Genomic DNA, 144179 nt, shown 5'->3' with positions numbered 1-144179 from the left:
AGTGAACACATAATCAGCAAATCCAGGAAAATGCAGCCATTCATGCTATTATGCAGGAATTGTAAAGGCCATGAACGATTCCCCCATTTCTCACTTTAACAGCCTTGTCCAATGGGCAATGATGAGGAGCATAATGGAGCATGAAATATCATCGCTAGGTGCTCTGTTGTGGAGAATGAGAATTCGACAATAATTAGTCAACTGCTCTGCTAATTCCTGGTTTGTGCTATCCAGGTTCCTCTTTCTTTCTCGGTCTTGAAGTAAAGTGCCTGTACATGTAAGGTACGAGCTTAGTGCCCTGCATTTTGAACAAGGACTCCGTGGGCAGAGCAAGCTAAGATACGGCCTCCTATGATCAGTATGCCCAGCAAAAGCAGATACGTGTTTTAAGACATCAACAGAGTAATGTAGGAGATGATAATCCATGGACGGATGGTCTCTCGTGCAGAACGAGCCATCCCTCTCATTAGTTTCAGTCTTTTGACTCTGAAGATGCGCTCTATCGTTTGTATGATTTACCGCTCCTTAAGTGAAGATAATTGCGCGCGACGCAGTGGGAATGTGCTTATTTTTGCGAGTCGTAAACAGTCTTGGCTTTGGAACCTGTGCCGAGGGCATGCAACAACAAAAGTGAAAATACCCACCCTTACAAGCAAGCTAAGAGCCATCTTCCCCTTACAAGCATGTTCTTCATGATGGTCGAATTTGAGTAGTGTGCACAATACCCTATCCTTTTGTGCAGATCGTATTATACTTGAGCCAAGTTCTGAATAACTTTGGAGTCCCTTTCGTACTATTTTGTTCTTGTAGGTGCAGTTCGGAGGGCGGGCATCCCAAAGTGTAGTTAGAGATGCTTGAGGGCCGGCATTCCAAACTCGCAGATAGAGCTAAGAAACCCTACTAGTTAGTAGTTAGTAATCCTTTGGCGAGAAATCGCAATGAAGTTACACTCTTTGGTAAAGCCACATCAATTGGCATCAGATTGGTATAGGGTTGACTCTTTTATCTTGTTGGAACACCCACAAGTGATGTTGATGAATTATGCCTTTGAGTAGAGGCACTCTCTCTTCATTGAAGGAAATATGGACTTAGCAAGAGCCTCCTAACAAAGAATGGATTAAGCAATGATTACTTTTTGTAACATCAAACCTCAAGTGGGCTAGCTTGGATAAAATGCTATTATCAAAGGAGGTTTTGAGTAAAAGCATGGGTTAGTTTTGGCAAATCAGAAAAAGAGAAAAGCTCAAAATTTGTTTGTAAAGTTCATATGCGATGTGTTTAAACATCGGCCCTTGGTTTAGTGGTAGGGCCATGGGCCTATTCACTAGGGGTCTTGGGTTGAACCCTTGTATGTGTTTGAATTTTAAAATAATCCCTCCATAACTTGTTAGGCCATGACCTATTTTGGGAATATCACTATCTTTCAAGTAAACTATATTTCCAAGGTGGAAAAGGGAGTGGATAAAATGTGCACACAGCCACCTCCATTGGTCCACATCATAATCTTATTGCTTAAAAAAGTGATTTACTCCTAATCTAAAGGGCTCTTTTTTAGTCAATATTTCCCCTAATGCATTAGGCCATGATGGCCTAAAATATACCACCCATCAACAATGGAGATTATGGATGGACACATAGGTTCTCCTCAACTCATGAACTGTCATGCTAGGCTAAGGGGATTAAGGGTTGTAGTTGTCAAAGTTTGAAAATGTGTACCTTCTTTTTTTCAAGAGAAGCAAAAATTTACAAAGGCTAATATTGCAATATTGTTCAAAACCTATGCGCGATAATCAATCTGATTTGATACTTCATCTACTCTTCAAAATAAAAGTTTAGGGTCCCCTTCAAACTTGAGGGTCTTCCTTTTTGGCTAGTGAGCAAGGGAGTGGGTGTTACTTTTTGAACAAAAAGCTTAAAGAATCAATCAAGTGTTGTAATCATAAAAAATTAGTGTTGTGACACATCATTTGTGATTAGAAAGTAGAAAAATGTTTAGTTGTTCCATGGGTCTACAATCGGCATTGGCCTATGGTCTCCACTATAATGGGACCATGCTATGTGATTCAAGCAAGGTTGCATTCTAGAATTTGACGATTTCTTTTGTAGAAGATCACAGATTAATGGTGGTGGCTTCATGAATAATGGGGGCTTGATTCTCAAGATAGTCCAACTGTAACAAAGTAAAAGGAGTTTGAGATCTTTGGATTTTGGGTTGAGCTAAAGACTACTAGAGTGTTCTAGCCTTCCAAATGAAGGAAAGCTCATTGGAGTTTGCTTGGGTTGGATAAATAGTTGCCTAGGACTACCCTCTTAGATCAATGCATTAATTTGGAAAGCTCATTGGAGTTTGCTTGGGCTGGGATAAATAATTGCCTAGGACCTACCCTCTTAGATCAATGCATTAATCATTCTCATTATGGAGGCTTCAATAGTATCCATGAATTCAAATTCTTGCAAGATCATCATGAGAGATAGGAAATGTGTAAGAATGTGCACTAAATAGCAATGAATGCAATACACGTATTCTTGGAAAGCTACACATATGAAATAAGAACACAAAGAGTGCATGAATAAAGAGAAAACAATAAACATGAGACCTCAATGACATGCAATGGAGTCTGTATCATAAACTAGATATAGAAAACATACCAAAATTAGAAACACAACTCTAGGGGTGGATTTCCTTTAGCACTCCATCTCTCTCTCTCTCTCTCTCTCTCTAACAATGTGATGCATGAATGTATGTGGAGGAGAGATACACATGTTGACATCACCCTCCTAGAAGATTGAGGTGGAACCACTAAAGTGCCACTAGGCTATCCATAAAGTGGCTACACACAAACACCCACTCATGCACTTGCCTATATAATACAAGTCAATAGAAAGTTAGTATACACATGATATGCACAATGCTAATGGCCTCTCTTAAATGATGGGCGATCAATATGATGAAATATACAATGCAGTGCTCAAAATTAGCCAGCAAAGAAGATCTTTTGAATGTTCACAATGTTTCCTACCACAATAGGCACTAGAAAATTGGCAACATCATAGTACATACAACTAGACCAATAGAGCCACCATGGATACCATGGCATTGTTGAGTATGCTAAGTGCACCTTGTAAGAAGTGTATAACTCAATGCTAGTCATACTTCATCCTTTATCAAAGAAGTAACAACCTAATCTCTTTGTTAGTCAACCATCCGGCCAAAGTATCCTCGCATTTAGATATCATATGCAACCATATCTACTCTATGGCACTCAATCCATCATGAATCTAGAGGCAAACTAGTTAATATGGTTTGATAATTACTAAAAAAGTGATAAGTGTATGGAATTGTAACAAATGGTTCACAACTACATCATACAAATTGTCAAGCATTAGCATGCTCGACCACCACTCTCTCACTATTCTACTTTGACTTGGGAATAGGTAAGGGATGTGACTCCATTCCTATAAGATAATAATATTCCCTCTAGCTAGGAAAATTATCACATGAGAATTAGAAGTCATAGTAGAGGAAACTAAGAAAGAGCATCACATGCAGTAGCACCTATCCAAGATTTGGACATGCATAATCATGCCATAGGAGATATATCCATCCATCGTGGAAGGTAGCATGATGTAGAGCAATGATAAATAATTAAGAAGCATTGACAATGAGTGAAAAGCAAATATAGTAGTGACCTTTCCACCATCTTAACAAAACTAGCTAGAAAAGCCTTCGCAAACACTACAAATGTGAAGGAGATCTACAAAGTCAAGATCTTGGTCCAAGCATGAGGAAAAATTCTTGCAATTGAAGACAATATTATCTTGAACAAAATCTAAAGTTTTAAAGAAATCCTCAAAGGAAAAGGTTAGCCCATGGTATGCAATATACAATGCTAAATGAACAGAAGTCTTATAATACAAGAAGACGATAAGCCAAGTCAAAATCAAAGAAACAAAATATAGAACAAGAGACACTTAGAACCATAAAAAAATCCTTGTCAAGCCAACATTCGAAATAAATAATTTCAATAGTCTTAGTGAAATGCAAGGTACATAGGGTGAGATCTCATAAACATCACAATATACATGTATACCCACATCTTGAGTCTCTCTCTCTTGTTCTCTTGCTCCATCCACCATAGCTCATGCCTCTCTTCCTTCCAGTTGTTCGTGCTTCCACTTGGGCTTCTCCCTTCATGGATGACAACTAGAACATCTACCACACATTCCATTAGCTACTACTCCTCAAGGCTTAATGAATACAATTCCGTTAACATCAAATGGTCTTTTCAATTACAAGATAAATAAGAAACACTAACCTTCATTCATACTAGAAAGTAAACTCAATCAGATTGCACTTAAAATTGGGTCTATGTAGAGGGAGAGTAAAGGCATTGAGCTCTCCTTATGTATGAAAACATGCTACACATGCACTTCTTTGATTGTCCTCTTGAAGCCACTGAGCCTAAAATCCATTGCCCTGCCCTTCCAACATGATAAAAAATGATTGGCTATATCGAGGATCTCTTTTGCTTTTTTTGCTACACGATTATCCAACTTCCCTTTGTTATGGTCAAGGTAACCCACCTACCTTGCTCATAGAGCATATTGTAAGTGAATATGGACTCAATGGAAGCACTGGGCCTTCCGCACTGAGCAAACACCTCCATGGAATAAGAAGATAGAGAGCAAAATCTCCTCTACGTAGCTTCACTTATCCTCAAACACAAGCACCCCTCGATCCTTGCAAAGCCTTTATGGGTTCAATACATTTACGACTACATTTAAGTCATGTCCGTTTGCATTTGTGGTTGGGTGGGATGTGTTGTCAGACCATTTGAGCCATGCCCACTTGCATTTGTGGTAGGTTGAGACGTGTTGGGTCATTGGTGAGTGATAAATAGACATTTGTGTTGCTTAAGGTGTCAAGGGATTCGCCTTCTCTAGGGGTGTGATACTAATCTAATAAGCTTGTTTGAATGCTCCATACCTTTTGCATCGACTCAGTTCACTTTGGGTTTGTACTTAAGTGAGGGTTTCTTTGATGTTGCTACAATGTTATCACTATAAATCCATGCATTTTCGATGTCACAATGTGTGATTGAACTTCCCTTTATTCAAATGTCACTGAAAGAATAAAGAATGAAGTGACAGTGATGGGTGCTCATCGCTTGTAGTGTGCAAGTGTGAGTACTATCAATGTAGTAATACATAGACAACTAGGCAGCACATGCACCTTTACCCCCAAAAGGCCTTCCACTTAAAGGCGAATGTGCCTAGAGTGAAGAGGGAATAATAAATAAAAAAAGTGACAAAGCACAATGTGTACATAGAGTACATCACATCCAACATCCATCAACTTCCTAAGAAGGAAAAACGCTATGCTAATAGACTTTTCGTGAGTAGATTTGCAAGATTTTGGTCAGTTGAGATCTTGACAAGGTCAACAAACTTGTCGTCAATGACCTCTTTTTTTGATAAAGTGGTACTACACCTCAATGTGCTTCATCTTCACATGGAAGACCGGATTCTTAGCTAATTGGATAGCACTCATAAAATCTGAATGTAGTGTAGAAACCATGAAGAAATTATACCAAGGTCTGCCACTAGACGACCTAACTAGAGAACCTCCTTGCAAGCCTCAATGGCTGCAACATACTCGGCTTATGTGTAGTAGAGAGTGCCGTGTATTTTTGTACCTTGGACATCCAAGAAACAACACCCCCATCAAAGGTAAACACATAGCCAGAGGTGGATTTTCTACTATCTGCATGTCCTACATAATCAGAGTCAGTGTACTCAATGACTCCTGCATCCTGGCCACCATAACATATGTACATATCTGTTGTGTCCTTCAAGTATCTCATTATACCCTTAACGGCATCCCAATGCCGCTTGCTAGGTGTAGCCATATAGCATGCCACAACTCCCACTGCACAAGCTATGTCAAGATGAGTGGCTATCATGACCTACATCAAATTGCCCACTGCGGATGCATCAGACTGTCGACAATTGGCCTAGCTCACCTTCACATGAGAAGGCAAAGGACAACCAATAACACCTTGCATATGAAACTGCTCAAGGACCTTTTGGATATACTCCTTTTGTGACAAGTAAAGAAGCCCCTGAGACTAGTCACACATAATGCGCATCCCAAAAATATGTGAGACTTGTCCCATGTCTTTCATCTCAAAGCTCTTCTTGAGTTGACTTTTTAGAGCATCCAACTCATCAAGAGCTCTCCTAGTAGCAATTAACATGTCATTCACATAGGCTGCCAAAATCAAAAGGATGCAATCATGAGCTGTCTTCGTGTATAAATACGGATCCATATCACTGTGTGTATAGCCTTGTGAATGCATAAAAGCATTAAACTTGTGGTACCATTCCCTAGGTGCTTGCTGAAGTCCATAAAGGCTCTTTCTCAATCTGCACACTAGGTGTTCCCTACCTTTTTTCTCAAAGCCCTTAGGTTGTTGCATATAAATCTCCTCATGTAAGTCCCCATGTAACAAAGTTGTCTTAACATCCATCTGATAAAGGTCCAGATCTAATTGAGAAACCAATGCTAGTACTAGGCGTAGAGTAGTCATCTTGACTATAAGAGACTTTCTCGAAGTCAACACCATACTCTTGTTTAAAACCTTTAGCAACCAATCTGACATTATAGGCATCAGGCTTGGGTCATCCAGGGGTGCTCTTCAACTTGTACAACCACTTGCATGGCAATGCATGCTTTCCACTAGGCAAAGGAACCAACTGTCATGTATGTTTTTTTGTAAAGAGTTAAACTTTGATTGCATGGCCCTCTCAAAAGAGTGGCTATCACCATGGTGCATAGTCTCATCATAAGTGAGAGGCTCACCTGTATTTGTCACCATCACATAATCAATAGAGGGCTCAAACCACTCAAGAGGACGTCTGGCTTTGGCATAATGTTTTAGGTTGATCATGGTCATGGGCTATTGGAGCAACAAGTGCTACTGCAGGATATCTAGCTAGTTATATGGGAGTAGGAGGCTCCTCTTGAAAGATAACCCTACATATCTCGACTATCCACCCAAGCTGCTTATGCATCTTTTCCTCATGGAAAACTATATCATTGTTGTGGATGACTTTCCAAGCCTGTGGATCCCATAAGTGATAGCCCATCTCACTTGCATCCCCATAACCAAGAAAGATGCATTTTATGAACTTAGGATCTAGCTTTGTGTGCTTGTCCTTGGGTACATGGCAGAAAGCCTCACAACCAAATACATGCAAATGATCATATAGAGGGAGGTTTTCTAGACCACACCTCATCTGCAACTTGAAATTTAATAGAATTGCAAGGAGATTGATTGATCAAGTGTACGGAAATAGTCACTACCTTAGCCCAAAACTGCTGTGGCAAGCATGCTTGGCTAAGCATACTATGGATCCTTTCCTATATTGTCCTGTTCATGCACTCATACAACATACCATTTTGGGGTGGGATGTAAAGGGTAGTCAATTGATGCTTAATACCCCTCTCATTGCAAAACTGCTCAAAGGCTTTAGAGACATACTCACCCCCATTATCTGACCGTAGGCATTTTAGCCTATACCTAGACTGGTTCTCAACCAATGCAAGCCAACGCTGAAAGCTAGCCAAAACATTAGATTTTAGTTCTCCAACAATTGACAGGGCATAGGTTCATAAACACATCAGAATGAACAAGAGCCAAAGGCTCACCCATGCACAAAGTGTGAGACTTATTATGCATACTATGTGTCTGCCTGTCATACAAATAATGATCACATGACTCAAAACACTTACAGTTAAGGAATGTAAGATTTTGCAAATGAGTAAGCATTTTCATTCCCTTTAAAGGACAGGTGCCCAAGGCAATGATGCCAAAGAGATACATGTGGAACTGCAGCCACATACAAAACATGATCTATGGATCCAAATACAACCAAGGGATATAAAGTGCTAGACTTGGCACCATGTGCCAGAACAAGGTTCCCACGGGTGTTCTTTCAAGAAGAATCCACAAAGGAAACAAAGTAACCCTTATCATCTAGTGTGCCAGTAGAGATAAGACTCTTTGTGAGAGTTGGTACATGATACATCTAAAGTTCAAGGGATTGTCATGTTTCCCAAGTAGAATCAAGAAACTGTAATTGAAAACAATACAATGTGGAACTGATATGGTGATCAATATCATCTCAAGTATCTCTCATGGGTGTATCTAACATGGATATCTCAATAAGATATCTCTCATGGGTGTAACTAACATGGGTAGGCTAAAGTGTTAAGGTAGGTGTGCTCAATGACATGCCAATAATATTTGAATCCTTGTCGATGGTGCCTCGAATAGGGATGGTGGAATGTGGACAGCCTGGTCTATATCTCTTGTCTAAGGCGACTCCTTATGGTGCAACGATGAGTCAATCTAGGGTATATTTTGAAGTATTACGTGGAGCTATAGCTTGAAAAAACTCAACAAGGATACATTGTCCCATGGATCCCCAAGATACAAAGGAAGAGTCCAAAGGCAATGTAGCTACAAAGGAAGAGTCCAAAGGCAATGTAGCTACAAAGGGAGAGTCCAAAGGCAATGCTAATCTAGGGAGTTCATCAATGGTCAAAATATCTCTCAAAATAGATAGTGCAAGCACCCTCTAATTTGAAAGTACACTAGGCACCAATATACATTGTGTTTCTTAGTCTCTTTCTTGAGCTGGCAAAGTGGGTAGTTCTGGCCCTCTAAGGAAAGGGAATTTACTCCATAGAGATCAATCTTGATCTATTTATAGGGAAACAGAATCTACATACATTGTCAATCTCCCACTTGGATTGGTACGTTCTTAGTAGCCTATCAAGAGATGACCTAGAAAATGCCATCCGGGATTTGATGAAAACCCTCGGTGTTTGTTAACTAGACTCACTTGATTCTACCCTGCAGTGGAAGTTTCGGCTGTTCCCACGAGGATCTTGACTTGAGTCTTTTTTATCAAATCAACTACTAACGGTTGATTAGTGTCAACAGTTCGAGTATCCACCCCTTATAGAATTTGTTGCCTGAAACGGTCTTACATTGTGCTAGGTTCAAAGTGAATGGGAGACAAAGGGAAGTGTGGCACTCTGATCCCTTCTGCCTACCATTCTAAAGTGATGTAGGTAGGCTTTCTGATCTCTAATGGTCCATTAAAAATGTGATTTTTATTCCTTCTTAGGAAAGCTCTCGACTTACCGAGACCACCCAACCATAGGTATGGATCCTCGTCGAGGGCCATCCTCGTGCTTCCCTCAAGATACTATTTTTAATTACCTAATTATCTACCACCTTAGGTTCATCAACATATAAAAATAGCTTCTTGAATTATCTCCTGATATAAATTCGTTACATGCATTTAATTCACGACACAAAACTAGAGTAAATCAATCCTTCTCAATAGTTCCTTTAAGAAAAATAAAATTTTATAATGTTTTCTGTTCTAACTAGAATGATGTCAACCCCAAGGTATTATTCTCTCCAAGTTTAATTCTTAAACAAGTATTGGAACTTCTAGGAAACTATTTGGAATTCGAAGGGTAGTTGGTAGTTCATAAGAGCCTAAGGAGTTTATGACTAGAGCCCCTCCTGGTATCCTCACCTCTTCCTTGTCGACTAGAGTTCCTTACGACAAGACCTTTCTCATCTTCATTGGTCTATACTCACTAATGCAAAAAAAAGAAACCCCTTGGAGTAGGTTTTATTTACGTTGGCCTTGGGAAGGTCTAGTGCCATCAAGAACATTACGTCAATCGGTGTTCTATGCTCATTGGAATACTGTCTCAGTCGCGGCGATCTGTACTCGATCATCCATCTCTTAGTCTGATGATTTTAGGAAAGATTAGTACCTAACTTACAATCACGAACATCTTAATTCGAATGCATTAAACACAAAATTTTAACAAATTTATTTTCAAGATGAATAATTTTTTTCCAAAAATAATAATATCAAGGCAAAACTTAGCGTAAGTGGCAATACCTTCCAATAGTATTCTCAAATTTCCCCTTTGTCAGGATCTAGTTTGGATTAAACAAGAATTCTATTCTTGAGAATAACTCCCTTGGAATTTTGTGGGTCCTTGCCTGTAATTAAAAAATCTTAGTTAGTTTTATTATGAAAATTATTCTTTTGACTATTCCATCTCAAGGTCTTTTATATACCGAGAATTAGCATCTGTGATTATCCATCAGAGGTTTCGTCAAATCAATATAAATAAAAAATATTAAGTCTTTTGGGAACACAATATCTTCCTTGTACTCTCTTTGGTTCATCTTGTACAAACCCAAGTCACCCCTTGAAAATTGAGGTTAAGAATTTCTTTAAAAGATTATATGCAGGAAATGAATAAAAATCCTATTTTATGAATGCAACTTTTGTTGCCAATTCATGGGATGATGGCCTACTAGCTACCTTTATCATAAAAATATAGTACATGGGGATCCATGATACGAGTGCTTAGTTGATGGTATTTGTAGCTTTGTTTGTAATCCCAATACTCATCATTTTGTTTGTAGTGATTGTGTTCGCAACATGATTGGCAGCTCCTGCCTCTGTGACCTTTGTAACTTTCTTCTTCATGGCTATGGTCTTTAATCGCGAGATTGTAGAGGGGGTTTTTGGCAAGAGAGCTTGGGGTTGTCACAATTGGATTGATTTGATTGATGGAAATTTGATTGATGGGGGTTGGTGATCACTAGGAATTTAGAAAAATCAAGAAGAGTCTTGATTCTGTAGGGAAGTAGGGTAGAAGGGATGGAGGATTCAATTCGAAGAACTTGTGGAGTATCCTCCTTGTCTTCTGACAAGAATTATTGTCCTCACACTTCTCTTGCCCCACTCCTTCTTGCTCTATACTCTTGAGAAGGGTCTCTCCTCTCTCACTTAGGCTGCCCTCCAACGGCTCTCCATGCCTTGTATTTATAGTTAAATTGAAGAAAAAGGATTGTGGCCAAGAAGAGGAGCTCTTTATGGAGGGTATCTTGGCAAATCAACAATTTGGAAGTTTTTGAGATGTAATCTAATGCTGGAAATTTGATCTTTGAGGTCCAGAGAGGCTGCTAGAGATGCCATGATTGATTCACTTGGCTCTTGGTGGATGATCTTGCTTCAATCTAAGCCTCTCATCGAACTGAGAAGAGGGAAGATTGTTGGAGTTATCTGCTGTGATACATGAGGAGAATTCAGGATCTTTCTTCATCAATGAAGGACTCCAAATTTAGGGGCATCATGCGTCTTTTTTTTTGGATTAAAAAAGGGGGAGGGGCCGCAGTGTGTGCATCGTCGTTTTGCTCTTCTTCTTCTTTATCTTCACAAAGCTTTTAAGCTTTAAAACTTGCCCTGCTTTGCAAATTTTTAAATGGGTTTGGTCAATTTTGACTTATGGCTCATGACTCACATTCGCGTGGTGACTTTCGTGAAGGATGGCTTCAATCCTTATCAACCTAGGAAAGTGTCGTGTTACAAACTTCGAACTATTCTTTGTTAACCTTAGCATAAGAAGAAAGCAAAAAAAGTGGAAAAGGGCAAGTTAGGACCTGAAAGAGGTAGCCTAGAAGGAAATCGGACACAATGGAAGAAGTAAGAAGGGAAATGGCCGAAAGTGCAAGGGCGGCCTCAAAAGCTAAGTCAAAGGCAAAAGCACATTCTTAAATGCAAGGTGCCCCTAAAACTTTTTGTAAAAGAGTGTCAGGCTCTTTCCTGTGTGCAAATTATAAAGGTAGATGGACGATAGAAAGAAAGCTAGGAAGATAAGAGGACGATGGGAAAGAGGGCCTAGGCCATGATCGACCATGTGAAAAAAGGGGATAAGGGGATGACCGCCCAAAAGGGATTTAGGATTTTGTATATAAAGTTGAAAAGTGAATGAAGAGCTCATTCTTTGGTGTGTGGCAAAGTGGACTCATCTTCTTCTCTCCTTCTTACTTGCTTGTGTGTGCTTTTGAGAGAGGGAGTGTGAAAGTGTGAGGAAGTGAGTGTTCGAGGGTGAGGGATCAAGGAGAAGAAGCTCTCCATCATCTCCTCTCTTCTTTTATTCTCTTCTCTTCTCTTGTCTCGCACGTGGCTATGAAGGATGGAGCTTGAGGTTGCTTGAGATCGCATCACAAATCGTGGAGCTACCGGTGTGCTTGAGGGAGGAGGCAATTCGTTTGGGCATCAATGTAAGCTCACTACACCCTGGTAGGATTGAAGGTGCATCAGCTAGGTGAGAGATAGCCATAGGTGTTCTCTTGAAATGCTTGGAAAGAATAAGTGGTCTGTGGGTCTTGGAGGTTGAGCGTGAGCTCACCCCTACATTTTGGTTTCGTTGCCGGGATAACGGATTCAAGCTTGAGCACTTGTGCACCTCAAATTGAGCAATGAAGTAAGGGTTTCATCCCCGAACTGAAGCTTGAGATAGGTAGGAAGTTTTGGGTTTTTATTCTTGGCAACAAGTATTTATGTTTCTTGATGATTAGGCAAGTAGGAGGAAGCATTTCAATTTTTTGTTTTTGATTTTTGTTGCATTTGGAGTAGGTTAGGACCAAGAAGTTGAAGGAAAAAGCCTTAGGGTTTCTATGTTGAAATAGGGCATAAATAGAGAGAAGAATGGAAAAAAAAAGTGCTTGGAGGTGTTAGAATCACATGGGGAGTGATCAGATAGATTAAGATGTTGAGTCCAGAAAGGGTTTGAGACCCTGGGAAAGGCAAGGGGAGACCTCATTTTCAGGTTCTGTAGTAGAGAGAGAGAGAGAGAGAGAGAGAGAGAGAGAGAGAGAGAGAGAGAGAGAGAGAGAGAGAGAGAGAGAGAGAGAGAGAGAGAGAGAGAGAGAGAGAGAGAGAGAGAGAGAGAGAGAGAGAGAGAGAGAGAGAGAGAGCTTGTGCAAGACTTGGTGCTTCTGGAAAATCGATTGGCAGCCACAGTAGTATTTTTCTTGGATCAAGTGGCAAGAGCAGAGTTACTGCCACGAGCCAAAAGTTGGACAAACTTTGCAAGCTAGTTGATAGTGACTCACCCTTCTTACGCAAGTGGTATGCTCGCAGACTCTAGTGGGAATAAGAAGGCTGCAAGATCATGACGAATGCTGAATAGCAACGTGCCATTAAGACCTCCAAGTATGATCCCACTTATGTGGCTCCAATCTCCTATATAGGGTGTTGACCACCATTTGCGAACGACCCCTAGAAGAGCACATCATGACCCACCCATACTTAGACCAAATTCTAATTGAGGAAGAGTTACATATTGCTAGTAGCAGGATCGACTCCAGTGATCTCCTCACGAATGTTCTCACCTACCTCACTCAAGTAGGCATCCGTCCTTTTGACATGGATCACTATGCTAATCTCAAATACAATCCAAACTTCTATGATTGGCTCATGCAAAAGTGAAACACCGCAAGGTAGTGTTGAATGCCCTTGACCCTCAAACATTAATGCTAGGAAGGGTTCTGGGGCAAGGTGAAATCAAACATGCGAACAAGTAAGGTGAATGAAACACACGAATAAAGCCTCCATTAGTGACCAAGAGTGGATAAAAATCAACTTGTGATTGATGAAAAGTCATAAAATTTTTGGAATGAGTAGGCTAATTGAAGGAAAGATGCTCTTATTGTAATTAAGCATGTAAATTTTTCTTAGAAAGCATAATTAATTCGTGTTCACTTTTTTGCAACAAATTACCTTGAGGACACTAATGGTAAACTATGGCATTATGACAAGTGCCCACTATGGTAGGCCAAGACAAAAGCAGTAAACTCCCATTCTCAAAAGAGGAGTAGGCAAAGTACGGCGTCTCGTTGGAGACACGGACTTATAATCAATTCAAATTCAGGTATATCATGAATCTAGAAGACCTATCGTGGAAGAACCAGCCATCTAGCAAAAATTGGTGAAGTAGTGCAAGCTTAGAAAAGTACATGGAGGCAATCAACATCAACTATGAAAAGTGCACTGAGTTCCTTTGGACATTCAACAGAAATCGGGGCACTATCACAGTGCACCTAGAAAATGAAGCCCGCCAAGTAGAAATCGAACTGAGCCCTGAGCTACTAGAGAAAGAACTAGGCCTACGCCAAAATGAGATGTGTATGATATGCTAGGGATGGACAAAGTGATAGTACACACCAACAATGACATCAGCCTAGTCGACATCCCCAATCCCAAGGTTCAAATCGAGGCCAAAATGGTGCATGCTCTGTTCTCCAATCAATGGTATTATGCATTGATGAATAGAATCAACGTGCCAATACTGGAGAGCATTGCTGCTACCCAACGTAGACCTCAATGGCTTTGTGTGAGGAAGATGATAGAGATGTCAACAAAAGCATTAGCCACCAGCGGAAGACTTGCGGGGAAAGAGTCCCTGGCCTCCAAAGCCAAGAAATTGTCGTCCTCAAAGGCCTCCACCATTGGCTTCAGAGGAATCTTGATAGCCATCATAAGAGAAGCACTAAGGAAACCACAAGATAGTGAGGTAGTTGGTGAGATGTTGGATAGGTCCCTTCCACACCAAGGACATGATTAGTCCAGCGAAAGGACCGTGAGTGAGGACATAGGAGAGCAAGAAGCACAATCTAGCCAAGGAAGGCCCAAGAAGTCAAAGAAACAGACTCTGTAGAAGAAGGCCAAAGAAGAGAGGAAGAAGAAGGAGAAAATAGATCTACACAAAGCACAAAGTGAATCCAAAAGCGCGAAAGAACAATGAAACAAAGAAGAAAGGGACAAGGGAAAGAGAATAAAAGAGGAATCCAAAAGAGCTGAGGATGAGAGAAAGAAAATAGTTGAGGAGGAAGAGGCGGAGCTCAAGAAGAAGGAGGAAGAAGACATAGCTCTCGCTATCTGCCTCTTAGTGGAGCAACCTTCAAGAGACAAGAGGAGTTGACAGCCATGAGCCCACCTTGACACAAAGATCCAAGCGCCAACTCCAAGGTACCCAAAGACCTACCGCTCCTAGTGACCGAGGGAAAGGGAAGGGGTTTGATCCACCCTATCCCAACCGTCCTACTACTCGCCACCCCAATCACTACACCCACCCAAGACTCCTCTACCATGGTAGATGCTAGAAATCTAGTGGCATGAGTGTAGTTCATGGTCAACAAAGAGGTGATTCAAGGTGCGATTGTAGGAACCCCTATGGTAAGAGCAAGAAGAGACCTCAAATGTCAAAGATAGAGGCATCTACAACCACCGATCCCTCTACATTGCCGTTGTCCACAACCTACGATGCCTATGTGTAGGAACTCCTATCACAACTGAAATGGGCAAAGTAAGACAAGAAGATAGCCATTGTTGAGCTCGAGGCCAAAAGGAAGACCATGGTAGCCTCTCAGTTAGAAAGGACCCGCCGTCAAGTGGCCACCTATCAAAGAGAGATCAAGGAGCTAAAAGAGAAGCTCAAGGCCAAGGGAGGAGAAGATGAGAGATGGCAAGCCAAAATCACGGCAGAAGCACACAACCTAATGAGCCTACAATGCAATTTTGATAAGCTAGTGGCGATGTACAAAGAGCTCCAAAAAATAAATGAAAAAATCTGAGATGCCACAGAGCAGCTCTAGTAGTAGTAGAAGAAGAGAGAAGCCAACGGCACCTAAAGCATATAGAAAATTTGGAACAAAGGCTAGTCTCGAAGCTTGAAGAACAACAACGCTTAGAAAGAGAAATCGAAGAAAAGGAGAGACGGCTAAGGCCGCTAGCCTACAAGCACAACGAAAGCTGGAAGATATGAGGAAAAAAGTAAATGACTAGGTGAACAGGAGTGAAGAACGAGTGAGTGCCAAGTGCACCGACTAGCCCTTGCTGAAGGTGACAAAATGCTAGTAGAGAGCAGAGCAACACCACAAAATTTGAGGAAGAAGAGGTCGTTCAGTCGTTAAAAGAAAATGCTGGAGATCACCCGCAGGGCTCTAAGGCATGGGCTACACGTCCAAACACAAATTGTAGGGCCCACAGAAGCAGAGCCACCAGAGCACAAGGGAGAAGAAAGGCAAAGGAGAAGAAAGGCAAAGACTGACTAAAGACACAAGTCCAAGTTTTGAAAGAGGGCAGCAAGCAACGTCTCCTTAGAGGGAGGTTTTTACAGCAAGGATGCACCCACTACTCTTTTTGACCTCCAATGGCAGCCAAGATTTCTATTCTATGGCTGGATCAATGTGTGGCTAAAAAAAACAAAAATGCACGAAAATCATAGTCATTACACCTAGGAGTCCTCAAGTTAGGCGCATCCTAGTGATCTCGGTCGGCCAACTCCGTCCCTAATCCCTTAGCCCATTTTTGATTCCCCACATCACGCTTAGGGCACCTCAAGGCCAGGACTTCCAAACCTATCTCCCTAAGCCGCGCACCACACCTCTAACAATGCACGAACTGGGTCCTCAAGTATGGGACCACCCAAGCTTTTGTGGTTTGTGGTTCTCAACCCGTCAAAGGCATGCACATTCTTAAATGCAAGGCGGCCCTAAAACTTTTTGTAAAAGAGCGCCAAGCTCCCTCCTGTGCAAATTAAAAAGGTGGATGGGTGGTAAAAAGGAAGCTAAGAAGATAGGAGGACAATGAGAAAGAGGGCCTAGGCCACGGCCCTCTGGAGGACAATGGAAAAGAGGGTCTAGGTCACAGCTGGCCATGTAAAAAAAGGGGATAAAGGGATGACCGCCCAAAAGGGATTTAGGGTTTTGTATATAAAGTTGGAAAGTGAATGAAGAGCTTATCCTTTGGTGTGTGGCAAAGTGGACTCATCTTCTTCTCTCCTTCTTGCTTGCTTGTGTGTGCTTGAGAGAGGGAGTGTGAGAGTGTGAGGGATTAAGGAGAATAAGCTCTCCTTCTTGCTTGCTTGTGTGTGATTGAGAGAGGGAGTGTGAGAGAGTGAGTGTGTGAGGGTGAGGGATCAAGGAGAATAAGCTCTTCATCATCTCCTCTCGTCTTCTCTTCTCTTCTCTTGTCTTGTCTCGTGTGCATCTATGGAGGATGGAGCTTGAAGATGTAGGCTTGAGGTTGCTTGAGCTCGCATCATGAATCTGAAAGGTGAGAAGGATCAAAGCTTGCTTGGAAGAGCTATGGTAGGAGAGCAAGAGCAAGAAAGAGAGAGAGACCAAATGGGAACTCCAACAATCACAATGTGTGTCTAGGCCTTCCTTTATTCAAACAGCCATTGAAAGAATAAAGAATAAAGTGACGGTGACGGATGTATGCCGCCACCTGCAGTATGCAATGGCGGGTACTATCAGTGTAGTGATACACGGGCGGCTAGGCGGAGGTGCCTTTACCCCCAACAACGTCCCACTTAAAGGTGAATTTGCTCCAATGAGGAGTGAAAAGAAAGAAAAAAAGACAGTACAATGTACACATGTACAACAGGATGAGGAAAAACGTCATCTCATCCAACACCCATCAATCTCTTGAGAAAGGCAAAGCTCACAGTAGTGAGGCTTTTCGTGAGCAGATCTGCATGATTTTCATCAATGGAGATCTTGACAAGGTCAACAGACCTATCTTCCACGACCCCGCATATAAAGTGATATCTCATCTCAATGTGTTTCGTCTTCGCATGGAAGACCGGATTCTTGGCTACGGATTCTTGGCTAGCTGAATAGCACTCATAGAATCCGAATGCAGTGTAGGTATAGTATCAATCCCAAGGTCATGAACCAAATGGCCCAACCATATGGCCTCCTTGCAAGCCTTAGTGGCTACAACATACTCGGTCTCAGTGGCAAAGAGAACCATACACTTTTAAACCCTAGACATCCAAGAGACAACACCTCCAGTATAGGTGAATACATAGTCGGAAGTGGACTTCCTACTATCTGCATGATCTGCATAATCGGAGTCTGTGTACCCCACAACTCTTATATCCTGGCTGCCATAGCAAATACACATATCTATTATGCCCTTCAGGTATCTCATGATACTGTTTACATCATCCCAATGTTTCTTACCAAGTGTAGCTATATAGTGTGCCACAACACCAAACTGCAAAGGCAATATCTGGGCGAGTGGCTATCATGGCACACATCAAACTGCCCATGGCTAATGCATAAGGGATCTTAGCCATCTCGGCCCTCTACTCATCTATCTACGAACGATTGTCCTATGAGACCTTCACATAAGAAGGTAACAGACATCCAATAGGCTTCACGTCGTTGCATGTGAAAATTCTCAAGGACTTTATGAATGTACTCCCTCTGTGAGAGGTAGAGTAGTCCCTGATGCCTGTCACACTTAATGCACATACCAAGAATGTGAGATGCCTCTCCCAAATCCTTAATCTCAAATCTCTTATTCAGCTAAGATTTAAGAGCATCCAGCTCATCAAAAGTTTTCACTGCTATTAGCATATCATCCACATAAAGTACCAAAATAAGCAATGAGCCATCACGGGCTTTCTTTGTGTAAAGGTATGGATCCAAAGTTCTCTTGCTATATTCCTATGACTGCATATAGGAATCAAACTTATGATACCACTCCCTAGGTACCTACTTCAAGCCATAAATACTTTTCTTCAACTTGTACACTAGGTGCTCCCTGTCAGGTTCTGCAAAGCCCTTAGGCTGCTCCATGTATATCACATCATGCGAATCCCCATGCAAGAATGCAGTCTTGACATCCATCTGATACATGTCTAAGTCAAGCTGTGTGACTAAGGCCAAAACCAAACGTAGGGTGGTCATCTTGACCACAGGGAAAAAGGCTTCATCAAAGTCAACTCCATGCTCCTCTTTAAAACCCTTAGCAACAAGTCTTGCCTTATAAGCCGGCTTGGGATGCCCAGGGGTACTTTTCATCTTGTACACCCATTTACATGGCAAAGCCTTTATGCTGTTAGGCAATGTAACCGAATCCCAAGTCATATTCTTATGCATGGAGTCCATCTCAGACTGCATAGCCCTCTCCCAGGAGTGATTGTCACCTCTGCGCATAGCCTCATCATAGGTGAGAGGTTCTCCTGCATCATCTGTAACCAAGACATAATGCATTAAGGGCTCAAATCGATCATATGGACGTCTAGCTCTAGTAGACCATCTCACTGCAAGCTCTGCTACATGTCTAGCATCTTGTCTAACACCCTAGCTATGTGTACCAACTGCTACTGCAAGCTGTCCAACTTGCTATGCAGGAGCATGTGGCTCCTCCTGGAATATAACCCTGTGTATCTCTTCCACCTTCACAAGTTACCTATGCATCTTTTCTTCATGGAAGACTACATCATGGCTACGGATGACTTTCCTCGCCGCCGGCGGATCCCAAAGGTGGTAACCCATCTTACTTGGATCTCCATAGCCAGGGAGAATGCATTTGAAACTCTTAGGATCCAGCTTACTACGCTTGTCTATCCTTGGGTACATGGCAGAATGCCTCACATCCAAAGACACACAGATATGCATAAGACAAAGGTTTCCTAGTCTCCATATCTCCTCTACAACTCGAAAATCCAAACTGCTGGAAGGTGATCTTTTATGATATGCATAGTTGTACTGATTGACTCAGCCCAAAAGCTCTATGGTAGGCCTATATGGCTAACTATATTGCGTACATGCTCCTAGATGGTTCTATTCATTCGCTCAGCCAAACCATTCAGGGGTGGGATATAGGGGGCAGTCAACTGATGCTTAATATCCCTCTCGTCACATAACTGCTCAAAGGCATGTGGCGCATATTCTCCTCCATTGTCAGTCCTAAGGCATTTCAGCTTATGCCCAGTCTAGTTCTCAACCAATGCAAGCCATCTTTGAAACATAGCCAAGACATCAGACTTAAGCTTAATGGGGGTAAGCCCAGACTTTATGTGAAAAATCGTCAATGAACGTCACAAAATACTTTGCACCACCCATAGATTGACAGGGCATGGGCCCACAGACATCCGAATGTACCAATGCCAATGAACGTCACAAAATACTTTGCACCACCCATAGATTGACAGGGCATGGGCCCACAGACATCCGAATGTACCAATGCCAAGGGCTCACCTATCAGACTTCTTATGTGTATTCCTAGTCTGTCTGCCATAAAGACAATGCTCACATGAATCAAAACATGCATAGTTAAGGGGCGGTAAGTATTGCAAAAACTAGAAAGCATTTTCGTTCCCTTCAAGGACATATGGCACAAACGGGCATGCCAAATAGATACATGTGGAATGGAACTGACCGACAAAACATGGTCAACAAAGGACCCATCAACTACAAGAGGATAGAGGCTGCTAACCTTGGCACCTCTAGTAAGCACAAGTTTGCCACGGGTGATCTTCTAGGCAGATTCCCCAAATGAAACATGACACCCAGCATCATCAAGCTACCTTGCAGACATAAGACTGCATGTAAGCGCATGTACATGACATACGTCCCCTGTAACAGAAAGTACTACCAGTAGAGAACTGCAGCCATACATCCCCAATGCCAACAATAGCAAGTGACCTGTCATCACCCAAGCAAACTGAACCAAAGACATTGTGGTAGGAGTGAAACCATTCACAGCAGGTGTAACATGAGATGAAGCACTAGAATCCAAAAGCCAGTATTGCGCAAACATAGCGTGAACCTCAGTCAGTGGTGTAGCATCACAAGAACTAGCTAACTTCCCGTAGGAGTCATCAGTCCGCATGATATTAATTTCCTCTATTTTCACACTAGATTTTGAAGGTACCATGTTGGGATCAGAGGACTTTTCTTGTACTTTGTCTTTTTCCTTCTCTTTGTGCTTCTCATTGTGCAACTCATGACACTGTGGGTGTATGTGACTCTTCTTGCTGCAATGATGACATGTCACATTAGCATTTCTCCCACGAGACTTGCTACGCGGCTTACCACACGACTTACACCTAGACTTTTGCGAGTCTCTGCCACATCCATATGCATGGTCATTCTTTCCAATACCATCTCTGCCTCTAGCAGTCAAAGCATGCGACACACGAGATGCATCTAAGTTCTTACGGTTGATCTCTTCCTACAGAAGAGCACTCTCTACATTAGGCAAGTTCAAAATAGTAGCATGAACACATAAGGCAGTGTGGAATACATCCCAAGACTCACTCAAAGTCCCAAGTAAAAACAATGGAGTAACCTCATCATTAAAAGTAAAGCCCTGCAAAGTCAAGTTCTTGAGAATAGCATGGAACTAGCTCAAATGAGCAGACATCGTCATATTCTCCTTCATGTGCATATCCATAAGTTGCTTCAACCAATACATCTGACTTGTTGGACTTTTCTTGTCATAGAGGTTCTTAATCTTATCCCAAAGCTGCCAAGCACTCTGTGCGTACTTAAACACCTATCCCATGGAGTAGTATGATATTCTGACTTTATTTTAAATCTTCTTGACTTCTCACAGTTAGATTTAGAGAATTCTAGACCGTTAAATAAAGGAAGTCTCGAATACGAATAGTTCGAAGTTTGTAACTCGACACTTTTCTAGGTTGATAAGGATCGAAGCCATCCTTCTTAGAAGTCAGCACGCGAACACGAGCCATGGGCCGTAAGTCAAAATTGACCAAACCCATTTAAAACTTAGCAAAGCAAGGCAAGTTTTAAATCTTAAAGCATTAAATCTTAAAAGCTTTATGAAGATAAAGAAGAAAAAGAGGAAAACGATGACGAACAGGCTCCCCCCTTTTTAAATTAAAAAAAAAACGGCGCATGATACTCCCAAATTTGGAGTCTCTAATTGTTGAAGAAAAAGCCTAAATTTTCCTCCTATATTACAATAGATACTCTAGCAATCTCCCCCTCTTCTCAGTTCAACGAGAAGCTTAGATTGAAGCAAGATCATCCAAGATCCAAGAAAATCAATCATGGCATCTCTGGCAGCCTCTCTGGACCTCAAAGATCAAATCGCCAACATTAGATTGGATCTCGAAAGCTTCCAAATTGCTGATTTGCCAAGATACCCTCCATAAAGAGCTCCGCTTCTTAGCCACAACCCTTCTTCTTCAATTTAATTGTAAATACAAGGCATGAGTAGTCGTTGGAGGGCAGCCTGAGCAAGAGAGGAGAGACCCTTCTTAGGAGTATAGAGCAAGGAGGAGTGGGGCAAGAAGTGTGCGAGGATGGGAATTCTCATCATGAAGACAAGGAGGATACTCCATGAGCTCTTGGAATCGAATCCTCCATCCCTTCTATGCTACTTTCATGTGGAATCAAGACTCTTCTTGATTTTTCTAAATTCCTGTGATCGCCAATCTACATTAATCAAATTTCCATCAATCCAATTGGGCAACCCCAAGCTCCGTTGTCTAATCTCGCGATTAAAGACCATGGCCCCAAAGAAGAAAATTACGAAGGTTGCGGAGGTAGGAGTTGCCAATAATGATGTGGACATAATCACTACAAATGGAATGATGAGTATTGGGATTACAAAGGTCGCGGAGGCAGGAGTTGACATAATCGCTACAAACGGAATGATGAGTATTGGGATTACAAAAACGAAGTTGCGAATATCATCAACCAAGCACTCATCATGGATCCCCAAGTACTATATTTTTATAATACATGCAACTAATAGTAGGCCATTATCCCATGAATTGACAAAAAAGGGTGCATTCATAAAATAGGATTTTTTTTCATTTCCTGCATATAATCTTTTAAAGGAAGTCTTAACTGCAAATTCCAAGGGGTAACTCGGGTTTGTACAAGATGAACTAAAGAGAGTACAAGGAAGGTACTGGTCCCTAAAAGACTAAATATTTTTTATTTGTATTGATATGACGAAACCTCTGATGGATAATCACGAATGCTAATTCTCTGTATATAAAAGACCTTGAGATGGAATTGTCGAAAGAATACTTTTCATAATAAAACTAACCAAGATTTTTTCATCACAGGCAAGGATCCACGAAACTCCAAGGGAGTTATTCTCAAGAATAGTATTCTTGTTTAATCCAAACTAAATCGTGAGGAGGAAGGGGAAATTCGAGAAGACTACGTATTGCCATTTACGCTAAGTTTTGCCTTGATATTATTATTTTTGGGAAAAAAAGAGAATTGTCTTGGAAATAAAATTGTTAAAAGTTTATATTTAATGCATTCGAATTAAGATATTCATGATTGTAAGTTAGGTACTAATCTTTCCTAAAATCATCAAGCTAAGAGATGGATGACTGAGTACATATTGTCGATTAAGGTAATATTCTAGTGAGCATAGAACATCGACTTAGGCAATGTTCTTGATGGCGCTAGACCTCCCCAAGGCCAACGTGAATAAAACCTACTCCAAGGGGTTTTTTTTTCTTTCTTTTTGAGTTAGTGAGTATAGACCAATCATGACGCAAAAGGTCTTGTCGTAGGAAACTCTAGTTGGCAAGCAAAAGGAGGTGAGAATACCAAGGGGCTTTGGTCATAAACTCCTCAGGCTCTTATGAATTGCCAACTACCCTTCGAATTCCAGATAGTATCCTGGAAGTTCCAATACTAGTTTAGAAATTGAACTTGGAGAGAATAATACCTTCAATTTGATATCATTCTAGTTAGAATAAAAAACATTGTAAAATGTTATTTTTCTTAAAGGAACTATTGAGAAGGGATTTCTTTACTCTGTTATTGTGCCATGAATTAAAGACGTGTAATGAATTTGTATCAGGAGATAATTCAAAGAAGCTATTTTTATATATTGAACCACCTAAGGTGATAGGTAATTTAGGTAATCCAGACATATAGTTGGGTTGTCTCGGTAAGCCAAGAGCTTTCCTAATAATGAATAAAAATCACATTTTTGATGGACCATTAGAGATTAGAAAGCCTGGCTTGTATCACTTTAGAACCGTGGGCAAAAGGGATCAGAGTGCCACATTTCTCTTCGTCTCCCATTCACTTTGAACCTAGCACAATGTAAGACCGTTTCTGACAGCAAATTCTATAAGGGGTGGATACTAAAACTGTTGACACTAATCAACCGTTCGTAGTTGATTTGACAAAAAAGACTCAAGTCGATCCTCGTGGGAATAGTCGAAAATTCTATTGTGGGGTAGACTCAAGTGAGCCTAGTTAGCAAACTTCGAGGGTTTTCATCAAATCCCGGACATCATTTTCTAGGACAAAGAGATGGGCTACCAAGAACCTAACGTCGAGGAAGCAGCTCAAGCGCAAAAACATTACAATTGATATGAGAGTGCACGTTGATATAGAACACGACGCGAATAAATAAAACTAGTTATAGTTACTGAGGGCTGAAATGATGAATGGGTTGCCTCTTACCCATCCAACCTCCAATCCTCACTAAGAAAACTAAAGAGGGGCACCACCTAGCCAAAGGGAGGATGGGCTAGGACATCCCTTTTCTCAAAGAGAATTAAAAGAACCAAGACACAACTTCACAAGAGATAATATATGTACTAGATACCATATTAGAATATGAGAGAGAGAGAGAGAGAGAGAGAGAGAGAGAGAGAGAGAGAGAGAGAGAGAGAGAGAGAGAGGAGAGTGAGACAAGAGAAGAAGAGGTAGAGGAAGCTTGCCATTATGTATTCATGGAATGAAAAGATGAGAAGAGAGGGAGACAAGAGTAGAAGAGATAGAGGAAGCTTGCCATTATGCTACTTGATAAAAGAACTCACTCATAGCTTATCTCAAAGAGATGGACTAGCATGAGGGTATTCTAGAGTGCTCTCATGTTCTTGTCATTGTCATGGGCTCCTTATATAGCCTCCATGAGAGATTAGATTAAGCTAATCTTCTTGATTAGCATAATCTTAGATGATGTATGGCATCTTTGAAAATATAGAGAATAGTGGATGGGACAAGTCCCCACCTTGATCATCATGCAAGAAGCCAAGGGTGGTGGTAGAAAAAATAGATAAAGGGAGCTAGATTACAAGAGATGGTGCCCAAAGCACATTATTATAATATATTTACAAGAATGATAAAATGGAAAGTTGATGTGGTGAAAGAGAGAAGAAAATTACATGTAGCCAGCAGTCTGCACCTTTGTAACTTCAAATCGGTGAAAAATCTGAAAAAATAAAATTCTGCAACTTTGTAGACCAGGTCAAAACCGATGGGGCAATGTGGAAATTTTCTTGACATTCGCTTTTCCTTGGGAGTTATTGAGATGATAAAATATGCCTTCCAAAAGGTACTTTGACTTTAGTTCCTCATATATATATAAATACATATACGCATGTGACAGAAGGGGTCTATGCTTTTAAGCTTTTGTGTAAGATCCAAATGACACCATGATGTGGATATTGACTTGTGTAATAGGGTGAGGTGTCCTCTAACGATGGTGATAGATTTCAAAGCTTAGTGATGTAGGCGGAACCCACGTGTAGTTGGAGGCTAGTCCTTTGAAAAATCTATGCACTCACTCAACTCCTAGGTGTAATCCATTCTATCTTCACTAAGATAACCATCCCTTTTACCCTTTACATTGACATCCCTCCTAAGAACTTGTTCCTCCCATTTGCTAGAGTTATCATAATCGAGAAGTAATGTAGCATACCTAGTGCTTGAAGAGCAAACCCAAAGTGATATGGTAAGACTCTTGATAGGGGTTTTGGCCAAATTTTGTGGTAGAAATCCGATTTGTAAAAAACCCGGATCAGTTACATCATAAAATATCTTTCCCTTAGGTAGTGGAAATGTTATTTTATTAATATATGTTCTTGATTTTTGGTAGAGAGACAAACCTTGGGAACAAATCTTGATTTTCCAAGTTATATTTATGTTAGCAATGCACTCCTCTAGTTTTAGCTGGAGAAACCAGATGATGCGAATATATTAGATCAGATATACAATCCTTGCCCTTGTATTACGAAAGACGATGGATATTAAGCCAAGGGTATTGTTACATTGACGCAAACCATCTTGCTTACCTCAAAATAGTTTAAAGCGGCTAAGGTGGATGGAAACCCTTAAGGTTACCAAGATTTATCTCTTCTATGAGGCCAAGGTCAAATCAAACATGTTTACTAGAGGACGACAAGTCAAATTAAACTAGTACATCTATGAGGAGGTTACAAGGGTTATACCGACTAATCGAGTCATGGTATAGAACACTCCAGTTGTCGCAACTACAAGAAAGATGGATTACCTGATCTTTCCCTAAAATATAGATTTCTGGATATCCATTCCCAGAATCCTAATTACTATGCAGTGTATGTATCGCAATGCCATGCCTAGATTGTGGTAGAAAAGCTTTTTTAAAGAATAAAATGAGCTCTCAAACTACTCGAATAATGTATTCCCTTCCTATTGACGTGAATAATTATTTTTGTCCACTCTTTTGTCTCCTTGATAATCAAGAATAGTGACAAGATATTATCGGTTTGATGAAATTTGTTAAAACTCTCTTTAGAAGTGTAAACCTTGATCATTATCAGAAGGCCAAGTAGTGCATAAATTAATGAGGTAGATTAAAAAAGTAAGCATATTTTTTGAATATGCTTGAAGAGAAAATTGATCATAAAAATTCCATAATTTTCTAGAACGACACCTCGAATCTCAATATTACAGAAGTTCAAGAGAAGATATTCCTTCTTAAGTAGTACAAGCCATCGAAGTTTGATGGTAAAGGAAGGGATATTCCAATTGAAGCAGAAACATGGATAGAATCCATGGAAGAGTATTTCATTGCTGTAGGGATTGTACCATTTGGATATCTCCTTATGACCATGAATGGCCCTTCCCACTTGGACACAAGCTTAGCATCCTTTCTGTTATCAAAGCGGTTATCATAGCGTAGCACAAGTGATCCTTCCCTTATGTGTTTGCTAGCCAGCTTCTTATTAAATGTCTTTCTCCTCTCTTCAGCCTGCATGGAATAGTGTTGGACTGTTGCTCCTCTGTCTAACTCCAGCCTCTTTATATCCAAGATCCTTTCCTCTAACTTCTTATCTTGATTCTTCTCTCAACCAGCTACTAAAACACGCAAGCTGGCCAGCTCCACCTCTATAGGAAGCAAAGCCTCTTGGCCATAGATGAGATGAAATGGAGTATAGCCAAGTGAGGTTCTGAATGAAGTCTTATAGGCCCAAAGAGCTGTACTCAATTTTTTATCCCAGTGCTTGGGGTGCATGCGTACTTGCTTGGTAATTATCTTACAAATCAATCCATTCACTTTTTCGACCAAACCATTACACTGTGGGTAGTAGGGAGTAGAATGCATGCGCTTGATTTTTAGCCTTTCCATTACCTCCCCTACTAGATTGGCCCTAAAACCAGGACCCCGGTCAGAGATAATTTTCAAAGGTGTGATAAACTTGCAACAAATATTTTCAAACACAAATTTTTCCACTTCTTGGGCTGTGATCCTACTAGTTGCTGAAGCTTCTGCCCACTTCATCATGTAGTCCACACCAATTATGATGTATTCCTTGCCAAACTGAGTTCGTGGGAGTTGCCCTATTGCATCAATCCCCCATTTCTCAAATGGGCCATATGTAGTTATAGGATTTTGTTCCTCATGTACTAGCTTCCTTGGTCTGGCCTTTTGGCAATCATCACAAGTGTGGTACCAATGTTGTGCATATCGATATAAACTAGGCCACACAAAACCGGCTTGGAGAATCTTTCTGCTGGTTATTTCTTGAGCAAAATGTCCGCTAGAAATCCCCTCATGGAAGCCCTTAATCACATCCATAATCTCCTTTGTTGTTGGCACCCTTCTAAGCACTGCATCCTTTCCTTTGCAACACAATACATCATTTATCAAGCGGTATTTAGTGGCCTTAGTAGCCAGCCACCTTTTCTCACTCTTACTCATATGTGTAGGTGCCTCACCATGCTCAAGAAAATAAAGCACATCTTGTAGTTGAAACTTACCCTGAAACAAGGAAAGCTTTATTGCAATGATGCCCACCATTACCTCTTTCAAATTTTTAGCTGCTAGAGTATCTGTGTCACCATTTGTGCGTCTTGGCACAAAATAGATTTGGGCTTTCTATAGCTTCCTCATGAGAGTTTTAGCTTCTCTCATTTTCACTGCTAAGTTATCATTTTTACAAGCACACATTCCTTTCATTTGCTTAACAATTAGCATAGAATCCCCAAAAACATTAAGTCAAGTGACACCATGTGAAAAACACCACCTCAAACCTAAAAGCAAGGCTTGATATTCTGCCTCATTGTTAGAATGGACATCCTCCAAGCCGATACCTTCTCCATAAAGTTTGTCACCTTCGAGACTGAACACCACTATTCCTGCTACCGCTCTGTCTTTAATGCACTTGTAGGCCCCATCGAAGTAGAGGGCATGGGCATTCTCCACCCGTGGCGGGTCCTCAAGAGGAGTTGTCTTCTCTTTTACCTTTCCCTTCTCTTTTTCCTTCTTTTGATGGCATCTATGGGTCAACAAATCAGCTAGGCAGGCCCGAGTAGAGTCCTCCACCTTGAAGGTGTAGTCAAACTATTGGAGTTATATCATCCACTTAGCGATTCTAGCTGAAACATCCATGTGCTATAAGGCATAGGGAAAATGCTCTTCTGTCTTGATCACTGTGAATGGCCTAGGGAGAAGATAAGGACGAAACTTTCTTACAACAAACATTAGAGACAAAATCATCACCTCCACCATCTTGTACCCTCGTTCTGATGCTCTCATTACTCTGCTAGAAAAGTAAACCGGCCTCATCAGGCCATTTTTAGCATCCTTTTGTATTAGTGCTACCCCTAGAGTATCTTCCCCAAAACTTGCCTTGACAAAAAACTCTTGATCCCAGCAAGGTTGTAAAATTATGGGAAGGGTGCTAAGAGCCTTCTTCACCTCATGAAAGCACCTTTCGCTTTTGTCACTCCACAGGAGCTCCTTAGAGTGGGTCAATTGTTGCAGTGGAAATACTAATTGGGAGAGGAGATGAATGAACTGCCCCATATATCGCACCTTCTGAAAGAAAGAGGTTAGTTGCTTCACAGAAGATGGTGATGGCACTGCCAATAGAGCCTTAATTTTGTTTGGATCCACTTCAATGCCCCTCTCACTTACGACATGCCCTAACAAAGTTACATTGCTTTCACCAATACGATACTTCTCATGGTTTAGCTGACCCCCCTCACCCTCATTTACACAAGGCGATTGAAACCTTCATCCACCTTCCCTAGATGTAGAGCCTTAGAACTATAAATACAAAAATCATCAATAAAGACCGTGATTGATTTTCCAAAATAGGGCTGGAAGACATAATTCAAGAATCGCTGGAAGGTAGTTGGGGCATTTGTTAATCCAAATGGCATTACTTTGTAGGCAAAACACCCACAAGGCATGATGAAGGTGGTCTTTTGATGATCCTCCTCAGCTATTCGGATATGGAAATAACTTGAATATCCATCACAAACAGTGTATCTCTCATGCCCGGCCACCTTGTTGAGTATTTCATCCTGAAAGGGAAGAGGAAAGTGTTCTCTCTTTGTTGCAGCATTTAGCGGCTTGTAGTCCACACAAATCCACCATTTGCGATTCTTCTTGGGTGTCACCACTACAGGTGAAACCCACTCCAAGTCCCCTATTGGATAGATGAAACCTGCCTTCAAAAGTCATTGCAGCTCAGTGAGTAGAGCGTTTTGTTGAACTACTCCCAACCATCGTAGTCGCTGCACCACTGGCCTTGCTCCCTCTTTTAGATTAATGTGATGTTGTACTGCTGTCAAACCTGTGATGTATTCATAATCAGAAATAAAAAGTGTAGAGTGTTTTATCACCACTTCCATGTAGGCTACCTTCTCCTCAACTGATAGATCCTTAGCCAACATTTTTTCTAGCCCCTCCTTCTCAACCTTTGGAAGCTACTGTGGAATTTCACTACTAGAAGGCCCTTTTAATGTAATCCCCATCACTTCTAGAGAGCTTTCTTCCTCCTCATTAGAAGACTCCCGCTCTGTCGTAGATGACCAATCCTTGCTGGAACTCCATTCATCAGTGGTGGTCTCTAATACAAGATCCTCCTGTCGGCCCTCCTTCATGTTGTAGATAGTGCTCTTCTGTTTTTTTTGCAGTCCCTTTTGTGGCCTTAGCTCTAAAGCCCCTATCTCCCAATCTTGTCTGCCTTTCATTCCCATTAGCCATGGTCGCCCGAGGATGAGTGGATAGTCGTCCCCCTTCATTGGCATCACATACATGTCAAGCTTCAATTGCACTCCACACACCTTTGCTTTGACTTTATTTATAACTCCCAAACAATTTACTAGTACATTGTTAGCCATTTTGGCCCCAAATTTAGTAGTTTCATTTACCTCTAATCCCAAATGATGCATCAACTTTTTCGTCATGACACAAATCTTTGCACCTCCATCCACATATGTCTTTGATACTCTCTGCCCACATTGATTTCAGCTTCCACTAGAGACACAATATCTTTCGTCTTTCTAGCATGGATTGCATTCACATGTCTATTCTTCATGGGTCTAATGCTTACCATATTTGACCATTGTCGCCGCACTGTTGGAGATAGATGTAGTAATTGTGGCCATGAAATTTTTGACCCTTGATCCCTCACATCAGTAAGCAAATCATAAGCTCTAGTACCTTTACCCAGGGAAAAATCATCTGGCTCAATGTGTCGGCGTGAGCGAGCCCTTCTCTTTTTACTACCATGTGTCTTTGCAGCCTTTGAAGACTCTGCCTCCTCTTCTATATTTTCAACCTCCTCTGGTGGTGTAGGCTCTATCCTCTCAATTCTACAGGCTTTCTTCACCAGCATTGCTTCAACCTCTGCTACTTTGGCCTTCCCTTTGACATCACTCTCATCCAAACTGATCATCCTGACGTCATGATTCTTTGACGTCTAGACAGGCAAGGGCGGCACCTCTGCAAGTGGTCGAGGATGCTGGAGAACTTGAATCGGTGGTGGAGGCCCTGGATTCGGTGAAACAAGCCTCTCCCTAGTTGGTGTCACTTGTTGTCCCCTCCTTCTTGGTTGGAACCCATTTCCTGGCAAACGCCTGGGAATGAGGGCATTGATACTTCAATTTTCTATCTTTCTCCCTGGCATAAGTGACTGATTCTTCATAGGATGTGGAAAATTTTCCTTTGACCTTCTCCCTTAGTAGAGGGTGGAGTCCGGCTAGAAAACAATCTTTCTTAAAGCAATCAAGTGCTCTCTCTCCCCCTCGGCTAAGAAGGCTATCCATTTATCCCATAATTTTATAAGCATGCCTTCATATGCTTGGTACTCTCCTGGTAAGGTTTGGCGAAGATCTAGAAGCTATCTCCAAATATCTTCAAGAGGCTCTGTATCTTGGTACTCATGCATGAATGCGGTCTTGAGATCCTCCCAGAGAGGCCTTGTAGCCTCTGGGATAGCTTGATACCACACTTGAGCATCACCCTTTGGAACTAAAGAGAAGGCTCGTACTTTGGTTGCTTCATCGTCTTGATCTGTGACTAGGAATGCCATTTCTAAGTCATTTAGAAAGTCTAGAGCTTTCTCCCCTTTGTGCCCAAAAAAACTTGGAAAAGCCATGATAGGAAGATGTTGATCTAGATGAACACGTCTAGGCCCAAGTCATATCTTATTAAGGGTAGAATAAATGGATTCACAGATGCATTAATCTCAGCAAGACGACGAGGTCCCAATAAGCCCCCTATGATATTTTGAAACCTGAGCTTTGTGCTAACTATTATATACACAGTTTGCCTAGCAAGTGGACGGATAGGTCCGTACAAATCCCTATGGTTCATGGGATACACTTAGAGTAGAATGAATATGTGCACATTAAAGGAGATGTTATAATCCAAAATAGGAAATATTATGGGACCAGGGGATAACAAAATCTCTCTCAACCTCTCAGCTCCAAAATAGAAGACCAATCTTTGCTGAAAAGATATATTTCTACTAATGCACACATCCAGCCGAATGTTTCGAACCGATTGAAAGTTATAGAAAGTAGGAGTAGTCATTTATGCATTAACTACAAATTTCCACTACAAGCTTCCATGAAGCGTGTTGTTGAAGCTCTGGCCTCTTAGTTCCCACCATTTGAGAGATGCGAAGGATTTGCTCACCACACTGATTAGCGTAGCTTTGGTGTGACCATCATCAGCCTTGTAAAGTTCATAGGCTTCGATAGCTACCTTCTCAATTACTTCGAGTCTTCTTGCTAGTAGTAGTTGAAGCACATCACCATATGTAGCCTCTCGCCAATACTGCACACCACTGATGTATAACGCCCCCTCCAAAAACTTGTTAATCCTTGAATTTGAAAGCTTATTCATCACTTAAAGAGACGAGGCTCCTTAGGGAGTGTCTTTACACTAGACACCAAACACTCAACGCAATGCATTGACCTAGAGACTTGATGAGAGCAAGATTTCTCTTGAAGCAAAGAAGGGTGTGTGTAATTAACTTGCTTTACCCGCATATGTGCAATTTGCCGATAAAGATTCTTCTTCTCTTGAGCTTCTTTTGGAGATCATAGTGATACTCTTGAGCAATAAATCCCTTGAATAGGGTTTCATGAAGATTCCTCCTTAGTGATTCCTTGACAAATACTCGTTGAAGAAGATGACAACTCCTTAGATGTTTCTTCCTTCATGGAAATTATAGAGCATAGCTTGAGAACTCCTCAACGTGGGGGCACAAAAAATGAGGGCTTAAATGATGAATGGGTTGTCTCTTACCCATCCAACCTCCAATCTTCACTAAGATAACTAAAGAGGGGCACCACCTAGCCAAAGGGAGGATGGGCTAGGACATCCCTTTTCTCAAAGAGCATAAAAAAAACCAAGACCCAACTTCATAAGAGAGAATATATGTACTAGATACCATATTAGAATATGAGAGAGAGAGAGAGAGAGAGAGAGAGAGAGAGAGAGAGAGAGAGAGATTAGAGGAGAGGGAGACAAGAGGAGAAGAGGTAAAGGAAGCTTGCCATTATCTATTCATGGAATGAAAAGATGAGAAGAGAGGGAGACAAGAGGAGAAGAGGTAGAGGAAACTTGCCATTATGTATTCATGAAATGAAAAGATGAGAAGAGAGGGAGACAAGAGGAGAAGAGATAGATGAAGCTTGCCATTATGCTACATAATAAAAGAACTCGCTCATAGCTTACCTCAAAGAGATGGACTATGATGATATTATAGAGTGCTCTCATGTGCTTGTCATTGTCCTTGTTCTTTACATTTCCATGGGCTCCTTATATAGCCTCCATGAGGGATTAGATTAAGCTAATCTTCTTGATTAACATAATCCTAGATTATGTATGGCATCTTTGAAAATATAAAGAATAGTGGATGGGACAAGTCCCCACCTTGATCATCATGCAAGAAGCCAAGGGTGGTGGTAGACAAAATAGATAAAGGGAGCTAGATTACAAGAACTGGTGCCCAAAGCACATTATTATAATATAATTACAAAAATGATAAAATAAAAAGCTGATGTGGTGAAAGAGAGAAGAAAATTGCATGTAGCCAGCAGTCTGTGCCTTTGTAACTTCAAATCGGTGAAGAATCTGAAAAAGTTTTTTATGCAACTTTGTAGACCAGGTCAAAACCGATCGGGTAACGTTGGGGAATTTTCTTGAAATTCACTTTTCCTTGGGAGTTATTGAGATTATAAAAAATGGCTTCCAAAAGCTGCTTTGACTTTAGTTCCTTATATATATATAAATACATATAAGCATGTGACAGAAGGGGTCTATGCTTGTAAGCTTTTGTGTAAGATCCAAATGACACCATGATGTGGATATTGACTTGTGTAATAAGGTGAGGTGTCCTCTAATGATGGTGATAGATTCCAAATCTTAGTGATGCAGGCAGAACCCATGTGTAGTTGGAGGCTAGTCCTTTGAAAAATCTATGCACTCACTCAACTCCTAGGTGTAATCCATTTCTATCTTCACTAAGATAACCATCCCTTTTACCCTTTACATTGACATCCCTCCTAAGAACTTGTTCCCCCCATTTTTTAGATTTATCATAATCGAGAAGCAATGTAGTATACCTAGTGCTTGAAGAGTAAACCCAAAGTGATATGGTAAGGCTCTTGATAGGGGTTTTGGCTAAATTTTGTGGTAGAAATCCAGTTTGTAAAAAACCCGGATCAGTTACATCATAAAATATATTTTTCTTAAGTAGTGAAAATGTTATTTTGTTAATATATGTTCTTGATTTTTGGTAGAGAGACAAACCTTGGGAACAAATCTTGATTTTCCAAGTTATATTTATGTCAGCAATGTACTCCTCTAGTTTTAGCTGGAAAAACGAGATGATGCGAATATATTAGATCAGATATACAATCCTTGGCCCTTGTATTACGAAAGACGATGGATATTAAGCCAAGGGTATTGTTACATTGACGCAAACCATCTTGCTTACCTCAAAATAGTTTAAAGAGGCTAAGGTGGATGGAAACCCTTAAGGTTACCAAGATTTATCTCTTCTATGAGGCCAGGGTCAAGTCAAATATGTTTACTAGAGGACGACAAGTCAAATTAAACTGGTACATCTATGAGGAGGTTATAAGGGTTATATCGACTGATCGAGTCATGGTATAGAACACTCCAGTTGCCGCAACTACAAGAAAGATGGATTACCTGATCTTTCCCTAAAATATAGATTTATGGATATCCATTCCCAGAATCCTAATTACTATGCAATGTATGTAATGCAATGCCATGCCTAGATTGTGGTAGAAAAACTTTTTTGAAGAATAAAATGAGCTCCCAAACTACTCGAATAATGTATTCCCTTCCTATTGATGTAAATAATTATTTTTTTCCACTCTTTTGTCTCCTTGATAATCAATAATAGTGGGTAAATATTATCCGTTTGATAAAATTTGTTAAAACTCTCTTTTGAAGTGTAATCCTTGATCATTATCAGAAGGCCAAGTAGTGCATAAATTAATGAGGTAGATTAAGCAGGTAAACATATTTTTTGAATATGCTTGAAGAGAAAATTGATCATAAAAATTGCATAATTTCCCAGAACGACACCTCGAATCTCAATATTACAGAAGTTCAAGAGAAGATATTCCTTCTTAAGTAGTACAAGCCATCGAAGTTTGATGGTAAAGGAGGGATATTCCAATTGAAGTAGAAACATGGATAGAATCCATGGAAGACTATTTCATTACTGTAGGATTGCACCGTCAAATCAAGCCATGATTGCAAAACTAAAACTCATAGGAGATGCCTGTCTTTGGTGGAAACGATGGTGCAAGGACCAAAGAACATTCGAAAGCATTATCACTTGGGACAAGATTAAGGATGCTGTGTGTGGGAGATATCTTCCACCCACATATCAAGGCCAGAAGATGAATAAGTTCTTCAACCTAAAGCAGTTAAGCCTAAGCCTAGAAGCTTAGTACTCCAAATTTGTAACACTTCTAAAATATGCACCTATGATGGATGTTTCACAGCAAGTATCCAAATTTTATAATGGTCTAAATTTTCCCCTTAATACGCACCTTGAATCAATAAGACCATCAGATTTATAGGATGCATTGATTCGAGTAGCTCCAATAGTTCAGGAGATCGAACAAAGGCCAAGAAATGTAAATATTTAGAATAGAAACAATTAGAATAAGGGAAACTTCCAAGGTTATGCAGAAAGAGCCCAAGGGCAATACCACCCAAGTAGGACGAAGAAAGCCAAATCAAATGCAATGGAGAACTTTGTACCCACCATAGGAAAGAGCAATGAGACTCCAGGGTGCTTCTATTGCAAGGAACTAGGACATTTCAAGACGCAATGCCAAAGCTTTGGCCAATGCCAGTTTTGGTGGCAAAGCCAAGATGCTAGCGGAAAGGTTGATGGAATAAACCTAAAGGAGGTCAATAATGATAAAGATCCCACAATGGAATCCGATATGGAAAGAGCCAGAGTACAGTCCACTCTCAATAAGAAGGGTCCAAATTGCAAATTCTAAGTAATTCAAACTCCAGCAAATTATCAAGGTAAACTCTTTCGAATTTTAATCAATTGTGGAAGTGCCCACTCTTTCATATCACCAAAATGTGCAAAAAGGCTAGACATAAACTCTACTCTTGCACCTAGTTTGCTTGTGGAGTTAGCAAATGGCAAAGAAGTTCTATCAATACTAGCAAGGTAGAATTTAGCTTGGATGGCAATTCTTCCAAAATGATCTTTCTAATTATGAACCTTGGGGCTTATGAATATCTATTAGGAATGGACTGGTTAATTCCAAATAATGTCCATATGCATTGTGGAAAGGGCCAAATCACATTTCAAAACTCAAAGGGAGAATAAGTGACCACTTAGAGAGAAGCAATGAATCCTAAGGTTCAGTTGGCTAAAGCTTCCCGAATAGTAAAAGGACTAAAGAAAGGATTACCCGTCTATCTAATTAAACTCAGCAAGGTCGAGCAGGATAGTCTCAGGTAAGTTTCTATATATATATCCTCTACATCACGTGTGTTCAAGGCCTATTTCTAAATATCCTTATCTGTGAAATTTTCTTGAATAAAACATAACTCTTTTCTATTCAATCTATAAATAACTCCTTTATATTACACCCTTCTGTATGTAAAAAATGTATAAAAATGGTATTTTAAAAATACCTTATTTTAAACCCACTTGATGCACACATATATTCATGAATAACTTACCCGAGAGGATAGTGAAGCCAAGGATTAACCATCTTGGCTAAAAGAATATGCAGATGTTTTTCCAGAAGACCTAACAAAACTTTCACCAGAGCAAGGGAAGTAGATCGCGAAATTTAACTCATTCTAGGCACTACCTTCATCACCAAACAACCCTATCAAATGTCAATTCCTCAAGCCAATGAGCTAAAAGAACAACTCAAGCAGCTATTGGACTAGGGATATATCCGGCCAAGTAATTCACCATGGGGAGAGTCCTGATACTATTTCAGAAAAAGAAAGATGGAACACTCCGCCTTTATATCTATTACCGTGGCCTAAACTAGGTAAAAATGAAAAACACATATCAAATTCCTAGGATAGACGAGTTGCTTGACCGACTCTAGGGAGCAAAGGTATTTTCAAAGATCGATCTCAGATCATGCTATTATCAAATAATAATTAGGGAGGAAGTTATCCCTAAAATTGCTTTTAACACAAGATACGGTCATTATGAGTTTATTGTGATGTCATTTGGATTAACAAATGCTCCTATCACCTTCAACAAGTTGATGCAAGACATTTTCCAACCCTACCTTGATGACCTCATCCTCGTATTCTTTGATGATATCTTAACATATTCCAAGAATGAATAAGACCATGGACCACAATTACAAGTAGTTCTTGAAACAATGAGAGCCCACAAACTATATGCTAAAAACAAGAAATGTGCCTTCTTCAAGAAGCAAATTGAATATTTAGGATTCATAGTATCGACAGATGGCATTTCAGTGCATCCTGGCAAGGTCCAAGATGTACAACAATTGCCAACCCTAGCAATGGTCAAGGAACTGCAAAGCTTTTTAGAGCTAATGGGTTGGTATAGAGTATTCATGAAAGACTATGCCTCAATCGTCGTGCCTCTCACCGGCCTTCTCAAAAAGCAGGTCTCCATTATATGGATGTCCGCCGAACAATCTAGCTTTGAGAAGCTTAAGCAAAGTTTGGTAACTACCCCTATCTTAAGTCTACCTAACCTAAGCAAAGAGTTCAATGTCATAACCAACACGAGCTCTCTTGCCTTAGGTTGCGTGCTTATGCCAAGGACATACAGTAGGCTATGCTTCAAGAAATTAAAGATCCACGAAAGAAACTATGCAACACATGATTTAGAATTAATTGCTATAATTCATGCCTTTAAATTATGGAGACATAACCTACTTGGTAATAGGTTTTCTCTGGTCATTGATCATAAAAGCCTAAAGTGGATATTTACTCAACCAGATCTCAATATGAGACAATGCCGATGGATTGAGACCTTGTAGGAATTTGACTTTGAAATCAAATATAGAGCATGCAAGGAGAATGTGATTGTAGATGCCCTAAGCTGTAAATCGTTTCTTAATACTCTAATCCTAGAGGAACCCTCTAGGGATGGAACTCTTGCTATAATGATGTCCATGTTTAGTAACCCTCTCATAGAGATGGCTAAAGAAGAGGCAGTGAAGGATCCAAGCTATTAGAGATTGTTAAAAGAAATTTCCGTCAAGGATTCAAATCCAAAACTCAAGACTAACTATCAAGATTTTTTCATAAACGAGGAGCTTGTCTGTAGAGGTGAGCTCACGCTCAACTGCCAAGACCTATGGACTGCTTATTCTTTCAAGTGTTTCAAGCGAACACCTATGGCTCTATCTCTCACCTAGCCGACACACCTTCAATCCTACCAGGGTGTAGTGAGCTTACCTTGATGCCCAAACGAGTTGCCTCCTCCCTCAAGCATATCGGTAGCTCCACGATTCTATTGGGAGTAAAGGCGCCTCCGCCTAGCCGCCCCTGTATTACTACACTGACAGTACACCCGCCACTACACACTACATGTGGCGGGCGCCCACCACCTCACTTTATTCTTCATTCTTTCAGTGACAGTTTGAATAAAGGAAGGCCCAATCACACATTTGTGGCTGTTGGAGTTCCCATTTGGTCTCTCTCTCTTTCTTGCTCTTGCTCTCCCGCCATAGCTCTTCCAAGAAAGCTTCAATCCTTCTCACCTCTCAACAACTAATATTAGAGTTGGTCCTTCGTGAGCGCTTCTCGGTATCAACACGAGGTATGGGAGTTCTTCTCTCACTCAATTTTTAGCTCATAGGTTCACAGCAGGGTTTGAGCTTGTGACAGCCATTGGAGAGCTTGTTTGGTTACTTAGCTTGATTTGTGGCCTGGGAACCCCCCACCACTTGAAACTTCGTAGCAGCCCCATATCTATAGCTAGCACAATCACGCCATGTTTGATCGATATTTTTTCTAGCATGACAGTGATCTACAATAGCTCCTTACCCACTTGGCACTTATTTATGGTCTATTGAGACCCCTCGGCAGTTGGTATTGAGCTTGGGCACTTCCACATGAGTTGGGGCTTTGATCTTGAGCTCCTCTTGGTTGTATAAATAGTAGCATGCCTAATTTCAACCTATTCTAGACATTTATAGTAGCCCCCAGCTCATTTATTTTATCTGGCACTTGGTTATGGCTTGTTGAAGCCTCCCGACACTTGGCTTTGGGTTTGGGCACTGATATTTATGGTTGGCATTGAGCTTGGAGCTGATTTAGCTCAGCCATGGACTGTTTGAACAGTCCCATGACTATCATAAATAGGGCACCACCTTGTCATTGATCTTTACACGTACATGTGATAGTCATTTGATGCCCGATTATCCTCGGATGATGCCTATATGTCAGGGAATGTATGCCTATGGTTTGCCTATCGATTTGAGCTTGGTTTGAGCACTGATTTTCTCAGTTTACAGAGGTTATTTATTTCTGGAATATTTAGGGTGGTGAAGCTCATTTGCTTATGTTTGGATATGCCTATTGGATTCAGGCTATGTCTTTGATGTATACATTGATGTAGTGACTCTCGGGGACCAACATAGAGCCTGGATTTGCTCTCGAATCATTGGTTGAGATTGAGCTAGCTTCGCATAGCATTTGGATCTTCATCTCTGATGTACTTATGGCATGTAATTTGCTTATGTCTGACCGGTCTTGACATGCTTGGCCTATGCCACTACTATATGCACGTTACATTGTTTGGAGTTGGATGCTACTGAGCCTTGCTGTGTCTTGACATTTGATTGCCCGGAGCTTACTTTGGCTATTTCTTGGCTTGCCAGAGTTACAATTTGGATGTACTTGATATCTATGGATGCTATGTACGGATGCTACACGGCCTATATGCTCATGGGGTCTTATTGATGCTTGATCTTGGATCCTCTGGCACTGGTACTATCATATGTCCTTGTTGAGCTTCTTTGCTTGATATTTATGGCTTTTGTGCTAGTGGGAGCATCTTGATATGCTTGAAAGACATTGACCAGGCAGTTTATGCTACTTGAGCATTCAGATATTTGAGACTAGGATCTTCACCTAAATGTTGCATGATTGATATGCCATGGTCCTCACAGATGTAATTGGGGTGATTTGGGCTTTGTACTCCCTGAGCATACACCTATTTGTGCCAGGTCTTGCCAGTGTTGTGTACACTTTGTCCTATTACACAGAGGGTGTGCCGACTTACCGACGGATTTATTTAACATGCTTGGGTGTTTGCTCAATGTTCATATGACTATTACATGTTGATTTATGCCCGCTTAATGTTGGTGATGCTTTGACAGTTAGTGGTTGACTCATTGCGTTCATTTTGCCTACAGTTTGCTTTCATTGTACGTGGCTATAATTTATTACAGAAAGTAGTTATGCATGGATTGACATGGAGTTTTCATGTTGAATCATCTTGATTTTATGTGCTTTTGATGGTATTTGGTGGGCAGCATCATTAGCTATCAGTTTGTGGTCATTTTGCCTTGGTTTTGGTGGTATTTTGGCTATTTACAGCAAAAAACAACAAGCAATTTTGAACTGTCTGCACTATTTTGGATTGTAGTATGGCATCTTTTTCCACTGATAGTGCTATCTTCAACATCACTAAGCTTGATGGTACAAACTATGCCTATTGGAAGAGCCAAGTTTGGCAGGTATTGGTGCAAAAATTACAGATAAAGCCACTAAGGATGCATGGCGAGCAACCTGAAACTATGATTGATGTGACAAATGGAATGAGCTTGATGAGTTATGCAAGTCCACCCTCATCTTGTCTCTCACTGAATGGGTGCATTACAACCCATTTCTTAAACAAAGTGATTAAAATCTTGACTGAAGCATGAAAAATCAAGCACAATAAGACGAAAGCAATAAATCACAAACTTTGACAAAGAGATAGGGCAAACTGAGGCTAAACCTCATGCTTTGCCACTCATGTCCATCTTGATAATCACGTTGAACTCCTTATAACTAAGATTTAAGAATAGGGAGTCTAAGTAGTACTCTAGAGATAGTTAAAACCATGGGTCCATCTAAGCATGCCTACACTCAATATCATCCTACAATGCTAGCTATCAAGATGACTCTAGAGCATATCTAGGGTATCTCTCTTAGGAGGATACATAGACTATGCACAAAAATTCAGCCATAATAGGTGATGTTCACATCTCTCTCTCTCTCTCTCTCTCTCTCTCTCTCTCTCTCTCTCTCTCTCTCTTATGTGACACTAAGGACTTAACTCCTTATTATCTATGACATCATTATCATTAGGGACCTCTCCATCTTCTCCCATCCATCATAAAACTCCCCTCCATTTGATAACAACTTCTCTATTGTAACTCTCATTCTATGGTAGAGGCTTGATCCACAAATGCGAGCTCTGCACAACAATGTTGGTGCAACCAATGTATTGAAGAGCTAGATCTTCATTTGGGGTTCCTAGAACTATACATGCATACATAGGTTCTCCATGACTCCTAATGTCACATAGCCTTGGGTTAGTTTATCCTTAACTACTCTCCTCACAGTGAATTTGGGCCTTGAAAAAGTAATCCCTGAATAGTTGTATCTCTGCACCTCCTCCACTATATAGTAGTAGAGATATTAGTACTCCCCTAGGAATAGGTTGATCTCCTCCACCTTTGTGTTATGCTAATTTTCTATTCGAAAATTTTTTTAAGTTGCTATCAAAATGTTTGATTTGCTGTCACTTTACTTTGGGTTGGATTTCTATTTATAGTTTGAATTTGGATTTATTTTCTTGGTGATTGGAGAAGAGGTAGAAGAAGAAAAAAAAGAATCATCATCCAAGCTCTGCAAAGTTTCAAAGGTATGGCCTTCTCTATTTCTTTTGATGTTCGGTAGGATTTTATGCAATGAGTGAGTGAATAATGGTGTTGTGACCATTGATTGACATCATTATGTTATTTTTGGACCTAATATGAGGATGTTTGGAGTGTATGTGTATGATCTTAAATGTATTTAGATGGGGATCTCCATATCTCTAATTCCTAAAGCCATAGCTAACCCCATTTTAAAGGCTATTCTAGTAGGATACTAAGGGGGAACCTACCTTTGCTAGAAGTGGTGAGATTTGTCACCAATATGTATGGGAAAATCCAATAGTTTAGATACAATATTGGTAGTCATTGGATGAACTCCAAGCTGCAACTTCCTATGTATATTCCATGCATATGTGTAGGCTATTGTAGGCCTATGCATAGCCTAGGTATTGGCCATACATATATGTATGCCATGTGTATGTGTATGTTTATATGTATGTATATGTGCATGTGAATGTATATGTGTATAGTATGTGTATGTCTATGAATGTATGTATGTCATGTCCATGTATACATATATATGTATGTGCATGTGTACACATGTAGCTAAAGGTTTATGCATAGACTATGCATAGGCATATGCAAAGCCTATGTATATACATATGTGTGTGTAAAAGTGCATATGTATATGTATATGTATATGTATATGTCATGTTATGTCACTAATCCTAATGTGTTGTGGTGGATATATCTATTCATTCTATTGTAAATGATGTGTTTAAGGCCATTACCTCAAAATCTTGAGCCTAACATGTTATGGAATTATGTTTATCACATTATTTTATCAAAATTTATTATTGTCAATTTTGTTTATTTGATGTATGATTTGTGGCTTATCACATGAGGTGCATGTGAGATATTGGTCGCATTACGCCTGGCAAATATAGATGGAAAGCAAATAATTAGATGGAGCTAAGCTAAATTATTATTTTTAGAGTGTGCAACTTAGTATGTGGAAATTATACACTCTACAGTAGTGTGCAATTTTTTCACCAGAAGTATTATATTTTATATGCACTATGTTAGCGCAATGACTTTGCGTGTGTATATGCATAATAGATCTATTTTAATGTATTTATTAGAGAAGGCAATATTACGTTTAGTAAAGCTATCAGAGTAGGGTGTGTTTTGATTTATTTGAACAAAAGCAAATCGTGCAAAATGAGGAAAAGCCAGAACATGAAGATGATCATATTGCTCAAATTCTAAAGGATGCCTCTTCCACACTCAACGAACCAAAAAGGGCCAAAAAATAAGTGGTAAGTCTTTTCACTTTTCTATATTTCATGGAAAAAAGGATGGAAATTTTGTTTTTTCATGGTTTAGCTAATTCAACGATTATTTCGTTCAAGAAGCTTTTCTCGAGAAGGATAAAATCAAGTGTGTAACAAACTCTTTGATGGATAAAGCTTTGCTTTGGTAGAACATCCTATGCCATAGCACCGACCGCCCGTAGAGGACATGGGCTAATTTTCAAGACAAAGTTAAAGAATCTTTTCTTTTGGCCCAGTTTCATCTTCAAGTAAGAAAAAATTGGTCTAAGTTACCTTGGCAAGAATGTGATAATGTTTCTATCTATACATAAATATTTCTGCACAAACTTTTGTCATTACATATGCTTGAGAAAGTTTTCGAGAGCATGCTACAATGCAAATAAGAAGATGGTCTTCAATCTAGCATCCAAGCTAAGTTTAATTCTCTTAAAACCGACTTCTCTTTACAAAGCTATCTCTTATGCCCATGATGCCAAGATAGAATTCCAATCTATTGCCCAGATGCTTCCCAGTCAACTATCCAATACACCTTGTTTCTTCAACAATGATTGCGATCCGTAAAGACATTTTGCTCCTTACAACCCTAACTCTTTTTTAATCTAACAAGCCTTTTAATTCCAACCACGAACTTGCAATATGCAAAGGTACCCTAACAACAATCTGAATAACAAGGTAAAGCCTCTAACTGCATATCTAATTGTTCAAAATAAAAAGGCCAAATTTTGTTTGTCATTGCTATGGAAAATTTGGACACTATCAAGTGGATTGCCGAATTCCATTTACACCCCCCCCCCCCCAAACAACGACCAAAACACTACTCAATTGCACAACATCAAAGGGGAACTTGATTATCATCTTGACTAGACTACCAACATACTACAGCAAGAAGCCACTACTAAAGGAAAATCATATATGCCTATTTCCTTACATACTTTACTAATAATGAAAGGTTCTATGCGTGATTCAAATGTAACTATTTTGCATGATGATGGTGGTTCTCATGACTTTGTTTCAAAATAAATCATTAGGAGGCTACAACTAGAAACTAGTCCTTCATTGTATCAATTTAAATCTGTATTTTAAGGTATTAAGTACAATAGTACAAGGAAATTTAAGAGGTTAGAAATTTCTATGGTAAAACATAACGAAAAACATGATTTTTAAGTTACATCTCTTCAATCATCAAACATTATCCTTGGTATGACTTTTAGACATCAATTTAGTCTTGATATTGATTATCATACTCAGAAAATTGGTTTTGAATTTTAAGATCAACTTATTTCTTTGACAAGCGATCCTAAGATTGAATTGTTCACTAATTAGTCATACACACACTAAATGAGCACTTAGGAAGCAACACAAGGCATGGATGATATTTGCAATTGAAGTTGAGAAGTCTAACTCTTTTGCATTATCATCCACAAAGAAAAATCCTGGCCTTTCGGCCAAGCTCAATAAAATTTTATTTTAGTTTCAAGTCGTCCATGTGGCCAAGCTCAGTCAAACTCTCATTTAGATTGAGCCTAGCCACAAGGCCAAGCTCAACCAAAATCTCTACCAAATTAAGCTTCATCCTATAGACAAGCTTAATAAAAATCTCTTTCATGTTGAGTTTGGCCTATGTACAAGCTCAATCAAACTCTCTTTTAGATTCAGCTTGGCCCCCCAAGCTCAACCAAAATTCTTTAGATTGAGCTCAATGAAACTCAATAAATAGAAATCATGCTTCGCCTTTGGCTATGTTCAAAATTCAAGGACATTTATATCGTAATCTTAATCTTATCGTATGGGGAATTTGTCGTTGAAGAATGTATGCTTTGATTGGCCTTCTAGGCAAGCTAAATCCTAGAGAGAACATGCTTTGCACATAGGGAGGATTGTACCCATCTCATGAAATCATGCTTGGCCATGTGACCTAGTTTAATCTTAAAGAAAATTCTAAAATCAAGTGGGAAGGGTAAGCATAATCCCATAGAAATCATGCTTGGTCATATGGCCAAGCCATGTCGTGAGCTTGATTGTATAGAGCAGACACTTGATTTCATCATCATGATTATGTTCAACCTACCAACCAAGCATTGTGTTAGGTGTGGCTAAACTCAAGGATGAAAAAATAGGGATATCATGTAGTAGATTTATCGATTTATGGCTTATGAAGCTAGGGCTAATTGGTCACTCACATGAAAATTAATTTCAATGGAGGCCTACATATGTCATGAGAGAGAGAGAGAGAGAGAGAGAGAGAGAGAGAGAGAGAGAGAGAGAGAGAGAGAGAGAGAGAGAGAGAGAGAGAGAGAGAGAGAGAGAGAGAGAGAGAGAGAGAGAGAGAGAGAGAGAGAGAGAGAGAGAGAGAGAGAGAGAGAGAGAGAGAGAGAGAGAGAGAGAGAGTGTGTGTGTGTGTGTGTGTGTGTGTGATTTCACTTGTTCTACTAAGAATAAAGCATGCACCCAAACATAATGAAGCTGTTGAAGCTCAAAGGAAAAGGAAGCTCATATCAATTTGCTAATGCTAGATGTTGTCCATGAAAATAATCAATGCTAGAGCACAAGAAACCTTTAGAAGTGGTGGTGTAAATGGACTATGAACGATAGTAGCATCTCATCCTTAGTCACATGGCTTAGTAGGTAGAGAGCATTGTCACTTGTTAGGGGAAACCTATATGTCTCATGTAAGTGAACTATGTACTTGAAATCTTTGACTGCTACACATGAAGTGTTGGAGATGACTTATAGATTCCACTACACTTGCAAGTTACAAGGAGCATTGCAAAAATTGCAAAAGACCAAGGACCAACCTTGCAAAGAACCATGTAAAATTCATGACAACTAGCAACAATCACTTCAAGAACAAGATTTCACCATATGATGCATATCTTCATCAAAAATTAATAATGTTTTATTCTAGCATCTAATACAATATGCATATATCATAAGTAAATATCTTGATGCTAGCACAAGCATGTTTGTAGCGGTTTGTCACTAGAAATACCCCAACCCCACCATAGCTTGCATGTATAGTGTACCAAGAAATGGTTGGGACTCCCAATTTTAAGGAAGTCTAATATTTCATTATAAGACAATGAGACTATGCATTGCAAGTGGCAAAAATCTTGGGATACGAATATACCAAATTACTATTAGATGGCATGGACTTCATGGAAATTAGATATAGTAAAACAACAAAATATTCTAATAAGATTCATTTGATGGTGTGGGGTCTTTGAAGAATCAATGAAAGGCACAAAATAGAGATAATTGCCAAAGGATGTCCTGTGAGAGATATCCTCATAGGACAACATATATCACTAGAATATGTACAAGTCATAAAATGTGTAATTAGCTTTTAGTGAACCATCATTATGGAATATTTCTTGCTATAGTTTCCCCATATTCATGCTTGACATCCCTATTTGATGGTTGCAAGCTTGCACATACACACAAAACAAGAACAAGAAGCTAAAAGGTGCCTCAACAAGTCTTAAGTGTGTTCTTACGTGTCACTATGATAAATATCGTCACATAGCTCATTCGTAACTTGTGGAGTTTAAAGAATGTCCCCCACACATGCTATAAATCAATTGTTACAAAGAATCAATATTGGAAACTAACCACTATGTTTATACATCACAAGCTCATGAACTAGCTAATAACAAAAGCAATGGCACATAATAAGAGAAATGAGGACATTATAAAGCAATATAATAATGGATGTGATAATGACCCAAAAGCTAGCATATACACTCACAAATGTGTGCAAAAGGCATTGCATCAACCAAGAGATTGATAGCAAATGGTGGATGACTATGGACTATCAAATATGCTCATACATACCTTTATATAGACTAAAAAGTATGGGAATCCAAAATATCAACATGTATACGAGTAAAGAGTATTAATTAAGAATGCTTCCATGGAGGAACCCATAGTGAGTATGTATCTAACATGCCTACTTGATGCAAAGATTGGGATGTGCCTCGAAGATGGCATATGATCCTCCTCAAGTAGTACACCAACAATGACTAATGCTGCAAGATAGATTATGCTTTGTTGGTGGTAAAGACACCTGTGCCTAGCCATCCATGTATCAGTTACACTAATAATACCAGCATACCCGCACACCTAAACACTGCAGGTGGCGGGCGCCCATCATTGTCACTTTATTCTTTATTATTTCAATGACATTTCAATAAAGGAAAGGCCAATCACAGATAATGAATGTTGGAGTTCCCACATCTCTCTCTCTCTCTCTCTCTCTCTCTCTCTCTCTCTCTCTCTCTCTCTCTCTCTCTCTCTCTCTCTCTCTCTCTCTCTCTCTCTCTCTCTCTCTCTCTCTCTCTCTCTCTCTCTCTCTCTCTCTCCTTCCACCATAGCTCTTGCTTCTGCTCTGTGCTTCCACTTCAAGGCTCACTCCCTTCAACTAGTATCAGAGCCATTTTCCTCAAGAGCTCGAGGCTATGACCAGCATTGCTTCAATTCATGGAGAATATCTTTAGCTCACAATTTCAATGGCAACCATGGATTCTTCACCCTGAGGTATGCATTGAGCTCTACTTCTTCTTGACTTCTTCATGTTACTTAAGGCTTGTTCTAGGGCTTCTCTAAGACCTATTGGAGCTTTCCTAGTGCCACTTTCAACTCAGTAATGGTAACAAGAGAGGCTAGCAATTCACATGACTTGAGCCACTTTGTTGGCCTCCATATCTGATCAATCTACTCCTCATCTTTAGCTCCTTCTCTCCTGAGCACTCTTGGGCATTCACTTGGCATTGTATTCAACACTCTAGGATTGAGTCAGCCCTCATTTCAAGCTCTCGAGATCAGTTGTTGGCCCACAGTTTATGACAGTTTGCTATCATATAGTTCTTTACTCATTGTCTAGATGTCACTTATGCTTCTCAAGATGTTTATTTGATGCCAAATCATCTGGGGATGTTATGCCAATGTATTGGAATGCTATGGGATTGATTTGAGCACTCTTTTGCTTAATTTTATAGAGGTTTTTTACTATTTTAATAAACAAGGTTGAATGCTATTTTATCAAAGAAACTTCATGTCTATTGCTTGTTGATGCTTCCCGAGCAATTTGGATGCTACACTGGGGTATACAATTGAACTTACGTGCTTGGTTATGCTTCTGGATTGCTTTTGAGCTAAGATTGGAGCTTTGAATCTTGACATTGATTGTCATTCACTATTATGTATGGCTATTTGATACTCCAATAAGAACTTTGCAAGTTGCTTGGGTCATATGTTCTTGAATATATGCTACTTGGATCTTGGATGTATGGATGCCTTCCACATGATGTTTTGAGCTTTTTTTGCTCATCTAGCATTCAACTTTATTTCTAGTGGGAGCCACTTCTTGACATTTGGAGACTACATTGAGCATTTGGTTACATAATTGAGCTTAAGGGTCTTACATTAAGACTGTGGGAATTGGTGACATGTACATGCTCTTGTCATACTTTATGTACGTAGTTGATTCTTAGTGGGCTGATCTAACATTACTTTTGGGTCGGCACCTATCTCTATTCATGATGTTGTTAGTGATATATGCATCTTGGTTGGTTATGTATTGAGCTTCCATTACATTGCTCAGTCCATTGTGCCTCTAGTTAGTCTCTTCTGTTACCCCTAAGACCCACTCCATCCATGATGGGTATACCTATGGGATGTATCTGAGTCTAACATATTGATTCTTTGACAATTCTTGGTACTAGGCGTATATTCACTAACTGCTAGTTGGAGCTATTCCCTCACACTTGCAGTTTGTCTTACATTAGTGATTGCCCTCTTTCACATTGATTTCTTACTAATGTACTTCATTTTCAACTTGTTGTAATTGTAGTTTACTGTATTGTTTTTATGCAAGAAATCACCTTCATTTGACAATTCTTTGCATTGAGTTTGTGAATAGTTCACTACTTGGTCAATACTCCTTTGTTTTTAGCTTGATCCAACAATGGTTTTAGGGTTATTTGCAGTAATTACAGGAACTTGCCTTGACAATTTGTGCACTTGTTTGTCTTCATTAAGGCTAATGGTTCGAGTGACAGTGTTGTATTTAACATTGACAAGTTGGATGGTACCAACTACAGCTACTGGAAGGCCCAAATCTGGCAAGTTTTAGTGTAAAAATTATAGGTTAGGCCCTTGAAATATAAGGATGTCAAGCCCAAACTCATTGATGCAAATGATTGAGTTGAATTAGATGAGCTATGTAAGTCCACCATCATATTATCCCTCTCTAAGCATGTGTTTTATAATGTTTTCTGTGATGGGAAGGTATGTATGGGAATTATGGAAAATATTCACAATGTCTATAATAAATAGAGCCCCACTTCTCAAATGTATTGGCTAAAGCAACTCATAGATCTTTGCATGAAGAAGGGCACTTCTATGTCAACTCACTTAAACAGGTTTCATTCCATTATCAGTCATTTGTCTTTTCATGGGATTGAATTCAAGGATACTCTACTCCCCTTGTTCCTCTTAGTTAGACTACCTAAATCATGGGATACATTCTGTACTCTTATGTGTGCCAACATGTCTAGTGATGGCGTATAGTTGCAAGATGTAGAGGGTGCACTCTCTTGAGACTGAAGAGGTTAACAAAAAGAATGTCAATGCTTCATACACCTCTCATGCTTTAACAGTTGCCCACTGTGGGAGAGACTCTCAATAACCTCACTCTCAATCACATGGATAATCTCACAATAGTCACGTGGCCATTAGTCCTCATTGACTTGTCATTATTGTGGGAAAGAAAGGCATATTTGACCACAGTGCCATCAAATACACGAAGACAAGTGTAAGAAAAAGGAAAAGGTTAAAGTACGAGACAAAAATGATAATCGCATCATTGTCCCCTAGCAAGTCAGGAATTAAGATTGAAGAGAATATTATGCAAACTAATTCCGACGATGATTTCATACTTGTAGCTCCTTCTCTTAATCCTTCACAACTAACTGATGCTTTGTCAGGGTATACTCAGTGTAGGCTCATAGATTCAAGGACTTCCTTTCATGTGACCTCTCATAGAGAGCAGTTTCACTCTATCCATGTTTGGGTAATGACCTAGCACTCAAGATAGTTGGTATTGGTGATTTCCAGCTACAATTTGATTCAGGTTGCATGGCTACTCTTCATGATGTACATCATGTATCGGCTCTCATAAAGAGCCTTATCTCTGTTGGCACTTTGGATGATGCAGGTTATGTAGTTTGATTCCTCATTGGAAGATTACTCGAGGAAATCTTGTCATTGCACATGGTGCTAAGGCCAATACTCTCTACCCCTTGCTTGTATCTAGGTCAATTAACCATATTTTGACAATGGATGTAGTTCCACATATATCTCTGTGGCATCGTCGCCTTGGGCATATGTCCTTGAAAGAAATGAAAATGAAATGCTTACTCATTGCAATATCTTTCACCCATTGACTATTAAGTGCTTTGAGTCTTGTGACCATTGATTATATGGCAAGAAGATGAGCAATATGCAAAAAAGTCTGGTATGACATGTGTGGATGAGCTTTGGCTCTTGTTCATTCAGATGTATGTGGCCCCATGCCTTGCAAGTCGTTAGGTGGTGCAAAGTATTTCATTACCTTCACTGATGACTATATGCATAAGGTCTAGGCACATCCTATCAAGTAGAATTCCGACGTCTTGGCTACATTTCAGCATTGGCTTGCTTTGGTTGAGAATCAATCTGGGTATAGGCTGAAATACCTAAGGTCAAATAATGGGGGTGAGTATGTCTCTAAAGCCTTTGAGAAATTTTGTGACAATAGAGGTATTAAGTGTCAACTGACTATCTCGTACACCCCACCCCAGAATAGTATGGCTAAGCATATGAATAGGACAATTCATGAGCGAGTTCATAGTATGCTTAGCCAGGTAGTCTTACCATAGCATTTTTGGGCTAAGGCAGTTACTATTGTTGTACACTTGACAAATCAGTCTCCATGTACTACTCTTGAGGAGAAAGGTTTGGAAAGCCTCCATCATATGCTCATTTTTGTGTCTTTGGTTGTGAGGCTTTCTGCCATGTACCCAAGGACAAGCACAATAAGATGGATCCTAAGTCTAAGAAATGCATCTTTCTTGGTTACGAAGATGCAAGTGAGATAGGCTATCACCTATGGGATCCGCAGGCTCGAAAGGTTATCAATAGCCATGATGTTTTCTTCCATGAAGAGAAAATGCATAAGAAACCAATGACATGCTTAGGTCCCTGATGCTTCACAAGATGTACATGCCCCCCATCCAAGTTTTGAGGCAATCTACCAAAGATAGATGCTAGCCTCATGTGCAAATTGAGCCCTCTATGGATTATGTTATGATGACAAATGGTAGTGAGTCTCTTATATATGATGAGGCCATGTGCATAGGTGATAATCACTCTTGGGAGAGAGCCATACAGTCAGTATGACTCGCCTTAAAAAATCCATGCATGGGATTTGGTTCCATTGCCTAGTGGCAAGCGTGTTTCGCCATGCAAGTGGTTGTACAGCAAGGAACACCTAGTGTGCAAATTGCAAAAGAGTCTTTATGGTCTTAAGTAGGCACCTAGGGAATGGTATCACAAGTTTGATGCCGTTATGCATTCACAGGGATATTCCCGCAATGGTATGGATATGTATTTATACATGAAGAAGGCTCGTGACAACCTTATGATTTTTATCCTCTATGTGGATGATGTTGATTGAGAAAATGAAACTTCAAAGGAATGCAACACAATATCAATTAGTGATCACTTATTGTTTAAATGGTTTTTGTATTACCTTTTCATGTTGTTAAAGGCTTAGACAAGAATAACAAACAATGGCACAATATAATGGATGTGTCCCACACCTTACTTCTTGGGAGAAAATTTAGGCAAGGGATTGCAGTTTTGAAAAAGTAATCAAAACTTCAGGTAAGCATATTTAGGTGAGAGATCTTAGCTCTAGGTAAATGATAGCAATTTTAAGCATAGTTAGACTAGTAATATTATTTCTAGGTAAGCAATAACTATCCCAAAAAACATTAAAAACCATCCCTTGGCTCTTTTAGATCCAACAAGATTAGTCCATGACAAAACTATTGTTCTAAACTAGGTGAGTCAAGTAAGCATTGGTGGTTTAAGCAAGCCGTAGTAGCTTTAGCCAAATATGACAATTTTAGGTGAGCATCATTAGGTTACTAGTATTATTTCTAAGTAAACAATAGCTATGTAGATTGCTACAAAAAACAGCCAAGCATATTTTCTTTAGTGCAAAACATCTTTGCTTTTTTAAACTTGCTGAGCTAGAAGTGGGATTTTTATTTAGGTGAAAATCTCTAAATTGCATTGGGCTAGGAAAGGTCATGTCCCTCATCTAGAGTCTAAATATGTTGATTCAAAAACTATATCAAGGTTCTTAAGGAACCCACATAGATTGGTGATGTCAAAACATCCAAACAATGCACCCAAAATTTGCATTCTCCTTGGGTACATAAATTAGACGTGAGATGATTTTGTACTGATTGAATATTGAGGCTTGCATGGTCCCATTACAACATCCAACTTGGTGGACCAAGCAAGTGGAACCACGATCTCTTTTTGCATCATACATCATACGAGTTGCCTTCATCGCCACTCATGAGAATGAAATCCATGACCTTGGATTTAACATGCCATTTCACTACCATTTAAGCTAACTGCTCTTCTTAGGTACATAAATTGAAACTTTAGACATTGGCAATGCATTCAAAGCATCACAAAACTCTAAAATAACTTTTAAATCACCAAAATCAAACTTCAAATGAGGTAGATGTAGCCTTCTCTCCCGACCTTGTGTAGCCAAGAGAATTTCCATTCAATGCAAACCCTCAACAATAAAAAAAATTTATCTGCTTAGTGAACTTTTTGCTTATATACATTTCTCCCAACCTACCTTTGGAATTTATATTTTTTCTAATCCATCTCTAAATCTTACTCACCTTATAATGATGCTACTTATCTAGTGTTGCCATGTTTGGCATATTTATCCTCACTCAACCTAATATCGCTTATTAAATTGTGACCATTCACCTAACTTCACTCATGCAAACTATCAATCCTTGCTTAAAGTTCCAACAACGAATTTTATGCTTACTTCCACTACTAATTAAAAATGGCATTTTAGTGTATTTATACCAACTCAAATTCTTAAATACCAATTGGAATTTTGGTATGCCTTTAAAAACACCAACAATGTTTAGAATAATGTAGTTATAAAACTAATTTTTTCATATAAATTTTGAACATCAAAATTGGTAGGTTTAGAAATTGAGTTTTATTTTTACTAGAAAAGCATTGCTCACTTCCTTATCCTAAATTCTTATTTTATTATAGAAATCTAATTAAAAAGACAACATGCCTACATGGCATAAATAAAATAAAGCCCTCCTATCGACTACTTGTTACCAAGATTGCTCCAAAATATTGATGGCAAGATCATCTAACCTAGACAATCAACAAAAATTGTACCAAACATGTTCTCGAAAGCATGGAAAACACATATCACAAAAAGCACAAACACATGTTGCAACTTAAATGCACCAATTCACTAGCCAAGAATCTTGGCAACATAATCTTGGCAACATGCATCTAGTTGCCACATTGAAGCATGTTTTGATCAAGCAATCATTATATGGACCCTATAAGGTTCAAAACCATGCACAATTTAAGATGCCAAAACCTTAAATATTTCAAACTCCTCAATCCCCTCATGGTCTTCTAACTAAGATTCCCATGGAGAAGACTCTCAGCATAAAACTTTCAATGCATCCTTTTGTCACTGTTGGATTCCATGTCAATAATTCTAGAGCTCTTATTAAAGCATCACTTGTAACCACAAGTTGAATACTTTTCCAAATCTCATTTATTCAAAAGTTCCCAAGTTTCTTTAGATAATAAATGGAATCTTCACGTATTGTGCGCATCTTCACATAACTAGTCCATTCCCAATTGTACACATCACATTTTCAACTATCCACTCCATCCCTTTTATGTATGCATCACATTCCCATCTACTCACTCCATCCTTTGTATGTCACCCAACTTCAATTAATCATCAAAACCACCTCAAGTCGAGATCCCAAGGGACTCGATAACAATCCTTTAAGACCAATAAAGTATATCCTCTAATAAACACGCACAATACTTCAATATGAGACTACAAGAACCTTGTCCCAAAATTTCCCACCATGAGACATAATAACATCTATACATCAAAAAGATTCTAGCTTCAAAACAAATATTTTGACATTTTTTATAAGAGCAAATTTTGGAAGTGGTGAGTATCACCTATAAAAAGTAGATGGAGCACTTTCATAAATGCATGTATATATCCATAGATCCATGCATGCATTCACTCAAAGAGTAAAAGAGAGGACACAAAGGAGAGGCCTCATGAAGAAGAGCTTAGGCAAGGGAATGGAGAAGTTGATTGAAAGGGTACACCTCCTTTGTATTTCATGCAGCAATCATGGCTCCATTATGCTATGGATTAATGGAATAATTTCTCCATGGCATGTCAATGGTCAACATTTACTGTTCAGTTTTTATGTTTCTTAGCATTAGATGTTATATTCATTCAATTAGAATAGCCCTTCTTTACATTGGTGTCGAAACAAATGTTAGATCATGTATGTAGTCATTTTCAACCACAAATTTAGTTGCAAAAAATAGGACATATGACCACTTAGATTCTAGTCAAAGGGCTTGATTATTTCTTATGACTATGACTAAGCAAGGAGGACTAGTACAGCAAACCATGGTCATTTTGGAGGTTATTGATAGCAGCTATCATGATATCTTACAGTTGGTCAACCACCACCATCCAACCACGTGTGTGCGTGTGCATGTGCGTGTGTGATGAGATGAAAAATAACATTTTAGGTGACAACCCAAACTTTTTACAAAAATTTAGCATCTTAGGCTATCATTATGATTTTGGAAGCCAAAATTCGATTTATTTTTAGTCAAATTTGCTTGGCGATCTTTGTATTTTGTCAATAAGGTGAAAAATCACCTTTAAAAAACACATTAAATATAACATGAATCAAACTGAGACACTGAAACCGTCAGTTACCAACCAATTGTAGTGCTATTGCAATCTACAATAACTATAGCCACGCTTCAACTGACAGCTGTTGTTAGACCAGTTTGGAAGTTGGTCAAAGCTTATGTGAAAGTGTACTGCACTTTTCAATGAAGGTAACATGGACTGTTCAAATTGTAGATCTGAATCCTACTTGTAGACATTGATACCAAAAAACACTCTGGAATGTTCACAGACTTGACGCCATGCTCTTGTATTGGGTAAGGTTCACAACACACTCTTCGAGTTCAAAACCATGAGTATGCCAGATATTAGTTCTGTCCTTGTGCATGTGCAAACATGGCATTAATCAATGGAATAATTGCCCAAAACCAAGAAAACAAAAAAATGAAATAGTACAAAAGCATTAGCATAAACAAACTCTGCCTCTAGGAGGAAGAGTCTGTATGCTATCCAGCTCTGGAAATAAACAAAGCACTCGCAGAGTAAAACTTAAAACTCAGAGCAGCACAATTGTACAAGACGCATGAGCTCTTCAAAAATATTGGTTCAAATCATGTGTATTCATGAACAAAGCCAAAGTCACTATTCACAGAACCTCATCTATCTGCCCTGATACTACATGACCAGTTACAGTTGTACCTCAAAAAACAATGTAGATTAACCCAATTGCTGTATGTCATGATCCCATCCGTACAAGGCACTTTATAATCTTCACTACCTTCATACAGGTTGTAATGCAATCAGCTGGTTAACATTCACCCAAGCTCCTATTAACAGCAGCTGTCCAAAAGCTTCTCTAGGCATCCTTAAGACTAACTGCAGAGAGTTTTTTAGTTCAGGTAGTCACCATACAGGTCCTTTGCTAGTGTGCTGCCTTCACCAAATGTTGTGCACAAACAACTACACTGCAATGACAAAAATTTGGCACTGTTAGCATATAAACTTTTAGGATAATTGTCCCCACTTTACTGCACTGACAAGCACTTACCAGAACTTGAACAGACATCTAATAATGTCAAATCATGTACCCATTCAACACAAATATACAGACTTGTCATAATTGGGTAATATAGAATTGACAGTACAGTTGTTTGTTGAAAATGTTCAATCAACACAAAGACTGCAGTTTTACTATACAATACATATCCTGATTAAATGCTGGCCTACCAAGTGAATCCAACGAAGCAAGCTCCAATCGCCTTTTCTAACTCCATCTCAAGCCTGTGCACCAAAAGCAAGATCCATGTACAACAGCACTCATTCTGTGCGTTAAGAATAGCAGCTTCTTAGGTACACTGGAAGGAGACGCGAGCCTGGAACCGTTGAAATCAATCCAACACAAGATTGACATAATCAATCATCCTCTGTAGCTTGAAACAGCACACCATCATAGCCGAAGAATGCTCTTGAAAGTTTCATAGACACAATATAATGGCCTGATAGTAAGAAATCATATGACTTCGTTGATCCAATTCATCTGGAAAATCTGGAAGAAGATGGCCTGAAGTTCTGTGTTTACTCCCACGTACAAATAATAATATCTACTTTTGGAAAACACACCTGCTGCAGTATGTTCAAAGGTATCAAATCTTCGTCGATCCAATATTGCTTATCTGGAGTTTAAAGGTGCATAAAGAATGTAATTGTATCCCTTTAGATCTGAAGGTAAACTCATATTAAAAATATCAATACACATTCATGAACTGCTGCAATTACATCAGAAACCTGCATGAATGTCAGTACAAAGCGCAATCATGAAACTGAAATCTTGAAAGAATAACATTTAATGATTTATCAGCATGAAGCATACTTGCTGTTTTTCGTGAGATGCACCGGTTTACTGGCCAAAATTCATTTCTGAGTATCTGTCAAGAATCCCAAGTACAAACAAAGATCTGAGAAAACATCTCAAGTCCCACCTACCATTTGAGTGACAACATTCGTAGCTAGGTCCAAATCCAATTTGTTACACCCCAAAATGTGGCAGGTTACAATGATGTTTAAAAGACAGATCTAGACTATATACCTTCGAGGTTTATTCTGGCGCTGTCCCAGCTCATCACTCCCAGGATCTAATCACAACAAACAGGAATATGTCAAAGCAAGTGTCACTATTTCTGACGCTTCAAGAAAGTCTAGAAACAAATTTTAGTTTTTTGAACAGGCAAAGGCTGCTAAGATTGATCTGTATCCATGCGGAATGAACTCTTGCACCTTGATTTCTAGAAGGCTTGAATGATCCAGTGCTAGCAGGTTTTGCATTAGCCAACTCTCTTCTGTAAGTCGTTTAAAGAAAGGTTTAGTAAGGTAGCTATTTAAAACCTTATGCAAGCACAAAAATTTTCTGACCACGATAAGAATACATTTACCCAGAAATGGCAGTAAGGGCTGCACTTTGTGATGTCTGTTGGGTATAATAGACAGCTGGTGTGCCACTATCTACTGCTATGTAGGGAGAGCTCAAATTTGAACCAAGAGAGCCACCACCCGCCAGAATGGGGATCCTGCATTAACTAAAAGATTCAGATTGTACTAGAATGCCAATCAAGAAAGCCAACGAGCAAACCAAGTTTTTCCAAAAGCTTGCAAAGTCGTGCCACATTTTAGAACTAATGACTTTTAAGTAAAGACATGCAACTCTCATTGAGCTGCTAGGATAGGAGATCTTCCCTGTAAAAATAGATGAAGCAAGCAAATACTCTGAAGCGTTAAACTGAGAGTGAGTAATCACTTTGACAGCCCCTGAGGTTCACAGGATATGAAGATCGGACTCCTAGACAAGCAATGATGGGAATTCGAAAGCACATCCAAAAACCAATTCTCTCCATCAAGTATACCATCTCAATACTCTCCAAGTATAAATTGTAGCTCCAAAACTGTCCTACATCCTAGCTAGCAATGCATATATAAACAAAATATCATTAAGGAAATCAGGCTGCACAAAAAAGACACATCAAACAACTTTACCCAGTACTACTCCTTCAAGCTTCAAATTGGAGGGCTGAAGGGGCTGAAGGGGCTGCAGCGGGGGTTGTGAGGCTGGTCAGGGTCCTGATACCCTTTTAACTGTACACAGATGACATTGTGCTTCTTCAGACTCCCCCAAATGTTTACAGCAGCATTGAGATGCCTTACAGTCCTTTTGCACAGTAAGAGATCTCTCAGTAAAATTCAGAAAACTATGTCATGGTGTTTAACATCACACAGGCTTGAGTGACCAGATCAGAGCATTGGCAGAGAGCCTATTGAGACAGTCAGATCGTAATTATTTTTGAGAAATGACCTCCAAGGACCCACAATTCTACATACGAGAGGCTGCACAGGCCAGATTAGATAAGGTTTTGCAGCACTAGGTACAATGGAAGAGGGATGTGCCGAGTCTCACAAGCCAGCCACCAAACTATGGCTGGTTGGTACATTGGCCACACTGACTACAGCAAGCTCCACGAATTTTCTTGGCTTGATTTAATGTCATTTGGACCTTCCGGGGGACTTTCAAGGCTTGTCACACAGAAACAAGGCTTATAGTGAGTGAGTTTGAGTGTAAGACACTGTAAATACGCTTTTAAGCAATGTAACAGTTGATGTTTGCAAGCACGAGAGAGAGAGAGAGAGAGAGAGAGAGAGAGCAGCAAACAACCGGACGAAAATTTGCAAAGATGATAATGATGATTGCAATCAGCACGAGCAACAAACGGTCAGTGGATCTAGAATCCTCCACATTGAGGTCAAGATGCTCCAAGGGCTTGGTGTGATTCAAAGGGAAGAGAATCCATGGTTATTTTGCCTACGAGGGAAGGTTTACTTAGAGAAGGGAAGAGGAGGAGCCCAGCATGCTTTTAACTTTCCCCTTGCTAGCATCCTCTAGAACCAAAGAAGAGAGCTTACCTAACCTATCCAAGGTGGGAAGTTTCCCTATATGCAATTTTGATGGCAAGACTACAAAGACTATGGGAGCTCCCATAGTAAACATGCCCCAATATAGCATCCACTTCCCCTAAACAGTTAAGAAGTGAAGAGAGATGTTGGCTGTACTATTGGAGCTCCCATAGTAGACACCCCCTAACATAGCACCCACATCCTCTAAACAGTTAAGAAGCAAAGGGAGATATTAGCTGTACTAGTAAGTGGTATGTCCAAATCCGTGGCTGACATAGTAACAAGAGATGGCTATTTTCTAGCTTCCCGTCCCCATACCACCCCAGTCCCATCCCCATGTTAGAACCCCCTCTCACAGTAACAAGGGACGACAACTCTTGCCCCCATCCCCGTCCCTAAAACCCATCCCATGTAACTATGGTGGCTGAGCCTATGTGGATGAGGATAAATGCACTTCCACATTTGATTACAGCCTTGATTGCCCCACCTTGGACTCAGCTGTCCATAGTGAGCTGCATGATCATCCCATGCAGCAGTTGGGCACGAAAATGACACAATATGTCATAAACCAAACACATTTCTTGCATCATTCTCAGGATGCATACATGGAGACGCACTTCTCACAAAGTCAAAACTACACTTTGTTAGATTGTCTCACCCATTAGTGTTACACTTATCATGTTCCTCCTAAGTTCTGGTGTGAACGCTCCCTTATCTCATGGGCACTTTTTACCTTCTAGCTGGAGAAGGGTTTTTTTCCCTACGTGAACACCCGTTAATGGGTGTGGTACCTAGTACCTTAGAAATTGTACTTTCATTCATTCTCACATAGCAAATGTGACCTTCCAGCACTCTCTTCTCTCTTGATGTTCACTTGTTCATTGTCAGTGTGTGCAAGTGTACGTGTTGTTGAGCCCTAACCTAACAATGGTATCAAAGCCATACCTTTCAGCCACCCCCTTGCTCATGTGCCGCCATAGTTGCCCATTGAGCCTCGAGCTCAACTACTCTCTTTCACCTCCCCGCTAAGCATCTTCATTCACAACCTGCACATTTGTAAAATCCTTGCGCTTCGGCATAGAACCCCCCGCCCCTTAATAATTAAAGAGAAATCAAAATTTTTTATCCCTTCCCCCTCCCCTCTATCGTCATAAACAGGTGGCAAGGGGGAAAAGAAAGGGAAAGACGGCGTGATGGCGGCGACGTAGAGGAATAAGAAGCTGACGTGGAGGGGGAAGGAGAAAACGATGTCGAAGGTGAAGAAGACAATGGCAAGGATGGGGTCGAGGGGGGAGGCCACAGGCCTACCACCACCAGTCTGCAGCAGTGCTGTCATGCAGCCCGACAAGTGATGGGTGGGGGGAAAAGACGTCACCACTCCACGTCCTCTCCACGTTTCCCCCCCCCCCCCATAATAACCCCCTTCCCCCATTATATAAAACCCCCCTCCCAATCGCAATAAAGGAGGCCTCGACCTGCTACTACACGGGCAGTGAAAAAGAGAGAGAGAGAGAGAGAGAAAGGTGAGAAGAAGAAGAAGAAGAAGAAGAAGGAGAGAGAGAGAGAGAGAGAGAGAGAGAGAGAGAAGAAGAAGAGGGAAAGAGAGAGAGAGAGAGAGAGAGAGAGAAAGGGAGAGAGACTTTCTCTTCCTCTCCTAAGAGGGTGGCCACACGCATCTTTTTCCCCTTTGCCCGCGAATCACTATACCTTTTTCCGCGAGATTATCCTCCACCCACAAGCCTAATTCTCCCCCCAATTGTCCCCACTAATCGAGCACAAGGTGCGGAAGTCCTGTGCCACTCGCGTCTAAGGGAGACGAAGACCAAGAATGGCCACCAAGCAGAAAATATCGCGCGCGGACAGCAACCCCACAAAGAGCAACGAAGCCTCAGGTGAGGGCACCACTGCCAGCCCAATTGCAGTACCAGTCGTAAGTAATGTATTCTCAATTTGATAGATACTTGCTTTCCTGCATGTGATACGTTGGGTTCCAAACTATACTACGTGAGAAGTAGTTCGTTGAAAAAGATAAACTTCATCTCGACTATTCAAAGGATTAAGTTTCCCAAATGCTAGTTTCAAGAGAAGTTAATTACATTTAGATGCTATGGGATAAATTCATAAACAACACATAAGGCTTCAAGCATTGTCAACTCCCCGTCCTCGCAATAGTAGGGGCATTTTCATCACCTTTAAGGTATTTGCTGCACCTTGCACGCTTGACGGATGGCATGATAAGCGATCTAGCCTAAAGGAAATTCATCCCAAAAACTTTAGGGTTCACCCAAGCTCTTGCTAACAACACGAACTAATAGCTCATATTTGGTAGATTGGAATCTTGATGTTATGCATAGTTAGCACAAATAACAATCATAAGGGCTAAAACTAAGATGCCTTGGGGTCCGTCTGGCAACTACTACCTTCATCAACCCAACTCGTGAATTAAAGACCGATGCTTTTGTACTTGTTGGAAAGAAGGTTGGGTTATCGATCAATGTAAGTGACTACTAGGACTTATGTCTTGTACAGTGTTTGAAACCTTAACATATGCCTTAGTCGAAAGAAGGATGTGTTAAGTAAAACCGCTCCTGATTCCAAAGGGAAGAGCAAATACGCAATGGAAAGATTAACGCGACTATTCCTGCAATATTGGAAAAGAATATAATTGTTTTATTGATTGATCTAATATCGTCCTAAATGCTTTTTGCATTAAACTAATTGTTGGGATGTGATTTGGATGATTATTCCAAGTGCTTGTGTTTAAACAATGGTAAATGCATGGCATGGATCTGTGATGACAAGTTGCCATGGGAATAAATTAATGTTTTCTTAGACAATGATATTAGGACTGAATGCCTTATTTGTGCTTGATTCTTAATTGGATTAATTAAGAAATGATATTTTACGCGAGTGGATCACCTCCAAGGTCACAACGCGTTTCAACTCGAGATGGGTATTGCTCGATTCACGAGCCGAAGGTCGAGTGGTAAAAAGGCCAACCACGGAAGTTGTGTCTCACTCCTAGGTCGCTTGGGGTCAGTGGAGCTCTAGACACCTCTTGCCTAGTCCGGAACGGAGTTGTAGACTGCCATATCCCAACGTCTAGGGCGTTGGAGGATCCTATTCTAGATAATGGATGAAATTATGGTGCCATGTGATTTAGACCGGATACTTCTGTTGGACAAAAGGGATACATAATTTCTCATGTATGGGCAAGAGACAAAGATTAACTCGAAGATAAGCTAAGGAACTTGCTTGTCAAAAGAACTGCTTGCTCTGTATTCGTGTTTGTGCTATAAATTATGCGAATGAACCCTATTTTCTAAAAGACTTAATTAATAAAGCTGATTTTAAATATCACACATAAATGTGATAGGACCTAATTAGATAATTAAAGAACGCCTACTAAGGGAAGTGGGTGGGCGGAACCCCCGACGGGTCTGTCCTATGGCAGGGTGGTCCCAAAGAACTAGGAGGCTTCTCACAAGGTTTTGACGTCGCTCGTCTTGATTCTTAGGAATTGTTAGATTAGAACCTCGATTCATATCGTTTTAGGGGACCAGAATGGAACTATGCCCTATGGGCAAAGAGGTTGAGCTACGCATCCCTCTCATTTTCCATTCTCTTTGAACCAAGTATGGCATGAATCAACTTCTACTTGGGTATCTCTGTGTAAAGTAGAATGTCTAGGACCCGATGCTAGAATGCTGTCAAGAGACCTTGACTTCCAAGAACCCAGATTTCAGGTTGATCCTAGTGGGTTAGCCGCGAACGTTCCATTCCGAGATGGACTCCAGAAACCCTAGGTGACAAACCCCGAAACATTCCATGGAAGTGCCAGGCAGTGACGCTTACATTCGTTTCTCGATGGACTGCTAAAACGTGTCTAGACAGCCAATAAGCGGTTACGTTACAACATTGTTTGCCTCCTATGCGTAGCCTCCTAGCAAACGAGGTCTTAACAGTTCACCTGCATATTCCATCACACAGTCTGTTCCTCATCATGTCCCATCCCATAAGCCTGCCCAACAATCTACCTATTGTTGACTCAGACTTGACAGCCCATTTTTTCTACGATAGTTCACCAAGTGCTCCTGTTAAGTCCAACATCCTGCGCAACATTACGTCTACCTCATCATAAGTGTTGATCCTCAACAGATAGACCCGTCACATCACACATCTATCGACAAGCCCCAACGTCATGCTCAATCTAACACCCTGGCCCAACAATCAGTAAATAGTTGTTTTCTATCTGCAGACATGGTCCTGTCTGTGTACTTTTCCATCAAAATATTCAGCTCTGAAACCTTAATCAACATAGAGATCCTTGAAATTACTCCCATTCACGCATAGTGTCCCTGTGAAACACAAAATTTGTGGATTTTGCAACAAATCCAAATTTCTCCCAAATTTCTTTCAAAATTTTAGGGCTATTCATAAAAACCCTGAATCTCGCAATAATTTTGGGTCTTTTCCACTTAGTTCTCAAAAATTGCTCGGCTTGAGCCAAAATTTGAGACATTTCACATTCAAGCTCTAATTCCACCAAATTTCACCGACTAAATTTAGAACTCTTGCAAAATTTTTCCAAATTCATTGACATCGAGACCAATTATATCTTCTACATCGACATTTGCGCACATTGAACCCCTTTCAACTAAAAATTCTTCATCCACGCTATCAATTTTTCGAAAAATTGTGAGTTTTTTGTCTTTTCTTTGCCTTATTTTTTAGCTCCATCCGCATTTGTACTCTGGACAGCATCTGGTTATAGAAAAATCAAAAATTTCAGCAAGCAATGGCCAGGCAAACTGATTTGTTCAACATGTTTGGAGACTCACACAAATCAGATGGCACTAATTATCCCATGTGGGCATACATGAGAAAGCATGTACTTATTACCAAACAACTTTGGGATTATGTATGTGGTTCAACAATTAGGCCCGCAAGCCCTACTACACAAAATATCACAGTTTCTTCTGGCTCATCCACAATCACCAGTGAGTCCTCAGCTGCACCTCCTATAGTAGTAGATCACTTGAAATGAAACGAGCATGATACCCAAGCTCATGCTTTGACTTTCGTGCAAGAGACAAGTTATCCCGCATATTTAGTCGTGCACAACAACCAAGGATGCTTGGGATAAGCTTGCCTCACTATATCATATGCACAATGAGACTCGTGTAGCCTATTTGCATAAGCACCTTGAGATAAAGCACATGACAAAGGGTGATTCTTGTCAGAAGTGGAGCAGCGGTGGAAACATAAACATGTGCTGAAATAAACTGTTGAAACACAAGACAAAAAGAGAAAAGAAAGAACACGATACAGATGAGAACTCAAATGTATGCACAGGAAATGGAATCCATATATCTGAACACGAGACAGTCGCATACAACAGTGAGTCACTGGCTGCGTGGGCACTGACACTGGCACTGGCTCCTCTCTCCACAGAGTCTGCAGATGGTGAAGATGATGATGATGTGACTGACTGAGGAGGAGCCACTGAGTATATATAGGCTGAAAAAGTGGGGAGCAACACTGGTGCATAAAATGTCCCACTGGCATAAAATGCCACACCAGAAAAATACCTAAAATACCTAATAAAAATGCCCAGCCCAGATCAAACTCAGACTCACACATGAGCTGACAAATACTCTGCTAACACCCTCTCTCAGATCATGAGTGATCTGATACAATACAATAGTACAATGAATAGGGATCAGAAACTATACAACATAGAACCACCAAGTAGAACCATGGATACCCAAGCAGTGGGTGATCAAGCCACCACCAAGGTGCCTCGGAGAGAACCTGATGTCGATGTCGATCGTACCAAACACCTGAAAATAGAGAAGATCATAGCATGTCTCTGTGTCCATCACCAATGTCTCGCAAGAGCATACAAGACCATCCTGTCAAAAATGCCTCTGAACATAGGTGACCATGGATTCTCCGCCTTTGGCCAAACCACCAAAGTGTCCCCTCATGTGAGCTCCAGACGAAAGCCTCCCACTCTCTGTCAGATAACCAGCTCAGCATGAACCTGGATGTCAATCCCAGCTCCAGGATTTGATTCCGCCAGATTGAAGTCGATGCGTCAGGGACGTCCCTCTCTGGAACCTGTGCACCTGTATAAAAATATAGATGAGGCGCGGCTGCCCCATCTGAACACCCGCTCACACTCCCTCTCTGGCACAAGAGAGTCGTGAGGGATGACCTCATCACCATCACTAGAAAGCAGCCGAGGAAGGGGCCACCAAGCCCTTCCCGCGATCCGAAGAAGAGGAGCCCTTCCGCACCTTGGACTTCACCTTGGTCGGAGGAGCGGAGTCGGAGTCTGATGAAGGAGAGGACTCATCGGTAGAGTCAGCATCCCGCTTCGTCTTCTGCTCCTTCTTCCTGGAAGCCGCTAACTTCTTGCAGTCCTTCCGCAAATGTCCCTTCTTGCCACAGTGGTAACACTGGGCCTTCGACTTCTTCTTCCTGTCACCCCTCTCTGAAGCTACATAAGCCTCACCTCCATAATGTGCTGGAAGCCGCCCCTGTAATCTCAAGGATGTCTCATGCAACTTAGCATTAGGGGAAGTGCACGGAGGAGCCATATGGAGAGGATAAGAAGAGAAGTAGAGAAGAGATGGAATTTAGAGAGGAAACACAGCCAAAACACAAGCACAGACTACAGAAAAAGAGAGTTCACATGCAATATAACCCAAAATCTGATCAATAGAAGACAAAATCTGCTGCAGAAAGTCAAAAAATCAGTCAAAAACTGCCAAAAACAGAGAAAACGGCCTGAAGGAACAGCCACCCAGCCACGAGAGATGCTGAATCAGCAAAACGCAGGCTGTAAACTGGAGAAAACAGGTAGTAAACTGTCGCTAGCAGCTGCAGATGAAAAACGCAGGTAGCAGAGGGTGCGTAGGCAGCAGAGGGTGCAGAGGCAGCAGGCGATGGCAAAGCTGCAAAAAACGCAGGCTGAAAACAGCCCCAAAACAGGTCGCCTGGCTGCGACAGCAGTCGTCTGATCAGCAGGGGTACAAAACAGTCCTGAAATCAGCAAGAAAACACAGCAGAAACACAAATTCTGAAAACTGATACCATGTCAGAAGTGGAGCAGCGGTGGAAGCATAAACATGTGCTGAAATAAACTGCTGAAACACAAGACAAAAAGAGAAAAGAAAGAACACGATACAGATGAGAACTCAAATGTATGCACAGGAAATGGAATCCATATATCTGAACACGAGACAGTCGCATACAACAGTGAGTCACTGGCTGCGTGGGCACTGACACTGGCACTGGCTCCTCTCTCCACAGAGTCTGCAGATGGTGAAGATGATGATGATGTGACTGACTGAGGAGGAGCCACTGAGTATATATAGGCTGAAAAAGTGGGGAGCAACAATGCTGGTCGGCCAGCATTAAAGCTGGCCGACTGGTGCATAAAATGTCCCACTGGCATAAAATGCCACACCAGAAAAATACCTAAAATACCTAATAAAAATGCCCAGCCCAGATCAAACTCAGACTCACACATGAGCTGACAAATACTCTGCTAACAATTCTATGGATGTATATATTACGTGTGTCAAGGATAACTCTGAGCAACTTGCTAGCATTGATGAAATAATTCTTGATGGATCTCTTATATCTACAGTCTTAACTGGTCTACCTAATAGTTATTAGAGTTTTGCCACTACACTCCGTTTACTTGCAAAAGAAGATGTTGAACCTTACACATTTGATACATTAGTATCACTATTATTGCAAAAAGAGCAATCAAGGCCAAATCGCTCTAATATAAGTAAGGATAATCAAGCATTGGCAACCAACCATCACTACAAAGGGAAGTTATGGAAGCCATCTAACTCCAAAGGAAAAGGCAAAACAGCTTCTTCCATGGACTCCTGAAGCACCAAGGATAATGATGCTAAGAAAAAGAGGTGCAATTATTGTTGGAAAAAGCGGCATGTAATTGAAAAATGTAAAAAGAGAATGGTAAGTGAAAAGAAGAAACAATTGGACATGTGTGTTGCTGAAAATTCAGCAAATGCAAGGGATGCAACCGTACATTTGGTAAGCTTGGACATGAGCATGGTCTTTCAGTTGCTGAAAATTGCAGCACTTGGTATTATGACAATGGCACTTCTAAGCACATAACGTCCTTTCATGACTTGTTTGTATCATATGCAACTACACAAAAGAAAGAATTAGTTGTATGTTCAAACAATGCTTCATATGCCATTCAAGGCATTGGTCCAATTCCCATTATTACAGTGGATGGAAAAACTATTATGCTTGATAAGGTCTTGTATATGCCAAGCATAAAGGAAAAATCCCTTTCAGTTTTAGCCAATGCATTTACTGGTTTTGTGGTCAAATTCCACATGGATTGATACAATGCCTATGACTATAGTGTAGTGACGGGTTAGGCACGAAGATCGAGACAACAGGTGTTCGTTGTGCGCAGAGAGACAGAGAGTGTGCACATTTGCAGGTACAATGACGAGAGTGTACCTTTACGTTTTTAGATAGATATACATGTGTAAGTACAAGTGCTAATGGTGTGTTCACACCCGAACACATTTAAAGGCACGAGGCCTTTATTCCCAACAACCTCCCACCTAAAGGCAATGTGCCTTAAGAGGAGAAAAGAATCAGCTAAGTCTAGTATGTACAAAGCTGTAATGCATATATCTATCCAACTCCCATCATATGTCGGCAATGAGCAAACCGCTCTGCTAGAAGACCCTTCGTGAGAAGGTCTGCAGGATTATCATCTGTATGCACTTTGATAAGCTCGATGCTCTTGCTGTCAAGTATATCTCTAATAAAGTGGTACTTCACTTGTATGTGCTTTGTCTTCGCATAAAAGACAGGATTCTGTGCTAGCATGATAGCACTCTCACTATCACAATGGAGAATAGGTAACTCTATGATGCCAAGCTCTCCCACCATACGTGAAAGCCATAAAGCCTCTTTCCATGCCTCAGTGGCAGCCACATACTCTGCCTCTGTAGTAGACAATGCAACACACTTTTATAGCCTAGAGATCCAAGAGACTACTCCTTCTATGAAAGTAAACACTTACCCAGAAGTGGACTTTCTGCAATCCGCATGACCAGCATAGTCTGCATCCGTAAAGCAAACAACGAATGCCTTTCACTACATCCCATAATACCTTTCACTACATCCCAATGCTTCTTGCCAGGGGTTGTCATGTATCTGCTAACCACTCCCACTGCAAAGGCAATGTCAGGACATGTAGCAACCATAGCATACATCAAACTACCAACAGCTGAAGCATATAGTATCTTGGCCATTTCAGCCTTCTTATCATCAGATGTACGGCTGTCCTCTGCACTGAGTTTCACATATGGAGACAATTGTTTTCTCCCCCTCCATATTGAAATGCTACAAAACCTTGGAGATATACTCCTACTGAGATAGATAGAGTAAGCCTTTTGATCTATCTCTAAGTATTCGAATGCCAAGAATGTGATTTGCATCACCAAGATCCTTCAAGTCAAAGCTACCATGAAAACTTTGCTTCAGTGAGTTCAAGGCATAAGTATCCCTGCCAGCAATCACCATGTCGTCAACATACAAAACCAAGATAATCAGGCTGTCATATGCTACCTTCTTGGTGTATAAGCAGTGATCCACTTGACTTCTATGAAAGCCTTGGGACTGCATGAATGTATCAAACTTATGATACAATTCTCTTGGTGCTTATTTAAGCCCATACAAACTCCTTTTAAGTTTACATATCATCTTTTCTTTCCCTTGTTCAACAAACCCTTCAGGCTACTGCATATATATGTCCTCATGCAGATCACCATGTAAAAATGCAATCTTTACATCCATCTATATGAGCTCCATATCTTCAACTGCAACCAAGTCCAAAATGATTCTCAATGTAGTCATCTTGACTACAGGAGAGAAAATCTCATCAAAGTCAATTCCATGCTCCCGCTTATACCCCTTTACAACCAAACTTGCTTTGTACTTTGGTGAGCAACCAGAAGTGACCATCTTGTAAACCCATTTGCATCGAAGTGTTTTCTGTCCTTTAGGCAACTGCACTAAGTCCCAAGTGCCATTCTTCCCAAGAGATTCTATTTCTGACAACATGGCTTTATACCATTTCTTGCTGTCCTATCTGTCCATTGCTTCCTTGAAGCAAGACGGTTCACCACGGTCTGTCAATATGATATATTCAGCCACATTATTTGCACCAAGAACAAATCTATAAGGTTGTCTACTAATCAGCATTAACAGCTTGCTATCCTGGCTGTTCCTGCACATGTAGTGGCTCATTATCATGGGCAATAGCTGGCTGATCATTTCTACCATCATTTTCTACATTTACAGGTTCATTTACAGCACGTATTTGCTACTGTACAGCGGGCACATTTCGTTGTCCAAAAGGTATTTCTTCTCAGAATACAACCCTACGGACCTCCTCAATCTTTTCGGGATGTTTATGCATGCGATCTTCCCGGAAGATAACATCATTCTTGCGTACTACTTTCCTTTTCTCGGGATCCCACAATTTATGGTCCATTTCACTCTCGTCACCATATCCTAGGAAAATACATTTATAAGACTTTGGCTCAAGTTTGCTACATTTTTCTTTACGAATGTGCACAGAAGCCTCGCAACCAAACAATTTCAAGTGAGCAGATGAAGGTGGCTTGCTTGACGACGCTTCTTGGGGAACTCCCCCTCCCAAAGACCTATTTTAGTGACCGATTAATCAAGTGAACGGTTGTCATAACAGCCTCTGTCCAAAAACCATGGGATAATGTAGCATGAGATAGCATAGTACGGACCTTATCCTGTATGGTCCGATTCATATGCTCTACAACTCCATTTTGGAGTGGATTATGAGGGGCAATGAGCTCCCTCTTTATCCCTTTGCTCTCACAAAATGCCCGAAAGGCCTTGGACACATATTCCCCACCATTGTCAGAGCAAAAATACTTGAGTATCTTATCTGTCTGATTTTCAACCAATGCCAAGAATTTTTTAAACTTGTCTAGCACTTCATCCTTGCTACGAATAGAGTAAACCCATACCTTCCGTGTAGCATCATCGACAAAGGTGACAAAGTATTTCTTTCCCCCTAAAGATAATCCTAGTATTTGATATACATCTAAATGTACTAACTCTAGAGGAGAAGATTTCAAAGAAAGAGACTTTTTATGAGACGTTTGTGCATGTTTGCCATAAATACAATGATCACAGTGCTCAAAATCAGCATAACGAAGACAAGGCAAGTATCCCAAACGAGAAAGCACTTTCATTCCTATTTGACTGATATGTCCCAACCGGCCATGCCACAAAGAAACACTTGGATACTAAGACACAGCAATAACATGGTTATGCACACCAGATACATGAAGTGAATACAAAGTATCGCACTTGCAATCTCTGGCAATCACTCTAGATCCCTTACAGATCTTCCATTTTCCATCACCAAAGGTGGTATGAAAGCCATCATCATATAGCTGCCCTGTGCTAATCAAGCTCTTCTTGAGTTAAGATACATGCCGTACATGCTGAAGTGTAAAGACAGAGCCATGCTGAAACTGTAACTGCACACTGCCAATACCTGCAATCTCACATGCATAGTTGTCCCCAAGATAGACAACACCATGTCGACCCCCTGTATAAGCAGAGAACCACTCACGATGAGGGGTGACATAAAAGGAAGCACCTAAATCGAGAATCCAGGTATGCATGGCGTCATCTGTATCTACAAGTAAAGCATGAGCACCAAAGTGTGAAGAGATAAAGAGTACGTCACTCCCACTATCACTGTCATGAGTGATTACATTCACCTCTTCATTTTTACACTGCTCTTCTTAGGCTGACTGTCATTCTTCTCTTCCTTGCTATCATATGTCTTCTTGCATTTTCCTTTCTCTTTTTTTCATTTGTAGCAGTCACATTTAAAGTGACCCTTCTTGCCACAATGATGACATTCAACATCTTTGCCACGTGATTTACTGCGTCCCTTGCTATCATATTTGCCTTTCTGCTGTGATCAACCCCTAGTATGCAAAGCACTTAAAGACTTATTAGATGCATTGTTCTGCCGATTCATTTCTCCCATGAGTAGAGCACTCTCTACATTAGCATACAAAAGGATCACATTAAAATTGCTCATAGCAGTCCTGAATGTATCCCAACTCTCTGGTAGAGTGCAAAGCAAGAAAGTAGCCTTAAATTCCTCATCAATCAAGAACTTCAAGGCAACCAACTGGCTGAAAATGGAGTTAAACTCACTCAGGTGAGTAGACATTGTTGTACCCTCTTTCATACGCAAATCCATAAGCTTTTTCAGCCAATACACTTTGCTTGCAACACTTTTCTGTGCATACAGTTCTTCCAGTCGAGTCCATATAACATATGCAGAATCCAAACCTTCAATGTTAAACAGCAAGGCATCAAAAATCGAGAGCTCGATGGTTGAGCGTGCAAGCTCATTTAACTCATCCCAATCATCTTGTTCCATATCTGCGGGCTTTGCCCCTTGTGTCTTGATCGGCTTTGCCTGCTTCTTTTGTAACAGGATATTGGAGCACTACTTTTGCCAAATTGCAAAGTTATGTGCGCCTTCAACCTTCTTTATGTGCATCAGATTATTGCTGTCATTGCTGCCAGCCATGATTTTCAGCCCAAATGTGACCCAAAAACAGCAAATGCAGGCCCAAAACTGTCACCCAAGCGACCAAGGTACAAACAAGTACCAACCAGCAATAAATAACCATGTAAAAGCACAGATTTCAGACCTGTAATTAAATTTTCAAAAGCACCAAACCATGTGCTAGAGCATTATCCAACTGATTACAGCTGTTCCAAGGGCATATGCATCACATTACATCAGAAATCCCAAATTTTAGCTGCAATTTATATTGTACATGTACCCATGGGCATAAAATTTGACGTGAATGGTCAAAAGCCCCAAAATTTTGTGCTCAAAGCATCAACCACACATCTGCATTTTCTCTGTTATGCATAGAACAGGCCAATTTTGCCAAAATAGAGCAATTTTAGCAAAACCCCCAAATTTTACCAAGTGTTGATGTCCAAATTGCGTGGAATCCAACATGCATGTACATAAAGTGACCAAATGCTGCACAGATTTTGCCCAAACTGCAAAAGCCCCAAATTGCACGGGGTCCAATGTGCATCAATGTCGAGAAATTGGGTAAATTTCAGCCCAATTTGTGTATGTACATGAAAAGCCCCAAATGTCGGGAACAAAATGTCACAAATTCCTGCAATTTCTGAGACAAATTTGTTCGTCCTACATCACATTCCCCAAATCTGGGAAAAGCCCCAAATCTTCTGGACCACAGTTGAGAAATTTCACTTGGATGAGCAAAATTTCAATAATTTTGGCGAAATCCCCAATTCAAATGTGCACAATGTCTGCAATCTATGACGCAGATGCCTCAATTTTGCATAGGCAGCACTCCATCTGGAAAAGCCCCAAATTTCTGGGCCTAAACTTGCACAAATTTGCACATTGTGCTTGTGCACGCGAACATCCAAAGGAGAGGAGGCAAATTCAAATGAGATTTTGAAGAAAAGATTTTTCTCCCCTTTTTGTTTTTTGGTTTGAAAGATGTGACGCGTCCCGCCACGCGCTAGGCCTATCTAGACGACTGCTGCCCCGTCATGCGCTAGACCCGCGTGGATTGGTCGTCATTTGATCTGCAACATCGCCTGCTGGTCGTTTCGTTAGGTCCTAGTCGTCTACAACGTGTCGTCTGGAGTCTCCTGCAGCGTATCTTCAAAATTGGTCGCCTATTGTTTGTCAACTACTGCAACCGATTGTCAACTGTTGCAACCAACTGCCTCCCACCTGCTTGCTAGGTCAAAAAACGACCTCACGACCTGCACGATTGCTTGTCAGCTCCTGCTCAATTCCAAGAAGTACGAACTCCTTAACCGCAGCTCTAATACCAGTTTGTAGTGACGTGTCAGGCACGAAGATAGAGACAGTAGGTATTCGTTGCGCACAGAGAGATAGAGAGAGTGAGAGAGAGCAAAGCAGAGAGTGAGCACATTTTTAGATACAATGATGAGAGAGTACCTATAGGTTTTTAGATAGATATATATGTGTAAGTACAAGTGCTAAGGGTGTGTTCACACCCAAGCACATTTAAAAGCATGAGGCCTTTATTCCCCAACATAAAGTAATGGGGATGCCCTCATTGGCATGGAACTTTATACAATGGACTCTATCAGCTTGATTTATATGAGAGGAGAGCATCAGAGGATGCATTACATGTTGATACCCCCATTGTGAATGACACTAAGTCATTGCATGTTCGGTTTGCTCATTTTAATTATGGCAGTTTGTTATGCCTGAGAAGTAAAAATATAGTGCTTGATCTCCCTTCATTGAAAGCACCTACTCACAATGTATGTGAAAGTTGTGTACTTGGCAAAATGCATTGTGCTTCATTTCCCAAGGGTGGTACTATGCGTGCTAATCAAAAATTATAGCTTATCCATAGTGATGCTTGTGGACCCATGCATATCAAATCCATCGAAGGACACTTGTACTCTGTTACCTTCATTGATGACATGACTCATCATTGTTGGGCATATGCTTTAAAGCACAAATCTAAAGTATTTGCATGCTTTAAAACATTCTTGGCATTGGCTGTAAATAGCAATGGATGCAAGTTGATTACACTACGTACTAATTGAGAAGAGGAATATATGTCATGAGAGTTCAACTCCTTGACTAAACAAGGCATTATCCATCATTATACTATGCCTTACACACCTCAAAAAAGAGTGTGGCTAAAAGAAACACTCACACTTTGATGGAAATGGCATGTTGTATGCTATCACACCAAAGTTTTGGCTTGATACTATCATGTGTGCAGAGTAAGTGTATGTGCTGAATCGCATCCCCACTAAAGCATTGGCTAAATGTGCGCCTTATGAGGCTTGGAATGGCCGGAAACCAATGTTTTCTTATATCCGTGTCTTTGGTTGTTTGGCGTATACTCTAGTGCCACAACCATAAAGACATAAATTGAAAGACAAGGCTATCAAATGCATCTTTATTGATTATAATACAAAAAGTAAAGGGTGTTGCTTGTACCAACCCTCCGTCAACAAATTGGACTAATAGTTTGTTGCCCATGGATATGTTTGACAATTTGTTGCCTTTATTTCAGCAAAGTGAATCTAATTTTGGTAGATTCCAGCAACCTATTGAAGGTGCTAAACACACATTCATCCCATTGATCAAGGCATAGAGGGGCTACTATTCTTCCTGGTAGAACTAGAGTAGCCACTCGCTATGCACAAGGTAACTTAGTTGCGCAAGCACTTGTAACTATTGCATGCAATGAAAAACCTGTTTCTTTACTTCACATACAACCACCATTCACAATGGTATTGCTTTGGCTGCTCATCATGATTGGCATGTGCATCAATTGGATATGAAAATTGTTTTTCTGAATGGTGATCTTCATGAGGAGGTTTATGTCACTCAACCTAACGGCTTTATTCAAAAAGGATAAAAAAGTAAAGTGTGTCGTTTGCATAAGGCCCTCTATGGTTTAAAGCAGACATGCATACTTGATTGCTCTTGGCTTCAGTAATTCACAGACTTATAGCACACTTTATGTCCACAAAGATGGGGATAGCCTCTTAATTCTCATTCTTTATGTAGATGATATATTGTTGACTAGACCTCAAGAGACATATTTCAGCTTTGAAAGCTGAAATGCAGCATGCTTTTGATGTGACAAATCTCGGCCACTTGCACTACTATCTTGGGATACAATTTACTGCAATTGAGGGGGGCATTATTTTGCAGCAATCTAAGTACATTGAGCAGCTTTTTGAGCATTTTCAAATGCAAGACTGCAAGCCTATCTCTACTCCCATTGAGACAGGCCACATGTTTATATGTGAGGATGCAGGAGAATCCTTTGATAGGCTGTTGGCTGTTTATTATACTTGTGTAATACACAACCGAATATTCAGTTTAGGGTCTCTCAGTTGGCATGCTTTATGCACAGCCTCGGTACTACACATCGACAAGCAGTTACATGTGTCTCTTGTTATCTCAAAGGCACTCAAACATTGGGCCTTTTCTATCCTAAAGGCACTACTCTTTGCTTGCATACATTTACAGACAGCAATTGGACTGGTTGTTTTGACAAGAGGGTGTCCACTAGTAGCAATTGTTTCATGCTTGATGATTCATGCATTTCTTGGTACATCCTTTCCATATTTCAAAGAGGCTGCCATTATGGAGAGACTACTGGCATAAACATCTGAAGCTGAGGCTTCAAGAAAGATGTACATTCACCCAACACTATCAAGGAGACCTAATAACTAATCCCTCTGAAAACCTATACACACTCTCTCTCTACATGGGAGTGCACATTTTTTTCTAAAAAGAAATGCCTAGAGGTCCATGGTGCGTTCCAAATTTCATGGTTGTCCAACAACTGCTGCTCTAAATATCCTAACCATTGGTAAAACACCTCCAATTGTTAAAAAGAAGGATCCCCAAGACCATATGAATTATGAGATTGCTGAAGAGCTCCTGAGATAAGAAAGAAATGGATGCCTTCATTTGTAAATATCAGCCTAAGGTTGATAGTGTGGGTAGTCCACAATAACCAATATGTATCCAATACATCAAAAGAGCATAATCAGGCAGTGGCAAACTGCCTGCCAGATTATCTTATGAACGACCTGACCAACCAAAAAAGAAAAGACAACTCCATCAAATTTGAAGAAAATACATCAGTCAAGTCAGAGGACATATCCATTCAATTTGAAACCATTCAATTTGAAATGTTTGGTTCTCTCTCAATCCCCAACTTGTCATGTTTTGTGACAGAAACGTTTTCTGTTTACATTAAATCAACCCTTCCCAACAAATGAAATGTCTTGTTGTGACTTACCTCTTATCTCTGATCATAATTCACGACCAGAATGAAAGAAAAACATACAAGTAGAATCAGCACTGGGATTGTGGCATTAAGAAGACATTACTAAGTTGCAAGCCAACAGTTGAAGACATCAGACTGTTTCATAAGTGGAGATATATTCATTTGATGGATTTTCTTACCTCTTGCCTCTCATCCTCATTAACAATCAGATGAAAGAAAGCATGCAGCTACAATCAACACAGGGATCGTGGCATTAAGAACCCCTGCTAACTTGAAAGCCGCAGTTGAAGTTGTCCCGACTACGTGCTTAAGTAGACACATGTTCATTTGCCAAGAACACAACAGGAATGACCAAGGAGAATCCTAACCAAAGGTAAAGGGAAAGCTTATTGTGTGAATCTCTCTTGCACAACTTCAGCCCATCAGTATATAAGCCCCGACATGACAGATGGAATTTGAATGAACACTCCATTTTCCGCTAAGATCAGTCTGTAGGTAGTGTTTTAAGCCATGAACAGAAATCGTGCTAGTAATTAAACACCATCATACTCCCTTTTTTGCTGTGATCAGTCAGTGTAGCTAGTGTTTAAAGCCACAACCAGACAGCATACTGCTAATTAAAAACTAGCAGACTACTCTAAATATAGCTACTAATAAATGCAATTATGATTCACTTGATGTCTCTATTCATCCTCAACAGATTTTGCAGAGATAATACATCTACCCTCCTAACAATTTTAAGACTTCCAACCAATGATTTCGCAGAGATACATACATCTACCCTCCTAACAATTTTAAGACTTCCAACCAATGATCAACCCTCCCAATCAACTACAAGAAAACATGCTACTTAAAACAGGTGAAGGCTCAAACCATGTGACTTCGGAGTTGCCAAAACCAAACTGAGGCTGACTTGAATACCCTGGCAAAGCTACACCTACTGCTGGGACTCCAAGGCCACCTTGTCCCTGACCAGTAAGCTGTACTACTGCAGACATTTTTTCTCGTCAATATTAAGTTACTCCTTCCAGTGACCTGCTACATGATTGAATAAAGACTGGGGGAAAAAACATTATTCAAAGTCTCACCACTGCATAGGCCATTTGTCAAGCCACCTGTTGTACCAGTGGCATACACAAGAGACCCCATGCCAGCTTGTAGAGTTGTCGCTTGACTACCCCTTCCACTGCTACTGCCACTGCTTGTTATCTTGTTAGTCCCAACTGCCTTTACATCCACCACAGAATTAGAAGTGGGGGGAACTGCAAACCCTGCTGCTTGTGACTGCATGGGTTGTCGCTGCTGAGAAATTTGTCCTTGCTTTGGGAGCTGAAGTTGCTGTGGTGCCTGTTCCATTTGCATTGATTGCGCTAAAGAAATTACTCTTCCCGTTTGCAAAGCAGGTGCAGAAGTGAAGCGCTGCTCCGTCAACAGACCCTCAGATTTTGGCAGCCGCTGTTGCTGAAGTATAGAGCCAGAGCCTGTCCGTGGCAGCTGATGCTGTAATGAAGTTGGGCCCGCCATCACACTTTTATGTAACCCACTCTCTGTTTCTGAATTCAAGTTACTTGGAGCACTTGATTGCCGTGATGTTGTGATATTTACAGGCGTAGGAGACTGTCTTGCCACTGTGCTTGAACTCAAACCTGTATTGCCTTTCTCCTTCATGCTTTTAGAAGAACTCTCTGCTCTTGCGACCTGCTGTGCGTTCCTTCCTGCAAGTTTGTCATTGGCCATCTGAGTAGAACTAGTTGAAGCAGCCAAAGTTCCTGTCATACTCTGTGATAGAGTCCCTGTGGGGTAGAACGGAGGGGAAGCTGAACTGAGGCTAGACCCAGCTGCAGGCTTTTTGGACTCTTGAGGCTTGTTTGATGACTGGGAGGATCCAGGCTTTTGTGTTGATGTTGAACTGTTTCCTTGCCTCTCAAGTGAGAATGATGCCAAACTACAAATTTAAAAGGAAACCTCATGTGACTAAAAACATAGAAAGCCAATAAAGCAATACTCTTCACAAAATAAACATTAGTTCTCATTACCTTCGTCTGCGAGCCCTTTCATCATCATATTCATCCATCTTTGCTCTCCTCAGCCCTCGCCCTCTCCCAGATCCACGGTGAGATAAACTACTTCCAGAATCTCCAAAAGCCCTCTCTTTACTGTCCCTTCCCTTCACATATCCTGCATCCTTGCCTCTTCCCTTACCCCTTTCCTGGGCTCTGAATCTTCCTCTCCCTCGCGAGCCCTATCCAGGATCAGAGGTCAATGAAAGTCAAAACAATAATGGCTGGAAATACAGGACAATCACTGATATGGTTTCAAAGAAATACTGGCAAACATTTTATCTCATTATTTAGCATTCAAATAAGCACTTCTTCCAGCTACATTTCAAGTAACATTTTAGCATTCAGATACACACTTCTTTCGAGTAAGTTTCAAGTAAGGCCTAATGAAATGTTATGAACGGCTTTAAGAGGTCATATTAATAATATGTCAGTCCAGTTACAAACTTACGAAAGCTCTTTCAGATGATTAAAGCCTAAGATACTTGACACGACCCAGCTTCCCCTGCATGTGCTCATTAAGAGAACATGTAAAGGTGATAGACCATGAGAGATGCTTGAAAGATAGATGTATCATGTGTTTATCCAGACTGTATGTCCTACACTACCTACACTAACTCGGTGGGGGACATTAGCAACATGCTTTCCAGAAACGGTGTCTTGGCAGCTTCAAAATGGAATGGCCATTTTGGACCATTTCCGTTTCTTGGAAATTTCAGGCACTTCAGTTTTTCAGGGCAGAAAATAGACCCTTTTGCGTCACTGTTTTGCTTTCACATTTCACCTCTGCTTGATCTGCTGTATGCATGCTTCTTGTGCTCATTCTTCGCAACCCCAGCCATCCTCCTGCTTTGCCAAACCTTAACACTGCAAACTCTTGCTTCAAAAGGTAGCCTTCAGCCCTGAACTTCTCAGGCTGTACTAGGTAGCCTATCCACGCAGCCCTAAACATTCCTAGGTAGTGTCCGTGTCCCATAAGCCAAACCCTAATCTGGGAGGATCCACTCATCTATAAATAGTAGCCAAGGCAGCCTGTCCACTCAGTCCTGATCTCGTTTTCAGGTCTTCCTCCTATTGGTGCCCACTTCTCCACTGCTTTCTGATACCTCAGTTCATGGTGGTGATCAGCTCTCCTCAGCTGTTGGCGACAGTTTGCAGCCCTCTTGGTTGAAATTTTGCTGATCAGTGACAGTTTTCAGCCTGCATTCAACCACTTCCATCCATCGCCTCTACTGCCAAAGACTCCTTCCATGCTTGTGTTTGCTGCTGCAAGCCCTCTGGTCATCTGTGTTTGCAGCATTCAGCCAGTCACCAGCCTGTTCAAATGCAGCATACGGCTGTGTTTTCAGTTCCCAACTGCCACGTCCTTTGCACTAATCACCCTGTTACCTATTAATCAAGCTTCTTGAGTCGTGTTCCGCCTGATCCAGACTCTCCATATCTATTTTTGCTGCTGCTAATCACATTCAAAGGCTGCCTACTATGTTTCAAGATCCATAAAGAGTATTACACACTCTCCAGCTCATACTCTATGCCTTGGTCCTTGAGAGACACTGAAGTTCAAGGTTTTGTATTCACTTTGCATAGTGTGTTTACTATATTGAGCATTGGATCTATTCATTCCTTCATTCACTTATCTTTGGTGTTCATTGTCCTACTGAATGCTTTTATTTGTCTGTACTTTGTCATACAATTGTGTTTGCATTATGTGTTTGAGTATTTCTTTACATGGTATCAAAGCTAGGTACTCTCGAAAGAAACCTAGGCCCTTGATCAAGAAAGCTCGTCATTAGAAATGTTGGGAATAAAGGCCTCGTGCCTTTAAATGTGCTCGGATGTGAACACACCCTTAGCACTTGTACTTACACATATATATCTATCTAAAAACCTAAAGGTACACTCTCGTCATTGTACCTACAAATGTGCACTCTCTCTGCTCTGCTCTCTCTCACTCTCTCTGTCTCTCCTCGCACAACGAACACCTGATGTCTCCTTCTTTGTGCCTATCCCGTCACTACAAACTGGTATCAGAGCGCAGAGTGCACGCTCCCCAAGGTCAAAGGCAGCTCGCGTACAGCTGCTAAGTGTGTAACCGTCGGCGGACAGAAAACGAGTAGCAGTTCCAGGTTACAGGCGTTGGTCAAGAACGTCAGTAGACACGAGCAATCGCTTGAGGCAGGTAGGATCTGTTAGCCTGCTCTTTATCATTCTCAATCTGTCATCTCCTGGTTGTGAGCTCCTGTCAAAGTCTGACAGGAGACGGAGGAGCTCTGTCAGTCCTTTAGTGGCTGTTTTCATCAGTCCACAGCCTGCGGGAGACACACAGCCCATATTGGGCTGTTTTTGTGCAGTCGGCCCAGCTTTCTGGGCAGGTCGGCCAGATCTGGCCAAAGTCGGCCAGATCTGGCTGGTCGGCCAAATCTGGCCAGGTCGGCCAGATTTGGCAGGTCGGCCAGTTTACTGGCCTGGGGGCTATATATAGCAGCCCCCCCAGTCATTCCAGCATTGTATTCTGCAGGTACAGCACTGTCTCCGTCAACTCCCGCTCCGGCATTGGTGCTGCCATTGCTTCCAGTCTGTTCTGGTGCCCTCACTGACGCTCCGGGCTGCGTGCAGGGACTGCTCTGTCCATTTCAGTGTATTCAGCATTCATCTCAGTCAGTGCAGACTTTCTTCCTTCATTCCCTGCTTTCTCTCTCCTCTCCTCTATGTTCATGTTCTTCTTCCGTTGCGCACTCTCACATGGTATCATCGCCTGATTGAGAGCACGGAGGACATACCTTCTGGAGAGATATACCTTACTGCTGCTACCATCTGATCAACAACTGCCCAGGCGACTTCTTCTAGAGACTTTTCAGCCTGCGTTTTCTGTCCACGCTGTCTACAGAGGCTGCCACATCATCGAGCGACCCAACAACCCTGCATTTTCTACCAGGTTGTCCCTCCTCCTGCTGGGCGACTCATCTACAGCCTGCATTTTGCTGTTCTGCTGGTCGCTTCCACTCCAGGCGGCACATTTCCTGCTGGCGACTTCTTTCCTGGCTGTTTCCTGGTGCTGGTGGTCTCTTTTCTGGTGATCGTCATCAGTTATCTTTGCGTTTTGCAGATCCACGTGTTTGTAGGCATTCTCAGCCTGCGTCTTGGTGGTTGGTGACCACACTGCTGGTCATATTTTGACATCGGCACAACTTTCTTTGGTATTTTGCAGATTGGAAGATGTCTTACCAGTTTTCACGCTTTGACGACTCAGAGGATGAACTTCTTTCTCATCATTCCTCTGAGCGGAGGCGGGATTATCATGAGGTTCGACGTCGGGAAGAACCTTCTCGCACTCGTCCTTCTTCAGTCCATGCATCTCAGAGGGTTCCATCTACCGCGAAGGTATCTTCCGTGAAGACTGCTTCAGATGTGCAGATGCCTTCCTTGATTCCCTCTATTCAGGTGCCGATTCTCCCTTCCTTTCCGAAGGAAGATAAGTTGGATGGTTCCAACTACTCCCTCTGGTCATGCAAGGTGGCCTGCATCCTAGATACATTTGACCTTTGGGAGCTTATTTCTTCACCCATCGACCGTCCCCCTGCAGATTCGTCCGATGGCACCTCTATGGACCATGCAGCCTTATGGGATAGGCTCAACTCTCGAGCCCGTTCCTTTCTTTTTATGAGTCTACATGATTCCGTTCTTGTACATGTTCACAGGTCACAGACCCACCCTCCTGTGTACCTGTCCAAAGAGCATCACCTGTAGAAGCATCCTCCACTGTGACTGCATCCTGTGTAAAAATGACTCGGGTACCTAGCTGAGTAAGGCCATGCACAGATAATAGATTAAAACCCAAATCAGGAACATAGAGAACTTTGGCGGAGGAAGACCGCCTGTCAAAAAACATAGGTAAAATCCCCACGCCTCGAACAGGGACTGTAGAGTTGTCACCAATGGTGACTGTACCCCCTCTGGAACGAAGATCCTGAAGCCAATCCTGACGGAAGGTCATATGTGAAGATGCTCCACTGTCGAGGAGCCAAGGCTTCTCCTGTGTGGTAGAAGCTAAGGCTGTATCCTCCTCAACAAAGACATGCACAAATGCAGATTCTGTTGTGGCTGGGGCCGCCTTCGAGTCCTTCTCCTTAGGCTTCAAATGGGGATACTTCTGCCAACACTTCTCCTCGGGATGAGTGCCCTTCCCACAATGAGGACATTTGGGCTTCTTCTCCTTCGCATCCTTCTTGTCCTCCTTCTTGTCCTTGGCCTTCTCCTTCTTTTGTTTCTTCTTCTTGCCACCACCTGTGCCGGCCGTAAATGCCTTGGTGGAGCCACTGGCTCCCACCTCTTTGAGTCGCTCGTCATGCTCCAAGACAAGCGGGGAAAGCTCCTCCCATAGGAGTGTCTCACGGGTCCTCGAGGTGATGAGGCTGGTATAGAAGACATCATAACGGGGTGATGGAAGCTGAGTCAACAGAATCATCGCCATATCCTCAAACGATATCATACGACCAAGAGAGACTAACTCGCCTCGCATATCCTCCATCTTCGTGATGTGTTCCTTCATGGAAGGAGAATCATCAAGACTGAGCATCCGCAACTTCTTCTCCAAGGAAATCTTGTGGGCAAACGTCTTGTGCTGATACAAAGACGCAAGCTTCTTCCACACTTCCGCCGCGGCCTGTAACCTGTGAACATGTACAAGAACGGAATCATGTAGACTCATAAAAAGAAAGGAACGGGCTCGAGAGTTGAGCCTATCCCATAAGGCTGCACGGTCCATAGAGGTGCCATCGGACGAATCCGCGGGAGGACGGTCGATGGGTGAAGAAACAAGCTCCCAAAGGTCAAATGTATCTAGGATGCAGGCCACCTTGCATGACCAGAGGGAGTAGTTGGAACCATCCAACTTATCTTCCTTCGGAAAGGAAGGGAGAATCGGCACCTGAATAGAGGGAATCAAGGAAGGCATCCGCACATCTGAAGCAGCCTTCACGGAAGATACCTTCGCGGTAGATGAAACCCTCTGAGATGCATGGACTGAAGAAGGACGAGTGCGAGGAGGTTCTTCCTGACGTCGAACCTCATGATAATCCCACCTCCGCTCAGAGGAATGATGAGAAAGAAGTTCATCCTCTGAGTCGTCGAAGCCTGAAAACTGGTAAGACATCTTCCAATCTGCAAAATACCAAAGAAAGTTGTGCCGATGTCGAAATATGACCACAGTGTGGTCACCAACCACCAAGACGCAGGCTGAGAATGCCTACAAGCACCTGGATCTGCAAAACGCAAAGATAACTGATGACGATCACCAGAAAAGAGACCACCAGCACCAGGAAACAGCCAGGAAAGAAGTCACCAGCAGGAAATGTGCCGCCTGGAGTGGAAGCGACCAGCAGAACAGCAAAACGCAAGCTGTAGATGAGTCGCCCAGCAAAAGGAGGGACAACCTGGTGGAAAATGCAGGGTTATTGGGTCGCTCGATGATGTGGCAGCCTCTGTAGACAGCGTGGACAGAAAACGCAGGCTGAAAAGTCTCTAGAAGAAGTCGCCTGGGCAGTTGTTGATCAGATGGCAGCAGCAATAAGGTATATCTCTCCAGAAGGTATGTCCTCCGTGCTCTCAATCAGGCGATGATACCATGTGAGAGTGCGCAACGGAAGAAGAACATGAACACAGAGGAGAGGAGAGAGAAAGCAGGGAATGAAGGAAGAAAGTCTGCACTGACTGAGATGAATGCTGAATACACTGAAATGGACAGAGCAGTCCCTGCACGCAGCCCGGAGCGTCAATGAGGGCACCAGAACAGACTGGAAGCAATGGCAGCACCAATGCCGGAGCGGGAGTCGACGGAGACAGTGCTGTACCTGCAAAATACAATGCTGGAATGACTGGGGGGGCTGCTATATATAGCCCCCAGGCCAGTAAACTGGCCGACCTGCCAAATCTGGTCGACCTGGCCAGATTTGGCCGACCGGCCGACTTTGGCCAGAGCTGGCCGACCAGCCAGATCTGGCCGACTTCTTTGGCCAGATCTGACAGTCGGCCCAGTTTTCTGGGCAGGTCGGGCAGCTCTGGCCAAAGTCGGCCAGATCTGGCTGGTCGGCCAAATCTGGCCAGGTCGGCCAGATTTGGCAGGTCGGCCAGTTTACTGGCCTGGGGGCTATATATAGCAGCCCCCCCAGTCATTCCAGCATTGTATTCTGCAGGTACAGCACTGTCTCCGTCGACTCCCGCTCCGGCATTGGTGCTGCCATTGCTTCCAATCTGTTCTGGTGCCCTCACTGACGCTCCGGGCTGCGTGCAGGGACTGCTCTGTCCATTTCAGTGTATTCAGCATTCATCTCAGTCAGTGCAGACTTTCTTCCTTCATTCCCTACTTTCTCTCTCCTCTCCTCTGTGTCGTGTTCTTCTTCCGTTGCGCACTCTCACAGGATCACGACAAGTCCAACAAGCGACAGCAGGTCCAGCATGGACCAATGAGCGTGAAGGGCAGCAGCGGGGCCCACGGACAGGACCGAGCAACACAAGCAACATCTGCAAGTGACGTCTACAAGGAGTAGCAACCAGGTGTTAGCGTGTCGGGCAGCAGTCGCGACAAAGGGCTCGTGGCGGGTAGGCGCAAGCAACATCGGCTTCGTGGCGAGCAGGCGCAGGCGACGTCAGGTCACACGACCCGCCCCACGGGTCAACAAACCCCCCGTCACATTTTTTTTTTCAAAATCGTTTTTTTTTTAGAAAAACAAAAAAATACAACTTCTATCCCCCCTTTCTTGACGGGGTTTCACACGCCAGGCACAAAAAGCCAGATTTGTGCAACTATGGTCCAGAAGATTTGGGGCTTTTCCCAGATTTGGGGAATGTGATTCAGGACAGACAAAATTGTCTCAGAAATTGCAGGAATTTGTGACACATTGTCCCTGACATTTGGGGCTTTTCATGTACATGCACAACTTGGGCTGAAATTTACCCAATTTCTCAACATTGATGCACATTGGACCCCGTGCAATTTGGGGTTTTTGCAGTTTGGGTAAAATTTGTCCAGCATTTGGTCACTTTTTATACATGCACGTTGAATTCCACGCAATTTGAACATCAACACTTGGTAAAATTTGGGGGTTTTGCTAAAATTGCTCTATTTTGGCAAAATTGGCATGTTCTATGCATAACAAAGAAAATGCAAATGTGTGGTTGATGCTTTGAGCACAAAATTTTGGGACTTTTGACCGTTCATGTCAAATTTTATGCCCGTGGGTATATGTACAACAGAAATTGCAGCTAAAATTTAGGATTTCTCATGTAACGTGATGCATATGCCCTTGAAACAGCTGTAATCAATTGGATAATGCTGTAGCACATGGTTTGGTGCTTCTGAAAATTTAATTACAGATCCGAAATCTGTGCTTCCACATGGTTATTTATTGCTGGTTGGTACTTGTTTGTACCTTGGTCACTTGGGTGACAGTTCTAGGCCTGCATTTACCGTTTTTTGGTCACATTCGGGCTGAAAATCATGGCTGGCAGCAATGACAGCAATAATCTGATGCACATAAAGAAGCTTGAAGGCACACATAACTTTGCAGTTTGGGAAAAGCAATGCTACAATATCCCGTTACAAAAGAAGCAGGCAAAGCCGATCAACTTTCAAGACACAAGGGGCAAAGCCCGCAGATATGGAACAAGATGATTGGGATGAGTTAAATGAGCTTGCACGCTCAACTATCGAGCTCTCGATTTCTGATGCCTTGCTGTTTAACATTGAAGGTTTGGATTCTGCATAAGCTCTATGGACTCGACTGGAAGAACTATATGCACAGAAAAGTATTGCAAACAAAGTGTATTGGCTGAAAAAGCTTATGGATTTGCGTATGAAAGAGGGTACAGCAATGTCTACTCACTGAGTGAGTTTAACTCCATTTTCAGCCAGCTGGTTGCCTTGAAGTTCTTGATTGATGAGGAATTTAAGGCTACTTTCTTGCTTTGCACTCTACCAAAGAGTTGGGATACATTCAGGACTGCTATGAGCAATTTTAATGTGATCCTTTTGTATGTTGATGTAGAGAGTGCTCTACTCATGGAAGAAATGAATCGGCAGAACAATGCATCCAATAAGTCTTCAAGTGCTTTGCATACTAGGGGTAGATCACAGCAGAAAGGCAAATATGATAGCAAGGGACGCAGTAAATCACGTGGCAAAGATGTTGAATGCCATCATTGTGGCAAGAAGGGTCACTTTAAACGTGACTGCTACAAATGGAAGAAAGAGAAAGGAAAAGGCAAGAAGATAGATGATAGCAAGGAAGAGAAGAAGGACAGTCAGCCTAAGAAGAGCAGTATAAAAATTGAAGAGGTGAATGCAGTCACTCATGACAGTGATAGTGGGAGTGACGTACTCTTTGTCTCTTCTCACTTTTGTGCACATGCTTTACTTGCAGATACAGATCATGCCATACATACCTGGATTCTCGATTCAGGTGCTTCCTTTCATGTCACCCCTAATCATGAGTGGTTCTCTGCGTATACAGAGGGTCAACATGCTGTTGTCCATCTTGGGGACAACTATGCATGCGAGATTGCAGGTATTGGCAATGTACAGTTACAGTTTCAGCATGGCTCTGTCTTTACATTTCAGCATGTACGGCATGTACCTCAACTCAAGAAGAGCTTGATTAGCACAGGGCAGCTATATGATGATGGTTTTCATACCACCTTTGGTGATGGAAAATGAAAGATCTGTAAGGAATCTAGAGTGATTGCCAGAGGTTGCAAGTGTGATCCTTTGTATCCACTTCATGTATCTAGTATGCGTGACCATGTTGTTGCTGTGTCCGAGTACCCAAGTGTTTCTTTGTTGCATGGCCGGTTGGGACACATTAGTCAAACAAGAATGAAAGTGCTTTCTCGTTTGGGTTACTTGCCTTGTCTTCGTTTTGCTAATTTTGAGCACTGTGATCATTGTATTTATGACAAACATGCACAAACATCTCATAAAAAGTCTCTTTCTTTGAAATCTTCTCCTTTAGAGTTAGTACATTCAAATGCCAGGATTATCTTTAGGGGGGGAAAAAATATTTTATCACCTTTGTCGATGATGCTACACGGAAGGTATGGGTTTACCCTATTCGTAGCAAGGATGAAGTGCTAGACAAGTTTAAAAAATTCTTGGCATTGGCTGAAAATGAGACAAATAAGACACTTAAGTATCTTTTGCTCTGACAATGGTGGGGAATATGTGTCCAAGGCCTTTCGGGCATTTTGTGACAGCAAAGGGATAAAGAGGGAGCTCATTGCCCCTCATAATCCACCCCAAAATGGAGTTGTAGAGCGTATGAATCGGACCATACAGGATAAGGTCCGTACTATGCTATCTCATGCTACATTACCCCATGGTTTCTGGACAGAGGCTGTTATGACAACCGTTCACTTGATTAATCGGTCACTAAAACAGGTCTTTGGAAGGGGGAGTTCCCCAAGAAGCGTGGTCGAGCAAGCCACCTTCATATGCTCACCTGAAAGTGTTTGGCTAAGAGGCTTTTGTGCACATTCGTAAAGAAAAACGTAGCAAACTTGAGCCAAAGTCTTGTAAATGTATTTTCCCAAGATATGGTGACGAGAGTGAAATGGGACATAAATTGTGGGATCCCGAGAAAAGGAAAGTAGTACGCAGGAATGATGTTATCTTCCAGGAAGATCGCATGCATAAACATCCCGAAAAGACTGAGGAGGTCCGTAGGGTTGTATTCTGGGCAGAAATACCTTTTGGACAACGAAATGTGCCCGCTGTACAGCAGCAAATACCTGCTGTAAATGAACCTGTAAATGCAGAAAATGATGCTGGAAATGATCAGCCAGCTATTGCCCATGATAATGAGCCACCATATGTGTAAGAACAGCTAGGACAGCAAGCTGTTAATGCTGATTTGCAGGCTGAAATGCCAAGACAACATGCTGAAAATGAAAATTTGCAGGAACAGCCAGCAAACAATGATCATTGGGTTAGGAGATCGCTAGACAACCTGACAGATTTGTTCCTGTTGCAAATAATGTGGCTGAATATGTCATGTTGATAGACTGTGGTGAACCGTCTTGCTTCAAGGAAGCAATGAACAAGCAGGACAACAAGAAATGCTATAAAGCCATGTTGTCAAAAATGGAATCTCTTGAGAAAAATGGCACTTGAGACTTGGTGCAGTTGCCTTAAGGGCAGAAAACACTTCCATGCAAATGGGTTTCCAAGATGAAGGTCACTTCTGGTTCATCACCAAAGTACAAAGCAAGATTGGTTGCAAAGGGGTACAAGCGGGAGCATGGAATTAACTTTGATGAGATTTTCTCTCTTGTAGTCAGGATGACTACATTGAGAACCATGTTGGGCTTGGTTGCAATTGAAGATACGGAGCTCATACAGATGGATGTAAAGACTGTATTTTTACATGTTAATCTGCATGAGGACATATATATGCAGTAGCCTGAAGGGTTTGTTGAACAAGGGAAAGAAAAAATGGTATGTAAACTCAAAAGGAGTTTATATGGACTGAAACAAGCACCAAGAGAATGGTATCATAAGTTTGATACATTCATGCAGTCCCAAGGCTTTCATAGAAGTCAAGTTGAACACTGCTTATACACCAAGAAGGCAGCAGATGGCAGCCTGATTATCTTGGTTTTGTATGTTGATGACATGCTGATTGGTGGCAAGGATACTCATGCCTTGGATTCACAGTTGATAGAAGCACATGTTGAACAAAGAGAACCAATGAGCGAGGCCATGCTTGCAACAAGAAGGTCAAGAGACAATGCCAAGGGTAGGCTTTGGACTTACAAATATCGTAGAAGACCACGAAAGAAGCCCAAGCCTTATAGATAAAGGTACCGATGGAGAGCTAGCACAACGCCATGATGGATATCCAAAGCTCTGGTTGGCCTAGTAGGGTCCATGATTCATAGGTCAAGATATTGAAATCAGCTCCTTCATCAATGAGAGCATCGAACAAAGGAGTTGTACATCTGCTTTGGGAAGCACAAGGCATCTGTTGTTGGCTTTACGGATGCAAACTATACTGGTCATGCAGATAGCAAAAAGTCCACTTCTGGGTATATGTTTACTTTCATAGGAGGAGTAATCTCTTGGATCTCCAGGTTACAAAAGTGTGTTGCATTGTCTACTACAGAGGCAGAGTATGTGACTACCACACTGAGGCATACAAGGAGGCTTTATGGCTTCCACGTCTGGTGGGAGAGCTTGGCATCATAGAGTTACCTATTCTCCATTATGATAGTGAGAGTGCTATCATGCTAGCACGGAATCCTGCCTTTCATGCAAAGACAAAGCACATACAGGTGAAGTACCACTTCATTAGAGATGTACTTGACAGCAAGAGCATTGAGCTTATCAAAGTGCATACAGATGATAATCCTGCAAACCTTCTCATGAAGGGTCTTTCAGAAGAGCGGTTTGCTCATTGCCGACAGATGATGGAAGTTGGATAGATATATGCATTACAGCTTTGTACATACTAGACTTAGCTGATTCTTTTCTCCTCTTAAGGCACATTGCCTTTAGGTGGAAGGTTGTTGGGAATAAAGGCCTCGTGCCTTTAAATGTGTTGGGGTGTGAACACACCATTAGCACTTGTATTTACACATATATATCTATCTAAAAACCTCAAGGTACACTCTTGTCATTGTATCTACAAATGTGCACACTCTCTGCTCTGCTCTCTCTCACTCTCTTTGTCTCTCCGCGCACAACGAACACCTGCTATCTCGATCTTCATGCCTAACCCATCACTACAAGAAACAAGAACTTTCAAAGGGAAGATAACTATCAAACACTTCCACACCACTTCAGTCTCTAGAACATCCTATGCCAGGAGACGAGCAGGAGTGGGCTTCACAACTTCCAACATTACTAGAGACACTTCTAACTATCACGGTATCTATGGACCCTAAGAGATTTCAAAGGTCGAGTTCGACTTGATTCTCGTAAATCAAGCCCAACAACAACATGAAGGTAACATTGATTATTCCCCTTTAGATTTGGTGCACAAAACTGTTGATTTTGTAGGAAGAATGGACCCTCCATTTAGAACCGGCCATCCTGTTGAAGAAACCAGCATGAAGTACAAACCTACACTTTCATCTCATCCTCCTAGTCCCATGTCAAGTACACGTGCTTTTACTTCTATATTAACACCATTTGTTTCTAATTCCATGCAAGATATTGATGTAATCAAGGAGGAGGAAATCTTCAAATTATTCATTCAAGCCTAAGTCTTGAAGAGGACCGATATTTCTATGTAACCTCAAGAAGACAAGCATAAAAGAAAAAATCACGTCATCCCCCTTTTTTTCAATTTTTCTTCGATTTTAATTTATCAAAGTCAAGCTTGAAATTGGTGTATCATCATTATCATTTCAAACATCATTGTCACCTTCATCTTTCCACTACAAGGGCTCTTGATGACTCGATCAAAGGCTAACGGACCGAGGCACACAACTAAAACCCAAAAATCAGACCTCCAACCCTCAATCTCAACGTAACCCCCAACAAGGGAGGCAAGGTAGTGGCAACTAACAAAATCAAGGGCAATGGCAATCTCAAACCCACACAATTACCAATCATCACAATCAACACAGTTCTCAACTCTGCAGGGCATTTCCAACTAGTCTATTGGACCATCAATGGGCTTCAATCCTCAAGCCCACCTCGTCTTTGTAGAGACATCCAAGGTTGAGAGCTTGGTCCATATTCATGAGTTGCCCCTTAACAAGACGACTGCAAAGGCCCACTATACCCAAAGGTTTGATTCACACTAACAATTGTGGGCCAATATCCATTACCACAATTAATGGCGCATTGTATTTCTTTTTTATCGTGGATGACTTTTCGAGATAAATGTGCTTGTACTTATCAAAGCATAAATCTGAAGCCTTCACATATTTATCCACATGGGTGCGTTAAGTGCAAAATTAGAGGTGTGTCCATATAGATACTAAGAGGAGTGACAATGGTGGTGAGTTCATCTCCCACAAGTTCTCCAAGTTCCTACATGAGCACGGCATTTTCCACAACCCAGCTCTACCAACTCCCCTCTTAAAATGGAGTCGTAGAGCATAAGAACTATCCATTATAAGAATCGGATGGTTATGAACATGGCACACTCTATGCCATTCACACCAGAGTTCCCTGAGTATCTATGGACTAAGGCTATTAACACTTCTATTTACATCCTCAATTAGTGTCCAACTTCGACTGTCCCTTAGATGACCCCATTTGAGGCATTCTTTGGCACTTGGGCTCTCATCCCATTTTAGAGTCTTTGGGTGTCGTGCTTATATGCACACTCCAGACGACAATATATGAAAGCTCATGCCCCGAGCTGATCTATTAATCTTTGTAGGCTACTCCTTCGAGGCAAAACATACCACTTGTTTGATCTCAATACAAACAAAGTCATTATCCAAAGAGATGACGTTTTTTATGAGAGGGATATGATGCAACCCATTGTACTAGCCTTTAAGCCAATTCCTTAGCCGACATTGCCAAAGATCGTGCCATCTAAGCTAAGTCTACTCCTCACTCTTGACCCACCAAGAGAGACTTTAGCTCCCAAGCCCCTCCCAAAGACCCCTTACCTCACTAGTATCACCAAACCATACGGCATTCAAGGATCTTTCTGTTGGCTTCTATCTCAAAGGAACCTAGAAGATCTGCCCAACTTCCTTGACTACATCATTTGTGTCTATATTTACAACAGACCATATAGCGTACTCTAATCTGAAGAGTTGGCAAGAGACTCTAAAGCATCCCTAGTGGTGAGAGCCCATGAAAAGATCTTTAAAGTGTTGGCCTAAATAGAAGCTAGACCTTGGTTGATCGTCCAAGCCATGAGAAGGCCATTGGGACAAAGAGGATCTTTTGAACTAAAATGAAAGCTAATGGAACCTCGAATAAATACAAGGCTCGCCTTGTGGTGCAAGGTAGCATGGTGTTGATTATGAAGAGACCTTTGTTATCACAAGGACGTATATTTTGTAATGCTTAGCTTTGGCATTATTATTTACTAAGTTATACACATATGAGGTGCGCATGTTAAGTGTAAGTCAATTAAGTCATAGTGACAGTCTAAGTACCATAAGTATGCAATGGGTGACATTGACAAAGGTTGTGTTAAGTTATATTGAGCAAGTACTTATGAGTGCCAAAGTCTTAGTTTGGGTGGCCTAAAGCATTAAATGGACCTTTCATATGTCCTATGGTGACATTAGGACTAGGCACTAATTCATAAATTAATGATGTTCTAAGGCCAATTAATGTTGGGAAAAACTTAAAGTTCCAAAGGGGTTAGCACATTAAATATGGATGGGCACCAACCAATTAATGGGTAGAGTTAAATGGATAGTTAATTATTTTTAAAGAAATTAAATTGAGAAATTAATTAGTTAATGCTGAAAATTAATTAATGTTTGGGCTCGCTAAGGGTAGTGGCAGCCAATCAAGAGGTGGAGAGGGGTGGAGGGCTGCTAGAGAGGAAGAGATCAGCACAACTAGGCAACAGCATTATCGAGCTATTGGATTAGCTTTGAGACAAGCAACAATAGATTGCATAGCACAAAGGCACAAGGGCAGCACATTTTCTACTCCACCCCAATGAGAGGCTGCAATAGAAGAGCAAGGCTCGCCAATGGCAATGCAGTTTTACCCCCTTTCGAAGTTGTTGGTGCCATCATAAATCACCATCAGAGTTGTTGTTCAAAAGATTCTCTCTCCAACTAATTTTCTCTCTCCTTCTCTAATATTCTCTCAAGAATTCTTAGTATATTCCAACCCCTAGTGAAGAGCAACAATGATTTTTGCTACCGAAATCCTAATTTACAAAAATAATTAGGGTTTCTCAACCACCTTGAGATCCATGCCTAATGATTGAAGACCCCGTACCGATATAACAAATGTAAATTGAGAATTTACAATTAATCTAGCAGGTGAGCCCATTTCCATTTGATCTACCCCACATGCAAGAACCCAAGGATCAATTTATGCCCAATCTCTAGTAAAACAAAGGGAGAAATTGATTATCATTGTTGCTGGTCACTCATGATAACCATTTATATTGAAGTTTGAAGGAGATCACTCCATAGAAGATAAAGAAATACCACAAGGGGTGTCAATTGTTGCGGCCCATCAAGTGTCAGGTATCCAAGATTGATTGGTAAAGTCTAAATTTCAGATTTGTGAATTTGATTGATTGCTTTAATTTATGAAAAATCAGGTCATCTACCACCCTATCCCAAAAGAAAGGCTAGTTTCACGATTCCATCGCAAATATACATCAACTCCCTTGAGTAGGTGGGCCTGAGGCACTTGTGTGCAAGCTGGAGAATTTGCATTTTTGCTGAAATTATGATAAGCTGAGTACAAAACAGCAAGCATGTCATCATATGTAGTCATTTGGGTTCAAGTCATGATGATGCCTCACAATCTAGAGGTTCACAAAGCATTGGGGGAAATGCAATGCCTAATCTTGGAACAGATATACAACATGGGCAAAGCACAATTGAGGACAGCAGCAAAATGTCTTTGCACAACTTGCAAAGGACCCTTGGTTTGTGGAATTTTTACATGCTCCAAATAAGGACAGCAAGAGCAAGAACATATCAATCACTAGACCGTTGGGACAACAAGTTCCCAAGGAATAGCCGCCACAATCTCAAGATGCACCAAATGTTGGTAATGACCAAAAGTAAATGATACTAGTGGGTATCGCAAATGCAAGGCCATCTTGGTAGTATCAATCCAATGAGTTTTGGACAGCAAGGCATGCATGCTAATGTGGGGTACTTGGGATACTGTGGAGATGGATCTATTTTCCATGGAACGGCTGGTCAAGGGCCGTTTATGGGGACGTATGGCCCGAATTCTTATGGTATGTAGCAAGCAATGCATGGAATGCAAGGCCCAATGTATCCAATATGGCAAGTGGAATATAAAATCCCACGTATAGTTAATAATGCATTTGCAAAACCTATGTGTGTGGGGCTCATAGAATGAATGTTGGTCATATGGATGCTTCATAGAGTGCTAGTCATGAGGAAAATGCAGCCAATGTACCATTTTTGGTAGCAATGTGACAGTTCCAAGGATATGTGTGGTCCAGAGGGACAAAGGTCGAGAACCTAGTGAAAGTTTCAAGGCAAAAGAAGTTAGAGGCAAAGTCTTCATATACTACTTGGTGAAATTTCAGGATTGTTTCACCTATGGAAGGATGCAAATGGATGGGGAAGGGGTGACCCCAGCAAGTCATCATTAGTGCTGCACTTGACCCTAATGAGTTTCGGTTGGCGCTCAAGCTTATAGTAGATCAAGCTCTCTCATGTTCAGCACACCATATAAGGTCCAAAGTATTACCTAATGACAGAGGCAGCAAGTTTTCTTCTCTGCCTTAGTGAGAGCCGGCAATAGAAGGGAAGGGCTCACCACTTGCACTGCAGTTTTACCCCCCCCCCCCTTTTGAAGCTATTGCTGCCGTCAGAGCTACTAATCAAAAGATTCTCTCTCTAGCTGATTTTTTTTTCTCATTCTCTAATGTTCCCTTAGCAATTCTTAGTATATTCCAGCCACTAGTAAAGAGCAACAGTAATTTTTTCTATTGAAACCCTAATTTACAGCAGCAATTAGGTTTCTCAGCCATCTTGAGATCCGTGCCCAATAATTAAAGGCCCCATACTCAAAGTAGAAGCTATGAATTGAGAACTTAATAGTAGTTTGAGAGATGAGCCCATTTCCAAAAGCCCAAGGATCAATTTGAGCTCAATCTCCAATCAAATCAAGTGGCAAATTGATTATTGTTGATACTGGTCATTTATGACAACCATTTATATTGAAGTTTCAAGGAGATCGGTCCATATCTCACAGTTCCTGTCATGAGGACATGTATTTTTGAAACCTCACTTAACAGGTGGATTAATTTTTAATCACATGATTAAGTAAATGATACACATGTGAGGTGCAACTCGGGTTAAGACCCGAAGAAATCACGAGATGTCAAAGGCAAAAGTTGCTATAAGTTATGCCGCATGGGTACTTGGTAGTATCTGGTGCCAATTGTTAGCCTAGGTCATCCATTTGGCCATAAGTGTCAGTTGGTGACATTAGAGAAGTGGCGTTTAATGGTACCTAATACCCATCTGATGGTCAAAGATGACGCAAAGACACTCGAGAATGGAAGTTACCTAGCCAATTTAATTATTGGCTAGTCAGATTTTTTTTAGGGCATCGAAATAATTATTAGATTAATTTTCAATATTTTAAGACTGAAAATTAATATTTAATTACAAAAAATGTTGAAAAAACCATTTGGGAAGGTTGCCACTTGTGAAAAATGCCCATGTAAGACTGAAAAACGTCTTTAGAGGCTAGAGAGAGGAATTTCTATAAATTCAACCTATAAGAGAGAGGAAGGAGGAGCTGCTGGTCTAATTTGCAGCCATTGGAGGACCTTCTGAGGCAGCAGGGGGCAAAAAAGGACCAATCAACAGCAGAAGACAGCATCTACAAGCTGTTGAGGCAAGGCAGCAGCAGTAAATGACTCATTTTCTTCAGTTATTTGCATCTACATGCTATTATGGTAGGGCAGCAGCTACATTTGACTGATTTTCAATCATTTTTTACGACAAAACTCTGAATTTTCTCTCTCAACAGCTTTCCCTCTCATCTCCCAACCATTTCATAGCCTTGCTTTGAAGATCTTAGCATTTGGACCCTTAGAGGCTAAGAAATTGCAAAATTCTCTGCTGTAAACCCTAATTTACAGCAGAAATTAGGGTTTAGCAACAGCCTTGGGAAGCGTGCCAAAAATTGAAAGCTCCAACACTTGGATTCAACAAGGCTGAAGGTGAATTTCAACTGAATTCAGGTGGAGGACTAGCCAACCATTGAATTTGGGGCATTTCCATCGTCTATGAAGTGGGTGAAGGCCAATTGAGTACCCAAATCAAGGGGCAAAATAGATTGAAGACTTGCTGGTCACTTTGGACAGCAAGGGGCGTTTAAATACCAAAAGGGATTGGGAGAATCCCATTGTAAGTCAACTTTTTCTTCAATAAAGCTAAAGAAATACCGATAGGCCAAATTTAGGGCCAATCGGGTGTGCATTGTCCAAGATCAGTAGGTAAATTTGTATTTTCAAATTTGCATTTATTGTTTGCTGCTGTAATTAAGTTGTAATCAAGGATTTACCACCCTACTTGAGGACGAAGGCTAGTTGCAGTTTCTCAACTTAGTAACAGAAGATTAAAAAATACTACAACTTGGAAGGGGCACCAATTGTTGGGGCCAATTGGATATCAATTGACCAAGATAGATTAGTAAAGTTTAAATTTCAGATTTTTTATTGCTTACTGTAATTTGTGTAAAATCAGATCATCTACCACCCACCCCAAAACATTATGGTATGTGCTCTTCATTACAATAATGCAGATTCATGATAGACTGTGCAACCATCTTTAACACATAAGGTCAGTTCATATCACATTTATTTGTGAAATGAGAAGGTTGCATAATCCTATTCTTATACATGTGAACTATGTATCATCGTCCATTTGCTATTGAATAAGAGTCCATTTGCTATTGAATAAGAGAGACAACCTGTGTGCATGTGTGCCACATGAACCTCCTCGTGGATGCTGCCCCTTTAGTTGCCATGAATTGGACTGAAACTATCCAACCTTGCCACTCCCACAAATAAAGGCTATATGAGCCTTCCTCATGTCGGAGCTGGTTGGACAGTCTATCATGAATTAGAACTACTGTAACAAAGAACATGTTTAACCATGGATGGGGCAAAAGTGCTTATTTTCCATCATGCTCGTCATTCTAGGATATGATATTTTATTCTTTGTGGTTTCTCAATACTTGCTATCGAGCAGATCCTGACTATTGTAAAACTTCAGACAAGAAATCACATACCCTTCCTATACTCTTACATAAAGCAAGCTTTATATTACCTATTACATCTAATTCTTACTACTAAGGGGAAGGTCTGGTAAGGTCTTGTAATGTTTAACTATGGTACTTCATTTGAGGGTTTCCACCCTGATCCAAATGCACCATCAATCAGAGGAAAACCTCCCCTCTCAATCAACTAGGAGCATGAGATTAAATGGCTTCGCAAAAGCTGCCTCACATGTTTGATTGGACAAAAGTTGTGCACCAATCATCTACTTTAGAACATAGACAAGGAGAATGCTTCGCACAAGCATTATCACCATTATTTTATGTTTCTTACATACCCATCGAGTAAATGATGCTCGTTTCATGTGGAAATGAATCAGCTGTGAAAAGTTAAACAGGAATGTCTAGTGTGAATATATAGAAAGGTCGATGTTATCCAAAAGCTTTACATCTATTGACAAAACAAAAGGTTGCACTTTATCAACTAAGAGTGATAGTATGCATCACACATTAAATACCTGTCCACGATACATCTCTTCTTGCAGATTAAGCTCTTCAAACCTATCATGAACCCAAGGCTTTTCATCTTTGGCCTCCCACAGTCTTCTTCCTCCAGCAATACGCCGACTAGCCAACACCAATAAGAAAGAAAATTAGAAATCAATACTCATTGAGCTCAACTTGATTAAGAGCCAACACAAAGTATCAATAAATACCACCCTATGGAAATGCCATGTCTTTGGATCATTTCCTCATAAAGATCTTAATCAACCTATTACCATTGTTTTGGATAACATGTTTCTACTTTAAAGACCCTCTTGTCCTTGTAGATCTCTATAATGTATCTGCCCTTCAAATGACAATGGCAATGTGTGCTAAGACTTAATTCCCTTTGGCTGATAACAACAAATTCTGGCAGAAGCCATGGTAACATACTGCTCAACCCTGTAGACACAAAGGTTAACTATATTTGACTTCACAAGATACATACATGCCACTCTAAATTAGTTGGCACATGCAGTCATTCTATGCATCCAAACTCAAATTTGATAAATTTTGAAGAATAGAGTAAGAAATAAAGAGTTTTCACACATACTGAAATTTGTTTCGACTGCCTTCTTAGTGAAAATTAGGTTAGCCTAGGCCCTAGACTTTCTTGCTCTAACTCTATGCATCTTAATTACTAGTGTAACAATCTAGTCAGTACATGTGCACCTTGAACTGGCTTACAAGACATTATCGACTCCCAACAATTGCACTTCACAGACTACAGCGTCATCAGAGTCACTAGATTGAGTTCAAACTAGACCAGTTCTATACGAGAGTGCACCATACATCACAATCAACCATGTTGACCTGTTCAATCACAAATAGACTTTCCTGATCAAGAGCATTGACCATGGGCTGCCTCTTTTTCAGCAGATTTATAATGTGCATGGTCCCAATGTTTTAACATATAGTGAACTGTGTACTGTTTTCACTTCATTTATTGCCCCATGTACTTCCTTTGATGTAGCCGACACCACCCTGTATTCCTACACAGTCAGTCACACCATTTAGAGAGCAGTCATGCCATCATAGAATAACCGCCACACCACTGTGGAGTGTCATGGATGGTGGTGGCAGCCTAATGTGCCAAGTTACAAAACCTTGAAGGAGACATCCAGCAACGTACTAGTAGGTAAATTAGTTCAGGTGCAATCCTAGCATTCAAGATTGACCTTATGCTCTTCAATTGCAAGTTGTACTTGCAATCTCAAACTTTCATTCACTTGATCAGCAGGTAAATTAGTTCAGCATGCAATCCCAGCATTCAAGCGTGACTTCATCTTCTCCAATAGTGAGTTGTAATTGCAATCTCAAACTTTCATTCATTAACATCAAGTGTGGTATGTGCTTATGTCATCTCCTAGTTGTGAATACTAAATCCCACCATTTCTCCATGAAACTGCACAACGCAAGGAGGAACACAAAGACAAAGAGAGAGCAACTCTGCAAGAAAAGTAAAAAAGAAAACTGCACTGAACATGGGAAGAATGCTGAATACAAGAAGAAGACTGATCAGTCCCTGCATGCAGCCCACAGCATCAGTGAGGGCACCAGATTAGGCTGATGATCAAGGCAGCACTTGAGATAGGGGAGAATGCCGAAGTCGAAGTGTGCATCTGCCAAGTAGAAGACAAGAAGATGAAGGTGACCAGCCAACTGAGGACTATAAATAGCTTGAATCTCTAAATGCTATCCGACCTACACCTAGGGGCCCAAAATATGGGCCGAGTGCATTTAATGCAGTCTGACTGCATTAAATAGAGTCACAATATGCGGACATGGCACTTCACAGCAGAAAAAAATCTTGACAAGGATGGACAATGTCTAGCAGGTGAAGGCAGACTTGAAAATGTAGAAACTGCCCAAGAAATGCACACAACCCGACCAACAAATGCACAGGAAGGCAATGAAATGGCTGCTCTAGAGTGAGCTACCTCCTCCGTCAAAACAAGTGACAAACATACAACAACCCGACTAAAGGAGAATGCACAGAAAGGCAACGAAATAGCTGTTCTAGAGTGAGCTACCTCCTCCATCAAAACAAGTGGCATACATGTCACAGCTCCTAAAAGAAATGGCTGCTCTAGAGTGAGCTACCTCCTCCGTCAAAACAAGTGGCATACATGTCACAACTCCTAAAATCCTAGTCTGACTCAGACTTACACTCACACGCAGGAGATGACAAAGCATAACAATCATGACTACCAACACGCCCTCTCAGATCCTAGATGTGGCGGAAGGCCAAAGAAGAAACGGATCCTAGGGTGGTGAGAGGAATGCCAATGTCAATTAAGTCCATGGATGTAGACTGCCAATGAAGAAGCTCCTAACAATCCTAGGAGGCCCCTTTTGAAACACTAGGAGCCAAGAAATCCATGGCCACATCACCGAGATCATCCCCCGCTGAAATGGACGGGGGGTACAAGGGAACCAAAAGAGAAGAGGGTTAGGGATGGGAAAACACCTATGGAATAGATGGTGTACAAGCAAGAATAGGTGTAGCAAGAGACAACTACCTCAAAGGACCCTACATAAGAGAAGGGGAATGGAGCCTGTAGGGTCGGCTCTCCTGCCAACCTATCGCTAAAACAGCTCCTAATCTAGTCATGCCATAAACAAAGAGGAGTGGAAAGCCCATGTCTAGAACATGTAGAGCTTCTGAAAGGGAGCGTGAGGTACGGTCAAGCAATAACGGCAAAGTGCCAACATCACTAATAGGCACCGAACAAACTATGAAGATATGCTAGGCTTTGCACTGAGGAAACACAACATGTACGACCCACACTGAAACACTAAGACTCAAACAAAGACACAAGTAAAACTCAAACCCCAAACGCAAAACGCAAATACAAAACTCAAAATTCAAACACATAAACAAACATGGAGAGAATAAACTGTGAAGTGAATGAATGATGTAAATGAATGTAAGAGTGTGCAGAATGCCCAAGAGCAGAGCAATGAAGTGACGGAGAGTAACATCCAACGGAGAGAAATCCCAAGTGCTGTGACCATCAATCAAAGTGACGGAGTGAGAGAAACACCAAATGCTAATCACCAAAGTGTGAGGAGACTGAGGCAACTGCAGAGGATGATGCCTAACGATGTGGGCGAAGCAGCAAAACACCATATTAGAATGCTGCAGTAAAACACAGCAATTAAACACAACAGCAAAACGCAACAATAGGATGTCATAGTAAAACGCAACAATAAAATGTAACAATAGGATGCCACAGTAGAGGAGCTAACAAGGTGATGGCAGCAATTGCAAAGGCTAGACCACCATGTGGTGGAAGACTAATGGCTAAGATCTACACGCAAGCGTGAGAAACCTGTACAAAAGAGAGAAGGCTGAATGGTGGGCAACCTGTCTATTTATAGATGTTGAAGGATGCCCCAAAAATTAGGGTTTTGGGGGACCACTAAAGCTCTCTCAAATTGCGCACCAAACTTGTGTTTTTCATTAATTAAGCATGTCTTGGGGCTGTTTAAAAATGCTAATCAGCTCTAAAGTGTGTTTTAGCTCAAGGCCCCTTCTCAGGCCCAAAATTGAGCCTGAAAGGTAATGTCCGCAATGTTTACCCCAAGGTATCCCACACCAAGGCAGCCAGGGCATTGGACAAAGGGTGCATGTGGACAGCCTAGTGGCTTACCAAGACTACAAAGGCGATGGTTATCTTACCAACAGAGTCCAAGTAGTCACCCCAAAGAGGACAGAGCATCAAACAAAGGGTGCTCATAGCCTCATTAGCTACCCAATGGCCTACCAAACCCTACAAGGGCAGATGGAACCACATTGAACTTCCTTCTTCTTTTTTTTGTGGTGGTAGTGAAAAGTCAATTTTAGGAGTGGCAGTTGATTAAGTAACATTGACCCAAAACACAAGAGTAGGGATGGTACCCAACACATCACAAAACAATATAAGCTTACCCAACCACTCAAGAATGTTGATGCTAAGGGAAATGGTGATGAAGTATCATGGAAAGAAAGATGGTGGTATAATCCATCGATGGAAATAGCTTAGGATCCATTGAGTGGTGCTTTACACAATGGGATGCATAGTATGCAAGAATGCTCATGCAACAGGTGCCACTTGAACAATGTCCCTCATGGAAAATTTGTTCACTTGCCCAAGCGCCCTAGTACAAAGATGGTGAAATCATGCAATATATAGGGGATGGTACAACAGAGGGGAAAGGCCGATGTCGAAGGCAAGTACTAAAACCTATAGAATACCAAGAAGGATAGGAACTCCCTCTCAACCTACATGTCAATGCCGAAGAATAAAGAGGAGTCCGAAGATGTCAGTCTTCATGTGGTACTAAGAACGATGTGGATGAGGATGATGAACTGTCTGCGTGCCACATATCTCGTAGCCGCTAGGGTAGATGGAGCAGATGATGCAACAACGACGTAATCCCACTGGACTGGCCAGTCAAAGAGAAGGCAATAGCAACAGTCTAGATTAGTTTTCTAGGAGAAAGACCTTGGGCCTTGGTATGACACTCCTCGTCCACATGGCCTGACCTCTGACAATGTATGCAAAACCTATTTTCTTAGGAATTTGTCGCCCAAGGGATTGAATTTCTTTGGTTCCATCAGACGAAGTGATGTCAACTTTGTTTTGGCTTGCCTTCGCATCTTGCAAGTTCTTGTCACTGTTGGTTTTCCCTCCCGAAGAAGAGGCAACCAACCCTCGCCCCACTGAATAGATATGGATGAAGGACTTCTTGTGGACTTGATCGTGCAACCTCATGTGATGCAAGAACTAGCACTCAAACTCATAGAAGGTTGGCAATCTAGGTAGTGAGATAATATGTTGGATAAAATGGAAGTATTTATCGGGCAACTTGCTCAAGAAAAATGTGATCTGAACATCATTTGACTTCGAGAAGCCAGTAGCGGCAAACTTGGCAAGTAACCACCGATATTCAACCAACTTGACTTTCAAATCATCCCCTTCCTTAATGAAAACTTCTAAAGCTCAAATTCAAGATTAATACATCGAGTGCAATCTCGAGCTACATAGCGGTCAATGAGATGACTCCAACACTCGAATGCGAGGGGAAAATGTTGTAACTAAGAGTGGAATTCAGGAAGCAATCCTTACATCAACTCAACATTGGTTGTGGCACCATGGGCTCTCCATTGATGAATGTGATTAGGGTGAGCTAATCAAGGGTCTTGCATAGGCTTGGTACAAACGACAAGGTCCCAAAGTCCCTAAGATTCAAGCACTTGTTGCATGAAGTTTAACCAAGTAGTGAAATTTGACCCGTTAAAACAAGTCTTATCCATAAAGGCATTTTTAGCCATTGCACCAAGAGTGGTAGTGCTAGGAGATGAAGAAGGTGTGTAATGGAAGTAGGGTGAATGGGGGGGATAGGATAGGGGAGTAGAGTACACTTGGGAAGAAATCCCAAAGTGCCCACCATGCATACGAGAAGTATGCACAGTGGTTCCAAAGATGGGCATCAACGGACGAGGTATGGACATGGTAACTGCCTCTGGAGAGAGAGCAACTCTGCAAGAAAAGACGAAAAGTGATTTGCACTAAACATGGAAAGAATGTTGAATACAAAAAGAGGATTGATCAGTCCTTGCACACAGCCCACAACATCAATGAGGATGCCAGATTAGGCTAATGATCAAGGTAGCACTAGAGACAGACGAAAATGTTGAAGTCAAAGTGTGCATCTGCCAAGTGCAAGACAAGAAGATGAAGATGACAAGCCAACTGGGGGCTATAAATAGCCTAAATCCCTAAATGCTCGCCAACCTATACTTGGGGACCCAAAATATGGGCCAACTACATTTAATGCAGTCCAACTACATTACAAGGATAGACAATGTCCGACAAGTGAAGGCAACCTAGAAAATACAAAAATTGCTTAGAAAAAACACACAGAAACCCAACTAAAGGAGGAAATGCACAAAAAGGCAATGAAATGGCTACTCTAGAGTGAGCTATCCCTCCATCGAAACAAGGGACTAACATGTCAGAGCTCCTAAAGTCCTTGTTTGACTCAAACTAAGGCTCACAAGCAAGAGATGACAAAGCATGGCAATCATGATTGCTAACATTCTTGACATGGTATCAAAGCATATTGTTCCATCTTTCAGGACTAGCAGCCAAAAATAGCAATCGGCCATAAAACAGGGGCCAATCAACTAGCACCCAAAAATCAATTACAAACCACAACTAGTAAATAATGTGCCCAACCCACAAAACATGCACAGACTCACACATGAACTAACTAATAGGCTAACAATAGCCACCCAAGAGTAGCCAAATTTGGTTGCAAGTCACACACACCTACGTTTTCATGTTGCCAAGCTAGACAGCCAATGATTTTTCAGAAGGAGCAGACTTGATCACTTAAATTTTCTGAGTAAGTTTGCTAGTATTGGAGTTATATAATTTTCTACCTAGGAGCACCATAGGTCTATTTTTTATCCTAATGAGGCACCTCGACAACCTAGACATCTAATGTTTTCCCTCTACAACCTATCCACAATCACACAATACCATTACTTGCATGATGGCTATGGTTATTTTTTCTCTTGTTGTACCTAACCTGACTCCTAGGTTGTCTATCTTGGAATCATCATTTCCCCAATACAACTAAAAGCCACTCCTACCCTTCATCACAAAGCCAAATGATCAACCTTATCTCTCCCAGCATCTCATAACTTTCCCCATATACCTAGAAGCCACTCCTACCCTTCATCACAAAGCGGGATAATCAGCCTTGTCTCTCCCAGCATTTATTCTCAAACTTTGACTTTGGAAATTGATACATGGGAGGCTAGATGTCATAAACTAGTTCGTGATTTCCAACTAGAGCAACCATACAAGTTGATCAGCCCATGTACAATTGATTGGGGACTCTGGAGTCCAACCTAGTATCTTGCAACACATTCAAAGGGTGGCCACCTTTTGTAGTGCTAGCATAGGTAGCATGCGTTGGATACTTGCTTCAACTATCGACTCGATTAGAAAGTATAAGAGGACAATGAGATAGCTAGTTAGTTGCACAACTATTTTACAACCAGATTTACTAAACCTAGTAAATCTTTGTGGGACACACCCATCCTTCTCACTAAAATGGAGAATGGCACTATGTCACAAGGACATGAATTTTAAACTTAATACTCTTTGGATGTTTAAGGTGTAATATACTTAAGTTGTGCGTATGTGAGTTGCACATGTGAGATTAAGTTAAATGTGTCACAGTGACAAACAACCCTAGGTTTGGCAATGTGGGGACATTGGCAGTCGTTGTTGTGGACAAGTACTAGTAGGGTACCTAGGACAAATCTTGGTCATGGACATTGAATTTCTCCTTGCAAATGACTTTCGGTATCATGGGGGTTAGAGTTTAAATGATTTATTGTCCTAGACTAAGTTTTGTTGAAAGTTTCAACACTTTCAAGTTCGAAGAGGTTAGGATTTAAAATTGAAGCTAGGCACTATTTGAATATTATTAAAAATGAGAGTAGGGCCAAACGGCTAGGCACCTCGTTTTTACATGTGGGGGCCCCAATGAAAATGGAAATTTACCAAATGTCAACATATCTCAAAATACTCAACACTATTTTGCTGAATTCAAATCTAATCCTACTGTACTCAAGGTTTATCAACTATCTCGAGAAGTGTGCCATTGAATCTCAATCATTGTCAATTTTGCTCAGCTGTTTGAAGGTGGACATGAATGTTTATACTATCAAATCCCTAATTTACCACAGAAATTACAGTTACTCGGCCACCTCAAAGAGTGTACCAATTAAACAAAAGCCCAAAGATCAAAGCCGCTACTTGAAATGAAGTATTTACAGCAGATCTAGTGAAGATTGAACCTACACATGGGACTTGACCCACATGCAAGAGCACTAGATTCAATTTGTGCCGAAATTGTGTAAGAATCAAGGGGCAAAATGGATCTTGATGCAGCTAGTCATCAGTGAAAGCCAAGTTTATTGGAATTTGTGGAGAGATCAATCTATATCTCATTGTACTATGAATTCAAGCAATAGAAGTTAAAGAAATGCTACAAGATCCCAATTTTGGAGCCAATTGGATGTCAATTGTCCAAGATTAATGTGGTAATATATTTATTTTAAATTTTTCAATTATTTGCTTGCTGTAATTTGTGTTAAATCAGGTTATCTACCACTTTTTAGAGAAGGAAAGCTGGTTTCAATTAGCATGTTTTAGCATTAAATTACAAAGGTCTCAATAAGGTGGCCATCAACAATGAGTATCCATCACCTCGAATGGAAGACCTTATTCATCAACTCTATTGCATGAGGTATTTCACCAAGATAACCCTTAGGTCTAGGTACCATCAGATAGGGATAGATCCTAGGGATGTCCCAAAATTATGTTTCTTTATGTGGCAACGGTACTATCAATTGCTGGTCCTACCTTTTGGGTTGACAAATGCTTCCACAACTATCCAGTAGATAATTAAAAAAATCAATTTTGTCCATATCTTAGAAAGTGGATAGTTGTTTCCTCAATGACATGCTCATTTATCGTAAGTCATTGGAGGAACATACAAATCATTTTGTATGTTTTACGTCTCTTAAGGCAAAAGTGTTTATTTGTGGAACCGTCTGAGTGCAAGTTTTTTCGCACAAGCTTTTTTACCTCGGAGACATAATCTTAGTTGATAGCATTAGTATTGACCCAAAAAGATACGAGCAAATTAACCTATTCTAGGGATCACCATTAGGAAAGTGAAATCTTTCCTAGGTTTCACTAGTTTGCCATGAAAGCTCATCAAGGACTATCGTAAGATCCTTGACTTGTTTGTTCAAGGGTGTTTGAAGAAAGAAAAAGCACATAAATTCATCTGTTATTTGGACTAGAGAGCTCATTAAATGTTTCCAATGAAACGACTAAATACCTATTGCATCAATGTTGTAAATTATAAACCTTATGAAGTGCATACAAATGCTAGCGATTAAGCTACAGGTGCCACTCCATGTCAAGACAGTTGACCTACTCTATTTGACAACGTAAGCTCACCGATGCCCAAACATGTAACACCACTCCAGAGAAAGAATTGTTGGCTATCATCTATATGCTTAAGATTTCACATCATTAATTGTACAATATCTAGTACTTGGATTAACCACAATTCGCTGAAATTCCTTTACAGATCAGCCCAATCTCCGTGGCTGAAAGGTGAGATAAGCAAAGCTTATGCAACAATTTGCCTTTGAGATTCATTTGTGTAAGGGCGCAACCAACAAGGTTACTGTTGACCTTATTTGAATTCCAAAAGTCAAGGCCTAGCATTTTTCTAAGATTTTGATTGATGTCTCTCTCTCTAAGAGCGTTGCCAAGCTAATTCTCACTTTATTAGGATCTAACAATTAGTCTAAGATGAGCCTAGTAGCTTGGGCATCTTTAGTAGCCTAGATGTCCGAAAACTAGCTACTAAGAGAGAGATGGTGAAAATGCATTGCATGGACTATTAAAAATGAATTACTATTTAAAAAAGGCAAAGTATGTGTGCCTAACAATAAGAATATCCAATAAAAAAATGTATACATGTCATGATGCACTGGGCATAGAACACCCTGACACACACGAAGCTTTGGCCTTTGTTAGCTAGTACTTTTATTGGCCACATATAAAGACTTAGGTCAACTCTTGTGTGTGAGTGCCCACAGTATCAACTTAAATAAAGTTGCACCGCACAAACATGCAAAGAGTTACATCCTTTCAAATCATTGATAAGAAGCTAAGATTTGAAGATTGTTCTATATACTAGTGTTTAGTTGGAACCAAAGTGCTTGAGTCATGACTAAGGGCACGTCAATGGATGCACACATTAGTCACATCAAAGATTTGAAGGAACTACTTGTTTACCTTAAGCTTATTCCTAGTGCATCACTTGTGTCTAGATTATTGGGTGGACTACAAAAGTCATTTAAGCACTTCACTACTAGCATGAATCAACAAACGTATGCTATAGCTTTACATAGCCGAACATCTATTGGGTACTTCTAAAACATAGACTAGTCTGACATCTATTGGGTACTTTTGAAACATATACTCCCCTATTAACCAGATGTTTGTGGCAATTGATAATTTGCTTCTTTCATAGTGGATGAAGCAAACTCGTTACAACAAAAAAAAACTTGTGGTTAGTGTGGATGATTGAAGAGGGGTAATTTACCCAATATAATTTCTTTTGAAGCTTTTATTGTAGATGAGTGCATGGTGGTGGTGTAATCTAACTCGAAAAAGGTAGATATTTTAGCCATTGTCCTATATTCCATAACGTACACCATGAGGTTGCGAAAGGAAGTGATGAAAGGTTCGAAGAGATAACCTAACAATGTTGAATGAAGAACCAACCAGGTAATTGCAACCACTATACCTGTCATCAACCAGGTGCTGCTATTCGTGTACCTAGCTACTAGCTAATTGCAATCACTATACATGTAATCAACCAAGTGCTGCTATTCATGTACCGTATATAGAGAACACAAAGTGTGTCATGATTTTAGATTGGAGCTTGGGAGGAAGAAAGATTTTATGAAAAAGTAGCCACAGTCCAATAGGTGGTCCCTATTTCTGGCTGATTATGGTATTCTTTCTCAAACCAGACTCCAAGACCAGAGCAGATCAGTCATGGAGATCCAATCTGTGGAGTGTCAAGTCTTTTCTGAGTCCTGCATGGAGCCCAAACTTTGGCAAGAGCCTGACTAACCCACTTTTACTGCTGCTAGCTGCCAGCTCCATACCTTTGTTATGTTTTTCCCAATAACTGCTTACTTCTAGTATTGCCTTCAAGTAAATTATGCAAATATGGTAATAGTTAGTTTTTGCTGTAGCTGAGCCGTGGTCAAAGAGCACATTTAATTAAGGGCCTTGTCCACTTCTAAGAATTCTTGTAGATTCCAACGAGAGGTTCAAGTCTGGCACCAACATTGCCTTTTCCTCACTGCACATGTGTTACAAAGAAAAGAAAAGTGCTAACTGTACGCAGAAAATGAAATAAGACATGTTTGAAATATTTAGGATACACAGCTATGGCTGTTGCAACTTACATTGTGCTAGAGCATTGCACATGGTAGGAAAACAGGCACAGTAGAAAAACGCACCTTGGACGAGCTTCATTATTATAGCGAAACCGGTCATCATGCATGTAGAAGGCACCAGCTGTGGGGACAACAAACGGCTCTGCATCCTTCTTTTCATCAGAAGCGCCATCGTTGTTGCCTGTATTAGAATTTGTTTTTCCCTGAGTACCATCCAGATCTCCTGTATCATGAAACGAAGCACCCTGATCATCCTCGTATTCATGAATCTCTCTCCTTCTATTGTCAGCATGCTCAGACTCCTCACCATCATCGTCATCGACTTCTTGTTCTTCTTCTTCTTCTTCTTCACCACTATCATCATCGTCTTCCTCCTCGGCAGGAGGTGCTCCTTCTTCTTCAGCATCCTCATCAGAGAAAGAAGGCCTTCGCTCTGAAGCATTCATAAGGTCGTGGTCATCTTCCCCTTCATCACTAGCTTCCTGTCTGCGTAGAGCCAAGGCAGTTGTTCCTTCACTATCACTTTCAAAATCTCCTTCTTCATCAGCAATGGGCCCCGTAGGAGCATCAGATAATCCAATTCTGTGGCCCTGCTCCTCCGAATCCATTTCCTGCTCGGAAACCTTCGTGAGTCAGCTCTCTCTCTCTCTCTCTCTCTCTCTCTCTCTCTCTCTCTCTCTCTCTCTCTCTCTCTCTCTCTCTCTCTCTCTCTCTCTCTCTGCCGCGTGCGTGCGTGCGTGTATGTGTGCACACATGTCTGTGCTAGGGCGAAAATTACTGTCGGATTAAAGTTGCGACCAATCCCTGCTTGGACCTGGAAATTTTGCTAAAATTGACACAGATCCCATCTGGAAAACTTCAAAGGCTTCCGTGCTGGCAATCCTTTGGACAGCAACTCTCGAAGAAAACAGAAAAAGGCAGGAAAAATGGAAGAGCCCGGCTATGGAACCCTTACCTCCTCTGCAGATCGATCTGTAACGGATCCAAAACACGCTTATTTGCTCTTCCTCTACTTCTGCTTCATGCCGTGTATTCCTCCCGTGTGGCTGTGGTGGCCATTGTCGCAGGAACGTTTTTTTGTTGTTGTTAGGAACATACCACTGTTATTATCGCTATTATTAATACGTATTACGCTGTTGTCATAGGCTGCTTTTTGCCAGCCCCCAAAGTGTACGAATGCACTAGGGTACAGGGGCCAATATAGTGACACCAAACTTCGGCCCCTGTCGAAAATCTCCATGTTTAATCTTTTCACTCTATTGTCACAACCTTTGTTAAATCTTGGGGGGGTCCTCCTTGGTGTTATTGGGGGTTGTCATGCTAACCCCCCCGCCCCCCCCCCCCACGCTGCGGCAAAGGCGCTAATGAATGGATGTCCCCTAAAAATAAAACTCATCCCATCCCAATTTAGTGACAATTTTGCAAAATTAATGCTACTTTTTTAGTCATTTAAAGTCATAATACAATAATTTCATACTACATACAAGCTTAATTTCAATCAAAAATTTGAGTCGCGTAATTTTTTTATATTATGGATTATGTAAAACCTTAAAATCATGCATCCTTGAGTGTCTGTCTATTGGCCCCTCACTGTCACTCTTTTCTGAACCCTTCATCCTTCATACAAATATCAAAATGCATTTTGAGCTCCATATGATATATGTAGTTTGACTATTAAATAACATTTATGTAACTCACTTTGAAAAAAATATTGTAATGGGGGATTGATAGATGACAGTGAATTGGCCCTTTACCCTAAGTGAGAAACATGCCACACGAGCAGTTTCTCAACTTGTTAAGTTTTTACCATGATGACATATATTAATATCAAGTAAGTATTTACTTCCATGAGTCACATAGTAAACTACTCAAAGAGCATGTTTCAACTTCAAAAGCATAGCCTTATAACTCCCTTTCTTACTAGTCAAAGTTAAGACCCTTAAAAGCCAATCAAGCAATCTTATCAAAACAATTACATGTATTCATATCTTATCAATATGATTATGAGGATTCATGGTAATTTAAGGAGTTCATTTAAAAACAATTACATGTATTCATATCTTATCAAAACAATTACATGTATTCATATCTTATCAATATGGTTATGAGGATTCATGGTAATTTAAGGAGCTCATTTAAAAACCATATGATTCCTAGTCCCCTATATCATCTATAACATGACACACTTGTAGTAGTACATTCCATACTAGCTAGAATCCAACATTCATTCTACCCTTCATAGCCAATGATGCCCACTTCCACATTAGCATGTCACAAAAACATGCTTTCAAGGTCCATGAATCTTATTCCAAAAACTTGTAATATGCCTACATTCCCAAAACCCCAATTTCCAAGTTCGCAAGTTTTGATTGCTAAATCACATGCATGCACATCAAAAATGAAGTGAGACATAGACTAGGAAAACACAAAGAAGGATAGTTGTAAGAGCAAGAACTAATAGAGAGCTAGCACAATACATACTACAAGCCTAGGATCAAAATGAAGACATAAAGGATCAATAGCACATCACAAAAATATCAACTATAGAGGTGAGCTAGGAAGAAACCCAAAGATCATAGAATCCTAGTAGTGTCAAAAATATCCTCAAAGAAAGGATCTCACAAGAGAAACTAAAACACACTAACACCTAAAGTGTTGAAAACATCGTGGTTCTAATTAGCTCAAGATAAGAAGTGTCTTATTTGAGAGAACATATCATAGCTTTGATTCCCTTACTTGACCTTGTTAAACTGATAAAGCCTTGATAGACCAAGTAGAGCCCAACATTGTTAGAGCTTTTGGAAGCTTGAGGCCAAACTCGACAGAATGCTCATTGTTTCAAGCACTTCTCTCATTTCGACAATGGCTACCTCACATAGTCAATACATCTCTTGTGCTCACTAATCTACCCATCATTCTCTCAAATCCCATGAAAGTAAGAATGATAAATCACCAAAGGTGTAGTGAGCACCATCTTACTTTTCCTTCACGACGCAATGCTAAAGCTCAAATGTAGCTTCATGATCTGTGCAATGGTCCTCAAGCCACCTCATTTACTCCATAGCTCTCAATTTGATCTGCAAGTGCTCCCGTAAGAGAAGACACAAAGAAGAAGAGAAGTAACCCAACCTCTCCTCCAATTTGCCTCTCACCCAAGAAGGGTAAAAAGAGAAAAGCATGTGGAAAGGAAAAGGCTTCAATTCTCTCCCCCACTCTCCCTCACTCTCAAGATAAAACACAAGAATATAATGTAGAAGCAAGAAGGAGAAGAATGTTCTCATGTTTGCATGCCACAGGAATTAACTTTTTGGCTTTTAAACATGGGCTTTGACTTGGACTTCCACCATAATTGGGTACCCATCTTTTCTATTTAGTTTAGGTCAATCTTTTTTTGCTTAAAATATTATTACGAATAATGGTCACAATATTAAAAAATACCACATGCATGTGCTCGAAAGGATTGACTTCTAAAATGTCCATGATGCCTTACACCTTTGCTATATTTGCACTTTTATTGCCTTCGCCATTTGTCGATTGCTTGTTACTAATTGCTCATTCCATTTTATTGTTAGCATTACCCCCTCCTAACTGAGTGCAAGTTCAATGGAACTCTTCATCGAAGGTAGCATGCTTCAACTAGCACCACAAACGAGAAATGCTAGGATAGTGGTGTGGATGTTGTGAGGAGGTGAGAGTAGTGGTTGTCATTGGAGCTTAACATGGTTATTTGGGAGTCACCTTGTTGGATGTCAATAAGGAGAGGTGATTGGGATCAGATGGGGCTCTTTGATATTGGAGTCTCCTATTGCTAGATTGGTTGTGGAAGACGTTAGCATGGGATAAAAGTTGCAAACTACTAGATTCACTTATACCTATAAGGGAAAACCTCTAGTACTCTCTCCCTATGGGAGTGCTAATTTGTTTTGTGTGCAGATAACATATTGAGGGATTGGGAGATGGGTTGGCCTTTAAGCGAGACTTGGAGTGTTATCACACACTTGAGGACTCAAATTGTGTATATATTACACTACAATTACTATCTGAGTGCACGTGCTTACATGGCCTAGTATGTAATTAGAAGACATCTTTATGGTTTTCATTTGTTGATTATGATGAAGTAAGGCACATGAGTTGATGGATAAGTGATGGAAACTAAGTAGGAAATTCAAGGGAAAATTACAAAGGGAAACTCGAGCTACTTTGAGGAGCATGGAGCTCATAATCATGGATATGATACCGAGGGTTATGCTAGAATTTGTCAATGAGTAGAGCTACAAAGTTGAGTGGAACCAGAATATTGGAAAATTCTCGATGAACTTGCTAGTTGTTGTGCTTCCAATATTGTTATTGCGGTGGTTAGAAATTTTAAAAAGTATGAAAAGACTTATGACAATGTTAACTTCATTTAAAAAGGCTCAACAAAGATAGCACGTAAAAGATGAGGGGAAATTTTTTAAAAATGTAGAAGGACAATAGAAGAAGAAATAGAGTGATTGTTCATTGCATGCAATTTTTTATGGAGAAGAAAAATTATTGGAATTATTTTTGAAACAAAAAGAGAGTCAGGCTTGCTCCTTAAGCTCACTCTCATGCAAATTGTAAAATCCAAGTGAGGTGTGACCTCAAAGAATTTTAGTCTAGCAAGTCAAAAAATAGTTGCAAAATGTAAAATATTGTGAACATGATGAGAAAAGACCGATCTAAGCTAATGCAATGAAAGGGTACCCAAGAAAACTGAGGCCATGTATAAAAACTAGAAAGTGAATGGATAAGCTCATTCTTGTGGTGTGCAATCTTGGGAGCTCTCTTCTTGCTTCTTACATGCACAGAGAGAGAGAGAGAGAGAGAGAGAGAGAGAGAGTGTGTGTGTGTGTGTGTGTGTGTGTGTGTGCGTGCGTGTGTGTGATAGAGTGAGGGACTAGTGTGGAGAAGCTCTTGTTCTTTCTTTTTCTTTTTCTTCTTATTATTTTTCTTCTTGGAGCTTACACATCGATTGAGGCAAAGGAGGTAGAGCTCACTTGAGGTACATTGCAAGGATCGTGGAGCCATCGATGACCTTTTGTTGATAAACTACAATAAGAATGTAAATTGGTGAGTTTACTATATTTATTTAGAGAGTCTATAATGGTTATGTGAGAGGTGCAACTAAGCGCCAAAAGCGAAGTAGAAAATGAAGCATTTGCAATCATAAAAATGAAGAGGTGCTAGAATTTTCTAAGCAAAATGGTAGCTCGAAACACATTGGAAGCATCTATTTTTGCCAATCGATGTTTGTCAAACGGCCTATTTAAAGAGGCATAACTTTAGTATTACAAAGCAATTACTTGATCTAGAGGCCAAAAATAGTGTCTAGGAGACCAACTCAATAGAAAACAATGCCACGAACATGGTTGTACCTTCAAATCTCAAATCCAACTTGTTTGCCCCTCCGATTTTAAAAAAACCACTTGTAGATAGCGTGCACGCATAGGAAAATTAAATAGCAAACCTTAAAGCTTACCTTAATTGCAGGAACTCTATATCGGCAAGGAGTAGATGATATTTGTCATCAATTTGTTATGCTTGATGAAGTATTATTCATCTTGGAAGAGTGTCATAACTCTGCTTGTGGAGGGCACTTTGTTGGAATTCTTGACTGCGTAAAAAGCTAGAAGAGTTGGATATTGGTGGTCCTCCATCTTCAAGGATGCATTTGCATATGTAAAGAGATGTGATATATGGTAGAGAAATGAGAAATGATAGTAAAGAGAATCAGAAGTGCTCACCGACTCCTATTATGACTTTATTACCATTCGAGAAGTGGAGCATTGACTTTGTGGGTCCAATTCCCATGTTGTCCTCTACACAGAAGAGGTATATCATAGTAACGATTGACTATTTTATGAAATGGTTAGAAGTATAAGCAACAAAAAATAATGATATGAAGGACACTTCTAGCTTCCTTCTTGAAAAGATAATTTGTTAGTTTGGTCAGCCAAAAGAGGTGGTATCGGACCATAGACATCAAAAAAGAATATTCTACAAACTTGATACGGAAACTCATGATTTATAAAGACAAGTATCACTATTCTTGGGCTGAAAAAGCACCGACTATAGATTAAGAAACTAAAAAATGAGTCCCTTATATATTGAATTGGGAATTGTGAAAAGCAATTTGAAAGATAGCGTGATAATTTCCAAAACATGGCTTTATCTAAACCTCTTCTCAATGAATGTGAATATTGACAATATTGTGTTAATTCGTCCTTATCATTCTTGCTAAGAGAGATGGTATTCGTAGTAAAGGGGGATTCCTAGCTCATATTGAATTAGTGAAATGGGATTCCTTCGTATGCATTATCAGACTACTATAGACCTGGTCATCGAGTTTGAAAGAGTGTATTTTCAACTGGTTCCATGACATTGGAACTAGTTTGCTGATTCGTTAGTGAATTATGCTTAGGGAAAAAGACCTCTTTTTCAACTATGGTCCCGAGTCGAATATGTCTCTTGATGATGAGATGGGACCTAGTCAACTATATGGGAGCTCTTATCTAAATATGCTTTATATGGTAGGTAGTGGCTAGTTTGGGTAATACAGAAAGTAGAACAGATCCATCTACCATTATTACATTGGACCCATTGGCTTGTTAGATATTATGTGTACAACTCTTGATGTATATACAAGAGTATGGGTCATAATTTAATGCAAGGGTTAGGCGCCCTATTTTCTCCTTGGAATGAAACATCTTATTGCATGTCAAATACTACTCCAAGGGGGGATGTGGTATAAGGCGTATTGATTTATTACTTTAGGCCAAGAGAGCTGATTGTTTTAGATATAAATGTTATATTTTGTTAGTCCAAGAGGGCCATATGTCTAGTTGGTGTGGGTGTGTTTGATGGTTCTTTATTTTAGTGATGTAGTAGATAGGTTTAAAGAAGCACTTGGAGGGAGCAATTGTTGCATGGAAGCTTCTTACGGCCAATCTCCATGTGGTGTCTTTCCTTTACAAATTCATTCCTCTTCAGTAGAATTTTTGTGTGTTTGGGAATGTTTCTTTCTTTGTTGGGGATTGATACTTAAGGCACAAAGTCCTAGCATTAGGTTAGGTATGCTTGGGGAGATTTGAGCAGTTATCTGCCTCCATCAAAGACATTGTCGAGCATACAAAGATTTGTCTTAGAGGTAGCCCTAGTGACCCTACGCTCTTAAGCTGCTAGAAAGTTGGTTCTATGAATTCCTCTATAACTTATGATGCAACTAGGGAAGCCTCGTGAATAAAAGAAAAAAAATTTAAATGTGTTTGAAATGCATACACTACAAATATATGTAAAAAAGGGGTTCAAGCCCTCAAATAATAACATAAAGAGAAAAATCAAAAGAGCAGATGTTCATTGCCTTGTGAAAGCCTAGTAGGTTTCTGGGGACGAATCAGACCCAAGGCTGATGCCTTGCCTTTGTGGGGGTAACATCTAGCCAATATAAAATAAGGATGGTTGGAGAAAAAATAAAAGTGAGCAGAAAAAAAGGATTTTGTGTCGCCTCTGATAGCTTGGTAGGCTCTTGAGTGCCGAGACTGGACATGAGACTAATCCTCTATTCTCCTTAGGTCATAATATGCTCAACTCCCTTCTTTTTATATGTTCGAGTACCAAATAATGAAGTATAGAGAATGAGAAAAAATGAAAAAATATATGAATTCAAGTTAACCAAGCTATACGAGTACTCGCCAGTACAAGTTCTTGGTATAGTTGTCCTAGGTCAGGTAGGCGGGTCAAACCACCACTTAGGATGACCTTTTTGATAGATTTATTTTAGTCGGTCTATATTGGAGCAGTTGGTTAGCAACTAGCTCTTGATCTCTTTATTAGATTGTGATTAGTCTATCCCTTGTGGAATTCATGCCTTTATATTTGTTAAGGGGTAGGGTTAGAGCCGTGTTCTATATTATGTTGTGTATTTTATTTGAAGCAGCTTGATGCTTGCTATGTTTTATTTGTGTCTAGATTCATCTGTGGGTTTGATGGCCCAGGTTGCCCTATCTCGTGGTTGCCAATGAGAGGTGAAAGTAGGTGCTAAAATTGAAGCAAAAAATGAAGCATTTGCCATCAAAATAAAGAGGCATGAGAGTTTTTTGAGCAAAAGTGGGTGAAATGCATTGGAAGCATTCATTCATCAATCAGAGTTCGTCAAATGGCACATTCAAAGAGGTACAACTTTAGCATTACAAAGCAACTATTTGATCCAAAGGTTGACAACAATGTTTAAGAGGTCAAATTAGTAGAAAATAAGCCAAGAACACATGTGTACCTTCAGATCTTGAATCCGAGCTCGTTTGCTCCTCTGATTTTTAAAAAACTGGTTGTTGATAGTGCAAATGCATAAGAAATGAGTTAGATAAGCGCTAATTGGGTGCTTAAGGAGCTTAAAAAGCTCAAAACTAAGAAAATCATCACAATTGCTTGAGGGGAGGTACATTTTTTTTGGCACCCTCTCATTTCTCAAAAAATGGGATTTGGCAACTATCTGAGATGGTAGAAGCATTCTTGGCCACTATCTCCTAAATTTCTTCACCTTGAATTGTCACAAGAATTGTATAAAATGATGCATTCTATGAAAAGATTAGTTTTTAGTCTCTCTCTCTCTCTCTCTCTCTCTCTCTCTCTCTCTCTCTCTCTCTCTCTCTCTCTCTCTATAGTGGGTGTTCATACATGCTAAGAGGGAGAGGGAAAAGGGGTGTCAGAATGTGATATGATATAAGCAATGGAGTAAAGAAGCATGAAGGTGGTTATTAGTAGTTGCGTGGAGCATTAGATGGTTGCCCAAGGGATCCCGAATCATAAAAAATAAAGCGGTTTTATGGAATATTTTATGGTAACTCTCATTTTATTAAAAAATAGCAAAAAATGAATGGTATATGTGCATATAAATGTTTTTTCTAAGCACAAATCAGAAAAATACTTTTAATTCTTGATTAATATGTTTTAATTTATAATAATTAGGTTTTTAAATGCATTCATATGAGCAAAATTTAGTAAATTTATAGAAAATGGGATATTGAGGAGAATTGAATGATTAGATGGATCATGATGTTGTGTAATAATAAATATATATTTGTGCAATGTTTGTATAAGTTCCATGATATGGAGATTGCTTTAGTGTGGTCTCATATTGTATGTTAAGGTATGTTCCTATGCCATTTTTCTCATTTCACTATATACCTAAGAATATGACAACGCTTGCAAAATCTATTGATAAGTGGTGGTGAGAAGGGAGAAACAAGATTGAATATGCTACTTTTTTAATTTGTTTTATATGCATATAGGTCGATTTTGTAGTGTAGGAAAGATAGTAACATAGGTTTTCTCAGTGCTATCTTCTATATCACCATAATACATATGGTGGAAATAATTAAAAAATATGATTGTGCATGCTATTTTTCTTATGTTTGTGCACTTCAGAGTATCCCATCTTACATGGAAAGACATAAAATCATGGTATTGGAATAAACCTCTTGGATGCATAGCAATTGTTTGAAAAAACCCGTTGATCCATGTGGAGTGGAAGAGGATCCCTAGCCATAGGTTAGCACGTTTATTCTTAAGAAAAAGATTATGCGAGATTATAAAAAGTCTATTGGAATAATAAAGAGAGAAAAATGTTATGATGTTTTATATGTTGCGCATCCTAGGGCCAATCCTTGGGATGTAGAAGAGTTGTAGGGGCCATAATAGTCAATTGGGGGTACCCTTTATGTATATGATTCATGGTGGTGAGATAGTCATCTACGTGTGGGAAACTCCTTTGCTTAGATTCGGGAGGGGTAATTAGTTGGACTACAATCCAAAATTGCATCTATAATTGTAGCAGTTAGAAGACTCATTTATAGTACTCAGATGCTCCTAGGCGGCAAGGCTATGTGGGATCATTTGACATATTTAGGAGACTTCTAGCTAGAGCCATTAGAGCCAATGTTGGGTTTGTTTTAGGTCCCAATAGGTGGTGCGTAGGATTGTGTAAGGGCCTGAAGACTTGGTTCTTGAGTATATGACTCTTTGCTCAGAAGCAGAGAAAGAGCCATTAAGATAAGAACATAAGAGCAAGCTAGAGATCTCTCTATTTCAATGAGAGCAATGTGAAGAATGACTTCGGAAACATGCATAAAATTTTTGCAAATACTCCACGGATTGTACTAGTCCAATATCACTTAAAGCTAGGGGGCTTATAGTCCCTCATAATAAGAGTAGTCCCAATGCATGCAAAAGTGGTAGTTTATCCTTAACACTTAGAGCTAGGCATTCAACTCCTCAAACCAACCAAAGTGGTGGATCAACACCATCATCTAGTAGTGCCATTAGCAGCACCGTAGTTGTTCCTCCTAAGCCTATTCCTATATCTATAGGGATGGCACAACCACCCTTAGTACCCCCTCAAGGAATACAAATCCCATCAGCCACAGCAGCTCTACCGTTGCCTATCTTTAGCAGAAGTCCAAGCAAAGATATAGAATTACATATCAAATACTTCCAAAAACTTATGTTTAACTTTCAAGTTAATGAGAAAGCATATCATTTGATGTTTTTCAGCATGACTTTGAGAAAAATGCAACCCGATAATACTGTCAACTTGCGGCAAATTTGATTGCCACTACGCAAGCATTCTACACTACATTTCATAGAGAGTTCTCTCTTGAAAAGGGGAGCCAATATTGGCTATGTGTCCTAAATGAGACTTGACAAGAATTCAATGAGAGCATAAAAACATATGCTCAAAAACTATGTGAAGTCTTTCCGTGTTTAGGTAATACTATCCAATTATCCCCTACCACTCAATTATAATTATTCTCAAGAGGGTTGGATTTCACGATCCAACTACACTTGAGCAACACTGCACTAAACAATTTAGATGCCACTATAACAATAGCAGAGGGAGTCAAGTCAAGAATTCAAGTTGTCTATGCAGCAAGAGGGCAAGCCCTCTCAATGACTAGGATGGTGCCAAATGCAGTATTAATATGATATAATTCAATACCACCACCACCCAATAATATCAGGGGTCAAAGTCAAGGGACTTTAAATCAAGGGTTGCTTCAATTACCACACATGTAGGGCCGACGAATGCAACCAAGACCCATGATGTCTATGAGCAATAGAGAAAGTACCAACGTAAACTAAGGGTTTGTGCATCCACCAACCCCTTTACAAATCATAAAACCTAATGTGGGGTGGCTTCGGATGCCACTGATTACGAATCCTTTGCACTAAATGTTGTTGAGGAAGTTAAGGATACGATGAAACGTTACACCGATATGATTTCTGAACAATATCGACAGATTGCTGTGAATGTCAATTTCATAAAGCATCAACAAAATTCAATGGGCACTAGGAAACCTAATGATGAGGGTCCATCAAGTTTTAGTTGTAAGTGGTGTGGTCATCTCAACACTTCCCTCGAAACTATCTCAATGTTAAATGTGACATATGTGGAAAGTCCAGCCACTTAACCAACACTTATTGCAAGAAGATTAGTTCCCTCTTCAGCAATGAAGTAGACAGTTAGGTCCTATCAATCGCCAAGGACAAGGAAACAATCTTTAGCAAGAAAAAGGACCGAAGTTGATTTTGCAGAGAGGAAAGCCAATTATGAAAGAACTACCTAGTAATAGTGGTGTAAGTTTGATTGAAGTAGTGCATGTTAATGTCACTGATGCTTCTAATTTACGAGCAATTATGAGAGGTCAAAAGGCCAAAGAGAGAGATAAAGATAATGCAAAACTTGTTGAGGAAACCCTTAAATAAGATGATAAAAGGGTAAGAAAATCCTTAGCCCTGACGTACAAGGTGATCCTTTGAAGGCCATTGAGGTAAAACACACCTAAATAAGGAGCTAATGAAGAAGAAAGTGAAGGTCAAGAAAGAGAGGCTAAGCCTATGAAGTGACCAAGAGAGTGGATGGTTTGGTGGGAGAAGAGAGCTATTACTAACTTTCAAGAAATTGATCTAGCAAGTTCTCTTTGTGAGGTCAAGCCACCTCCTACAGCTAACTAAACTATCCTTCGGAGTGCACAAGGAGTTTAAGAGGATCCTTTGCATTGGATATATTGTCACGAACCCTTAGGTATAGCCCGTGTTGGTTTTGAGCATGTTGAGAAACATTTCAAGGGATACTAGCTTATATTGATAGTATATTAGTGAACCATGCCATTGTGAATATAGGATCCTCAGTTAATATCATGAGCTCATAATTGATGGAGAGGCCTAGAGATCCAAAAAGATGCCTCCACAATTCTAAGGATGGTTAATGATAGTTTGAGACAACTAGAAGTTTGTATTACCAAAGTCCATGTAACAGTTGCTAACATCGATGTATTTTGGACTTTATGATCATTAGGTTTGCAGGGCAGCCAAGCTACTAAGTGCTATTAGGAAGGCCATGGATCTTGCAATCTGACCATCAAGTAGACATACCAGTTGGTTGTTTGACCTTTGGTAGAGGTTCCAAATGAGTTATAATCTATGCTTATCTAAAATCACCTCAAAGTAAGAGAGCACTCATATCCTCAATAGAATTGATGCACTAGAGGGGCCTTCTGGTAGTGAAACTTCGAATCAAGAGAGGAGTCCACTATATAACACACATTTAGAGCTATGGTTTCGTGTCACTCTTAGGTGGTGAAAGCCAAATATAGAAGTTGAGATTATAATCTAGTGTAGCACAAGCATCAAGGAGTCATGGCAACTTCACTAGCAAGGATAAATATTTTGCAATATTGAGTAGTATGGTTCCTTATCCTAGCTTGCTAGCAGCATACATCACCTCTTTCATAAGAAATTTGTCAAGCAGGGGATATTCAAGTATTGGTCTAGCTAAGTTCATACCTCAAACAACAATAGCAAGTATGTGAAAGTAGGTGTGGGCTACATACATTGGGTTTGTTTGGGACTGCCATATGTCTTGCCTTTCCTTTGGAATAGCCATGAGTTGGCTTTCAAGTTCAATGATTGAAGCTTGATTATTAAACCAACATTTCTTAAATTATCTTTATCTCGTAGCTTGTTGTTTCAACTCTTCTATCTCGAATAGGTCGTATTGATAAAGTACTTCATTGAAGGTAGAAGTGACGCTCTTTGGCTTCTTTATCTGAGATGTTCTTTCTCCTCCCATGTTAGTAGATATGCAATGCATTCCTCATGTTCCCTTGGAAATATGCCCATGTTAGCATGGACATATATTTTTGCATATAGTCTTAGCTTAGCATTCAATTTAGTAATGCACTTTGTGACATTTCAATTCTCTATGTGAGAATGCTCCACTGGCATTTTCTTTATCATTCTAATCATTGGCATGGGCTTTAGTTCGATTAGAGGTTTGGGACAAGATGAGCACGATTGATCGAGTGGGGGTTGTTTGTACCTTTGAGGTCCTCATAGTTACCTTGATGCATTATGTGAGGCTCCCTTGTTTCTGAACATTTTTTACATGTGTGTTTGTTTGATTGGCTCAAATTTTCTTTGAATTTCACTTAAGTTACGAGGCCCAGTACTCAAATTGCTTAGTTCCTAGTGGTTAGCTCCTTAGGTATTTTTGTCATCTTGCCTTTCCTTTCCCTTGATTTTTTTTGGTGATGTATTGCTAACTACAGATGTTGACATGTTTTCTTTTGTGTTTCTTTTCAACCACTTTATTAGATGGGTTCTCTTGCAAGCTTAGCATTTTGGGCACTTCTTTCTCCTAAAATTTTGTGATAAGTGTTATGCAAACAAGCTTTTGCTTTTCTCAACCAATGTATTCAATCACAATTCAAGTACCCTAAGTGCAAATTGTGCTCAACCAAGATTCCCACTTTTTAATCAATAGTGTGTTGTGCACAAATATGGTTTTTGCACTATACAATATGGCCTCCATCTTCAATTCTAGGCACATTATTTCTTCTACTTGAGTATGCTCTCCTTCGCTTCTTTGTTTGCAGCTTAAGTTTAATTTGACATTAGTCAATCCAAAAGACATTACAATAAACTCATATGACCATATCTTGTGTTGAAAGCATTTTTGGGAACGTCTTCCTTTTTGATTCTTATCTGGTATTAACCTTATTATACATTAATCTTGGAGAAGACCCTTGCACTCTGAAGTGGTCATGAAACTCATCAATCCTTGGAATGGGATACTTGTTCTTGATTGTCACTTGGTTTAATATGTAATAGTCAATGCAAAGGTGGAGGGTCCTATATTTCTTCTTTTGAAATAGGAATAGGTCTCCCCAAGGTGAATTGCTTGGTCTGAAGTATCATTAATCTAAAGTTGCTTGAGTTATTCCTTCAACTCAACAACTTTAAGAATGGACATTTGGTATGGTCTTTTAGCTATTGGAGCAACTCCCAACACTAACTTAATCTCATGATTAACCTCTCTTTGGGGTTGGAGTTTTGTTAGTTTTTTTAGAAATACATTTGCATATTCCTTTAGCCAAGACAAATCTTATTTAGCTTCATTACTCTACTCAATCTTATTAAGCTTAATTAAGTAGATAAGGAGATGGCTACTGCACAAGGAGTGGTAGGAGCATAGTTGGATGCGTGTGGTTTAATGTATGCTGTGCAGGTGGTCTATTGACTACTATTGTGGAGTGCCTTAAGTGACCACACTTGTATGTACTAGAGTATAGTGACAACTTGTTGTGCTTATGGAGTGTTGCCTTAGACTGATGTTGCTAGTGCACAAGGAGTGGTGGGAGCCTAGTTGGATGTATCTAGTTTGATGTATGCTATATGGGTGGTGTATTGTGACTATTATTGTGTAGTGCCCTAAGTGACTATACTCGTATCTACTAGAATGTATGTTAGTTTCTTTCATCAAGTGTGATGGGGGAACAAAGGATCTCATAGTGGGAGATGAGAGGAGTCAACATGGTTAAAGAAGCGTCCTCTTAGGCTCCCCCTTACAAATGCTCAAGCGCACTATCACTTAAATGTAGGGTGTCCCTTTTGTATGCGACCTTCAACAAGGCGAGGTTCTATTATGATTTGTAGTCATTTGTGTTAATGGAAAAGGCTCTTCCAATGTTGTGCAAGAGTGGATGCCCGTCTTTAAATAATAGAGACTTGGAGGGGCCCTTTTGATGCTTGGCTTCAAATGAGGACACTCAAATTCACTCTATGATTGCTTCTTCTTTATCCAAATGTTAATTCAAGACCCAATGTTCAGGGGATTTCGAAGGTCATTAGAGTGTGGCGAGCTTAAGAATTTGACATTTGATTGGCCTCAAGGACTGGCAGGTGACTCTCCTCATCAACTCAACATGAGGTTCAATGAATTTAGGTGTAGACCTTAGAATTGAGACTGTGAGTGTTCATGGATTGGCTAGCTATTAGTGTCCTTGATGAATGTTGTGTCCCTTGACTAGTGTGTCCAATGTATGAGTAATGTTTTCTACATGTGACTAATGCATATGTACTATGCAGATGGTGTGCAGCATTAGTGACCTAATGTAAGGTCTAGGGTTTAGCATGCATGGTGTATAGTTACCTAGTGATCCTAGCTTAAGCCTCATAGCCTTAACTTAGTTGGTCCCATGTGTTACACTGTCTAAGGGTGGCCAATAGATGGATAGTTGTCTGAGTGGAAATTCCTAAATGGCTCCAAATGTGAGTTCCAAAAGCCATAAGCTAGAGATCCACGATAATCCCCTTTTTGCAAGCCCCCTACTTTAAACTCATAAGATCCCTCATCTTCCCCACAGGATGTAAATAGAAACAAGAAATTTAGATTTTTTAATGGCTTTTATTATCTAATAGTCCATTCCTAAGGTTGACCTAACTCCCTACTCTATCTCTAATCCTATTTTTCAACCAAAAATCATCTAGTATCTTGTACTCCATTTGTCCTAACTTATCTCACACTCATTTCAGAGCCTTTCCTAATTTGTTTCATAGAATGTGGTCCTATTCCATTTTGAAGTCATGCTTCTATTCTAATGCATAATAAAGAGAATGCATGCAGTCATGGATGACTCGATCATGTCCTAGCAAATGGAACCAAAATTTTAAGAGCTTTCACAAGCTTGATATTGCACTTGACAAAATGCTTATTATTTCAAGCCTTTCTCCTAGTTTGGCAATGTCTACCTCTCACATAGTGGAGTTATGTCTCTAGCGGTCATGAATCTATCCATCCTTCTCTCAAACTCTATGAAAGCAAGAATAACAAATTGGCAAGGGTGTAGTGAGCTCATTTTCTGACCTTCTCCTTGACACTGGAAATTGAAAGCTTAAATGTGGCTCCACAATCAATGTTGTGGTCATTGAACTACCTCCTCTACTTCATAACTCCCAATTTGATTCACAACAAGTACTCAATTCACAATTGGAAATGCAAAGAAGAAGAGAAATAACTCTATCTCTCCTTCAATGTACTTCTCACCTCATAAGTGTGAGAAGAGAAAAGTGCATGGCAAGGAAGAAGCTTCACTTCCCAAATCCCTCACTCTCACACTCACACTCTGCCTCACTCTTAAGATGAAGCACAAGAAGTTAGTGTAGAAACAAGGAGGAGAGGAATGCTCTCAAGTTTGCACACCACAAGAATGAGCTTATCCATTCACTTTTTGGCTTTTATACATGGGCTTTGAGTTGGGCTTCGGCACAGTTCTGCTCTTGTCTTTCCTATTTACTTTTAGACTGATCTTTTTCGCTTATCATATGCATATATGGCTTGCACTGAGATGATTACTATGAAAGTGCATGAAAGCTAGTGCTTGTCAAGTTGCAAGTCTTCCTTTTTGGCATAAAATATTATAACTTGTGTGAGTACTATGCTTGGCTCTCAAAATATTATTATAGTAATATACGTTGTCACAATGTTATTTGAAAAATATCAGGTGCACACACTTGAAAGGATTAACTTCTAAAATATTTGCAACACCTTACACCATTGCTAGATTTGGCTTTTATTACTTTTGTTGTTTGTCGATTGCTTGGTATTGGTTGTTTGTTCTATTTTTGCAGTTAATAAACATAATGCTTGAATCAACTTCAAACATTAGGAGCCTATGACAAAAAATTTGATATATATGTCAGGGTTAATTATGAAATATGACCAACACATTCACATGAATGCAAATATTTGAGAGACTTAGGAAGGAGTGAGAAGTAGAACAAATACAATGGATCCTAGACCTAATAGGAGGACCCAAACTTAAGGATGAAATGTCAAATCTCAAGTAGGAGTTTATGAAGCTCAAAGAAGCTTTGAAATGGCCTATGAGCCTAACATATAGTGTACACATTATGGAGACAACCATCTTTTTGTCTAATGCCGCATGCCTCGATTGAACACAAATTAGGGGAGATTCAAGCATGGGGTAGTTAATTGTTGACTATTAAATAGAATATCATACCCCTAACCCTATTCTCAAAATCTCTTTCTAATGAACCAACAATTGCACTATGGTAGAAGGGTTCCATTAGCACTAGTTGCACCCAATGAGTTGAGACAAGCTACAACTAAGGTGGACATTAACCTTAACATAGATAATAAGTTCCCTTACACCAATCACAACATTCCCACAAAGTAATGCTTTGGTCCACTATGTGGAGGAGCCACTAGAAGAGGAGTTGTACATAAATCCTTATGTTTCATATATGACGAAGAGGACAATTATGGACTATAGAACAATTGTAGTGATGACATTAGGCAAAACTAAAGGTTTTGAGGCATGCTACTTATTGCAATTATGGCCACATTGGACACATCTCATCTTGATGTCTATAAAAAGGGCAAGCCAATCAAACTAAGATGCCCCAAATGTGGTGTCATACACTTATATGCCAATTTCCAAAGACAAAAAGCATCCACTAGCAAGGCAATTGTTCCATCAATGTCTTTAGGTATTTTGGTGTAGAGTCTCTAGATGAAGAAGTAACACCAATCCTACTCAATCTAATGACTAAAGTGCAAGCAAAGTAAGTGGCATGGTCGATAATAAGACCAAGCAATTTAGATGCTTCTTTGATAAGAAATAAATGAAAAGAAGAAGAAGTAGTATTTTGAAGGTAAAATCAATTTGAAAAGACCACACTAATAATAGGAAGACACGATGCAAAAGTAGAAATCTTAGCACCTAAGATAGAGAAAATAGAGAGTCCAAATATAGGAGAATAACTTGACCCTAACCATCAAATGCAAATCGTAAAGAAGGACAAATGCTAGGTAGAAGAGGCCCAAGTGCACCTTAAAGACATACATTTGATGTTAGACCAAGATACTTAGGATCTCTTGACAATGGAGCCACCATCACCCTAACTTACATTGAATTTGTTGGGAATCAAGTATATAACCCACTTGCCCAAGAATAGGGTGACAAATCAACCACGTCCTACATGGATAGGGCCTTAATGATTGAAGCTCTAGGAGGTATAAATATGATGAATTGGATGCAACATTACTAGACATCCTAGCCTCGAAACATGTCAATTCTTCTCAAATTTCCAATGAAGCAAAACCCTATAATGTGGCAAGCTTTCAAAGCATGGATAGATAGAATATTAGGGCTAATGAGATTGATGCAAACATGTAGAAGCCCAACCTAGAGACATAAATACCTAGCGTAACACTTAGCTCATGTTAGGAGCTTTACAAATCAATGCCTTATGGGAAGGCATTGAAATTTATGAAATCCTAATGGTGATAGCCTTAGAAGACACAACCCAACATGTAGCTATGAGCATTCTCAACCACATTGTCTTGCAAGCATGGGGTAGTCTCACTTTAATGTAATATTAGCCAATGAGACAAAGAAAAAAACCATTTAGATGTTTTAAGGATTGACTAGTGAAAATTGCAAGTATCTAGTTCTTAGTAAACTTTATATGAAGAGAGTGGACTATGATATCTTGCTAGGCTGACCGTGAATGCGGAATGCTTCATTGAAGAATGGGGTAATGGAATAATGTTATTTGAAAATATAACATAAGCAATCCACATAGAAATGGATACATGGAAAGCTTCAACAATCAACCTAGATGGAATCTTTGCGATGGTCAAAGGTGATTCCCAAACTGCACCCAAATGTGAACTTCCCACCAACTATCTCCATTATTGAGAGCATAAGCATGATTGGATGCATATTCTTACAACCATAAACTTTCCATTCTTAGATGAAGAGGAAGATTACAAGAAAATGGTCGAGGAAGTAAAAATATCGAGGAAGACCATGACCATGTGTTAAGCTTTAAACAAAGTCCTACCCTTAGTACCTTTACACATGATTTATAGACAAGAATCCACACACATCTGAGAAAATCTGAATCATATTTGTAGAATATGCTTCTATTATAATAATTGAACCATTGGGTGAATTGGTAGTTGGAACATGAAGGGTATTCTCATCGTGAAGTGCCTTTTCCACCCCACTATTGGCATATGTGTTTCTTCGCACTGAGGTTGTTAAATATTCAGGAGAGACAAGGAGGCAAAGAGGTGGAGTAAGAGAAAATTAGTGTCTTTGTCATCTTCTTCATTATTATTCATCAGAGTCTATCTCACATAGTCTAGCTCTATAATAGTATAAAAGGCTAAGTCTAACTACTGACCATAGGTCTATTAACCACACATGACATACATCTAAGTTATAGTTGGAGAGTCGGTAGAGTAGAGTGAGCTTGATTCTCAACACTCCTGCTAAAGCTCAAGAAAGATAATGTATCCCAAGTAGCTCTCTAAAGTGACCGAACTTATATTTACCTAGTGACTTGGTAAAGATGTTAGCTACTTGGTCTTTAGTTTTGACATGCAAGAGATCTATCTTTCTTGCAAGTACCATCTCTCGTATGGAGTGATAGTGTACCTCCATATGTTTTTGGAATGGGGGCTAAGATACCCCCCCTTTGGAAGCTTCTATGCTTCTAGAAGATTACGGGGGGGGGGGTGTGGGGGGAGACTCTGACGGCGATGATGGCATGCGGTTGCAGGCGGCGGCATCTCCAGACTGAGGCAGCGATTCCTAGCCCACGGCAGTGCTACAGTCACGACGTCCTTCACTCCCTCCCTTTCTCACGACCACAGTGGCAGGATAGGGCCCACACTACACTCACTCATCAGCTCTCATGGCAGCACCTCCCTTCCTCTCTCCTTCTCGTTTTTTTCTTTTTTTTTTGGCAGCAGCCCCCTCTGTTAAATAGGGGAGGAAGGGGGATCCTCCCTCTCCCTTCGTGTCACGAGGCATGGCCTTTGAGGCTAAGCAAGCTCCAACGAGGAGCTTGCTGGCCTTTCTAAATCCCTCTCCCCCTCCAGCACGACGCGTCGCCGACGGAGAAATTTTTTTTTCCATGAAATATTTGATATATTACATTGGCAATGAAATGATTAGCTTGAGTAGCAAGAGGCAACCAATTGTTGCACTCTCAAGTATTGAGGTAGAGTATAGAAGTGTTGTATTAGCAGCTAGTGAGATTGCTTGATTGTTGAAGTTGGTGATGAATTTGGGTATACAAGTAGATGTTGTGAAAGAGCACAATGGAAAAGAAACATGAACATAATGAGAAGCAAAAAGAGAGAGAGTGAGGAATCAAAAGACGAGGGAAGAATACTAGACTGACTAAAGAAGAATATTTATACAATGATGACGGACTGATCAGTCCCTACACATAGCCCACAGAATTAGTGAGGGCACCAAAAACAGGCTAATGGTAATGGCATCACTAGAGACAAAGGAAGATGATAGAGTCGTGACTTTCAAGTGGAGAATGGCTATAAATAGCCACAAAACCCCTAAAATGACCTACTGAAATTTGGAAATGCCATAAATGCTAGCCGACCAACATTTAATACTGGTCTTGGCATAGTAAGTGCTTAGAAAATGACAGATGACCACCAAAAAATCTAACTAGCAAGGATAATGTCTATCAGATGTGGACAACCTAGAAAATGTAGAAATTGTCCATGGAAAACCCATTGAAACTCGAAAAACAAAAGAAATGCACCCAAATACCCACTGTAGAATAAGTAGCCTCCCCCATCAAAACACATGATAGACCTATCAAAGCTCTAAAAGTCCTCGTTTGACTCAGATTGATGAGGCTCATAGGCAAGAGATGACAAGGCATGAAAACATGACAAATAATATCCCCCCTTGAATCTTGAATGTTGTGGAAGGCCAAGGAGGAAATGGATTTTGGGGTGATAAGAGGAATGCCAATGTCGAGGAAGTCCATTGATGAAGACTACCAATGAAGAAGCTCTTCATGATCCTAGGAAACCCCTTTTAAAACACTAGGGGCCAAGAAATCCACAGTCGCATCACCGAGATCATCCCCCTCTAAAAGGGATGGGGGGTATGAGGGAACCACCAAAGGAGAGAGTGGGGGGTGGGAAGGAACATGTGGAAAAATATGGCATGTAAGCAAGAACGGGTGTAGCAATAGATAACTGCCTTAGAGAACCCTACATAAGAGAAGGGGAATAGAGCCTGTAAAGCCCACTCTCCTATCAACCTATTGCAATAATAGCCCTTATAGTGGAATCCCCAATACAAATGGCTTGCTCAATGAAGAAAACCCAGGTACCAAGCCTAGCAAGGCCATAAACTCAAAGGAGTGGAAAGCCCAAGTCTAGGGCCTGTGAAAGGGAGCTTCACCATGGGAAATAAAGGCAAAAGTGACAACACCACAAATAGGCATCAAAATAATGTCAGCAAATAGTGACAAAACCCTCAAAAGGGCATAGATCCTACAAAAAATCACCTCATGGAGTCATATGACCTCTCAAAAGATGAGGCAACCATGGAAGAAGGCTCCTCCAAGTCAACAATATGAAGGAACACTTACCATTGGAGTAGAGGTAGAAGGCTTGGATGTTTTAGCTCCATCCTTCACTCCCGGATGACAAAGGTGAAGGTACTTCTTCCAATATTTCTCCTCTAGATGTGTCCCCTTCCCACATTATGGGCATCTAGGCTGCTCTGAGTCAGAGTTAGAGCCTAAAGAACTCTCTATCTTTTAGCATTTGACTTTCCTTTCTTCTTGTTTCCCCCTCTGGAACCTACAACATGAAGGGGATGCAATGGCAATGGAGAAGGAGAAGAGGAAGATGCGGGAGAGAAGAGCACACACAATGTAGGTGTTGTCAGACACGACGTCCTATTACGCAAGTAGATTGTCGTCATAAGGACCTCAACCCAAAAGCCATAAGATAACCCAACTGTGGTAAGCATGGAAGCAACCTTTGCCTGTAGAGTCAGGCACATGCCATGAGCGATCCCGTAGTACCATGGGCATAGGAAATCAAAGCTGGGAGAGATAGCATGACTCTCATAATCCATGTGCAAGCATCTAGGCCTACAACCAACAAAATCCATAAACTTGTCAAGCATAACTGTAGCATCCTCAATCTATACCAAGGGAAAAGCCCAAACATGGTGGGTAGCATGATCCATGAATGTTATAAAGTATGATGCCCCACCAAGTGACTGGGAAGGCATAGATCCATATACTACACAATGGGCAAGATGTAGAGGATCATGCCTCTCATGATCGCCATGAGCCAAAGGGGCTCTGTAAGGACCATAAGTACAATCAGGGCAAGCATCAAGATCTGCATGTGACAAAGGAGGCAACATGGAGTCTAAACGAGACTATATCTCCATCTCTCTATGGTGCATATGGCCTAGACGATAATGCCATAATAATGCATGCGGTATCCGAATAACTACAACCATAAAATCTCTTACGTGAGAGACATGCACTGGGTAATGAGAACCAACTCTAGAACCTCTGGCCAAAACCAAGCAACCACGACTGATCTTCCATGACCTATCCTGAAGAGAAATAGAGTAACCTGCATCATGCAACTGACTGATAGAAATCAAGCTCTTACTGAGCATAGGAACTTTTTATACATCATGGAGCGCAAGAGAAGTCCCATTATGCAAATCTAGGTGCATGTCCCCTGTACCAACTATAGCATAAGTCTGCTCAAGGTCCAAATCAATACATTTTTCAACCTCCCTGTAAGAAGAGAACCATGCTCTATGAGGGGTAACATGACAAGAGGCTGAAGAATCCAACAACCAATCAAAGACATAGGCCTGATCATTGAGCAAGTAAGTTGTAGGGAAACTAGATGACAAGATGGCATGCTCAACTGCATCATCATGGGTAACTGCATGTACCTCACCACTAGAAAGAGTGGTAACACCTGCTGCATCGCTGACTCTCTACTCATGTCAAGTCCATCTCTGTCTCTGCTGCTCTCTAATCTATCTAAAACATTCTTTTAACATGCCCAAGCTTTCCACAGTGGAAGCATACAACATCTGTAAAACTGAAGAACCTATAGAAGATGACAAGGAATCCAAATCATCATGAATAGGGTTATCCATAGCATCCACGAAGCTCAAGGAGTTGAGGGCTGTCCCAATGGAGGGAACCTGCTCATGAAGACAATCATTTGCAAGTACATTAGTGGTAGAAGCATGCTGCAAAGGCTCATGAAACCTCAATAGATAGGAGGACATAAAGGCATCAACCAAGGATGCGTTAGCTCCCACATGAAGAAGAGTTGTAGCCAACTACATGACATAACCAACCATAGTACGGTAAATCATAAGACATTTGTCATAAGAGCATACGGTATTCAACCATGAAATCAGCCCATAATCATAGTGGCAAACATGACTCTGCAGTACATCAGACCACATAGTAGCATCCAAGTCAATGCAAGACCAGTAAGTGGCATAAGATCCTGCAATGATCAAGCTCCAGGAGAAGCCCAAATACATGTCCAACATCATCCATACTAGTGGCTTTGTAAGGTATACAACAGTAGACCATGTGCATAGATAGGTAAGCATACATAGCATCTGTTCTCTAACATGGATGGGCAATAGTAGCCCAACTAACATAGAAGCTAGACAACAAAGGAGCAAGAGATCCATAACTACAACCCAAGCACTGTAAAGTCCACTGATTGACCAAATAACCCGCAATAAATCCAAGTATCAATGAGCAATCACTACTCAATAACCAACTTCCAAAGAAGAATGGAGCAATCACTACTCAAATATGTAGTTGCATCCAAGTAAATCCAAGATCCATAATCGGGGCATTAAGGGTCAAATAGCATCCAAGTTGCATAAGTGATAAGCCAACCAAATGCAAACCTCTCCATAAAATTCTCAAATGCATGTCGATTCAAGCTTAAATGTCTGCCATACTGTAGTCGAACCCAAAAGCATCCACATCAGACAATAGTCCCATAATGGCTAGCACGGGGCATAAACCTTGTCAAGTGAAATGCCAGCTGCAAAGAAAATGATAGTGAACCAAGAATTAAGCTCTACTCTTTGCTTAAGAAGCATCCGAGAGCATAAACATCAAAGTGGCATCATCCAAATACATCAGTATATTATCTCGAGTAGTTGGGAGCACCCATAGACCACAGGCATAATCAAACTGGAGGTAAAATAACCTGTCAACCAAGGTAGCACAAATCCCAACCAACAACGAAGTTTTCACATCCAAATCAAGGCTCAATAGCTCTCAAATAGCATATCTAGGCATAAATCATGATGACCAAGTATCAATACATCCAATAGGACACCCGAATGTCAACAAAGAGCATTATGCATAACTCGTCCCTAATAAAACATTGGTGCCCAAACAATGTATAGCAGTAAATACCTGCATAAATCGAGCTATGGAAGCTCAAACCAAGTCCCAAAGCATTTCAAAACATTGGGCAAACATCCCCAAAGCATTTGGGCATCAAATATCAAGCCTCGGGAGCATCACATAAGCTAAGAGCATGACATTTTCTTATACTATAAATCAACTCAGATCTATTGCAAAAAATTATGTAATCAAAATTTGGCAAATTTGACATTGCCGTTGCATCCGCAGCATGCCAAAACCCTAAGTTAGACTCTTACCTTGCCTAAATCGGGTTTCGAATGCCCAAGATTTGAGAAAAAATGGGATTTTTGAGCCAGATTTTGAAACATGCGCAAAAAAACATGAGTTGCTACTACGGGGCCTATTGGTTATCCTGAGGATAAAGGGCAAATGGGGTCATACAAGGTGCCCAATGAAGCCAAGGAACACTTGCAAAGAGCCTATGAGGACCGGGGAGAGGCAGGAGATAAAATCTTACCTCGGTGGGAAGAAGCCATGGCTAGCATTGAAGCTCCAAGCTCTAGGTCTTCAATCCGGGCTGAAGTACTGCCGGGCCAAGCTCCACGATCAAGCTCTAATCCAAAGCTCTGATACCAATTGAAGGGAATGTAATGGCAGTGGAGAAGGAGAAGAGGAAGATGCAGGAGAGAAGAGCACACACAATGTAGGTGCTGTCCAAAAGTGTGTAGATAGCCTTATTGCATTATCATATATATATATATGAATAAAGAATATGGGATGTCATTGTACACGGGCAGGCCCAAGGGCCTTTTACCCCAACACAACAAAAGATTTGGTGAAGGTGGATCCACTTGCCACCTCTTTGGCGTGCTCATCATGCTCCAAAACAAGCAAGGCAAGGTCCTCCCATAGAAGCTTCTCATGGGTCCTTGATGTAAGAAGGCTGGTGTAGAAGACATCAAACCAAGGAGATGATAGCTGAGTCAAAATAATCATAGCCATATCCTCTGAAGAGATCATCTTGCCAAGTGACACAAGCTCATCCCTCATGTCCTCCAACTTGTTGATATGATCCTTCATGGAAGAAGAATCATCAACACTGAGAATCCATAATATTTTCTCAAGAGTAATACAATAAGCAAATGTATTCTGATGGTACAAAGAAGCAAGATTTGTCCACACTTCGGTTGCTTTCCACAACCTACACATGCGTACTATGATAGAATCTTGTAAGCTCATAATGAAAAAAGATCGAGTTCTAGAGTTGAGCTGATCCCATAAGGCCGCATGATCCAATGGTGGGATCCTCCACTATGTAGGGAATAGACTAGGCAACAAACTCCCAAAGACCAAAGGTATTGAGAACACACTCCACTCTACACGACCAAAGCAGGTATTTGGAACCATCAAGTTGGTCCTCTTTGGGCAAAGAAGGAAGTATGGGCACCTATATCAAGGGTGCCATGAATGGCATATGAAGGCCAACAGAATGAGCCTTCTATGAAACATGGAGAGAACAGGGAGGAGAGGGATCCCGTACAATTGGGCTAGGAGACCTCCATTCGTCACATGAACTAACACAAAAATCTCTTCATCTCTCAAAAGAAGGAATAGAGACCTCATCCTTTGAGTCAGCAAAGAACTAGTGATAGACGTCTTCAAACCTACAATCTTTTAGAAAGCTACGTTTGATAGAGAAACAACTATTGCCTACCACGTGGAGGCTATCAGCTACACAAAGGCAAGAGGAATGTCAATTTCAAGGAAGTCCATTGATGAAGACTATCATTGAAGAAGCTCCTCATGATCCTAGGAAACCCCCTCTAAAACACTAGGGGCCACAAAATCCACAACCGCATCATCGAGATCATCCCCCTCTAAAAGGGATGTGGGGTACAAGGGAACCACTGAAGGAGAGGGTGGGGGATGGTGGGAAGGAACCTATGGAAAATATGGTGCAGAAGTGGGAACGGGTTTAGTAATAGACAACTGCCTCCTCAGAGGACCCTACATAAGAGAAGGGGAAAGGAGCTTGTAAAGCCCACTCTCCTGCCAACCTGTTGTGATAACAACCCCTGTAGTAGAATCCTCAATACAAACGGCCTGCTCGGTGAAGATAACTTTGGTACCAAGCCTAGTAAGGCCATAAACTAAGAGGAGTGGAAAGGCCAAGGCCATGGCTTATGAAAGGGGGCTTGAAGTGTGGTAAAAAAATAAAGCCCCCCAAAGTGCCAACACCACAAATAGGTATCGAAACAATGTCACCAATAATGACAAAACCCTCAAAAGGGCATAGATCGTGCAACAAATCACCTCATGGAGTCATATGACTAGAAGCTCCACCATCAACTAGCCAAGGCCTCTGAGAAGATGAAGCAACCACATAAAAGAAGGCTCCTTCAAGGCAACACTATAAAGGAATACTAACTCATGGGTAACCACTTGAGTAAAGGTAGAAGGCTCAAACATTTTAGCTCCATCCTTCGCTCCCTGACAAAGGTGAGGGTACTTCTTCTAACATTTCTCATTTGGATGTGTCCCCTTCCCACATTATGGGCATTTAGGCTTCAACAAGTTAGAGTCAAAGCCTGAAGAACTCTCTTGTCTTTTAGCCTTTGACTTTCCTTTCTTCTTCTTCCCCCCTCTCGAACCTACAACAAAAGCTTTGGTGGAGGTGGATCCACTTGCCACCTCTTTGGCATGCTCATCATTCTCCAAAACAAGCGGGGCAAGCTCCTCCCATAGAAGCTTCTCACAGGTCCTTGATGTAAGAAGGTTGGTGTAGAAGACATCAGACTAGGGAGATGGCAACTGAGTCAAAAGAATCATAGCCATATCCTGTGAACATCTTGCCAAGGGATTGAAGCTCATCCCTCTTGTCCTCCAACCTATTGATATGACCCTTCATGAAAGGAGAATCATCAACAATGAGCATACATAATTTCTTCTCGAGAGTAATTCGATGGGCAAATGTCTTTTAATGGTACAAAGAAGAAAGCTTTGTCCACAATTCCATTGCTTTCCACAACCTGCACACATGCACTAGGATAGAATCCTGTAAGCTCATAAAGAGGAAAGATTAGGCTCTATAGTTGAGCCAATCCCATAAGGCCACATGATCCATCGATGATCCAATGATGGGATCCTCCACTAGACGGGGAATAGGGTGGGTAACAAACTCCCAAAGATCGAAGGTATCAAGGATACACTCCACTTTACATGACCAAAGCGAGTAATTGGAACCATCAAGTCAGTCTTCTTTGGGCAAAGAAGGGAGTACGGGCACCAATATCGAGGGTTCCATGAATGGCATATGAAGGCTGGCTATAGGTTCCTTTTATGAAACATGGAGAGAATGGGGAGGAGAGGGGTCCTATACAAATAGGCTAGGAGACCTCACACAAAAATCTCTCTATCTCTCAAAGGAAGGAATAGAGACCTCATCCTCCAAGTCAGCAACAAAGAATTGGTGATAAGACATCTTCAAACCTGCAATCTCTCACAGAGTTGCATTGGACAAAGAAACAATTGTCACCTACTGCCACCAAGAGGCTATCACCTGTAGGAAACAAACACTTGCAAAAATGCATATTTGCATTTTGGGAAAAATTAAAAATTTGATATTTCCTTATGCAAAAAGGTTGCCACCTAGTCTCGGGAGATTGTCGCCTGGCTACTTGGGAGTGAAAACGGGCAATGGACCGCCTATTCAAGCTATAAATGCAATAAACACATACTAAAAATTTGCATTTTGGAAATTTGGGATGCTTCTATGAGATGAAAACTTGCTCTTCTACAATAAATCTCCAAGATGTGTCCTCAATTAGGCAATGATACTGTGTGAGAGTAGCATCATAAGAGAAACACGAACATAGAGAGAAGCAGAAAGAGAGTGAGTGAGGAAGCAGAAGATGAGGAAAGAATACTAGACTCCTGACTAAAGAAGAATGTTGATACAATGATGATGGATTGATCAGTCCCTACATGTAGGCCATAACAACAATGAGGGCATTAGATCAGGCTAATGATGACAACATCATTGAAGATGGAGAAAGATGATGGAATTAAAGTGTGCACCTACCCTAGGGAAGAAGAAAGATGATGATATGAATGACTGCCAAGTGGAGAATGGCTATAAATAGCCATAAAACCCCTAAAATGGACTATTAAAATATGAAAATGCCATAAATGTTGGCCCACCATCATTTAATGTTGTCATGGCATAATAAATGCCTAGAAAATGTGAGATGGCCACCAAAAAATCTGACTCGCAAGGACAATGTCTGACAAATGTGGACAGTCTGGGAAATGCAAAAACTATCCATGGAAAACACAATGGAACTCGACAAACAAGAGCAATGCACCTAGATAGCCACTCTACAATGAGTAGCCTCCCCCATCAAAACACATGATAGACTTGTCAGAGCTCCAAAAGTCCTCGTCTGAGGCTCGCAAGCAGGAGATGGCAAGGCATAATAAACATGACTGCTAACAAATGCTCCAATCATATTGTATTGTCACAATATGAGTAGTGTACTTCTAGCTATGAAAAGAAGATTGAGATGAAGGATGCACAAGTGGATTGTGGAGCATGCTTGCCAATATGAGCTATGAGGGCGTAGTAAGTGATGTAAGTGCATTCACCACATATTGTTGAGTCTTTGGATTTGTAAGCACCTATAAGTAGGCTAGGTGAGAGCTAGTCGTAAACTTTGTATATCAAATCTTTGAAAATAATAAGAGTGTGTCCATTGGTCCCAAACATTGAGCTCATGTAGCACAATAATAAATTCTAGTTATGATAGGACTAGAAGAGTGAAGACCAAGTTACACCTAAAGTCTCAAGTCTTTCACAAATATTCACTATGTTAGATATGCGCAATGCCCCACTCCAAAAGGTGCCACCAATGATCCATGGTGCTCGATGTTCTAAGGGCCCCATTATGAGGATAAGACATGTGTGAGATTGAACATTGATTAGGTATTTTGATGAGGTTTATGCAACTAGATAGCAAAAAGGTGACCTTTTGTGGGTCAAATCTTCCTATTAGATAGAGTTGTTAAACTTGTAGCAATTTAAGGTGCATTGCATCAAGTTGTTGGCATGGGAGTTATCACAGGCACCTATTTTGTGTCCTAGGGGCCATGGAGGTGGTCTTGGCTATGGGTTCACAAGGGGATCCCTTATCTCAAGAGTTTGGAGATAGTGCCTCTAAGCAATTGATAAAGAAAATATTCATTGGCCAAATAGTGAAGGTTAATAGGGATGTTAATTAGGTCAACTTGGCTACCTTCATATGCTATAAAAGGGAAACCCCCCTAGAAGTTAGTTCTTTTATCTAGCATTAAGCTCTTCACCTAGATTCTACCTAGATCACCATCTAAGCTTCATAGTGGAAGCATATAGGTGTACAAGGTCATCGTGTATGGAGTTAAGGTATTTTTATCTTTCTCTAATTTTGTTGTGTACTCTCTATTCCTTAAATGTTGTATGCTGCATCATGTAATTTTTACACACTAGTATAAGACCAAAACTCTTACATGACCAAAATCCTAAAAACCTTATGGAGGATCTTGTAAAACTGGAAGTATTTTGAAGAAAAAATTGAACAATCTATAGATTGACATGGTTCATGTGGCTATAATGAAAGCTAAAAAAACTATCATTAGACACTTTAAAATGAGATTGACAACTGTATAACTGAAAGGAGCCACCTCATTGATTAGGTCAATCCAACGAGACTCTTCATCCATAGGATCAAAGTAGGCCTCCAAGAAGCCCAAGCTCATCAGAGGAACGTTTGTCTACAAAACATCTCATGATTGTAGAAGCTCAATCACCTTTGATGATGGAGTAGAAAGAAGATCTAAAAGCCAAAAGGATTGAGCATTGTTATCAAAAGAAGAAATCCATGATTTAAAGAAGCCAAAACACAAAGAAAGAAAATCAAAGAGGAAAAGATAGATCTGGACTATAAGAACAGAAAGAAAGTTGATGAAGAACAAAGACTAGCTAAGGACATGAAGTAGGAACAAGTGAAAAAGAGTAAGTAGGGAAAATGGGCTAAAACATACTATGAAGAGTGGTTCACAAGAAGAGGGAGATTATCATGTTGCTATGCTAAACTTCAAAGTAAGGGAAGCAACTTGAGCCAAAGAACATGAGGATATCTTAGCATCCCTAAGGTTGTCATACATGGAGGACAAGTGAAGATAGTGATGACTGTTGGAACAATAGATTCAAGAGCAATTATTTAGAAATCATGAGACCAAAAGTGCCATCAAGGGCAATGAAAAGATAGTCAAAGACACTCTAGTTCCTACATTGGTGTTAACCCCAGTACAAGATAGAGAGAAAGGAAGTAAAAGAAAATTGAAGAAAATTAAAAAATGCAGAGCAAAGCGAAAAAGGCGGCCGGACAAAAGGATAAGAGGAGAAAAGGCCAAAAGCGCAAGGGTAACCTTAAAAGTCAAGGCAAAGGAAAAGACACATTTTAAAATGTAAAGGCACCCCCAAATTTTTGTAAGAGAGAGAGAGTGCCAGGCTCCCTCCTGTGCAAGTTGTAAAGAGTAGATGGGCACAGGTGAAGGCATAATGTAAATAGAGGGAAATAGAAAAAGAGGACCTTGGCAAGATGGCTAGTCATGCAAAAAAAGGATGGGTTCCAAAAGGGATAAGGGCATGTATAAAAGCCAAAAAGTGAATAGAGAAGCTCATTCTTGGTGTGTGGCAAAAGTGGCTCTCTTCTTCTTCTTCTTCTTTTTCTTCTTCTCTTCTCTTCTTCTTCTTGCTTTCTTGTGCTTGTGCTTGAGAGAGGGAGTGTGAGGGTGAGGGATCGTGGTGGAGAAGCTCTCCATCTTCCCCTCTCTTCTTCTCTTCTATTCTCTTCTCTCATCTTGCATGCGGCTATGGAGCATGGATTTTGAAGGTGGATGATTGAGGTTGCTTGAGCTCACATCTCAGATCATGGAGCTACCAATGTGCATGAGAGAGAAGGGTATTCGATCAGGCATTGAGGTAAGCTAACTACACTTGTAGGCTTGAGAGCGCACATGGCTATGTGAGAGGTAGCCATTAGCATTCAGCTTGAAACATTTGAGCAATAAGCGGTCTGTTGGTCTTGGCGATTGAGGAAATCTCACAGATTTTGATTTCATTTGCCACGGCAAATGGATTTGAGCCTTGAGTGCTTGCACCCTCCTTCGAATTGAGCATTGGAGGGTTTTCCCCCGAATTGGTGCTTGAGGTAAATAGATAGGAAGAAAGGGTATTTGATCTTTGTTGCAAGTAGTGTTTTGGATTTTTGAAGTTTAGATAACTTGGTTGGATTAGCATTAGTGTTTGCTTGTGATTTGTGGGCATTTGTAGACATTTAGGTAGGAAAATAAGGGAAGGAGAAAGAAAACCATAGTAGGGTTTTATATATCAGTAGACCTAAATCAAAGGAAAATAGGGTTGAAATTCGGTAAAGAAGAGGAAAAGGCATCCAAGGAGTGTTAAATAGGGTTGTAAAGAAAGAGTTTCAGGGCTTTGAGAGAGAGAGAGAGAGAGAGAGAGAGAGAGAGAGAGAGAGAGAGAGAGAGAGAGAGAGAGAGAGAGCTCCAAGGCAAAGACAAGATCAAGCACACCGATTCGGAGATTTTTGACTATTCCATGTATACACAAACATTCCTTAGCACTCAATCATTGATTCTGGAAGTCCTCATTACTTAGCATCAACCACGGAGATCAAACGAATCAAAATCTTTCCTCGTGGGTCGTTTGCGCCACCTGAATTGGACGTACATCATAGAATCTGATTCCTAGAATTGGACAAGACTCATATAGCCAAACTTGGACTATCCGATTCGGAAAATTGACTCGGACCACCAAACTTGGAAGTCCGATTTTCTCACTTAGACAGACCTAGAATTGACAGTTCGATTTTGCGAATCGGACATATGATAATCATACACACTGACCGAGCTTGGGAATTGATCATGGGAATTGATCAGTCTAGCACATCCCACGCTAGGTAGAGCTCAACCGGAAGCAAGAAGGCAAGACCCTTGTGAGCATCCTTGAGGAAGAGCATCATGGTAGGCCGGTTGAGGATATCATAGCTGACCTTGAGGAAGAGTAGAGTTTGGCAAGAAGGTGCTGCAGGGCATATGTGCTTACAACCATGAACAATGATCTCAAAGGTTGAGATAGGAAATAGAAATGCAAGAGGTCCAGTGAGTTTTAGCGCTTGCCAATCGAAATAAGACAAGACCCAATGGAGAGGGAAAGAGTGCTAGAAGCCAGTCTCACATTCAGTGAGCTTCTCACTAAGTGACTCATAGATAACATAGCTGCAGAGTAGAGCAGAGCGGCCCTAGCAACTTCGTTTGCTAGAGGGACTAGGAATCACTCCAAATTCGAAGAGTCAATCGAAGATGCATGTAGTTGCCAAGAAACTCGACAAGTACCAGCCCAACAATTACCCATATAGCTTTGAAGAGCAATTTGAGTAGGTGTGTGAAGCAATTTGCCTAACAGACCCTACTCAATGTGCGCAAGCTTTTGGTATTTGTCTCGAGGATAAAGGTTGGATGTGGTACACCAGTCTAGATGATGCCACAGTGCAACAACTTCAATACACTCAATCGTCTCTTCATCAAGAGATTCTTTGAGGTGGGGTACTTGGATAACCTTATTGTTTGACTGATGAATATAAGTCAAAAGGACAACGAGGACATTAGAGATTATGTCACCCACGTACGGAGTCTCTTTAAGAGGATCCCAACTGTAGAGCAACCTAGTGAGCAAGCGGTCTCTACCATATTCATAAGCGGAATTAGGAGTAAAGAGCTCTACAAGGCCTTGGTAGGAAACTCAAACCTTCAAAGGGATATGCTAGCTAGGGTCTTTGAGGAAGCCATACATGTAGACAACTTGCTCAAAGAGAGGAGCTCGAGAGCCACAAGTCAAGATAGTGCAACCTCTAGAGCCTCAGAGAGAGCTACTGCCGCTAGTGAGAGATCTAGTCAGAGTAACCAAGAGAAAGGGAAGGTTGTTGACGCAAGCCAGGAATTGGCGGATGTAAAGCTAGAGTTGGCCAAGCTCTAGGAAATGATTAGAAGACCTACGTGACCTCACATGCAATGTGTCCATTGTGGAGGGAACCACCTCTTGACCGAGTGCACGAATCGTAGATCTAGACTTTGAGCCAATTGCAATAAGTTTGGTCATGATGCTATGCATTGCCAATTACCGAGGCGATTACTATATCTGTAGCTTTATAACTAGCCATACTACTTGGGGAATAGACCACTGCGATTCGGAAGGGGAGCACCATTAGCTCTTCCAATGCCTAATGATGCCAAGCTGGATGTTGCCAAAATGGACATCAACCCTATAGGTATTCCTAGACCACTTGGACCCTTCGTGACCCATCCACTGAGTGACACTCCAATACATTATATAGAGGAGTCGAATGAGGATGAGACATACATAAATCTTACATCTCATATGACAATGAGGGTAATCCCATCTTATTGGACTTTAGACTAGTATCGGTGATGGTGTTAGGTCGGGGGAAGGGGTAGAGGCCTAGGAGGGCAAAGCTAAGTCCCAATCTCATGCTAAACTTGCAGCCACCCAAGGCATATCTCATCTCGTTGCCCTAAATGGCAACAAGCTAACTAAGAAAAGGCTGATTTGAGATGCCCTGAATGTGAAATCACTCACTTGTATGCCAAATATCCCAAGCGAAAACCATCTACTAGCTCAACCATCGTAGCTTATGTACTTTGGGACTGTTTGGTGTCGAAACACTCAATGGTGAGGCCAATCCCATCTTGTTGAACATCATGACTAGGGCACAAATGAAGCAGATCGGTATTTCATTGCCAAGACCTAGCAACCTAGATGTGGCCTCGATAGGAAAGAAGAGTCCTTGAAGGAAGAAAAAGAGTACTAACACCAAAGTGACACAAAAAACAGACATTGTGACCGCACTAACGAGAGGGAAGCAAGTGGCGGATACAGAGGCTGAGACTTCATCACCTAAAACAACATAGAAGGGGAGTGCCAAGGTTGGGGAATATCTTGATCCAAATGCCAATTGGAAATAGTTGGCAAGGTTAAGGAGTGGGTGAGAGAAGACCAAGAGCATCTAAAGGATGTTGAGCCCATCTTGGAAGATGAGATCAAAGAGTTCTCTAGTGTAAGCATTGCTATCTCATTGAGACACATAAACTCAAGAGATGCATTCCACCTCACGCGAACCATGAAGACAAGGCTTAGACGCCATTGGTAGGCAAGCTGCTCAAGACTAGTGGCAAAAGAGTGTAGGGCAAGATGAAAGGCAAGTGGCTAATGGCCTGCTTATGACATTGCTATTGGCTTTTGTAATGTTGTTGATGGGGGATCAACCCTTCATTATGGCGAGAATTGAAGCGATGAGTAGAGGGATCTAACAAGCCAAGAGTAGATGACTTGCATGAGAATGACATAGTCACACAAATACCCTGCCTCACATTGAACTTAGTGCCCAAGTCCTTGCATGTGAATGCTTTCTAGGAAGGCATGGAGATGCATGTAGCCCTACCAGTGGTGGCAGCACTAGGAGATGTCACAAGAAAGGGGATTGTAGACACAGGAGTGAGAGATAATGTACTTAGCCATGCAGTTTTGTAGGTTTGGGGTAACTCACCGATGGAGACTGCAAAGTTTAATGTCAATCGGCTAATGGCATGAAAGTTAAGCCATTCAAAGTATTGAAGGACTAGCCCTTGAGGATAGCAAGTGTCCAGTCCTTGGTGAACTTCATCATTATGAAGGGAGTAGATTATGATAACTTGCTAGGCAAACCATGGATGAGAAATGCACGGGTAATTGAAGATTGGGGTAATAGCCTCATATTCCTAGGTTACAGATTGGAGGAGGCAGTAAGAGTTGAGATGGATACCTGGAAGACCACGCTGATTGACTTAGATGCCATCTCCTCTATCTTGAAAGGAGAAATCCAAGCCAAGAATTTGTGCCAACCCTTAACGAAGTACATTCCCTAACTTGAAGACGAGCAGGATTGGATGCACACGCTATTGACCTGCTGTGATGAGGAAGAAGAATATAAGTAGGTTGCT

The 144179-nt window shown here is 40.8% G+C and overlaps 1 protein-coding gene across 7 annotated transcripts; it reads right to left on the bottom strand.

Annotated features, from left to right (window-relative positions):
• Positions 1-55352: 55352 nt before the first annotated feature.
• Positions 55353-109605, bottom strand: LOC148029764 (uncharacterized). 7 transcript variants are annotated; one of them, XM_087686086.1, is made up of 13 exons: positions 109414-109605; positions 108522-109069; positions 97369-97477; positions 77893-78098; positions 76945-77801; positions 76730-76844; positions 57395-57529; positions 57240-57301; positions 57052-57097; positions 56836-56890; positions 56586-56750; positions 56193-56338; positions 55353-55930 (listed from the first exon to the last, which is right to left on the bottom strand). In XM_087686086.1, exons 2-10 carry the CDS (start codon positions 109064-109066, stop codon positions 56863-56865), a joined length of 2103 nt encoding a protein of 700 aa, XP_087542212.1. In that variant the 5' UTR covers positions 109067-109069; positions 109414-109605; the 3' UTR covers positions 55353-55930; positions 56193-56338; positions 56586-56750; positions 56836-56862. The 7 variants fall into 7 exon arrangements, with proteins under 7 accessions (XP_087542212.1, XP_087542208.1, XP_087542211.1 ...); XM_087686085.1 differs by having other exon boundaries at positions 55355-55930; positions 56586-56638; XM_087686087.1 differs by having other exon boundaries at positions 55356-55930; positions 56193-56638; positions 108522-108681; positions 108766-109069.
• Between the last annotated feature and the right edge of the window lie 34574 nt (positions 109606-144179).

Source organism: Lygodium microphyllum, chromosome 10 (assembly GCF_053477565.2).
Source record: "Lygodium microphyllum isolate KBCC chromosome 10, Lygodium_microphyllum_v1.1.10, whole genome shotgun sequence".
Lineage (NCBI taxonomy): Eukaryota > Viridiplantae > Streptophyta > Polypodiopsida > Schizaeales > Lygodiaceae > Lygodium > Lygodium microphyllum.
The sequence above is the reverse complement of the archived record's forward strand: the minus strand, read 5'-3'. Positions and strand labels throughout refer to the sequence as shown.

Coding starts and splice junctions, on each gene's coding strand:
- LOC148029764 (XM_087686086.1), bottom strand. CDS start 109,066: ATGGATTCGGAGGAGCAGGGCCACAGAATTGGATTATCTGATGCTCCT. Junction 78,099..97,368: donor AAGAGATGTATCGTGGACAG/GTATTTAATGTG, acceptor GATCCTGGATAG/GGCTCGCGAGGGAGAGGAAG. Junction 56,891..57,051: donor CGCCAGAATAAACCTCGAAG/GTATATAGTCTA, acceptor GATTCTTGACAG/ATACTCAGAAATGAATTTTG.